Raw genomic sequence first — 127,632 nt, 5'->3', positions numbered from 1 at the left:
ACCCTGCAGACCTGACTTGCTGGTTCCAGCCAGGGGGAAACAAAAGATGGAGGAGAGGAGGCCCAGGTGATCTGTTTACCTGGGACCAAGACAAAGGACAGCAGAGGAGCAGTTGCAGGAGATAATATAGGATGGTTGGCTGGAAGGAGGGAGCGGCTGGACTGGGGAGAGAGAGCAGCCAGAGGCCCCCGGGATGCAGGAGAGACCTAGATGTACTGTGCTGAGGGTAGCTAGGCCCGAGGGCCCGCAGAGTTTCCTGTGCTGGGTTCAGATGCTCAATAAACCCTCCTGTTTTACACTGGCTGAGAGCCACTGCAGGCTAGAGATCATGGTTGCGTTATTCCCTCTGGGCATAGAGGCCCCAGGGTCCAGAGCGAGTGGACTCTCTGAGTGGCCCACAACCAGAAACAGGTGTGCTAAAGGACCCCCGAGAAGGGCTGTCACTCTGAAGGGGGCTCCTCCCAGGGACCCTATGGAACCGAGAAAGAGCACAAGTCCTGTGAGTCCGTGACAGTGACACTCTGAGTACCGTTCCCAGACCTGAAGAAGAGCTCTGTGTACAGTTGAAAACTTGTCTCTCACCAGCAGAAATTGATCCAAAAAAAAGATATTACCTCACCCATCTTGTCTCTCTAATAAAATTAACACAGCACACATTACATGGATTAAAAACTGGTTAACATATAGGTCTCATCATAGGGGAATCATCGAGTGGGTGTGCTTCTAATGGGGTCCTGCAAGGATTGGTTCTTGGCCCTATGTGATTTATGTTTTTATCAATGACCTGGAAGAAAACATAAAAACATCACTGGTGAAGCTTGTAGATGACACAAAGACCGGGAGAGTGGTAACTAGTGAAGAGAACAGGTCACTGATACAAGTCTTTAAATCAGCTATGCACTGAGAAATGAAGTGTGATATGGAATATCATCCCTTGCAGCTGTACCTCCAGCCACGCAGACACTAAACCAGTGGTTCTCAACCTGTTTACCATTGTGGGACGCAGGTTGAGGACCGCTGTGCCAGACACACATTGGTCTGCCCAGCCCTGCACTGCCAGCCTGCCCCTTCTCCTCGGGGGCAGGTCCATGCCAAGCGCCACACCGACCCCCCACCCAGCGCTCCCTGACTCCCTATGTCCAGTACACCCTATGTCCAGTACACAGCGCTCCCTGACTCCCTATGTCCAGTACATCCAGTACTCCCTATGTCCAGACACCCCCCTGACTGCAGTCCCCTATGGCCAGTGCCCCCGCTAAGACTCCCCACAGACCCATATGCCCAGCGCCCCCCTCCTGCCCAGAGCCCCCACACAGCCCCACCACCACAACTGCCCAGCACCTCCCACAAACCCCTCCTGCCCAGAGCCCCCCCCACAAACCCTCTCAGAGACCCACTCTCCTGCACCCTTCCCCCCAGACACACTCAGCGGCCCCACTGGGAGGTGACTGTGTCCGCTGGGCTGAGCTGGCAGCATGGCCAGGGATTGCTCTGGCCCCTCAGGAGCGGCACGATCAGCTAAGCTGGAGCAGGTGCAGGGCATGCCCAGGCTGGACTCCCTCTGGACCCACTTGCCCAGCAGGGCCACCTGCGTTGGACTGCTGAGCTCGTCTCCTGCCCCAGGGGGCTGCTTCACCTTCCCTGCTGGCAAAAGCGTTCCAGCTGGGCTGCATGGCACCATCTCCCCCTCAGCCAGCCCTGCCTCCTTCTGGACCCCGGAGCGGGAAACTTTGAATTTTTTTAACACACAGCTGGGCTGCAGCTGAGTGGTCACTGGGAGGCATGATGCTGCCCAGGGGTTGAGAACCACTGTACTAAACAGTCCCCAAAAAGACAGTCACAATGGAGACAGAGGACTACATTTCACCCAGCATACACCAACAAACCTTCCAGCAAACACAGATTAGCCTCACGACTCACCGGTTATCCCACAGCGGGAAACCAGCACAGAAACAGCACTTCATACAAAGAAACGGCATGCATGGGCAGGAAAACTGCAGAAAACCGGCACTTCCAGAGGACTGCCGGCGTAGCACAGACTTGATTAAACTGAGACAGGGAAGGAGACACAGAAGCCGGGTAACACAGCATCCCACAGAGTGATAAACCTCATTGTGATTCCAAAAAGCATTGTGCAACTGTATCATGGAAACGGGTTGAGAGCGGGGCCCTTGACAGTAGAAGCTGGCAGACAGCACCGATCTCAGTGCTGGGAGGGGGGGGGGGGGAAGAGCAGGAGAAGCAGCTAAGATGTTAGGAGGAAGGGGAAGTGCGGGGGAAACAAACACTGAACTCACAGCGGGGAGGCAGTGGTGGGGTGGGGAGTGGAAAAGCAACACCACAGCACAGGGTGGGGTGCCTAGGACATGAAGTGTGAAAACTAGTCAGTGACAGCACTAAACAGGGGATCGGAGAGACCAGCGGAGCCCTACCCCAGCCCAGGGTGTAACCTGTGAGGGCAGAAGAGAGCGGATGTGAATGCAATGCAGATGGGAATTCTTTAAAAAAGGGAAAGAGGCCCCTGCAGTCATCCCCATCACCTCTAGGTGCAGCATGGGAAGGGGGCAGCTGCCAGGAATGACCCTGGGTGGGGCAGAAGTCAGCACAGAGAATAGCGGAAAGAGCCAGGGGCCTGGGTGGCGGGTGAACCATGGGCTTGGGGAGGCTAGCCCCTGACTGGCCCGCCCCTTCTGACCAGGACCTCGCCCCTCCCGACCCCACCAAAGCCCAGAGCCCCCCACTCCACTCTGGAGCACCAGGCAGGCGGGCAGTGCAGCCCCCTCCCAGGCCCAGAGCACCGGGCAGGTAGGCAGCTGAGCACAGACCCCAGGCCCAGCACGGACCCCAGGCCCGGAGCTCCAGGTGGGTGGGTGCCACGGACCCCAGCCCCCGAGCACCAAGCGGGAAGGCGGAGCGAGCACCCGCTCCAGCCGCCCGGAGTCCCTGGCTGCAGGCCGACCCCCACTAGCCCCAGCCTGGGACCAGGGCACCAGAGCCCTCCCAAAAGTGGGGGGCTGGGGGCCCCTGCCTGAGGTGGAGGCGAAAGCAGCCCCCTGAGCGTGTCCCAGATCCCCTGCTCAGGGCAGGTGGAGGGACCAAGGCTCCCCACAGCTGCCCGCGCAGCTCTCCCCGACCCAGCTCCGGCTGTGGGAGGGGGCCACGGAGCACAGTCTGGCCATGAGAAGAGCTGGCTGGCCAGCTGTAGGGAGCTGCGGCGTACCCTCCACCTGCCTGCGGTGCAAGGGGCCTGAGCAGCCCCCGGCCTCCAGGCTCCCTGCATGCTCCATGGCTCTGAGGCCCTCCCACCCCGGCTGGAGCCAGGTTGGGGAGAGCCGTGCGGGTGCCAGGCAGCAGTGGGGAGCCGATGTGGAATCACAGACCCTCTGGGCAGGCGGGGACACGGGGGGGGGGGCTGCTCTCAAACCCTGTTCCCACCCCAGGCAACCGGAGGGTCCACTGCGGTTCCCCAGAGCTGCTCGGGCTTCCCAGCTGGGCTCCATGCTGGCCTGTCCGGGGGTGGGGCCTTGGGGGGAAGAGGAAGGGAAGGGGGTGGGGTCCACCTCAGCAAAAGGTGGATGGGTCAGGCCCCAGAGTAGCAGGTGTGTTAGTCTGTATTCGCAAAAAGAAAAGGAGGACTTGTGGCACCTTAGAGACTAACCAATTTATTTGAGCATAAGCTTTCGTGAGCTACAGCTCACATCATCGGATGCATTCAGTGGCCCATCCACTTTCAAAAAGCGGGAGGGCTATGGCCCCCTGCCCCCTGGTTCTGGTGCCGCTGGCCAGGGGCTTGGCCACATGGCAAAGAAGAAGCGCTGTGGTGGGAAGCAGGAGGGGGCCTAGGGGTGGAGTGTGGGCAGAGCCATGCAGGCAGTTTGAGGAGACCCAGCCTTCCCCTGCCTTTGATACCCACTGCCCATGGCCCCGGGAGCCACGACAAGCAAAGTGGGTGGGGGAACTATATGCGGTAGGGGATGGGAGGGAACCTTGAGAAGAGACACACACCAGGCTTCTCCCCCAACCTCCAACTTCTTGTAATTTCCATGGGATGAAGCCCGTGGCAGGGTTCACTCTCCTGACCCTGACAGCACCAACACACTGAGAAGTCGGATAACATTGGAAGTATTTTTTTAAAAGGAGGGGGAGGAACACCCAGCCTACCCCACAGCAAGAGTATTAGCACTGTTGCACTATGCAAAGTCTGCCTGTCTCCAGTTACCTCTACAAGCATGGTCACTCCCCAATTTATCAACGTCCTTTGTGAACTGTGCTCACTAGAACTGGACACAGGATTCCAGGAGCGGTTGCACCAGTGCGAAATACAGAGACAAAATTACCTCTCTCCTCCTACTCAAGATTCCCTGGTTTATGCATCCAAGAATTGCATTAGCCCTTTTGGGCAGAGCGCCCCATTGGTGGCTCACGTTCAGCTGATTATATCTGCCACCACCCACAAATCTTTTTCAGAGTCACTGCTTCCCAGGATAGAGTCCCCGATCATGTAAGTATGGCCGACATTCTTTGTTCCTAGATGTATATGTGATGCTCTGTACCTCGGGGTCACACCCTACACCCCCCATGTTCATCTTTATAAAATGATTGTGTGGGATCCAATGCAAAGTTTGTCACGCTGGGTGTCTTTGGAAGGCTCATGATACACTGCGCATGGTTGTTATGGTGGTGTTATAGTAATGTAATGTTATAGTGAGGTTATAGGTTATAATTTCATGTATATAGTTATGAGGCTGAAAATGTATCCCCATGGCTTAAAGCAAGCCCATGCAAAAACTCTCCAAGAACAGGAAGGCAGTTCACACCTCGTCAGGGACAAATCCAGCCCAGCCTCACAGGAACAATGGACACTGGCTCAGGCAGCAAGAAAAGAATCTGTTAGACCAGGGATCTCAAACTTGAATCACCACGAGGGCCACATGAGAACTAGTACGTTGGCCTGAGGGCCGCATCACTGCCCCCGCCCCCCACTCCACCCCTTCCATGTGACCCCACCCCTGACCCACCTCTTCCCACCCCTTCCCCGCCCCCATTCCAACCCCTTCCCCAAATCCCCATCCCACCTCTTCCCTGCCTCCTCCCCCGAGCACGCGGCTCCCTGCTCCTCCCCACTCCCTCCTGGAAAGTGCTAAGCACCGCCAAACAGCTGTTTGGCGACGGGAATCACCTGCAGGTAGGCAGAGGAGCGGGGACACAGCGTGCTGAGGGGAGGGGGAACAGGGGGAAGGGAGCCTGGCAGGCCGCAGGAAATAACTCCGGGGGGCGGGCGCAGGGAGCTTGGTGGGCCGCAGGAAATAACCCCGCAGGCCCCATGTTTGAGACCCCTGTGTTAGACCCTCGAGGGAGTCACCCCCTTCCTTTGGGCAGTTTGGGACTGCGATGAGGTAATGCCCACCTGACTCTGAAGGGGGTGGGGGGCAAAGCCAAGAGGAAAGAAAGGACATGATAAAAGGGAGAGACATTTTATCATGCTCTCTTTCTTCCACCTACATCTACAGATACCACCACCACCAACTGCCTGAAATGTGGATAAAAGGGGAGAGCCTGACTGAAAAGTGACCAGCCAACGTGTGGTGAGAAGCATCTAAGTTTTTAAGGACACTGAAAGTGTTAAGATCATCTTAGAAAGCATTCTGCTTTTATTTCATTTGACCAAATCTGACTTGTTATGCTTTGACTTATATTCACTTAAAATCTATCTTTAGCGCTAATAAATCGGTTTTGTTTATTCTACCTGAAGCAGTGCATTTGGTCTGAAGTGTGTCAGAGACTCCCCTTGGGATAACAAGCCCGGTACATATCAATTTCTTTGTTAAATTGACAAACTTAAATAAACGTGCAGCGTCCAGCGGGCATAACTGGACCCTGCAAGACAGAGGTTCCCAGGGTTGTGTCTGGGACCGGAGATATTGGCTAGTGTCATTTGGTTGCAAGTAGCTGGGAGCAGCTTACATGCCAGAGGCTGTGTGTGAAAAGCCCTGGAGTGGGGGTTCTCACAGCAGAGCAGGGTCAGGCTGGCTCCCAGAGTCAAGGATTGGAGTAGCCTAGGAGATCACCGGTCCAGATAACACCAGAGGGGAACGTCACAGTATACATTTACATTGAGCCATATTAAAACACACATCGTTTGCTTGCGCCCAGCTTACCAAGCAATCCAGATCGCTCTGTCTCAGTGAGCTGTCCTCTTCATTATTTACCACTCCCTCAATTTTGTGTTGCCTGCAAACTTTATGAATGATGATTTTATGTTTTCTTCCCAGTCATTAATAAAAATGTTAAACAGTGTAGGGCCTAGAACATAACCTTGAGGTAACCCACGGGAATGGGTGTGTTTCCACATTTACAATTAGGGAATACTGTACCTACACTACAAGCATTACAACAGCACAGCTGTGGACATTTATCACAGAGATAGAAGGGTTTTTTCCACCACGGACGAATTCTATAACTACCGAAATAGCTACCGCCTTTCAAGAATTCTTCCACTGACCTAAGTAGGAGTTCACACAGGGTGTGACATTTTTCAAAGCCCTGAGCGATGTAGTTAGGTCAACTGACGTTGCCTCTGGGGAGCTAATATCTGGCTGATTCCCCAACTTCCAGCATGTCTCAGTGACCACCGTACAACACAATTCTCATAACTTCATATGCATGAATGATACACATATATGGATAGAGAAATGATTTTCAGCAGATCATAACCTCTCCTCTGATACCTTACATGGCATGCTTGATATGCAATATCATGATTATATGTAAATGAGGAATATGGGGTTACAGGAAGCTCCTCCAAGGTATAGAATGTCACAGTGGTACCCCATCAAATGCCTTACAGAAGTCTAAGTGTACCACAGCAACACTGTTATCTTTATCCATCAGTCTTGTAATCTCACCAAAAAAAGATCCAAATTAGGGTTGGATCTTTACTTTGTATTTCCTGGTTTTCAGAAGTTTGAGTGCAGCTGGACTCAGTGTTCTGGAAGGGCATGAATGAGCCACAGGCAACCGTAGCTCTGTGTTAACGAAGTTTTCAGCTCGTGAACAGGAGATGTGGAATGTTATGGGGTATAATCGCTCACACATGGGCTCAGGCCCCTTTTTGACACTTTGGAGCCACGATAAGTAACTGCTGACTTCTTCGTTTCCTGCCATTATTTGGAGGTCAAACCTGCTTTGGGAAGCTCTGACAGATGCTACTGGGCCACGCTAAAGATGCAAAAAATTTCCGAGTGGCCGAGTCCTGTGAGGGACTTAAATTGCTTTTAGGGATTCATTAGACCAATACTGCAATACATCCAGGATTTACAGAAAGCTCAAACCCTCTCAGATCACCATTTCTGGGTGCAAATGACTCTTAGGAAAGTGTGCCGAGCTGGGGCTTTCATCAGACCTCACGGCCTGGATTCTGATGGGTAGGGAAAGCAAGAGAAGGAGCCTGGAGGAGTGAGCATGGAGCTCAGAGACAGCAAAGGGGGCGCAGAGCAATGCCGTGCTCTGAGCAGCCCTACACAGCACAACCGTTCTATTAACAAGCCCTTTGTGTGGCTGCCCTGCATGGGCTCCTGATAGTCTCTCTCTTCTGCTCCGCTGCCTCTTGCGTCTCTGTGGATTCGTTACTGTTCACACTACGTACCTGTCACGGAGTGGGGGGGGGGAGTCAGGGCCCTGCACCATCCTCCCCCCCCCCCCCCGGCGTGATTCACCATAACTCTCAGCCAGCCAGTAAAACAGAAGGTTTATTAGACGACAGGAACACAGTCCAAAACAGAGCTTGTAGGTACAGACAACAGGACCCCTCAGTCAGGTCCATCTTGGGTGGCAGGGAGCCTAGACCCCTGTCCTGGGTCTCCCTCCGTTTCCCCAGCCAGCTCCAAATTGAAACCCCCTCCAGCAGTCTCCTCCAGCCACACACCCTGGCCCCTCCTCCAGCCTTTGTCCAGTTTCCAGGGCAGAAGGTGTCACCTGGCCCCATCCCCCTCCTGGGCTCAGGTCCCATGCTCATGTATCATCCCACAAGTGAAGTCACACCCTGATATCCCCCAACAGTCCCAGGTCAATACTCCCTACTCCGTCACAGTACCTCACTGGAAGTGTGGCATCTCTGAGGCTAGGTTGTGTCAGTGGAGGAATCAGGCAAGAGGCAGCGACGAGGACAGGGAATTATCTGGGGCTGTAGCCCAGAGCGGCCTGTGTCTGCCGGTGACCACTGTGCACCCACACTGACCTCCACCATTCAGGGCCTGCAGATGCTGACAAGCTGTCCCAGCAGAGAGCTCCAGAGAGAACACGCATAAGGTATTTCCCCTACAAGGAGCAGTGGGAGAGCCCAGGGCCGCCACTGACGTCTGACAAGGGTACTTAGGGCTGCCTTTCACTCTCGCTACGGTGGTGCTGCAGTCCCTGCATGCCAGACTCCACGGGCATTGGAGCACTGGTTGCTGGGCCTGGGGCATAGGCACTGACTTATTTTCCCCCGGGGCTACTTTACCCCCCAGTCCCATCCCCACTCCGGCCCTTCCCCTGAGGCCCCCTCCTTGCTCTGCCTCTTCCCACCCCCGCTCTGCCCCCTTCCCTGAGGCCCCGCCCCCACTCCAGCCCTTCCTGTCTCCACTCCAATCCCTTCCCCGAGGCCCCCGCCTGCCTACTGCTCTCCGTCCTCCCCCAAGCGCCCCCCAAACAACTGATCCGTGGCACCGCCAAACAGCTCTGGTGGGTGCTGAGCAGCCTCTATTTTTCTGAGCCCCTCTCCCTTCCACAGGCTGCAAGCAGCAAGAATAAAAGGCCAGCAAGAACTCACAGGCTGGAAGAGCCAAACCCCCAATCATGGGGCCACTCCCACTATCACAAAGGAACAAATGGTTCCACCTCCCATCGGAGCCCACCCATTTGTCCTCCTGGAGAGAAGAGGATCCCTGCTCATCCAGAGACCTGAGAATCACTCCCAAAACCTCAGGTCACTGCCACCACTTTTCTGCGACTGCACCTCCGACAGGGAGGGATATTCTTCACGCCCCACCAGCTCGAGCTCATTCACTTCTGTGTGGTAGCACTGGAACACCAGCATTAGGCTGTCAGGCCATCCCCACACCTGATGGAAGCTGGCTGGTTACACGGGAGTTCAGCATAGATGAATGGAAATCAAAAACACTTTATTGCAAACCTACGACGTCCTGGTACCCAGAAAGCAGAAAACCAGCTCCACTGAAACAGGGCTGCAGGCTGCTCCACTGTCTCTCGTCCACCCATTCCCAGCTGCCAGCACCAGGTCAGGATTTCTGAATCACCACTTGAAATTTACCTGGCAGAAAGAGAAAGCACTGAGCGTGCCACACACACAGAAAAAGGGAACTGCTGCCATGGCATGGGGCTGGGTTAGAGAGATCTCATGGCTGAGATCTCATGGGAAATCACTGTCCTGGCTTCATCCATGCAACCCCACCAAATACTGAACCAAGAGCCCAAATCCAACTCCCTGGGCCTCTCTTTCCCTGGACACATGGCCCTCACTGAGCGCCAGCTAGGAGGGGTCCCTTTCTGAAGTGAATACTGGGCAGGGAGAAGGTTGGCCTCCCCCTCCCCACCCCGGCACACCATTCTGTACTACACAGGTTGCAGCAGGGCACCTTCCTCCACATGGTGACGACAGCTTTGTGACAAGGGCTACCCCGTTGCCAAGAACTGGACTCAGACCTTCTGTCTCCCTTGTTCCATTCAGGGCCACAGAACAGACATCAGCTGGCTGGAACATCTGAGCAAGCCCCAGCACGTCACACTGTGACCCAAGGCTCCCCAGGCCCCCTTCTTCCCTAGAGCAGGGATGGGGGAGGGGTATATCCAGTATAGATTAAGGTTCCCTGCTTGCTGGCAGCCTGCTCCCAGCCTACTGGATCTCAGCTCCCTCTCCCCACGCAGAGGCTAACTACTTACTGGAGGGCATCCCCGGCACCTCGGCCGTCACAGTGCTGTCAAAGCCCAGGTTGGAGAGAGCTCCTTTCACAAGGCCACATGTAAAGGCGAGAAACTACAGGAAAGGCAGAGAGCCGGTCAGTTCTCCCCTTGGGGAGCAGCAATATTTGCCCTAGGTAGAGGGGGATCGAGCTAGGACTCACTAGCTACACTGGGAGTGACTCTCTCTACGTGCAGACTGCTCCAGTGGCTACCAATAGGGAATTATCATCACAGTCATGGAGTCCTCTGGTGAAATCCTGGCTTGCCCAACTCAGTGGGGGACTTCAGCGGGCCCAGGATTTCATGCATACGTTTTAAGACAAGAAATAACAGTTAAGATCATCTGCTCGGATCTCTTACATAACACAGGCCAAATAATCTCCCCCACTGATTCCTGCATCAAACTCGTAACATATGGCTGAGAACAGAGTCTCTTTGTAAGATGTCCCATTTTAATTTAAAGACTCCAAGTGGTGGAGAATCCGCACCACCCTTAGGAGAATTCTCCCAGTGGTTACTCTGACTGTTAAAAATTTGTGCCTTATTCCTACTCTGAGTTTATCTAATTTCAGCTTCCAGTCACCGGAACTTGTTCTAACTCACTTGGCTAGATTAAAAAGCCAGAAATCTCTTCCACGCATAGGCACTTGTAAATCATAACTGTAACTGTCTTTTGGATAAACTAAAGAGACTGAACTCTTTAGTTTCTCACCAGTCATTCTGGTAGCTCTTCTCTGCACCCGCTCCAATTTTTCCAACATCCTTTTTAAAATGTGGACCCCAGAAGTGGATGTAGTATCTCAGTACCAGTCTCATCAACGTTCTACGGAGGGAAAATCACCCTCCTGCTCCTACTCACTACTCCCATTAACCATGGGCGGCGGGTATCACAGGCCAGAGGAGGTTGAGCCTCCCCAAACAGCCCAACGTGGCCCTGCCCATGCTTTGCCCCCCTCCTGCCTGCTTCTAGCTGTCCCGCTCTTCCTCCGTGGCTCGGCGGGGCCAGCCTATGGCTGGGACTCGGGGCGACTGGGGCCGGTGCTTGCACCGCCTGGCACACTGGAGCTGGGGGCCGCCCGCTTGGCACTTCAGGGCTGGGGGCCACTGGGGCCGTCCGCCTGGTGCTCTGGGGCTGGGCGCTGCCTGACTAGCATTCCTGGATTGGGGGCGCTCAGGGGACCTGGGGCTAGGGGGCCAGCGGCCGTGGTGGGGGTGCTCTAGGCTCTGGCGGGGGAGGGGCAGGGCCTCAGGCAGAAGGAGAGTGGCTGGGGGCTAGCCTGCCCCATGGGCGGTTCACACACCACCCATGCCATTAACGCATCCAAGTATCCCATTAGCTCTTATATGGGCTTTCAAGAGTTACACCAGCTCCAAGTTCAAAGCACAACAGTGACGGACTTCACCAGAGGGCCTGGAACCCAGAGTGCAGGAAAGCAGGCCAGGTCACAGTCCATGCAGCTGTGTTTATTATTTTAGAACATCAAAGGTATGCTGAGGCCCCCCAGATGAGGTAGAAAGGCCTGGTTCCTGCCCCAAAGATCTTACAACCTAATATGGGCTATCTGAGCTTGAGGGGGGCAGTCAGTCACAGGAGAAAAGGAGCCACAAGGACTACCTGGTTCAGATTCAGCTTCCAGCTTGGCTTGCTAGACAGCTTTCAAAGCCTGGCAAGAGCCAACATACAGCATGTCCATGACTGCTTTGGAGGAATGTAATCTGTTGGGTTTTATATTGGGGATCTGAACACTGAAGAGGGTTTTAGCCGTGATGACCGAGGTCACAGTGCAACCTTTCCTGTGGTCCCGACAAACAAGGAGGAGATTAAAGCACCCGGAGGAGATGGTTCTACTGGAGGATGTCCCCTTGTTGTGCTTACCTTGGGTGCCTCCTCCAGGTACTGCTTCCCATTGGACAGCTGGCTTAGGAGGAGGAAGTTATTGTCTTGCAGCATGTAGGTTCCCTGTCAGAATGAGATTTCTGTGGGTTTGGGATTCAAAATAAGTCAAGATGGCTGGGTCTCAGAGCCGCAAATACTATGCTCATTAGAAATGAAACCAAGAGTCAGACTGTGTGAACAGCAGGTACCAGGATACCCCCTGCACAGCACATGAGACCATCAGCAATTGCCTAGAAATCCATCACTACTGCCACAGGCTCACCCAATGCCAAGCCCCCGATCCTAGCACAGCAGGAAGAGCACTTCCTTCCACTAAATGATCCCAGTGCTGCTCTGTGGGGGGAGTACTCCAGCTGCCCCTTCGTCAGTGCACTCGCTGTCTCAGAGGCAGCCTTCAGAGGGACCCCTGATCTGCAAATGGCACCTCGGCATCTAAGTCAGGTCAGTTCCAGAGTAGGGACAGGCACAGGACTTCCAGAACACTCTGATCCAGTTCTGGATCCACTTCATGGTCCTTGTATTAATCTCTGAGCTATAATGGGCTAGGACCTGCCAACTTCAGTGACCACCTCTCTCCCCAGGACAATGGGGACAATAGGGTGGAACTCCAGGGCTGGGCATTCTTAGTGCAGGGTCCCCAGCTCAGGAGCTCTGTTCTCCTGGAAATAAGGCTGTGCGTGTGCCACGCACCCCTCAGCCACAATGCCAGACTCAAATGTTTGCTCAGGCCTCTTGATACTAACTGAGGCAGCAGCCTTGTTCTTTCCACCCTCCTCTTGGACTAAGCTAAGGTGCAAGAACAACTTTGGGGAGAATTAATGCTTCTCCTCACCCCTCTGCATCCTGCAGCAGGGACACTGAGACACCTAGGGAGCAGCCTGCAAAGCCCAAGACAAAACTGTGGGAGAGCATCCAGTCTTCCTGGGAGCAGGGGAAAGCATCGCAGCTCTTACCTGATGGTTGGTGCGCAGATTATCCACCTGCTTCTTGAAGACAGTTATCCACAGATCCTTGCAGAGGAATTTCAGGACGTCCAGCTCATCCTTGAATGACGGAGTCTCCTTTGTCAACCTTCAGCAGAAGGGGGAAATCGCTGAGTCTGCTAATTTGTCTCTTTGAATGGGTCCTACAGTATCAGGCAGCAGGACTAGAGAAAACCCGGAGCTGAGTCACCTCTCAAAGCAATGCTGACAGGATAATTGGCAGACTGCCCAGGGGCTCTAGCTCAGTGGTTCTCAAAGCCGGTCTGCTGCTTGTGCAGGGAAAGCCCCTGGCAGGCCGGGCCGGTTTGTTTATCTGCCGCGTCCGCAGGTTTGACCGACCACGGTTTGCCACTCCAGGCCAACGGGGGCTGTGGGAAGCGGCGCAGGCAGAGGGATGTGCTGGCCGCCCTTCCTGCAGCCCCCATTGGCCTGGAGCGGTGAACTGTGGCCAGTGGGAGCCACGATCGGGTGAACCTGAGGACGCGGCAGGTAAACAAACCGGTCCGGCCTACCAGGGGCTTTCCCTGAACAAGCGGTGGACCGGCTTTGAGAACCATCATTTGAGAACCATGGATGCTCTAGCTGCATCATTTCCTGTTTTCCTTGTATCTTGTCAAAAGAGATTGAGCACTAAATGGGAAGGGAAGTTGGATTTACTCAGGCCTGGGGCTTGGAGCCCTGCCTAGGAAGGGAGCTGGGAGCCCCTTCAGCACGTGCAAGGGGGATTGAAGCCACTCCTGCATTTGGAAGTGCTTTCCACTTAACAGATCAACAGCATGGAAACAGAAGGGCTAAATGTTTTCAGAAACAACTAAGTCACTTAGGAGCCTAAATATCATTCACTTTCTGCGTCTATTTGAGTCAATGAGCTTTAGGCTCTTAAATCACATATGTGCTTCCTTTGTGCTCTCTCTCTCATGGTTTTAGGACACATCCCCCAGGGAATCAGCCACCCCAGCCTAGCCCAACATCCAAAACATCCATCAGTTAAGCCAACAGACTCACTACCTTACTCTGCTGCCCAGTGGGCAGGAGGAACTGCAGGAGGGCAGACAGCACAAGCAAGGGGAACTCAGAGCAAACAGTGCCAAAATTAGAAATGAATCCAGCTTCAGGACCCCTATCATGTCCCCAGCCCCTCCTGAGGCCTTCCCTCCTTGGTGCTCATCGGGCTCTATTTCAGACTCTGATTCACTCCCAGTTCACAGGCATCACTTTGTACTGGGAGTTGCTCCTGCCGAACTGTTAAGCTTCCTCCTCCACTGTCACTCCAGGAATCTCCCACCCCACCCCGCCTGTGCTCTGGTACTCTGCACTCACCTCTCCGAGAGTCCTTGGCCCACTCGGAAACCCACTCCCTCCAGCGCACCGAGACCTTTCTCCTGTTCCTGTCAAACACCACAGATGAAAAGGCTCAGAATGAGGCCAGTGCATGTGAGCCATTCATCTGGCACTGGGATTAGCCTGGCCTAGCAGCACCTCCATGGCTTCAGAAGTGTGGGAGAAGGTCTCTGAGCTGGGAGCAGCAGGGCAAGATGGAGCACTGTGAAGTTGACGCTGAAGAGTGGGGTATGGTGGGGTGGGGTAGGGGGAACCTGCTGCTCACTCTGAAGTTTCATCGATTCCAAGGCCAGAAGGGACCACTGTGAATGTGATCATGTAGTGTGACCTCCCATACAGCACAGGCCGGACTACTGCACGCAGCCTTTGGCACGGAGCCCCACCCCCTTCACTGCACCCACCCCTGGCACAGAGCCCCACCCCATTGCACAGAGCCTCGCCCCTCACTGCATCCATCCTCTGGCACAGAGTCCCACCGCCACGGCACAGAGCCTCTGGCACAGAGCCCCGCCCCGCACTGCACCGGATCTCTGGCACAGAGCCCCACCGCCACTGCACAGAGCCCCGCCCCGCACTGCACCGGACCTCTGGCACAGAGCCCCACCGCCACGGCACAGAGCCCTGCCCTGCACCCATCCTCTGGCACAGAGCCCCGCCCTCACTGCACCCAACCTCCAGCACAGAGCCCCACCGCCACTGCACGCAGACTCTGGCACGGAGCCCCGCCCAGACTGCACCAAGCCCCACCCTGCACTGCACCCAGCCTCCGGCACAGAGCCCCGCCCGCACTGCACCCAGCCTCCGGCACTGAGCCCCGCCCGCACTGCACCCAGCCTCCGGCACTGAGCCCCGCCTCCACTGCACCCAACCTCTGGCACTGAGCCCCACCGCCACTGCACCCAGCCTCCAGCACCGAGCCCCGCCCTCACTACACCCAGCCTCTGGCACGGAGCCCCACCCACACTGCACCAAGCCCCACCCTGCACTGCACCCAGCCTCTGGCACAGAGCCCCGCCCGCACTGCACCCAGCCTCTGGCACCGAGCCCCGCCTCCACTGCACCCAGCCCCACCCTGCACTGCACCCAGCCTCTGGCACCGAGCCCCGCCTCCACTGCACCCAGCCCCACCCTGCACTGCAACCAGCCTCTGGCACCGAGCCCCACCCTGCACTGCAACCAGCCTCTGGCACCGAGCCCCGCCTCCACTGCACCCAGCCCCACCCTGCACTGCACCCAGCCTCCGGCACTGAGCCCCGCCCTCACTGCACCGAGCCCCGCCCTGCACTGTACCCAGCCTCCGGCACAGAGCCCCGCCTCCACTGCACCCAGCCCCGCCCGCACTGCACCCAGCCTCCGGCACCGAGCCCCGCCCGCACTGCACCCAGCCTCTGGCACCGAGCCCCGCCTCCACTGCACCCAGCCCCGCCCGCACTGCACCCAGCCTCCGGCACCGAGCCCCGCCCGCACTGCACCCAGCCTCTGGCACCGAGCCCCGCCTCCACTGCACCCAGCCCCGCCCGCACTGCACCCAGCCTCCGGCACCGAGCCCCGCCCGCACTGCACCGAGCCCCGCCCCTCGGGAGCGCACCCGCCCGCAGCGCAGCGGCTCGCGCCCGACACGGAGCCACGTCCCCAGCTCCGTTCCCTCTCACCCCCCTCCCCCTCACCCCACACAGCGCATGCGCCATCTCCATGTGCAGCATCTGGAACAGCAGCGAGTCAGCCATAGCCGCAGTCGCGACTTCCGGGATTGGACACCACGTGACTGATCATGTGACCTGGACTCCGTCCGCGCCGTTCCTGTTCCGCCTCCGCGACGGCGCGTAGGGAAGAGAAGCGGGTGGGGGCTGGGCAAGTGGCTCGGAGTGTGGGGGCTGTTTGAGGGACTTTGGGGGGAGTGTGGGGTGAGCACGGGCGCTCTAGCGGGATGGGTGGGATGAGCCCTGGGGGGAGAGTTGGGGTGAGTGGGGGGCGCTCTGGGGAGGGGAGTGGGGGGCGCTCTGGGGGGTGAGTGGGGGGCGCTCTGGGGAGGGGAGTGGGGGGCGCTCTGGGGGGAGGGTTGGGGTGAGTGGGGGTGCTCTGGGGAGGGGAGTGGGGGGTGCTCTGGGGGGAGGGTTGGGGGGAGTGGGGGTGCTCTGGGGAGGGGAGTGGGGGGTGCTCTGGGGGGAGGGTTGGGGGGAGTGGGGGTGCTCTGGGGAGGGGAGTGGGGGGTGCTCTGGGGGGTGAGTGGGGGTGCTCTGGGGAGGGGTGGGGGAGTGGGGGGCGCTCTGGGGGGAGGGTTGGGGTGAGTGGGGGCGCTCTGGGGAGGGGAGTGGGGGCGCTCTGGGGGGTGAGTGGGGGGAGAGTTGGGGTGAGTGGGGGGCGCTCTGGGGAGGGGAGTGGGGGGCGCTCTGGGGGGAGGGTTGGGGGTAGTGGGGGTGCTCGGGGGAGGGGAGTGAGGGGCGCTCTGGGGGGAGGGTTGGGGTGAGTGGGGGGCGCTCTGGGGGGAGGGTTGGGGTGAGTGGGGGTGCTCTGGGGAGGGGAGTGGGGGGTGCTCTGGGGGGAGAGTCGGGGTGAGTGGGGGCGCTCTGGGGAGGGGTGGGGGAGTGGGGATGCTCTTGTGGGAGGGGTGCTCTGGATGTGGAGAGAAGTGTGGGGGTGCTCTAAGAGTAGGGGTGGAGGAGTAGGGGGGTGGGTTGGAGGGTTGGGGTAGGGCACTGTAGGGGGAGCAGGGTGCTTTCTGGGAGAGGGGCTGGGGAAGAGGCTTTGGGGGAGAGGTGGAAGGGATGTCTATGGGAAGTGAGGGGGGGTGTCTCCCTGAGAAATGAATGACGGGCTTCCGGGACTTTGCCCATGGCCATATTCTGTCCTGTAGTGATGTCCGTCATGCCATGGACTGGTGGTCTCTATTTTGTTACTGTGTTGCCCCCCACTTGGGGGGGCATTCACCTCCTCATTCACCTCCTCTCTCCTGGCTGGGTACCTGCCATCCAGCGGTTGTTGGGCTGGTTGTTGCTGGCATGTAGCACTTCAGCTAACGGCCCACATAGCTGCTCCCTCCTGGAACTTCACAACCACTTGCCAGCTTCTTCCGGGCTCCTGGGACCCATCCACCTTCTGAGCTGTCCCAGGCTCTTCTCCATTGTTACAGTTTCCCCTCTGTTGCTGTGACTGAGCTGCTTTTGTTTCTTTAGGTGGCTGAAGCCCAAGGATGGCAGCGCCCCAGTACAAAGCAGTGGTTCAAGGGGAAGCATCTGAGACTGATTCAGATGAAGAAGTTTATCTGTCGTCCGTTCCTCAGGCCTCCTTCCCCAGCCTCTCTGGTGTGAAAGTCCTCGGGGAAGCATCTGAGACAGATGACGAAGAAGAAGGGAGCCCAAGTGAGCACAAAGTCAAGTCTAAGCTAGTTGACCTGGACCTGCCTCCCCTGATTGTCATCAGGAAGGAGGAGCCAAGGTCTTCTATGGGAATAGAAGAGAAACCTGCCCTTCGTCTCCAGCATGAGGGGCGCTATAGCACCTTGCTGCAGCAGAAGCTGATTGAGAGCAATGCCCGCTTGTACTACGACGTCAGCAGCACCATCAAGCACGTGTATCAAATGGCCACCAAGGAACTCAGCACCATCACTGCACAGCTTAGCAACTCACAGAGCGCCATCATCAATGCCTCGCACAATATCCGCCTCGTTCTGGATGACTTGCAAGCTGTGGCTGACAAGATGGACATTGTCACCAGCTGCAACCTGCTGCCTGATATCCAGATGGAGCTGCCTCCTGCATAACCTATCCCTTCTCTTGGAACTAGGGGACCTGAGCTACTCTGTTCTGTTGGCAGCTTGGAGTGATGGGCTGGTTGGTTACTGATGGGCACTGGCTTGTCAGAATGAGGGGATGTGGAATATCAAATGGAGCTGCTTTAGCCCTGAAGGGTCTTTGTAGTTTTGATGATGACAATACTACCCAGCTAGTCCCAAGCGAATTAATGACCAAGATCTCAGGAAACACTGCTCCCAACATTCACAAAGGTCTCATGCAACTGCTGCTTAATAGAACTGCTGTTAACATTATCATGTGGCTGGAGCTAATCCCAAGAAATAAGTGCAGTGGATGCTCTGTAAGGTTTGTGCTTTAGGGTAACACTTTCAGAGTTGTATGTCCAGCACGTGTCTGAAGGCCAAGGACAGTGCCTGTCCTGTAGCTGATGTAAGTAAAAAGCTCTAAAAATGGAATCTGTGGGTTCTTTTTTCTGGTCAGCAAAACTACTAAGGGGACTAACTGTCATGTGGATATGTCCCCTAACATAGAGCAGTTGTCAGATGGTCATTTCTAGTCATCCTTCCCCAGTACGGAATTTAAAGCCGTGATTTCTCAATGAAAGGTTTCTCAGCCTGTTCCCTGGTGTTTTATCATTTGGGAAACTAATACAGACCCAGATGTGCTGACAAATACCCTGTCAGCTCGAGTTCTGCCATTTTCTTCTCTCTCGCCTACTTCTAGGAGGGGTCACACAGGGCGGTGTCCTTGGCCTTCTCGTCTTTTCCCTCTACACTGTTTCTTTGTCATCTCCTCCACTCACCTGGCTTCAATGACCATCTTTACGCTGATGACTCAGCCCTACTTGTCCAGTCCTACATCACCATCTGTCTCTGTATCCTCCTTGGTCATGCCTTCCTTTAGCATAGTGGTGAGTCTCCCTGCCTGTTATCCGGGAGACAGGGTTCAATTTCCTGACAGAGAGGCTTCACTTGATTATGTGACGTGGTAGCCTGCAATACCAGAGGACTGGATGTGATGACCCAGGAGGTGCCTTACAGTCCTGTGTATCTTCCTCCTGGATGTCTTGCTGCTCTCCTAGGCCTAGATCCCCAGTGGTATTCAGACTCCTTAACTTCCATTGATTGCAATGGAAATTAGGACCCTAATTTCCCTTTGAGGGTTTGGGCCCTAGCAACCAAAGTCTCCTCTTTCCCTTTGTCTGTCACTGTTCAGAACACCACCATCAGGCCTGCTAGCTGGGTGTCCTCTGTAACTTTTCCCACACCTCACACACCCAGGTAGTGACTAAATCATGCTGCAGCTTCCTCTGTAACAGCTTGACTTTAATCTCTGTCCATCCTGTTCACTCTTTCCTCTGGGCCCTCACCATCTCCTAACTTGGCTCCTATGGCATCCCTGAAACCCACATTGTTCTCCTGGCTGTTCATTCATCGATTATAAGGCAAGATGTGACCATTATGATCATCTAGTCTGGCCTGTGTCATGCAGATCAGAGAACTGCATCCACTGATTTCTGCATCCAGACCACAAACCTTAATCTTAGCAGCGGAGTTTTGAATTATTAGTTCCTTGTATTAGTGTAGTGTGATGCCTGTGTGCCTTAGTCATCCTGGCCTATTACTTTAACCATCTCGAACCCGCTTGAATCCCTCTGCTGGCTCTCACCACTTTTCTGCATGAAATTCAAGCTTCTTGTGCTCACCTTTAGCCTCCCTCTTCCCCCCACTTAGTCCTTGCCTGTTCCTCTGCTTTTGTAACTTACTGATTTTGGTCCCCGTCTCCTCAGGAGTCTCAGCCTCAAATCTCCTTCCCCTTCTGTTCACCTCTCCTCCTTTGCCCTATCTTCCACACCACTCCTTATGCAGGGAACACTTTCCCTTAACTAGTCTGTTTAAAAACAACCCCCGTCCCAGCTTTTCCTTTAGATCCCTTCTTAAGATTCCCTTTTCTTCTGCCTACATAAGAGCTAATTGGCTTAGTAAAGGGAGCCCTTGCACTCAGCTTGGCTGCAGCATGATAACTTTTGAAGACGGCCTCCAGTTCCCTCTGGAATTTCAGAGAATGTTCTAAGTATCCATGGCAGAATCCAGTTGATTTTGATGAAAATCAGAAAACTGGAAAAGCCTGATTTCTGCCAATCTAAACTGTTTGATTCTGTAGGCTCTGGACACATGGGTGAGGCAGTTACTTCCCCCAGGCTTGTGGCAGGGGAGCATCACTCAATACAGGGATGAGGCAGTGACATCAAGGTGAGGTTAGATTTAGGGAACCATAGGGATTCCTCTGCTTGCAGCACCAAATGAGCACACTGTGGGCCTGGTTTTAGTGGAAATCAAGCTGCCAGAAGCCTCTTGCCCCTGCAGTCTGGCCAGCACCCTACCCAGCAGACCCTTGCCCCCAACTCCAGCCAGCTGCGCCCCTGACTTCAGTTGACACCTTTGCACTGGGGAGACGTGTTTCTGGGGCCAAGGGGCCCAGCTGGGTGTACACGTCTGCCTATGTAAGTAACAAGGTGTGACCCTCCAGTTGTTGTTGCAGTTAATGTGTCACCAGGGTTAAGTAGGTGGCAAGTACTGAGGTAAAATGTATCTTTTGTGTCTATGATTACATACAAAAACTACATTAAAAGAATGTTCAGCTGACAAAGTCAAGCACTCAAAAGTTAGGATATACCAGAATTAAGGTTGTTTCTGTCTCCTTGTACATATGTATTTTGATTCCCATCTTTAACTATGTACTCACATAGTATTTTTCCACAGTACTTCTCCCTCCATCAGGGGACTGGCTGGGTGGTACTAGTTGAATGGGTAATCGTTCAGTATTTTATGCAGGCATATGGTTCAGTGAGTGGTCTTTTCCGTATTTACTGCTCATTAGCCAAACACTAAACATCGACTTACTCATTTCCTCATGGGCTCTTCTCTGGTACCCATCATTGAGCATTTGAGTGCTGCTTTAAATTATTTCTCTTCACAAGACCCTGGGAGATATTTACTGTGCCTGACTCACAAGTGAGGAACTGACACACAGAGAATTGCGAAGGGTTTGCTCATTTTGTTTGGGCGCTGAACTTGGGACACTTTCAGTCAGATTTTTTTCAAAATGCTGCTGTTGTCTTGTCCGGGATAATAATCTCAGGCCATGACGTTTGAGAAACAAATTAGCGCCTCTCCGAGGGTCCTCTCTAAGGACTTGGTCCAAGGTGTCAAATCCGAAGAGCATCACTTGCCTTACAATATGGCATTCAGAAGTGTGGGCAGTGTTAAAGCCTGCTCTTGACTGTGACAGAGGAGGCAATTACCTGCAATATGCTGGACAAACCTTGTTGAATTAAGTTTAAGTATTTTAGGAATTCCTTGTATTAAAAATGCAAATATTTGTGTTCATAGAATATCAGGGTTAGAAGGGACCTCAGGAGGTCATCTAGTCCAATCCCCCTGTTCAAAGCAGGACCAATCTCCAATTTTTGCCCAAGATCCCTAAATGACCCCCTCAAGGTTTGAACTCACAAGGCTGGGTTTAGCAAGCCAATGCTCAAACCACTGAGCGTTGTGTGTAACTTCTGTGAGGGGGAGGCAGGTCTAAAGAAAACTGTGGGAAGCGTTATGAGCCTCAGGGGACACATTTAAAACAATGGGCCAGACAAGATTAAACTTCTAGTGAGTGGCTTTCCTCAGAAATATGTGGGAGAATGGGAATGCAAATTACCCACCTCTGGTTCCATCCTTCTGAAACTGCACCCCGAGGAGAAACGCATTGTCTGCTGATCACACGTTACATGAGGACAAGTTCAGCAGCCCAAACTGGATAAAAGAGTGACTCAAGTTCCTGGGGTTGCTTGTTCTGAGCTAACAGCTGTTATGAACTTGTTACCACAGAAAAACCCCAGGCTGGTGGAGGGTGGGGGTTGGGTTTGAAACACTGTTTACTGGCTGGAGCCCTTAGTGGAGTTCAGATTTTAATATTTTCTCTGTAACACTTTTACCTTAAGAAGAGGTATACTTGCTTAGAAAGGACTGTGTTGTAGCATAACTCTGGCAATTGCATCATTTATAGCTCCGAGGGGAAAAGCAGACCAGAGGTGCTTAGGCGGTCTGACTTTGCTGGGGAATTCACAGTGTAGGCAGGGAACAGTGCAGCCTGGAAATAGCCAAGTCAGGAGGGAGAGAGCATTAGGAGTCTTAGTGACAATGTAGAATTCAGGCCTGTAACTTTGCCTGAGATATAATTTTGGGTCTTGTTTGCCCGGTTGATTTTTGATATTCTTATATCTTATACTAATGCGTGCAAACAAAGGACAAAGACTCTGTGTATGTTGCTTCTGCCTAGCCAGTTGGGTTTGTTAGTATAATGGGAACAGGTTAGAACAGTTAAAGTGTTACTGGGCCCTGAACACCTTCCTGATCCCCTGCATCTCATTCGTCCTAAGGGGATCCGCCATGGCAAAGGTACCCCTCAACAAGGCAGACAAGATCATCCAGCAGCTGGTGAAGAAGTGGTTATTCCTTCCCCAGAGAGCCAGCAATGAGCTGATCTATATCACCCACAGGCATGGCGGTGCCAATGTCCCCTGCATGGATGTCCTGTGTGACATCGCGGTGATCACCCACGCCTTCCGCCTGCTGATGTGTCCTGACGCCATGGTAAGGAGCATCACAGCAAAAGCCTTCCATGACGCAACACAAAAGCGGATCGGTAGAGCCCTCTCCAACCAAGACACCGCCAGCTTCCTGAGTGGTTCCCTGGATAGCGAATTTGGCCGAGATGGGGGCGACATCGCTTCACTGTGGTCCCGCGCCCGCAATGCCACGCGCCGCCTGGGGAAGCGCATCGGCCCCTGCTGGGAGTGGTGTGAGGAGCGCCAGGAGCTGGGAGTCCTGGTGCCGCAGATCAGGTCTGAGGACAACACCATCGTCACCCCGAGCGCCAGGGGCCTGCTGGAGAGGACCCTGAAGGCAGCCATCCACTCGCTGTACATAGAAGCCCTGAAGCGTAAGCTGGAGCAGGGAAAGCCTTCGAACTGACCAGCAAGTGGGATGCCAGCAACCACTTCCTCGCCGGAGGTGGCTTCACCCGTTTCGCCGACTGGCGGTTCATCCACCGCGCCCGGCTCAACTGCGTCCCGCTCAACGGAGCCGTCCGCCACGGGAACCGAGACAAGTGTCGCAGGAAGTGCGGCTACTCCAACGAGACCCTGCCCCACGTCCTGTGCAGCTGCAAGCCCCACTCCAGAGCCTGGCAGCTGCTCCACAACGCCATCCAGAATCGCCTGGTGAAAGCCATCGCACCGCGCCTGGGGGAGGTCGCTGTGGACTGTGACATCCCCGGTACTGACAGCCCGCTGCGACCCGACGTGGTTGTCACTGACGAGGCCCAGAAAAAGATCATCCTCGTCGACATCACGGTCCCCTTCGAGAACAGGACCCTGGCCTTCCGAGAAGCCCGAGCTCGGAAACTGGAAAAATACACCCCTCTGGCCAACACCCTCAGAGCGAAGGGCTACGAGGTGCAGCTGGACGCCCTGATTGTCGGAGCCCTGGGCGCTTGGGACCCCTGCAACGAGCGTGTGCTGCGGACCTGCGGGATCGGTAGACGCTACGCACGGCTCATGCGGTGCCTCATGGTGTCGGACACCATCCGATGGTCCAGGGACATCTACATCGAGCACATCACCGGCCACCGATGGTACCAGGAGGAGTGAGGCGGTACGACATTGTGCACCTTTTGTGGGAAAGAGACTGAGAGGCTTTCCCCATTGGACCGTATGAACTGGAACCATAAACCCACTGAACATTAAATCCCACCAAATGAGGGGAGACCCATCCCCACCATCGAATGCACTCACTATACTCCGCACCTGAACATAGCCGTTATGTAGATAACTTACCCCCATATCTCAGTGTCTGTACTCTGACCAGTTAAACTTTTACCCCCAGTTGGGGAGATTGCAGATTATTATGTAATCCTTACTCCACCAGCTCCTAAATCGAATTTCGCACCCCTTGATAATCTGTACCTTATCCCCTGACAACCAGAAACTTCGATGCTTGAACTCTGTACCGTTTCTTATTTCAACATTATCTTAATAAAAGCGCACACTTTAAGATTGCCTCAACTCTTATCTCAAGGCAAGGTCAAGCACCTAGTCGGGAGGGGCAAGGGAGGATTGGGGGGAAGGTATAAAACACGAAAAGGCCAAAGAAATGCCTGTCCCTGACCATAGCACAACCTCACCCCTCCCATGGGATATAAAAGAGGTGGGACAAAGACCCCCAGACTCACAACCCCCAAAATGGAACATGACCATAAATTGTAAGTGGTGGGACTGGGGGTGTGCATTTCAGGTATAACTATGCCCTCTAAGGAGCGGGAAGAAGGGGACACTGGGAAACAAGGCTCTGCGGCATCTGAGTTATAGTCATGCTTGCTGGAAACTATCCCCAGTACACATTGCTTTGCCTGCACTTCAGACTTCTGCCCTTTTGCTTTCTGTCTATGTGACAAGAACCAGGGGAGCGGGGGTGAAGGGAAAGCCCCAAACAATATTCCAAGGCACCTCTCTCCCTCTGTGGAGCCTAGGTGCCTAACTCAAGCTTTGTGGATCACAGTATGTTCCTTTGATGCTCAGCATTGCAAAACCTAAATGCTCTTGCAGATCTAGGCCAAGATCCCTGCCAGATTAAATGCACAGGCTGCACAAAGCTCAGGGAAAGAATCAGAATAGCACAGTGAATGAGAATGACAAGCTTCATTTGTTGTAGAATTTGTGTACAGAATGAGGCTGGGGATTGCAGGAGAGAAGGGATGGTCCGCTGGCTAAAGCAATCAAATGCAACGCTGGAGAACTGGCTTCTACCTTTGTGTCAGCCACAGAGTGAAGTCACTCAAAGCCAACTTTTTCACGTATGGCCACTAATTAGTATGTTCATTTTGAGGGTGCTCCTCTTGAGACACTTGGGGATTGAGTTCCAGAAGTGCTGAGAACTCAGCTGCAACTCAAGTCAGTTACAAGTCAACTTTCAAAAAATCAATGCAATTTATAGGAGGCTCAAAGGATCAGAGAGCGAGGCAATGAATTGACTTTTTGATGGATGTAATCACATGTTGGTGATGGGTTTCAGGTAACTGATGATCACACCAAAGCTGGAAGATTGGAGTCACAGGTAGGGACAACAATGTATGAGGAAAATATTCTCTATCAAGGAAAATATCTGAAATAGGTGGTAGAAAGATAAAAGATCCTCTGATCAATATCAAAGGATGTCAGTGCATGCCCCTAGTCCCACCCCTTACAATTTATGGTCATGTTGCCGTTTCGGAGGGTCCTGAATCTGGGGACTTTGGTACCATCCCTTTTGTATCCCATGGGAAGGGTAGAGACTGAGGTTGTGCTTCAGTCAGGGACAGGCATTTCTTTGGCTTTTAGTGTTTCTTTTGCCTCCCCCCTTGCCCCTCCTAACTGGTTGCTTGACCTTGGCTTGAGAGAGGAGCCAGGCAGCCTTTCAGGGTATGCTCATATGTTAAAAAAATTATATAATACATAGGTTGGGAAAAGAATGTCTGTACATCTGGGTATAGTGCTTAGTCAATACAAAGTTAAGTTTTTTTTTTTTAAAGTAATGTGATACATAGAGTACATAATCAGCAATAACCCAAATTTAGGTGAATAGATTTAACAATGCAGTTTAGATATTAGAATCTGAATACATGGGTACATCACTCATGAAAAGTTGTACAGAGATTTGGTTGTGGAAAGCAAAATATATTAATGAGGGGAGATTGTCCCTCAGTAATTGAGAATTAGGTTGGTTGTCCATTTAGAAAATACAATCAATGAGGAAAGTATTTGTTACTTTCCTGACTATGCTTCTCATTGGCACTCCAGCTCATCCCACCTGGTATTGCCGATGTCCAGTGATGTGTTCTATGCAGATGTCTCCTGATCACCTGATGGCATCCAACCCCAGGAGTTGCTGCATCAGCCGAGTGTAGCATTGAGCGATTCTGCATTCTCTCAGCACTCACTCATTACTGGGGACCCATGCACCCAAGGCTCCGATGATCAAGTGTGTCTGGACTTGGTAACCCTTAGCTCTCAAGGTTTTGGCCCGAGGGGCATATTTCTCTACCTTTCGAGCTCAGGCATCGTGGAAGGCCGGGGTCCTATTCTCGAATGGCACTGTGACATGAACCATGATGATCTTATTCTGGTCCTCGTTGGTGATGACAATGTCTGGTCGCAGTTGGCTGTCAGTTCCGGGGATGGCAGAGTTTATGGCAACCTTCCCCATGGGTGGCAGGATGGCTCTGGCCAGGCGATCTTGGATGGCGTTGTGTTGCAGCTGCCAAGCTCTCGAATGGGGCTTGCAGCTACACAGGAGGTGGGGTAGTGTCTCGTTGGCATAGCCGCACTTCCTGTGTCGCTTGTCCCGATTCCCGTGGCGGATGGCTCCGTTCAGTGGGATGCAGTTGATCCGGGCCCTGTGGATGAACCTCAAGTTGGCAAATCGGGTGAAGCTGCCCCCAGGGAGGAAGCGGTTGCTGACATCCCACTTGCACGTCACCTCGAACGCCTTGTCCTGGTCTGGTTTCTGTTTTTGGTTTTCCACATATTGGCAGTGGATGGCATCCTTCAGGGTCTTCTTTAGCATGGTTCTAGCTCTCAGAGTGATGATAGTGTGATTTGTATTCTTCACCTGCGGCACCAGGACTCCCAGCTCCTGGCGTTCCTTGCACCATGTCCAGTGGCAGCTGATATGCTTCTCCAGTCGTCACGTAGCATTGCGGGCACAAGTCCAGAGTGAAGCAAAGTCTCCCCTCTCTCTTCCAAATTCGCCTTCCAGTGAGCTGCTTAGGTAGGTGGTGACATCTTGGTTGGAGGGGGTCCTGGCGATTTGCTTCTTCACAGAGAGTGCTCTGCAGGATGCCGTCATGTTCCTCACCGTGGTATCTGGTGGAAAGCGTGAGTGATCACGGCAACGTCGCACAGATCACCCCTTTGAGGGATGTTGGCACCGCCCTGCCTGTGCGAGATGTACACCGGTTCATTGCTGGCCCTCTGGGGAAGAAACGTCCACTGGTGTTACTCCCATTCTGTCCAGGAACACTTTAGCTCCATTCCTTATCTTTTCTTATTATACTAACAAACCCATCTGGCTGGGCAGAAGCAACACACCGGTGTCTTTGTTCACACACAGATTAGTAAGGATATGAGAGAATCAAAAGTCAAACCCAAAATTCTATCCCAGGTTAACAAACAGGTCTATATACGAACAACAAAAGCCACCCAAGCTAGCCAATGGGAGATGCTGATGACAAGTGTATGCTCAGCCCCTCCTCTCTGAGAGGTAGGGGCCTCCGTCTGGTCTGCAGGGAGACTCCTATCTCTGCTTAGCCATCCATGAATGGGAACCTGCCACCTTGGCCAGGCAGCTTAGGTACCCAGGGCATTTCTTGTGGCAATGAGTTAGGGACTGGCTTGCTCCACACAAAAACAGCCAGGGGAAGAGCTACCTCTATTAGCCCAGGGGTTAGTGCCTGCCCCTGGGATGTGGGAGACTCAGGTTTGAGCCCCCTTTCTGCCCTGTTCAAATCTTCCCTCTCAGGAGACAGCTCTAACCACTGATCTGTGGGACAGTTTGATGGGGGGTTGCCTCAGTCTCTCCTGTTCCACTGTGGCTCAGTAAATGAAAGAGTGACTGGAGTAAAGGGACAGAATCCTGGCTCCCCCCAGGTGAATGCCCTAACCCCTGGGCTACAGAGAACAGTCTCTTGGGCCCAATGTTTAAGTTTTGATTACTGTGGGAACAGTTATTGAGCCAAAAAAAGAGAGACTGAGGCAGCTTCCCATCAGAATACCCTAGTGGTTAGAAAATTCACCTGAGAGGTGGCAGACCACTGTTCAAATCCTCTCTCCCCCTGATACCAGTCAGCTCTGTGTTCTTGGGGAACCAGCGTGCAGTATCCAGCCTGTCTGACTCATGAAAGACACACCTCCACCAGCCTCTGCTTAAACCATAACCTATCAGAGAAAAAAAAACTTGCGAAGAGCAGTGAAGGGCAGATGGGAGACATACTTAGACCCCTCCTGACAAGGGTGACAAGATTAAGACATCCCCATTAGCATACAGAATGAAGAACAGAGACAACTCCCTTAGCCTCATCTGCATGAAAGATGGGACAGGGATTAGCATAAAGAATGAAGAACAGAGAACCACACTGAACTCTGGGACCAGAAAAGCAGGGATGCACTGCATCATGGGAATCTACTCCAGATGTCAATGAACCTATGCTTGCACACACCCAGCTCAGCAATTATCAGACCAATTTAGTAATAAATCCTTGATTGATATCCAAAATACTGAAGCAGCCTAGTTGCATTGTGAGCTCCCTGAAAGAAATCACCACCCATAGCTAAGAGTGATCAGCTCCTATTGTCTAGCCTAAAGAAAACCCTTGAATCATCAGTTTACCCATAAACAAATCCCTTGAACCATTGTATTTTCTCTACAAAACCCCCTACCTATGCCCAAATAAGGGTTCTGATGCTTAGATCCAAACTATGCATCAGTTCCACTGGGACTCCATCATCTCCTGACTGATCGTGCTGGGGGCTCTGCCCGTCTCCTGCCCTCAGGACCCTGAGCTACCACCATCACCTGGGAGCCCTGACCAGTTTAAGCTTCAGGGAGTGGTGACATCCCCTTCTTTCTCTCTCTGTTTTCTTTTCTACCTCAGGTATTCACCTTTGATAACGTATGTTATGTTGGTTTAGGCTGTCCTTGGGTAGATATCACTATTGGTCAATAAATAACTTTTATGGTTAAGCTGGTTGCTTCTCTCTCCCTCTGAACTTTACTCTTTTGTGTTTTTGGCTTCCCACATTTACTCTGCAGCTTCTTTTACCTCCGCTAAAGATCCCTGTAGTGCCCAAAAATACCGTGGGGTTTGCTCATCAAGTGGGTTACGACCCGTACAAGTGTGAGGTGAAAGTGGGACAGGGACGTGTTAAACCTCTGGCACATAAGGGGGGGCAGCTGAAAGTGCTGCTCAGCCCAATCTATTGAGACCAGGGCCACATAAGGGTGACAGCTTGAAGGTGCTGCTTAACCCAGCCCATTGAGGACAGGGACAGATAAGGGGATCAGCTTGAGAGTGCTGATTGACCTGGTCCGCTCAGACGTGGGTGTGCATGTGTGCTCCTCTAGTTCTAGGGCTGGAGGAACCCGGTCCTGGGGAACCGAGGTCCGGCAGGCGAGCTCCATGGGGAGGGGACTTGCAGAAGGAAGGAGTAGAGCTCCATATGAACACACAAGTGACATAAGCAGCACATTAATAGAATTACAGAACCCCCACCCCCAGAACAGTAACCCTAATAAATGAGCATACCCCAAAGTAGTGGGCATATCTGGTAACACCCCTCTGGCGGAGAGGGGAATTGAACCCTACCCACAGCCCAGGTGAGGGCTCTAACCACTGGGATAAAAATTATAAGGTGGGCACTGGCATCATCACCACCACCACCTTATCCTCCGGACAGGCTCAGGCCCTGTGTGTGACTTAGGCAACCAAACACTGGTCTTCCCCTGGTTTGTGACTCACTCTGGGGCTTAGGGCAGAGGTAGGCGTCGGGATGCCTAGAGTGAGGCAGCAGTATGCATGCCATGGGGCAGAAATAGAGGGCTCTTTGACCCTGAAAACTTAGACCCTGAGTGAGTTCAGGTACCTACAGGATTCAGCAGGAGTTGTGGATTGCAGGGGAGCCAAAACTGGGACATGGTAGATTCCAAGGCCAAGGAGTGACCATTGTGATCATCTAGTCCAACCTCCTGTATCCCATAGGATGTCCCCCAAACAATTCCTAGAGCAGATCTTTTAGAAAAACTGCCAATCTTCACTTAAAAGTGTTCAGTGATGGATAATCCACCACAGCCCTTGGTAAATTGTTCCAATGGTGAATTACTCTCACCATTTAAAAATGTAGCCTTGTGTCCTGTTTGGGGCTCAGGTACCTAAGTACCTTTGTGGCTTTGGGCCTTGTGGGAAATATAGTATGTGATCCTCCAATTAAAGATTGTATCTCACACACACGGCATTTACTAAAATTTGAGTGCTTGACTTTGTAAGTCTAGTGTTCATTTTAAATGTAACATCCTGAAATTTAAAAAAAGCCAATTGAAAAAAAAATTCCATCATGTGGAACCACATTGACCTTCTGCATGGAGCATCAGCAGGGTTGTGTCCTTTTGGACCCACTGCAGACCTCTACTACCTTAGCTAACAGAGTAACTAGTGGCAGCAGGAGGCCATTATCCTTTAGGTAAGGGATAAAACATGCTTTCAGAGTAACAGCCATGTTAGTCTGTATTCGCAAAAAGAAAAGGAGTACTTGTGGCACCTTAGAGACTAACCAATTTATTTGAGCATGAGCTTTCGTGAGCTACAGCTCACTTCATCGGATGAAGTGAGCTGTAGCTCACGAAAGCTCATGCTCAAATAAAAGTGAGCTGTAGCTCACGAAAGCTCATGCTCAAATAAATTGGTTAGTCTCTAAGGTGCCACAAGTACTCCTTTGCTTTTTGCGAAAACATGCTTTAGCGGCAAGTTTCCCAGCTATTTGCTGAATGCAGAAGAATATCGCGACTCAGGAATGATGGGCACATAAGTGAGTCACAAACCAGGGGAAGACCAGTGTTTGGTTGCCTAAGTCACACACAGGTTCTGGAGGAGGGCGATATGATTGCATGGGGAAGCGGGGAAGAAGGACACTCCACTATGGATCCAGCCTTTGGAAAGACACAGGAAAGGGTGAGCTAAAGGAGTTGTGAACCATGCAGCGGCTCCCAGGTGATACAAGGTATGATTGTTCCCAGGACTGTGAGTCACCTTGTTACTCCCTGCCTCCAGTGGTCGCTTGGTGTCAGCTCCCTGACACTACAGCCCTTTGGCTACTCAAGCACTCTCACTGGGCTATGCCAGCCCCTCCTTCGCCCTGTATGTTAATAATCAGTGTGCCTCAAACCCTTTGAATTGTTCTCTCTGATATCCAGCCCCAACACTGGCTACTCACAGAAATTCCAGATCCTCTGACCTCAGAGGAGCATTGTGCCCCCATGTACCAGTTTTATCTTAAACCACCACTCCCGTAAACCACACAGCACTTATGATAAACTTTGTTTTATTAAGTAAGAATAAAGATTTAACTAGAAACAAGAGCGAGTGATGGAAACAAATTGTTACAGTACAAAAAGTCATAAGTGTAAACCCACGTTTGTGTTTTATCAGTGGTTAACTTTCCTACATAATACAGTAGATTTCCCCCCAAATTCAGTCTTTTGCAGAGCTGGCTGGTTTCAGACAAATCAGGATCTGAGCATTTATGAAAGCCTCTGGCTCCTCAAGGGGTTTCCTCAGTGAATGGATACAGAATGTCTTTCCCTGCACTCTATTATACTGAAAAAGAGTCTTTTGTTTCTATTCAAAGCCAGGGCAAAGCTCTGTTTTAATGTTCTTTTACCTCTAAGAGGTTTCAATTGTTTGTCTTTGCCTCTGATGGTTTCCCATTCAAGGTCATAGTCATGGGCCCTAAGTACCATAGGCCAGGGGAGGCTAAGCCTCTCCAAACAGCCCAGCGTGGCCCCGCCTGGGGCTAGGGTGGCCTGTGGCTGGGATTTAGGCTGGCTGAGACCACTGCTTGCACCACCCACCTGGTGCTCTGGGGTCGTGCTGCCTGCCCAGTGCTCCAGAGTTGGGACAGGGGAGCTGGTGGCCGCAGTGGGAGGGCTCTGAGGGGGAGGGGGAAGGCCTCAGGCAGAAGAGACAGGGCCAGGGGCTAGCCTCCCTGTAGCCAGACAGCCAGCCCCCCCTCTCAGACCAGCATTGCTGGGAACACAAGGGAGCCAAAACAACAGGGCACTTAACATCAATTCCAGCACAGCCTTTGAAGCTGTGAGAAGCACAGGTGTGCTGCTACAATGTGCCTCTGGGAACATATACAAAGATTAGGCTCCCAGCAGACAGAGAGGCTGTGACAGACATGGCTCTTAGCCCCTACTAAATAGCGTGATGCACACACCCCAACATCCTAGGTGGGAAAATATTTACCCTAATAAAAGGAATGTCCAGTAGTCGAAACTTATTGTTTCTCTCCCTTGCAAGTGTAAACTACTCTTGCGAGAGCTGGCGTCACCCAGACAGACCAGCCTCAATTTGGCATAAGAAAGAAGAAAGAGAATAAAGGAGTACAGAGGTATAAGTAAGGGACCTACAGCACCATGATTTTTGAGTGCTTTTCACTATCTATCTGCTGGTCAGATAAGTGACAGCCTCCCAAGGCTTCTGCAGCTAAGAGGGTCCCTACGCCTTGTCCCTTATTCGTCTTTCCGCGGAATTGAGTGACCGATCCTGGCTGGGCACCGCTGGAATCGAGAGATGCAAGGAGGGTAAGAAGCACCCACACCTGATCTCCTATCTTTAGTGTACACATATTTTGAAATAGAGCTCTATACTTTGTTTTCTTTCTTTGGGATTGTGGCTTCAGTTTTGTAACTTCTTTGTGTGTGTAAACATCTCTACATTTAAATAAGTAGGCACTAGCAATTTTGTAACCACATGATTAGAATCTAGTTTAATAAATTTTGGTAACCATTTGTGCATAAGCCTGACTTGTTTCTCTGGTTTACTGTAAAGCAGCCAACACAATTAAAGAACCTCAGCCGTTTTGGCTCTAAAGCCTGGCCATTAGGTGAGAGTACTAAGAGCCTAGCGTTGAGTTGTGCCGCCTCCACGGGGCAAACTCTTGGGGCACCTGTCAGTCAATCCTGGCTGCCCACTGCGAAGGAGCTCTGAGCTCTAGCAGTTAAAGTCACGGGTGTTTAGGACCTTGGGGCATCTGGGCTGCCCGCCACAAAGGGACAGTGCGTCCTAGCGGTTAAAGTCACGGATGGTATAAAACGGGCATAGTTGGCACCTCACCAAACATCCTTGGCCATCAGCTAACACTCCCCCAATGGGTTCACACGCTGCCCATGGTCATAGTATTGTGCAAGGCTAAATGGTTGAACTTTGCATTGCATCATCCGCCAGACAGGCCAAGGGACAACTGCCCATTGCCTGACTGGCCCATTACTTAGACATCCTGGTGACTAATCTTTACTTTTTACTCTAAGCCCACAAAGCACACATCCAGTATAAATACATTATCCCTTAAATATTACTGTGATGTTGCACTCTATATGATTTTATGATGAGTGTAAATATAATGTAATTAAAATATGTTTCATGCAAAAAGTCCCTTGTAAGGTATCATTACAAAGCTTATAATCTACTGAGTGTGGTCATCCTATTTGTATAAATGTATCACTCTTGTATCTGAAACTAGAAATATGAAATATAACTCTGAGGGCCTATTGTAATTGTGCAAAGTGTGGGCCATTAATGGTGGTTTGGAATCTTGATGGCTCCCATCAGCCAGGACAATTGACTGTGGATGGCTCTGTTTGCACGCAGACCTTCCTGTGAGTCAGGCTGGAAGGAATGAAGGCTTGGTCTTACAGCGACATATGACCATGTCACCTGGTACTGAAATCCATCTTAAACCTGGTGCTTTTCCATTGGAGGGGGTGGGGGGGACCCAGAGAGACAAAAGAATTCCCACCTTGTGCCAAAGCTATATAAGGGGGTGGAACAGAACAAAGGGAGGAGCCATCATGAGAAATCCCCTACCTACCACCTGAGCTGGAACAAGGGCTTTACCGGGGAAAGGACTGTGCCCAGACTAGGAAGGCATCCAGTCTGTGAAGGAAACTTATTGAAACATCTCTAAGGCTGAGATTTTATCTGTATTCAGTTTTTATTACTATACTAGACTTAGGACTTGCCTGTTTTATTTTATTTTTTCTTGCTAATTCACTTTGTTCTGTCTGTTACTACTTGGAACCACTTAAATCCTACTTTCTGCATTTAATAAAATCACTTTTTACTTATTAATTAACCTAGAGTATGTATTAATACTTGGGAGGGCAAACAGCTGTGCATCTCTCTCTATCAGTGTTATAGAGGGTGAAGAATTTATGAGTTTACCCCGTATAAGCTTTATACAGGATAAAACTGATTTATTTAGGGTTTGGACCCCATTGGGAGTTGGGCATCTTAGTGTTAAAGACAGGAATACTTCTGTAAGTTGCTTTCAATTAAGCCTACAGCTGTTAGGGGACGTGGTTCAGACCTGGGTCTGGGTTTGCAGCAGGCTAGCAGGTCTGGTTCAAACCAGGCACGGCACTGAAGACCTACGCTGCCAGGGCAGGAAAGCAGGAGGAGAAGGAGTCTTGGCACATCAGGTGGCAGCTCCCAGGGAGTTTCTGTTATCCAAACCGTCACAATTACTTATACATACAACTCCCAATTATTATGAATCTTGACAAGTAAAGAGTACTTTGTAGGTCACCTTACACGTTACACTTTATGGATAAATATCCTGCAAGATATAGGGAGGAGGGATAGCTCAGTGGTTTGAGCATTGGCCTGCTAAACCCAGGGTTGTGAGTTCAATCCTTGAGGGGGCCATTTAGGGATCTGGGGCAAAAATTGGGGATTGGTCCTGCTTTGAGCAGGGGGTTGGATTAGATGACCTCCTGAGGTCCCTTCCAACCCTGATCTTCTATGATTCTATATGATTCCATGAAGATGTGTTTGGTGTGTAAGTTCCCCCCACACACACCCACCAGGGATGTGAGTCACATCAGCTCAGGTGTAAAATCCCTGAAACCTGGTGCTGTGACCAAGGGTGCAAGCTCATGGCCTGCCCTCAGTGGGAAAGCAGAGGCAGAGCTGACCCTGCAGCCAAATGTGGGGAAACACAGGAAGGAAAGCAGGACTCCCAAACATCTTTGTCCAGCCCAGGGGTGAGAGAAGCCCCAGTGAAGGATAAAGCAGCCAGAAAGCTGGTGCTGGTAACAGACACCTTGTCAGAAGGGTCCTGCCAATGTGCGGGAGCATCCTGCCTCACCAGAGCCCCAGAAATATGACCAACCTTGGAGGGGGACAAACCTCCACTGATTACCCTTTGGTTGGGGTAGGGAGTGACACCCCAGGCTGCAACCAAGATGGCTGACACATGGAAGAATGTGGATTCACTGCCTGGCAGATGAGCAGGAGAAGGTAGTGGCCAGACCCCAACCCAGTTTCAAACCTGAAGGTGCTGAGGTGACAGGAAAGCCCGGAGGTACATGAAAACTCCAAAGCTGCTCCCTGCTAGTGTCATCTAACAGCCAAGACCTTAGGGAGGAGCATCAGCAGAGAAGCCAGCAAACAGAGCTGAAAACAGGGGAGTTTGAGTGGAAGTTTGTAAGGAGACTTTGGGGGAGGGTGTGGGGGGTGTTCTGGTTTTGTGTGATTTCTTTTCCCCTGGACAGGAGCTGAGGTGGGAAGTCTATGTCAGATATAGAGGCTCCAGAGGTAGTGACCCAAGGAACGGAAGAGACCATGAAGATGACTGGATGTAGAAGCTGTGGGATGTACGTTATCCGGGTGTGGGTACCTGAAAAGAGTTTCGTTTGTCTGAAGTGCTGGAGCTGACGGAAGAGAAGATGAAAAGTTTGGAGTTGCAGGGTGCAACTCCAGACTTTACTTGCAGGTAGAAACTATGGTTGAGTTTCAAAGGGGATTTGAGCAAACGATGGAGGGAAAGCAAGAGGAGGCCGAAGGGAAAACTCAAAACTCGCAGGTGCAAGTGAGACTGGAAAACTGTGAGGGTAGACTGCTGGATGAGGAAAGTCGCCAGCGGAAGCATGTGACTACGAGAACCAGGCAGAGGAAAAAAGACTGGCTAGTGAAGGAGAAATTGAGCTCAGAAATAGGGCTGCTGAGTTAGAAAATGAAGAAGGGGCACAGCAGGCAGTAATAGAAGGTGGGAGGGCAAGGAAGAAGAGTAGACGGGCTAGTCCTACAAGAAGAGGGGAAGAGTCAGTGAAGATTGCCAGAGTTCAGAGCCCCAAGAGGATAGAGAATGACTCACAGAAGATAGGAAGGGGGAACAAAAGAGAAGGACAAACAAGAAGAGGAATAATCAGAGTATCAAACCAACACCAGAAAGAGGCAGGACTACATGACTGGGGAGAGGACTCTCTACCAAGAAGAGCACACAGACCAGTCAGAGCTGATCTGGAGAACACCAAGGTATGCTGTCCGCTGGGAGCTAATATATGGGATGCAAACATAAGGCTGAAGAAGATCCTAATGGCAGCAGCAAATAATCCACTGATTGTCCTTCATCTAGGAACAAATGATACGGCTCGATTTTTGTTGGAATGCACCAAGGGAGACTGTGCCAGGCTGGGGAAGATGATTAAATAAATGGAGGCTCTGGTGACTTTCAGAGGGATTCTATCTGTCCCTAGAGGAGGAGAGTGAAGGCCAGACAAGATTATGACAATCAACAGATGGCTCAGGCAGTGGTGCTATAAGGAGGGCTTTGGGATGTTCGACCACTGGCAGCCATTCACGGACAGAGAACTGTTCTCATAGGAGAGACTCCATCTGAGTAGGGAGGGAAATAGACTTCTTCTGGGATGGAAGTTGGCACAACTGATTAAAAGAGTTTTAAACTAGGAATTCGGGAGAGATACTCATAATCTCCAAGGTTGAGTCTAATATCATGTGTCTCCCTTAACATGGAGTCACAGACAGTCCCCTTGGGCATGCCACTCTATCTTGAAACCCAGGAAGCTTGACACTGTGATAGATGTTTCAGATGGTCACTTTACATAAAAAAAACCCTCAACAATATGCAGGTTACTCCAAGTCCCAAAGGACCAGTCTCTTAGCCCAGGTCAATAGCACTTCAGATCTCATACCAAAGACAAGGCCTGTAGCCAATCCTGTTATAAACGAATTAAAGATTTATTACTATGAAAAGAAATGAGAGTTATTTATAAGGTTAAAACTGGAAACACACACACAAATGAGTTACCGTCTTAGATTTTAAAAGGTAATATAAGCTTCTACAATAAGCAGTTCTATGTCTTTTAGGGCTGACCCATGTGAAGCAGCAGGGGGATTTGTGACATACCAGGGCACAATCCAGACTAGTAGGGGACTGTGACACCCCTACCCTGCAACCTTGGGTGCCTTAGTTACAATGCCTCACTGAAGTAGCTCCCACCTGGGCCCCGCACAAACAGGTGCAAGCCACACCCTCATTGTGTGTGTGTGTGTGTGTGTAACTGCAGCCTGCCAGCTACACCCTGGCTCTCATCAGCCTTGATTATACTGCAGGGTGAATCCAACACACCCCCAATCCCAGATCTTCCCCAGAAATGTAGGTCCCATACTGCCCAGCGCTCTCCTAGACAATACAAATATATTAAGTCCTTTAAGATAATAGTATGCCATCTTAAACCCTCAAATAGTTACACAGACACTTCAATTTAAATATACCAAATTAGATAAAACAGTAAAACAAAATTATTAATTACAAACAGATTTTTAGTAAGAATAAATAATGAGGCATAAAAGTCAGAAATGATTACAAGAAAAATAAAGACAAAATGTTTACTAGTGCCTTACTTAAACTATATTATATTCCAGCAAATTTCTCACCACATGCTTCCAGCAAGATTACTGACCAAACTCTTCAGGTCAGGACCCCACCCATATGATGGACAGGGAGAGAGAGGGGTGTCTGCCCATTCTTTTATAGTCCTGTCCCCCCTTTGAGAAGCATTTCCAGCTGGGAGCAAGGCAACAGGCAGTTTGATGACAAAAGGAAACTCCATTTGTATCTTCCTAAAAAGTGGATTTTGTCCCTGCCAAAGAAAGGCTACTTAGCAGGTAAAGGCTGAGGCATCAGCTTGCCCTTTGTCTCAGAGGAACTGTTTAGGAAACATAGGTCAGTCATGATTTCAGCTTATGTTTATAATTTTACATATAATGTTGCTATGGGCATTTTACCATAATATTATTGGTCTGCAAGTTTTCATGTATCTCTATCCTGATATAATGTAGTAGCAAACATTTACATTGTGTATACGCTTGTAACTAAATAACCCATCAAAGGAGAAAGAAGGCTTGTAGAATGTAAATGAAAAACTCTAAGAGAAAAGACCTAATTTCAAAGTGAGTGGTCATTGTATGTGATGATTTGATGTCTAAGACTCTAATGCATTCCTCACTCTGTCATCAAAGGAAAAGCTCATGTGGGTAATGACCTTGTCAGCTTGTTTTCTGTGAGAAGAAGCTACATGTATGGATTCAGGGGAAAATCCTTCACCTCTACACTGTTTGAACTCTTACAGGGAAGTGTACCAAATGCAAAGCAGAGATCCCCAGAACAATCTGGGAAGCCTGAAAAGACTTTTGGGAAACTGACAGTTTATTACATCACTGCCACCACTTGTAATTACAAACTGTGAGTCACCTGGACATATATTTTACCTGCTTTAATCTGTCAGTAACTCACTTCCTTGTCTTAGCTAATAAACCTTTAGTTAGTTAACTTTAGAATTGGCTACCAGCACTGTCTTTGGTACAAGATCTAGAGTACTAATTGACCTGGGATAAGTGACTGGTCTCTTGGGACTTGGAGCAACCTAATGTGGTGTGATTTTTGGTTTAAGTGACCTTTTATCACAAAGTCCAGTTTGTCTGGGTAGCAAGATAGACTGGAGATTCTAAGGGGACTGTCTGTGACTCCATGGTAAGGCTGGCTAGCAAGGTGTCTGCTCTGTTTTCTGACAGTCTGCCCTGACATAGGCACTCACAGTTGTGAGTCACTCCAGACAGCTCCCACTGTGGATCAGATGAGTCTGAGCCCATGACATTACAATGGGACATGTACATCAGTGCCTGGGGTTACAGGGGGTTCTCGGGGAAAAATTTCCTAATGGCGGACAGAACTGTCCCTAGGGACCCTGGGCAGCCCGGGGCCAGCAGCCCGGAGCCCCTGGACTTCCAAGAGCTAAGCAGATCAAAGCAAGCATCTCTATCACACTGAGATTTAAACTTCAAGACTCCTTATACGAAATAGAAAAGGAGGTGGATATTTTTTTGCTGTTTTTAAAATGAAATAGGCAGCTAGTATTGGTTTTAAATTATTATGAAGAACAAGTTTGAGCTTTGTTGTAATGTGCGTTGTTTGCCTGGACTGCTCAAGACCTGAATGCTTGTGTTGGAGGAACCCTTTGAGTTGGCTTCTTAAATCCCTTCCTGCTGTTTCACATCTGATACTCCCTGATGACACGTAGGAGCCAGAGGCGCCAGTACGGGGGGGCGACGAGGGTCGCGTGTCGCCCCTGCGTCGGCATGCCCCCCCGGGGTCCCTCCCCCTTTTTTTCTGGCAGTCCCCATGCCCCCCCCCCAGTTTTCCAGCGGTGCCCCCCCCCCCCCCAGACCCCAGGGTGTGCAGGGGCTTCGCCCTGCACCCTTTTTTTCTACTGGCGCCTCTGATAGGAGCCTTGTCTTATAACAGGCTTAATCAAAAGTGATACAAGCCACAAAAGTGAGGTCTTGGAAGATCTTAGCTGTTTTCATAATGTAATAAAAATACTGTCATGATAAATAATAATTAATAAATAGTGTGCAATAAGCATCTCATAAAAACACATTTTATATTTCCAAGATCACTGCTTTTATAATTTATGCTGAAGTATGAGGGAGAAAATCCCTGGGAATATTCATTTTTAGGAAGGGGTTCATGAGACTTCACATTTTAGTGAAAGGGGTTCGTGGGTTGTTAAAGTTTGGGAACCACTGTGCTCGGGCACGCTGTGCCCCAGAGGAGCTGACCGTGTGATCATTTTCCTCTGAAAATTCAATCACGCAGTTCACTCTTTGAGTGAGCTACAGGCTGCTTTCCAGGCTGGGCAGGTGATGGCTGAGCCCCTCAGTCCCAGACAAACTCCAAGTCCTCCACCCTTGGGTAGTATACTCATTTATGCCTGGTCTGCCTACAAATGTTGCATCTCAGGTCTTTGGGCTCCCTTGGTGGGGGTCTACCAGGACTGGCTGCCTTCCACCCCACTCACTTTGGGTTTACCCAAATCTCACTGCTCCAGAGCCTCCACTAATTTTCCTTCCCAGGACCTAAGCCTGGACCAGTCGCCTTGAGTCTCTGTTCATAGCCGGACCCACTGTCCACAAGCTGAAGGCCGGTGTACGTGAATCCTTACATGCTCGCTCCGCTGACCATGGTTTACGCTCAGGAAACCTATTCCACAGAATTGCTCTGAGTCTAAACCCATCAGGTCATACAAAGATTCCAGGATAGTGACACTGGCCCATTTCACCACTTGTGCGACAACTTCTCCACCATGGTGCCAACCTCCCATCTACCTCGCCCCTCCCTTAGTTTGCACACCAGGACACCCTTTCTTCTGGGCCTCAGGTAACACGAGGAACCAGTCTCTTTTGACCTGTTCCCAGCACCAACCCGTCCCATCCAGTGGGCTACGAACCGCAGGTGCGTGGGCCCCCAGTTAAGGGAGCCAGACTACACCGCCCGCGTGCAGGGGAGATTTTAGTTCCCCTCACAGACCTTCCCAAAGGGGCTGAGGGAGGCACCTGTGTCTCCAGGATCAGGGAGGCCGATTTTTGGGTGCACTTGCCCCGCGCCCCCACGGGAGGCAGGGCCCAGGAACAAACTGTAACGCCTGGATAGGAGAGAAACTCCTTGTAGCCAGCGGCTGCAGCGGCGGGGCTGGAAGGTGCAGGGAGCGGCCGCGGCCCGCCCCGGGGACGGCTTAGCCAATGGCCCGGGAGCCGAGGCGGCTGGGCGGGGAGCCCGGAGCGCGCTGGCTCCCGTAGCAGCCGCGGGACGATGGACGGCGGCGCTGCGGGGCTGCCGGCCGGGGGGCTGCCCGCGCTGGGCGCCCTGGTCGCGCTCGGGCTGCTGCTGCGGGCCGCCTGGGCGCTGGGCCAAGCGGTGTGGACCCCCCTGCTGGCGGCGCGCGGGAGGGGCGCGGAGCTCGCCAGCTTCGGAGCCTGGGCGGGTGAGCTGGGCCCGCGGGGCCTGGGGAGGGTCTGGCCGGCCCGCCCCCCCAGTGATGGCCGGCGGGGGGCGGCGGGGCGGGGCTGGCGGCTCGGAGGGGGGAGGCTGCGCGGGCCGTTCCCCCCCCCCGCCCGGGGGCTTGGCAGGGCGGCTGGGCTGATGGCTCCCCCCCCCCCCCGGGGGCTGCCTGGGGTAGGGGTGGGACTGAGGGGGCTTGTACACACTGGCATTTATGGCGACATAATTTGAAGACGCCGCCCCCTGGGCGAGCTACGTTACCCCGACCCCAGCGCCTGTGTAGCCAGAGCTGTGCCGCGGGAGGTGGTTTTAATATGCCGGGGGGGGGGGGGGGGGGGGAGAGCTCTCTCCATCTTCACCAGCTGCGCCATTAGCTTCTCATGTACTCTGGCCTTGAGTTTCCCGGCTCTGGAGCTGGGGGAGGTGCTGATTGCTGCTGGCCGGGCAGGTTCCTGCTCGCAGGGCTTCAGGCATGAGGCAAACAGGTGCCCCGTCAGTTCTTGTTGAACCCCAGGACCGATGCCACCAGGCACACGAACCAGCTGGAAGCCCCAGCGGGCTGGGGGGATGGCCAAGGTCAGGGGCTCCATGACCCAGCCAAACGGCCTGGGGGATGCTGGCCCAGTGGAGAGGCCAGTGTCCGGGGCATGGGGTAGAAAATATCCGGAGGAAACATTTCCTATCTTGCTGAGGTCAGAAACTAGACTCCTGCAGCCTCCAGTTAACGGAGCTCTTTGTCCTTCTGGGGGCTATAAAACGAGGTCCAGGCCCTTTACTAGACCTGAAGGCAACAGACTGGGAGCCAGGGTCTCAGGTTTCCCCCACAGCTGTATTGCCAAACCATCCTACTGCAGCTGCAGCTGATAACTGGAAAAAAAAGAGCATTTTTGCTTCCTCAGCAAAATAAGCTGTAGCCGAAAAGCACATTTATGTTGATATAACTGCATCTAATGTAAGGCTTTTGCTGGTATATCAAGGTCACTCTAAATTCTCAGCCCTAGCCGACATTTCTTTGCTGCAAAAGTTTCTAGTGTAGCCCTAGCCTCAGTGTTGCCAAAACTTCTCATGTGGGGTGTTTTTCTCAGAGTCTCAGCTCCTGGAATCCTGTAATCACAGGAGAATCTCCACTCTCCTCAAATTCAAAAGTAGTTTCTAGCCCTTGTGGTTACAGAGAAAAGCTTGGAAAAATAGCCTAAAGCCTGGAGACCAGAAGTCAAAGTGAGAGAGAACCCAAAATTCATCATGGCTGATAAATCACCAGCTTTTTTTATAAAATGCTTTATTTGGGGGGGGGGGGGCTTACTCATGATCTTTGAAGGCCTCGGGCTGGTGGTATTGCAGACTTGCTGTAGAACTTGGCCCTGCCTGTAGCCTCCGAGGTATGTTGCTGCTGTTGTCCGCATTGTGGGTACCGCCAGTTCAAGGACTGGAGCCCCATTGCGCTCGGCACTATACACAGAGCTGATCCCCAAGAGCTTCCAATCAATAGTTCTTCTGTTGCCCAGAGAAACTATGTAGACTAGACCTGGATTTCCTGTGTCATAACAAGCAGGAGAGTGTCTGCCTGTGTGGAGTCCCTTTCTGATTGTCTCTACACATCGGGAAGGGGCACAGAGCCTCTGCACCCTGGTCAGGCTCCCTGGGAGGCTCTTTATCTCATTGGCCCAATGAGGCATGTTCGGGTTGTTCATTCACTTCATTCCTGGAAGCCCCTGGGAAGGGAGTGAGACTGGCAGCCAACTTGCCAAGCAACATTCCTTAGGGGCAGGGGGCTAGAACCAGCACCTCAGGCTGCCAGACATGCTGCTCAGCAGGGCACAGGGGCTCCCCGCTGTCTGCTGTACTCTGAATGCTGGGCTCTAGACACAGAACCTGAGGTGTGGAGCCTCATTCTCCATGGCCCCTTGGGTCACCAGTAACACTGTGCAAAGTGGGTGAGTGGGGTGGAGAACGGAGACCAGTAGAACCAGGGAGAGTCCCCACCAGACCACACTAGGCTCCCTGCCAAGGGGGAGAGGGACACCGCCACTGATATCCTCTCTGGGGGGGTTGGGGGAAGGAAGGCTCGTACTGGGGGGACCCACACATGGAGTGCTCTGCTGGGGTGGACAGGGGCTGAGTGTTCCTGCCTCATGGAAGCAACCTAGCCTGCCAGAAGGCAGGAAGTAGTGGGCCAGGAAGGGGGAGGTTCCAGTCTGCCCCCTACCAACATTAGGTGGGTAGGCCTGACACTGTCTGCCCAGGTAGGTATGGGACTGTAGTTCAGGGATTATAGGGCTGTAGGGGGCTCACATGGGGGTGAGCTAGAGCTCCAGATTGCCTAGTTGGGCCCTGTCTGAATGCTCCACTGGGCTGTCGCTCAGTAGAGCTTGGGCCTATTCTCCCCAAACTGGGCTCTGCTCCTCCCTTCTGGCCGGTGGGCTCCACAGGTCAGATGGGTGGAGGAGCTGGGGCAGGGGCAAATCAGTGGCGGTGACTCTGTGAAGTACCACCGGTTTGTGGCAGCAGAGTGAAAAGTCACTGCAGCTCTATGTCGTTAGGGTTGAAAGACACTTACCGTTTAAAACCAGTGGGGTGTTGCCAATGACCTCAGCAAGGGTTGTCCTAGGGATTGGAACTCCCCCAGGTTCTCAGTATTTTGGGGTGATCATGAAGTACCCCAGACGCTGTCTCACCAGAACCTATAGAGAGGGACTCTCCCTCCCTGCTCTGGGATTGAGGGGCCTAGCATTGATCCAGACCCTAGATAGGGTGTCCCCCTCCCTGCCCCATGGAGCTTGCACCAAACCATGCTGGGGAGTGTGTGCAAGGCATGCAAATTCCCCAGGGGAGCGGTTCTCAGCTACTGGCCTAAGGAGGCATTTACAGCCTGTACCTCTCTCCTCTTGCAGTGGTGACTGGAGCTACATCTGGGATTGGAAGAGCCTATGCCCACGAGGTAATAACCAGTGCTACTTTGGATCAGCTTGGCACAAGGGTGAAGCTGACCCAGGAATAGCTGTGAGGCAAACTGAGTAGATTTAGGGCTTCCCAGATTTTCCTGAGTTCCCACCTTAATTGTTTTCCAGCTTGCCAAGAGAGGCCTCAATGTGGTGCTGATCAGCCGCTCTCTGCAGAAACTGAAGCAGGTGGCAGCTGAGATAGGTGAGTAAGACAGGCTGGGCAGGCTTCTGCTTGTGAGTGGGGTCTCTGCGAACACCTGTGTGGATGCCAGGGGAGTTGGGCACCTAGGCAGTTAGAGTGGGACTCTTATTTGGTGTCACCTTGTAGCTGCATTGTTACCAATGCACAGTATTAGAGCTTGGGGTGAGTGAAGGGGTGGAAGGTGGGGTCTGGCTTGTGCCGTTAACCCAGACCCTGCTGCCTTCCCTCCTACCACTCCCAGGGGTTCTATTGCCACTAGACCAGGCCTTATGCTCCCGCCCGCAGCTCAATTGGTGCAAGCCCAGGCTCCCTCCCTTTCCCTCTCTCAGGGACCTGTTGCAGCTAGCCTAGATCCACACACACACCCCCCATTTCCTCTCTGCCCAGAGGCTCTGTCACCCTGAACTCAGAGCCCACCCGCTCCCCAGCCCTGCCTTCTCCTCTGTTTTCTCCCCAGCCCCTCCCCAGGGTTCTAATCTTGCTCTGACTTTGCTTTCCAGAAGAGCAGCATGGCCAAAGCACCAGAGTTATTGAAGCTGATTTCACCCAGGGGCCAGAGATCTATGACTCAATCCAAACCGCCCTGCAGGGCCTGGAGATTGGCATTCTAGGTAAATTGGCTCTTGGGTTTTGTTCTGTTTGTCTTTGCAGCTGCCCTGGCCTGAAACATACCTTGGCCAGAAGCAGTGGGCCTGTGGCTGGAGCTTTCCCAGGGAGATGGCAGATGTCATGCTCTCCATTCCAGTGTCTGTGCAGTTCCCAGTGGACTGCGCCCAAGTTGGGCTCAGAAATAACCTGGCCAAACACTTGATTTCCATTGAGCTAATGGGTCTGATGTAAACCTAACAGATGAACAAATTTTCCTGTAGTGTCTTCTGGGACTGGAGGCTGCCTTGGACACACGTGCACCTAACAGTGTCTTCTAGCTACACTCCAGGCAGGCACCCCTAACTAGTCTAGAGCCACGTGCTTGCTGCAGTAAGCTGTCTTCTTCATCCACTCCCACTTGCATTTCCTTCAGTCTCCAGCGTCTTCTGTCTCCCCCATCACATGCACTAAAATCCAAATGGACGCCACTGGTGGCTGCTTCTCCTCACGCCCTTTACTCTCTGAGGGGATGTCTGTGCTTCGAACTGGAGGTGTAAGTCTCAGCTCGAGGAGCTATGCCCATGCTGGCTCTGAGCTAGTGCGCTGAAGATAGTGTGTAGCTGTGGTAGTGTGAGCGGCGGGAGGGGCAAGCTACCCTAACACCTATGGTTTTGTGTGGTGTATGGTTTTGTAGGGCGGCTAGCTTCTACCACCGTGGCTACACCCTATTTTTAGCATGGTAGCTCAATCAGAGCTAGTGCTGGTATGTCTCCCTCAGCTGGGAATTATACCCCCAGCTCCAAGTGCAGATGTACACTATAGCAAAGATCCCAAACATGCCCCCCCATTTTTGGGAATAGTTGGATCCAAACCTCCCTGCTTGGGCCTGTCTGAACCTGGTTCTTTGGGTCCTAGCGACAGACTTGTATTGTTTCTAAAGTGCCAAGTGTTTCTACTATATGATGCTCATAATTCAGAACAGCTGGGCCTGATGCGTTATTCTTTTAACAGTGAACAACGTTGGCATGACCTATGCAGCAGAACCAGTGAATTTCCTGGATATCCCCAACATTGAGAAGGTTTGTCTTGTTCAAAAATTCTTGCTAGGCTGGTTTCCTGTCTTGCCGATGATCTGGTCTCCCTGGGAACCAGGGAGTAAAGCTGGGTCTGTGCTAAGTGGTACCAATGTTTTTTTAGTGCAATCATAGAATCATAGAATATCAAGGTTGGAAGGGACCTCAGGAGGTCATCTAGTCCAACCCCCTGCTGAAAGCAGGACCAATCCCCAACTAAATCATCCCATCCTTTGTCAAGCTTGACCTTAAAAATATCGAAGGAAGGAGATTCCACCACCTCCCTAGGTAATGCATTCCAGTGTTTCACCACCCTCCTAGTGAAAAAGTTTTTCCTAATATCCAACCTAAATCTCTCCTACTGCAACTTGAGACCATTACTCCTTGTTCTGTTATCTGCTACCACTGAGAACAGTCTGGAGCCATCCTCTTTGGAACCCCCTTTCAGGTACTTGAAAGCAGCTATCAAATCCCCTCTCGTTCTTCTCTTCCACAGACTAAACAATCCCAGTTCCCTCAGTCTCTCCTCATAAGTCATATGTTCCAGTCCCCTAATCATTTTTGTTGCCCTCCGCTGGACTCTTTCCAATTTTTCCACATCCTTCTTGTAGTGTGGGGCCCAAAACTGGACACAGTACTCCAGATGAGGCCTCACCAATGTCGAATAGAGGGGAACGATCACGTCCCTCGATCTGCTGGCAATGCCCCTACATATACATCCCAAAATGCCATTGGCCTTCTTGGTAACAACGGCACACTGTTGACTCATATCCAGCTTGTCATCCACCGTAACCCCTAGGTCCTTTTCTGCAGAACTGCTGCCAAGCCATTCTGTCCCTAGTCTGTAGCGGTGCATGGGATTCTTCCATCCTAAGTGCAGGACTCTGCACTTGTCCTTGTTGAACCTCATCAGATTTCTTTTGGCCCAATCCTCCAATTTGTCTAGGTCCCTCTGTATCCTATCCCTACCCTCCAGCATATTTACTACTCCTACCAGTTTAGTGCCATCTGCAAACTTGCTGAGGGTGCAATCCACACCATCCTCCAGATCATTTATGAAGATATTGAACAAAACCGGCCCCAGGACTGACCCTTGGGGCACTCCACTTGATACCAGCTGCTAACTAGACATGGAGCCATTGATCACTACCCGTTGAGCCCGACAATCTAGCCAACTTTCTATCTACCTTATAGTCCATTCATCCAGCCCATACTTCTTTAACTTGCTGGCAAGAATACTGTGGGAGACCGTGTCAAAAGCTTTGCTAAAGTCAAGGAACAACACGTCCACCGCTTTCCCCTCATCCACAGAGCCAGCTATCTTGTCATAGAAGGCAATTAGATTAGTCAGGCATGACTTGCCCTTGGTGAATCCATGCTGACTGTTCCTGATCACTTTCCTCTCCTCTAAGTGCCTCAGAATTGATTCCTTGAGGACCTGCTCCATGATTTTTCCAGGGACTGAGGTGAGACTGATTGGCCTGTAGTTCCCAGGATCCTCCTCCTTCCCTTTTTTAAAGATGGGCAATACATTAGCCTTTTTCCAGTCGTCCGGGACTTTCCCGGATCGCCATGACTTTTCAAAGAGAATGGCCAATGGCTCTGCAATCACATCCGCCAACTCCTTTAGCACTCTCGGATGCAGTGCATCCAGCCCCATGGACTTGTGCTCGTCTAGCTTTTCTAAATAGTCCCAAACCACTTCTTTCTCCACAGAGGGCTGGTCACCTCCTCCCCGTGCTGTGTTGCCCAGTGCAGTAGTCTGGGAGCTGACCTTATTCGTGAAGACAGAGGCAAAAAAAGCATTGAGTACATTAGCTTTTTCCACATCCTCTGTCACTCGGTTGCCTCCCTCATTCAGTAAGGGGCCCACACTTTCCTTGACTTTCTTCTTGTTGCTAACATACCTGAAGAAACCCTTCTTGTTACTTATAACATCTCTTGCTAGCTGCACCTCCAGGTGTGATTTGGCCTTCCTGATTTCACTCCTGCATGCCCTAGCAATATTTTTATACTCTTCCCTGGTCATTTGTCCAATCTTCCACTTCTTGTAAGCTTTTTTTTTGTGTTTAAGATCAGCAAGGATTTCACTGTTAAGCCAAGCTGGTCGCCTGCCATATTTACTATTCTTTCTGCACATCGGGATGGTTTGTCTCTGTAACCTCAATAAGGATTCTTTAAAATACAGCCAGCTCTCCTGGACTCCTTTCCCCCTCATGTTATTCTCCCAGGGGATCCTGCCCATCAGTTCTCTGAGGGAGTCAAAGTCTGCTTTTCTGAAGTCCAGGGTCTGTATTCTGCTGCTCTCCTTTCTTCCTTGTGTCAGGATCCTGAACTTGACCATCTCATGGTCACTGCCTCCCAGGTACCCATCCACTTTAGCTTCCCCTACTAATTCTTCCCGGTTTGTGAGCAGCAGGTCAAGAAGAGCTCTGCCCCTACTTGGTTCCTCCAGCACTTGCACCATGAAGTTGTCCCCTACACTTTCCAAAAACTTCCTGGATTGTCAGTGCACCGCTGTATTGCTCTCCCAGCAGATATCAGGGTGATTGAAGTCTCCCACGAGAATCAGGGCCTGCAATCTAGTAACTTCTGTGAGTTGCTGGAAGAAAGCCTCGTCCACCTCATCCCCCTGGTCCAGTGGTCTATAGCAGACTCCCACCACGACATCACCCTTGTTGTTCTCACTTCTGAACTTAATCCAGAGACACTCAGGTTTTTCTGCAGTTTCATATCTATCGAGGATGTAGAAGTGTGGTGTTCACAAATGTGCTAAAAGTCTAGTACAGCCAAGGGAATGTCGACTTTGAAAACATGTTAAGCGAGTTGAGTTAAAAGACTGGCCTACGGAATTGGGGGAGCTGTCACCCACTCCCTGACACCTCCCTCTTCCCACTTGCCTGGCTCAGGTGGATCTCAGTGCAGGGGAAAGAGAGTGCCCAGGGAATGGGCAGAGTTATTGTGACTGGGCTTTTCTTATGTGAAGAATTAGGTGACAGGTAAACATAGGGCATGTCTCCCTGGGGCATGCTGCTCAGCCTCTATTTCACATCATCTTTGGAGCCCAGTGTAACAAAGTCTCAAAGGCAATACTGAATTTCACCACAGAGTCCCCTTGTGGCTTTCATGTTATTTGACAATAAAATCTCTTTATCCCTTCACCTCTGTATCAAGGTGAGTCCCTTTGGACCCTTACCGTGGCTCACACTGTCCGTGCTGGTCCCACTCCACACCCTTAGCGACTGTCCTTTTGCCACTCTGTACAGAGAGACCCACCTCAGATCTACTCCGGTTCTTGGCCTCACACAGGAAGTACATAGAGCACTGCTTATATAGTCCCCACGGGCAATCACCTATCTGTCTCTCCAGAGCTTAAACTCTCAGAGATTATTTCCCAGAGTTCCCCACGCATCTCTCCCCCCCCCCCCCACTTTGGGGCTCTGGGCTTCAGTGACAGGATGGGGGTCTCAGGACTTGGGGGGCTGCAGGGGCTCTGGGCTTCGGGGGAGGGGGGACACCAGGGCTTCTGCAGGTTTAAAAAATATTTACCAGAGCTTCCCTCCAGACGGCTCCAGCTGAATTTAAGCCCTATGTCTCTCTTAGGGTTTTGTACTGCTGTCCATCACCATAGTATCTGAGTGTCTTCCACTTAAAAGCAATAGCAAAGTCCCTAGTGGATTTCATGGAGTCTCTGGCGCTTCTGCAGAACTGCCAATCTGAAGAGACCAATGGTCATGAGGATAGGGCATGCAAATCATGAGAATTTAAAGACCTCATCAAACCATAGTTTTTTAGTCTGCACTTTGACTTCATAACTTCCTCTGCTATTCTGCCCGTGTGTGTGTGAGAATTTCAGTTGACTTGACTGCACACAGAAGTGCATCCCTCTCCTTGGCTCCTCAGATGGATCTGCACTCATGCTCTCCCCACCTCTGAGACAGGCGAACTGCCAGCCGTTTCTTATTAGATCTCGACTCCCCCCCACCCTTGGCTCACTGACCTGGGGGTTGTCTCCTTCCCTGGACCCGGCAACACCACTTCCCCAACTACCCTCTCCACTGCCTCGTTGCCCCCTGAGGGCTTCTCCTCTCCCAAGTAGAAGTGTCCTGGAGTTGGCTCCCAAGTAGAGAAGTCTCAAGGCAGTGGGAGGCAGGGCCCTGTACTACCCGCCCCGGATCCTCTCTGTGCTCTCGGACCATACGTGAAGGCAGGGCTAAGTAGCAGGGCAGGTCTGTGTGCTCCCCACTAAGGCTGTCACCCACAGCTCTGCCCAGCCCTGAAAACTCTATGGGACTGGAGACAGGTTTCATTGTTAGTCTCTAAGGTGCCACAAGTACTCCTCATGTGTTTTTTATGGGACTGGAGGAGCTTCTTGCATCTTCACAACAGCTTCTCCTGCAGACACAAAATCCTGTGACTTTCAATTGGTTTGTGAGAATAGGCAACACTGGCCTTCCCCTGGATGCTTGGCGGGGAATCCTCTCCCTACTGCACCACTGCCATTTGATTCCCTCCATCTCCCATCTCTGTCCTCTGTACCCCCTTCAGCCTTTCGCCTGCCTCCACATCCTCTTGCGCCCCAACCAACTAAACCTGCCTCCTGCTCCCGTCAGTGCCCTGCTCTCCCTCATTCTCCCCAACCCTCGACAGTGCCCTGTCTAGCTCCCTGGGCCATAGAGTGGCAGCAATTTTGTCTGTGGGCCTGGCTTCAATCTCCTTGAGAACAGTGGGAGACGGCTTTTGAAAATGCCCCTAGGTGCTTATCTGCGTCTTCAGGTGCCAAAATACCTAACTGCCTAAGTAACTGTCGGATCTGATCACCCTTCCCCGTTTCCCGCCTAAGCTGTGTTAAACCTGCTGCTGTCTCTTTCTCTCTTTAGAGGGTGAGCTCTGTGGGACAGGGGCTGTCTCGATGTGTCGGTATAGTGGCTGGGGCTCTGAGTGCAACCCACCACAATAACCACGAGCATGTATATTGACAGAGATGTGTGCGCTAACCCATCCATGAGGGGTGGCATTCTCAGTGCTGTCCGTGACAATGGGGAAGGAGAGGTCATTATGTCTTTTCCTTTCACTCCCTCTCTCTTTAGACTCTGTCGGATATTGTGAATTGCAACATGCTCTCAGTGGCAAAGGTAAGTGAAATAGAGCTGGCAACCCTAGGCAGCTTCGGTGGCTTTCTCCTGTTTCTTTTACATGGGGCATGACATGAGGAACCGATAAACTCCTGGGAAACCGCAGGGGGTTACCCATACAAAATTCTCTGTTACTCACACACTCTAGGGGCACCCACTTTTACCCAGTTCCTAGGGCTCAGGCATAACCCTGTGGGTTTGCAGGAACTTTTACCAGTGAAAGAGCCTTACACAGTAATATCCTTATCCTCTATTTATTAACAATCACCAAAAACAGACTGCACAGGCTACACATACAGTGCTCACCGCTCCCAGTAAGACACATGAACTTTTCTTGATGGTCAGTCAGGATCAGGTCTGTCATAAATATAAAGGGAAGGGTAAACACCTTTAAAATCCCTCCTGGCCAGAAGAAAAATCCTTTCACCTGTAAAGGGTTAAGAAGCTAGGATAACCTCGCTGGCACCTGACCAAAATGACCAATGAGGAGACAAGATACTTTCAAAAGCTGGCAGGAGGGAGAAAAACAAAGGGTCTGTGTCTGTCTGGGTGATGCTTTTGCTGGGGACAAAACAGGAATGGAGTCTTAGAACTTAGTAAGTAATCTAGCTAGGTATGTGTTAGATTATGATTTCTTTACATGGCTGAGAAAATAAGCTGTGCTGAATAGAATGGATATTCCTGTCTGTGTGTCTTTTTGTAACTTAAGGTTTTGCCTAGAGGGATTCTCTATGTTTTGAATCTAATTACCCTGTAAGGTATTTACCATCCTGATCTTACAGAGGTGCTTCTTTTTATTGTTACTTCTATTTAAATTCTTCTTTTCAATAACTGAATGCTTTTTTTCATTGCTCTTAAGATCCAAGAGTTTGGGTCTGTGGTCACCTATGCAAATTGGTGAGGATTTTTATCAAACCTTCCCCAGGAAGTGGGATGCAAGGGTTGGGAGGATTTTGGGGGGAAAGACGTTTCCAAACAACGCTTTCCTAATAAAATAACCCAGATAAATGTTTGGTGGTGGCCGTGGAAGTCCAAGGGCAAAGGGTAAAATAATATTGTACCTTGGGGAAGTTTTAACCTAAGCTGGTAAAAGTAAGCTTAGGAGGTTTTCATGCAGGTCCCCCCATCTGTACCCTAGAGTTCAGAGTGGGGAACGAACCTTGACAAGGTCCGTCTGGGGGACTCTAGTTTCTGCATAGTGTCATTGGTATAGTGTTGAGGTCTGGGAGCTCTGATCTTTGGGGCTGTGTCCTGGAGTTGGTTCCCCAAGAACTTCCTTTTGGACCCCAGTTCATATAGTGAAATTTGAGTCCTTTTTAGCTATACCTTAACCAATCATTATACTAAAATTTTACTAACCAATCCTAACATAGTGTAACAAAATTCTCTAACCAGTCCTACCCCACCACCTTAATTCATTTACACTTAGCAAAATTAATTATGCAATAGACAGAAACAATCAAAGAACCAGACAGAGACCATACAGACAAACAATAGGGAAGTGGGGACCATAGTGACAAAACAATAAAGAAATGAGGATTTCCCAACCACAACTATTGATAAGTGATTGCTTGCCAGACAGGATGCTGTCAAACTAAGTTTTCTTTAACCATTTTAAACTGTTTCTTTATCTGGTGATAGTGGGGGCCATTAGGATGGGGTCTCCTTATTAACAGCCTGATATTACATTAAAACAATGTAATAATTTAGATGGAACGTGAGGATGCAACTTCCTGCTTCTCAGCTAATGGCTGCTGTTCGGCTGCCCTTTTAATCTGGCTGCAGACAAAGGCCTTAGGCCTTACAATGTGGCTGCAGACAAAGGCCTTATCCTTACAAGGGGAGAGAGAGCAGTTCCAGTGTTGGGTAGAGAAGGGCTGGAGGGTGAAAGGAAAGAGGAGTGTGAGAATGGGCAGTGGGAGTGCTAATGGGAGAGGGACGGGGACATAGGGACAGCACCTATTGCTGAGGGAAAGAGGGTGCCGAGGGGATGATTTGGGAGCATGAGGCTGGACATGTCAGGGGCATGTGGCTGGTGAGGGGAGGGCAGGGGTGAGGACTGTCTCTGCCTCTGTGGTCTCTGGCTGATGAGGGGAGGACAGGCCCTGCCACTGCGGGGCGTAGCTGGCAGCGGCAGGGCAGGCGGGATGAGGGTTGTCACATGTGGCTGGTGAAGGGAGGAAAATCTGGGGGATGGGAGGCAGATTCTGCCATTGCAGGGCATGGCTGCTAAGGGAGGGCAGGAGCTGATGATGGCCCCTGTCATGGACAGGGCATTGCTGGCAGGCTGTGCGGCACGTCCTGTCTCATGTCTCACCGACGTCTCTTGTTGCAGATGACCAGGATTGTCCTGCCCCAGATGCTCAGCAGGTACAAGCAGCAGGAAAGCACATGGCTCCCCCGCTGTCGAGCCACAGTGAACTGGGCCTACTTGACAGTGGCTGCAGCGTGGTGCCCCCTTTGTGCCTCGGGGTGGCATCTGCCTTTAGCTGCACCTGTCCCGCACTGATCAGGAGCCTTCCTGGGCCATGAGCTCTTCCTCTCCCTCTCCCCTGCTCCAAGTGATGGGTTCTCCCTTCTCCTCCCTGTCCCCTCAGCCTGGATGGTGGGCAGGGCCTGGGCAACCTCTCCCCTGCTCCTGAGCTCTAGACGATCATTCCAGCCCTAGTCAGCCCATCCACATTCTCCTCTCCCTCAGTTCAAAAGGAACTCTCTTCTCCCCGCCAAACAGGTAGGCGGAGTCTGGCCGCAAACTCCAGCATAGAATCCTGTGCCCCCACTTTGTAATGTGGTGATGGGTTCTCCCCTCCCGCCCCCCCCCAGGGGCATGGGCTGGGCCTGGGCAATGAGCACACCTCTCTCCTTTTTCCTGGGTGCTCTCTGGGGCCATCCTCACACGGAGCTATCTCTCTTCATGGCAGGAAGAAGGGGGTCGTCATTAACTTGTCCTCTGAAGCGGGTCGTCACCCCCATCCAGTGGCCACGGTGTACAGTGCTACGAAGGTAAGGAAAGTTACATCCTGTGCCCCCTGTTCCTAGCACTCTTTCCTCTCCCATAGAATCATAGAAGATTAGGTTGGAAAAGACCTCAGGAGGTCATCTAGTCCAACCCCCTGCTCGAAGCAGCACGAGCACGGACTAAATCATCCTTAAAAACCTCTCAGGATGCACATTCCACCGCCTCCCTAGGTCACCCATTCCAGTGCTTCACCCCCCTCCCAGTGAAATAGTTTATCCTAATATCCATCCTAGACCTCCCCCACTGCAACTTGAGAACATTGCTCCTTGTTCTGTCATCTGCCACCACAGAGAACATAGAATCATAGAATCATAGAATGTCAGGGTTGGAAGGGACCCCAGAAGGTCATCTAGTCCAACCCCCTGCTCGAAGCAGGACCAATTCCCAGTTAAATCATCCCAGCCAGGGCTTTGTCAAGCCTGACCTTAAAAACCTCTAAGGAAGGAGATTCAACCACCTCCCTAGGTAACGCATTCCAGTGTTTCACCACCCTCTTAGTGAAAAAGTTTTTCCTAATATCCAATCTAAACCTCCCCCACTGCAACTTGAGACCATTACTCCTCGTTCTGTCATCTGCTACCATTGAGAACAGTCTAGAGCCATCCTCTTTGGAACCCCCTTTCAGGTAGTTGAAAGCAGCTATCAAATCCCCCCTCATTCTTCTCTTCTGCAGGCTAAACAATCCCAGCTCCCTCAGCCTCTCCTCATAACTCATGTGTTCCAGTCCCCTAATCATTTTTGTTGCCCTTCGCTGGACTCTTTCCAATTTATCCACATCCTTCTTGAAGTGTGGGGCCCAAAACTGGACACAGTACTCCAGATGAGGCCTCACCAATGTCGAATAGAGGGGAACGATCACGTCCCTCGATCTGCTCGCTATGCCCCTACTTATACATCCCAAAATGCCATTGGCCTTCTTGGCAACAAGGGCACACTGCTGACTCATATCCAGCTTCTCGTCCACTGTCACCCCTAGGTCCTTTTCCGCAGAACTGCTGCCTAGCCATTCGGTCCCTAGTCTGTAGCTGTGCATTGGGTTCTTCCGTCCTAAGTGCAGGACCCTGCACTTATCCTTATTGAACCTCATCAGATTTCTTTTGGTCCAATCCTCCAATTTGTCTAGGTCCTTCTGTATCTTATCCCTCCCCTCCAGCGTATCTACCACTCCTCCCAGTTTAGTATCATCCGCAAATTTGCTGAGAGTGCAATCCACACCATCCTCCAGATCATTTATGAAGATATTGAACAAAACCGGCCCCAGGATCGGGGGCCGAGCTCCATCAGCTCAACGGGTAGCGATCAATGGCTCAATGTCTAGTTGGCAGCCGGTATCAAGTGGAGTGTCCCAGGGGTCTGTCCTGGGGCCGGTTTTGTTCAACATCTTCATCAATGATCTGGATGATGGGATTAATAGCACCCTCAACAAGTTCGCAGATGACACTAGGCTGGGGGGAGAGGTAGATATGCTGGAGGGTAGGGATAGGGTCCAGAGTGACCTAGACAAATTGGAGGATTGGGCCAAAAGAAATCTGATGAGGTTCAACAAGGACAAGTGCAGAGCCCTGCACTTAGGACGGAAGAATCCCATGCACTGCTACAGGCTGGGGTCCGACTGGCTAAGCAGCAGTTCTGCAGAAAAGGACCTGGGATTACAGTGGATGAGAAGCTGGATATGAGTCAGCAGTGTGCCCTCGTTGCCAAGAAGGTCAACGGCATATTGGGATGTATTAGTAGGAGAATTGCCAGCCCTAGTACTGACTGACACTGCCAGGGACCAAGAGTTATGTAGTCCTCCTGTGTACGTCCTCCTGGCACCATCGCTTTTCTTACACCAGAACTCTGATGTCAGAGAATCTCCTCCGCCATCCTCGCCAGTACTGTGCTCCCCATCTTGGCACCAGCAACTATCAGTGTCAACCTGATTGTTTGGCTGCTAGAGCTGTCAAGTGATTCAAAAAATTAATCGTGATTAATCGCACTGTCAAACAGTAATAGAATACCATTTATTTAAATAGGTATGGATGTTTTCTACATTTTCAAATATACTGATTTCAATTACAACACAGAAGACAAAGGGTACAGTGCTCACTTTATAGTTATTTTTGATTACCAGTGTTTGCACTGTAAAAAAACAAAAGAAATGGTATTTTTTCAGTTCACCTAATACAAGTACTGTAGTGCAATCACTTTATCATGAAAGTTGAACTTACAAATGTAGAATTATGCACCAAAAAACCAGCACTCAAAAATGAAAATGTAAAATTTTATGGCCTGCAAGTCCACTGAGTCCTACTTCTTGTTCAGCCAATCGCTTAGACAAACAAATGTGGTGTTCTTCCTTGCACCTGAAAATCCTGTCTAGGTATAGGGGGTGGGGTTGGAAAACACCCTCCCTTGGTCTCCATAAGCTACAAAGCAGCTCTCCTGTTACAGCCGTGTGCTTGCCCTACTAAGGGCACCCAGCGCTGTCTCACACCAGCTCCCCATGAGAGCCAGAGCAACGGCCCTTGTCCTAGCCACCCGTCCTTTCAGGATCTGCTCTTGAAGTTTCTTAGCTCCCTTGTGAGCGTTCATTGTGACGTGTCCCCCTCCCCCCGCCACGCTACCCTTTCCCCTCTCCTGCTCCATTGCAGTCCTGTGGCTTGATTTCCATTTTCTCTCCATTGCAGAGATTTGTAGATTTCTTCTCGAGAGGCTTGGAGGCCGAGTACCACTCCCAGGGTATCCTAGTGCAGGTACAGAGCAATGAGACCTTCTTCCCTGCGGACGCAAGGGCAAGGAGCACTCTGGAGTTTGGGGCCAGCAGTTGCGGGAGGTGTCTGGGGTTGCAGCTCTCTGTGCTTGCCATGATCCACTGCTCCATCTGAAGGCAGCACTTTCCACTGCCAGCTGCTGGCATTCAACAGCTCCCTGTAAGGGGAGGGGAAGGCATTCTCCATTACTCTCTGTGGGGGGAAGGAAGGAGGAGGGGAAAGAGGATTCTCTGTATGGGAATTACTGGGTGCAGGGCACTTATGAAAATCTGGCCATGCTGTGAGGGAGACAGACAAAAGCTTATAGCCTGTTCTCTGCCCCTCTTCAGGTCAGAGGGGATTTGCTGTGTTGTGTCAGAAGCCCACTCTCTATTCCTGATCCCTTTCTCCCTCCTTGGACCATGATTTAGCATGCTCACCCATTGGGGAAAATAGCCATCTTGCATGGCTCTAAAGTTACCCCTCCAACCGGGAGCGACCAAGCTGAGCTGTGACTAGCATCGTCCCTTCCTCTGTGGCTGCAACAGTCAGACTGAGGTGGGAAACTCTCATGACTTCATAGTGAAGGTGATTGGGCCTTCACTGCCAGCCTTGTGAGGGATCAACTCTGGTGTCCGACTAGTAGGCAGACTGAGCCTAGAGATTGTGCCAGAATGCAAGAGAACAGGCAATAACTCTCTCCACTCTGTCTCCCCCCTCTAGAGTGTCCTGCCTCTCTTTGTTTCCACAAACATGACCAACAACATCATACCCAACTGCTATATAAAGACAGCAGAAGACTTCACTTGTGAGGCCTTGAACACTGTGGGCATCAGTAGCAGGACATCTGGCTGCCTCTCCCACTCTGTGCAGGTCAGTCTGGCAGATGGGGGCATTGGAGAATGAGGGGGAGTGTCTGGTCTGGCTGCCTCTCCCACTCTGTGCAGGTCAGTCTGGCAGGTGGGACATGAAGGCGGGGAGGCAGCAGCTCAGGGAGTGAAGCTTCTGACAGCAGCCACTAAATGTTAAAAATGGATGAATAAGCCAAATAAAATTCAGCTATAAAAGCTACAAGGGAATAGTGAGAACGAGGATTCCTCTTCCAGGCTCTGTGCTGAGGAACTAAGGCCCACCTCTCCCAGGAACCAGACCAATGTTCCCTCTAATATTTTACATCCATGTGCGGAATGAATTTTGTTATGTGCAGTACCAATATTGAGGTAATGTGTGGATGTGCGCCACCAGGACAAACAAAAAAGCAAGATATAATATATATTTTTAAACAGTTCATAGGTATGGAAGAAAGAATATTAAAACAAGGGATAATTAACAAGCTGCTTAAGATGTTTATTTAATATGAAATCAAGTAAAAAGAATATTAACACTGCCCTTGGAGTACATGTATGTAACCACTCAAGCTAGTAAACACACCAAAATGTGGCCTACTGAAAACAGCTATATAACTAAAACAAAGTCTTGGCCATTAAGTGAAAGCATAAAAAATATGGACCAGAGGCCCAGTTTAATAACCTCCTCCTACCATAGACCACTAAATCTTCAGGGAAAGCTGCTCTCGACAAAACAAAGCATCTCCCAAAACAGTAGCATGCTATGGACTTTTGCAGTTCACAAAACTATCCCTCTTGCATGCATATTATCTGCACACTGAGCTCAGCTTGAAGATGCTAAACAAATCTATGAATCAAGTAGAAATAGTCATGTTCTCATTGCAAATATTAATACAATATTTTCTGATACTGGAAAGGAGAGTAAAAGGCATTCCCTCAGGCTTCTACAATTTCTATGAAAAAAGAAAAGGAGTACTCTTTGCGAATACAGACTAACACGGCTGCTACTCTGAAACCTACAATTTCTATGGGATGTCAACTCTTAATTTAATACTTCACACACAGAACAGTAAAAATAAGTAATAAAGCAACACAGAGAGCAAACAAAACCACAAACAAACAAGTGACAGCACTGAAAATATGAAGGGAAGTAAAACATCAAGTGGTTGGTTATGGGGATTTTAAATGTGTTGTCAAAGTCAGATTCAGGACTCGCATAGTTTGTCAGACCACTCTATTAGCAAAGCGCTTTGCTAATGCACCCAGATGTGAGCCCCTCTCTGAGGTTCAAGGTAACTTATTTATACAGCTAAGCCAAAGCCAATTTAACATAAGAGGCAAAAGAAAGAGAAACTGACAAATATCTTATTTGCATACTAATGTTTACCAATCTCCTAGCTCAGTAGGAGCTCTAAGTTAATTAGTTTGAGGACCCCTTGTCTCACACTCCTTAATGTTTCTCTTCCTGACAACTATATTTCAACCAACCCTTCAAGTAGCATTTCTTTAATGAATTATAATTTCAATATAATTCATTCTACTTTCACAATCCCTCCTTTTGGTCAAGCTACGCAATGACCAACAATGACTCGGTTCCACATATCAATCGTTCTTTATCTCTTTGTTCATCAGTGATATTTAAAATCATCAAATTAGCACTCTGGTTTGGGGCAGCTATCTGTGTAGCATGCCTGACACAATTTTGGATACAACAGGAAAGTAACTGAAAACATATAAAAATTATTAGGATTCCAAACAGGAGAGTTAGGGCTCCCTAAAACAACCAGTTTCCTATGCAAGAGAAATTGAAAAGGTTACTTAGCCACTTCCATAAAGAACTTGGTTCTTCGTGGGGAAGATATGTGATTTGTTCTAAGTGGCTAGCACGATCTATTACCTCATTGGTGTTGTCTGGTATATACACACAGCAGTCTTTTCCAATGAAAGCACAAGTCCCTCCTTTTGCCGCCAGCACTATGTCCAATGCCTGATGGTTTTGGAGGGCCATCTGTAGGATTGCCCCTGTTTCTTTGGCCAGGGTTCTTAAACTTTCTCCGGTTTCATTTGCCATTATTTCAACTACTGCTTGTAACCTTAGGAGCCTTTTTGTATGGTGTATTACTTCCCCTAATGGTATGAAGGAACTGCCAATGGCCTCTTCCCAGGTTAAGGGTCTTATGTTATTTACGTGCCGTTGGGCATCTGTTAAGCCCCTTCTTTTTCGCCTGAAATTGCGGAGGCGTTCTCGAGGGAAGGTTCCTAGCGCTCGGAATTGTGGGAAGAGTCGGGCGGGATAACAGATTCCTGACCAATTAGCTGGCAGTGCGGTATAAGCTCTGGTCCCACACACCCAGTGATGGCCTATTAAGGCCGGGAAGGGTCGGTTGCACCCATTTGTCATATAGGTGTTTGCAAAGGAGGAGGAGTATCCCCCAAAGGGTACAGGGTAATTCTCCTTACGAGGAGTGGTGTTATTTGCATGACATTGAAAGATTGTATTGTTTTCACTAAGGTTACTGTAGGGGGAACATGAGATTGATTTCTCTGTTTGATCCCAGGTTGAGAAAAAATTCATATCTCCATACCCGGCCCGCCACTTTTTAGTTTTGTTTGAATAATCCCATACACCATTGGCCACAATATGCTGAAGGCAACGGCTTTTCCCCTGATTTAGCCCTGTCCCATTACACACCCAACACCAATGACCTTTTCCCTCCACCACACTTATCCATTTAGTTGCATTTATTCCCACCGCTTCCCAAGTGTCATTGCTGATCCATATTTTGTTAAACGGACGAGGCCCTCCAGTGAGGTCTGGGGACTTGAGTGGGATAGCCAGGACAGGAACACCAGTTTGAGAGTGGGCTGGGATGTGGCTGCAGACCCAGCAATTATAAATATTAAGGGTCTGAGCTATCCACACCTGCTGCTGGATAAAAGAATTGTCATCGTGGTCTCCCCAGACTGTAAGATACCAGCAGCCGAGGAACAGGCAGAGACGCATGTTAGAGGCAAGGCTCTTCTGGTTCTGACAACCTCAACTGAGGGAACCGCAGTCACGATTTTATGCTCACTAGGCAGTAGGTGCTAGGCTCGCTACTGCTTTTTTTTGTGTTTGTTTTGTTTTGTTCGTCGTCTGCTTCTGGCAATGCTTACGAGAGCGTAGATTGTAAGGTGTTGCAGACTGTTCCTCTACGTCGTCTTTTGGAGTCAAAATTGACTCTGCATTGTCCTGAGGTGACGATTGGTTCTCTGGGGATGGTGCCTTCTTACACTGTGAAGCATGTATCCACGCTGCGATGCCAGATAGTTTAACAGCAGTCTGTGTAGTAAGCAGTACCTGATGAGGACCCTTCCACCGGGGCTCCAAGGCGTGCTTTCGATGATGGCGCTATACGTAGACCCAATCACCTGGCTCGAGGTTGTGGCAAGCATTGGAGGTGGGTTCCGTGGGCCAGGCGGCTCGAACCTGTGAATGGAAGTGACTTACAGCTTGCATTAGTCCCTTGCAATACTGAAGGAGCGCACTGTGAGTCAAGTTCAAATCTGGAACGGGAGTAATGGTAGTCATAGCTCGCATAGGGCATCCCATAACAATTTCAAAGGGACTTAATTTATGCCTTTGGGATGGAGTGGATCTCATGTCCATAAGGGCTACTGGCCAGCTTAATCCTGTAGAGTCAAAAATTTTAGCAAGCTTATTGTTAAGTGCACCATTTCGTCTTTCAACTGCACCTGCTCTCTGTGGGTGGTAGGGACAGTGCAACAGGTGTTTGATGTGCAATATACAGTCCAGGTGTTGAACAAGTTGTCCAGTAAAATGTGTACCCCGATCACTGGACAGAGGAGCAGGAATTCCCTTGGCAGGCATAATATGATGTAACAAACATTTGGCAACAGACAGTGAGTCAGCCTTGTGACAAGGAGAGGCTTCAATCCAACCGGAGAATAAACATACCGTAACCCATATCAATTCATAGTGTTGACACTTAGGCATTTGTGCAGGAACGGTGCTTGAGGCAGGCCCCGGAACCCCTGGGCCACTTTTACAGGTTTACCTGTAAATATTATGGCTTTGGCAAATGGTACAGGCTGCACAGTGGCGGGCTGTAAAAGAGCTAAAATGGGGGGGCCCACCATCCTGTCTTTGTTACAGCAGAGACCATCCCCTCCTTTCCGACATGCGAAACACCGTGTAGCTGGGCGGCCAGAGATGGGTAAAGTGAAAAGGGGGCTACAAAGGCGCCAGTAGGCGAGTGCCAAAAGGAATCAGGATGTAGAGAGCAACCTTGGGCAACCCAGGATTCTTTCTCGGTTTCTGGGGCAGAGTCTTGGAGCAGGGTGAGGTCAGTGAGGGACCAGGAGGGTAAGAGGAGAGCGGAGAACAAGGGAATCAGACATTTCGACTAGGCGCCCTGCAGCAGTCACAGCACGCAGGCAGGGGGCTAAGCCTTGGGCAACAGGGTCTAAAGTGGCAGAGAAATAAGCCACTGGGCAGTTCTTTTCTCCGTGTATCTGAGTGAGAACTCCAAGTGCACACCCAGATTGTTTGTTGCAGAAAAGAGTAAAAGGCTTAGAATAGTCAGGCAGCCCTAAGGCAGGGGCAGAAGCCAAACCCTGTTTGAGGGAAACAAAGGCAGAATTGGCCTCGGGGCCACGGCATGGGGTCAGGCACAGAGAATCGAGTGAGTTCCTGGAGAGGTTTTGCAAGGGAGGCATATTGGGGAATCCATTGTCTGCAAAATCCAGCCATGCCTAAAAACTTCTGGACCTGGCTTGGGGAGCGGGGTCGGGGAAAGCTAAGGATAGCTTGGACGCGGGTGAGAGAAAGTGCATGGGAACCCCGGGAGAGGAGAAAGCTGAGGTATGTGACAGAAGCTTGACAGAGTTGTAGTTCAGAGCGAGAAGTTTTGTGACCCTTATTTGCTAGGGCAGTAAGGAGCACTAAAGAGTCAGTTTCAGAGGCAGACAATGAAGGGGAACAGAGGAGTAGATCGTCTACATATTGGACTAGTGTGGACTTGGACAGGAAAACAAGGTCAGCAAGGTCTTGGGCTAATGCTTGGGAAAAATATGATGGGCTTTCAATATACCCCTGGGGCAGTGTGGTCCATGTGTACTGTTGCCCCTTGTAAGAAAAGGCAAACAGGAACTGGGAGTCAGGGTGAACCAGGACAAAAAAGAAAGCAGAGCACAAATCAACAACAGTAAAATGAGTTGCATCTGGTGGGATAGAAGCCAGAATCTTTGAGAGAGGCAAGTTTTGATTCTGTCCACCTATGATTTGCCTCTTCCCACCACTGCATGAAACAATCAACCTCTCCTTTTGCCAATTTAGTTTTAGGTTGGCTGAGTTTGTCTTTTAAGATGTCTACTCGGTCTTTGTCCCAAGATCCTAAGAGTGGCCACTGAATTTTGGGATTCTCCTGAGTTAGCCTTTTGCATTCCCATACACATCTTCCCCCCCCCTCTCCCCCCAAGGTCAGCCTTTTGAAGCCATCCCCCACCCACGTCATGAGGTTTTCTGTTCATTAAAATACAACAATGCTAGCAACAAGACAAACACCACAGACAAACAACACAAAACAGGTTTTCTGTTCATTAAAATACAACAATGCTAGCAACAAGACAAACACCACAGACAAACAACACAAAACATAGATCCATGGTATTCTGAAAAAAGAAAAGGAGTACTTGTGGCACCTTGGAGACTAACCAATTTATTTGAGCATGAGCTTTCGTGAGCTACAGATGAAGTGAGCTGTAGCTCATGAAAGCTTATACTCAAATAAATTGGTTAGTCTCTAAGGTGCCACAAGTACTCCTTTTCTTTTTGCAAATACAGACTAATGCGGCTGTTACTCTGAAACATGGTATTCTGAGTTATTCTTCCACTGGTGCCAGCTTGCTTGTAGAGTCTAAAAACAAAAGAAAAAATTTCCACCCCCCTGGTGGGGACAGATTATTGCTTAATAATAATACCACTTTCTTTTACAAATTTCCTTGCTAATTGCAGGCAAAACAGAGGAATTGCCCCCACATTTTCCTGCGGGCCGGGTTTCAATGGCTTTTATCTTTTAAGGGTTATGGGGAAATTATCCCACTGTTTAGTTATTAAATCCCTGAGTTTTCCTTCTTATACAGCAGACCAAGTTTATAATGTTTTTCCTGCTGTGTTAAGCTTTAAGTTTTATTTACAGGTAATAACTGAGAAGCATCATTACCATACGACCTTAAAGGGTTTTTCCAAAAATCATACACACTATACGTTGTTACAGGGATACGTATTATCATTAAATTTATTAAAATTATCTTTTTATCCCATGCCTTTTATTTAGACAATTTGTTTGCTGACCAGGTGTGTCCTTTATCTGCAGCTCCTTTGTGCTGCTAGTTCTTTCCTTCCTTTATCATTTAGGTCATTTGCATTTTCACAGACGCTTCCTGCTTTTGGATTTAAAGCCATCAGCAGCTCAGAGACTCTGTCTTAAAAGGGACACAATCAACTTTCACCAGAGTTTTGATTACTTTTAACTTCTGCTTCCAAAACACACAACAATCTGAAAAAGAAAACCCAACCTATTGTGGCTCCCTTTGGAGCCCTAACAGCATTTTAATTAAGTAGCATGGTATGTTTGCATTTCTTTTGCCCCTTCTACAATATACCCTGCACATGTTCTGGGGCAAATCACATTCCTTCCATAGTTTAACTTCTATAACATTATCCAGATCCATTTTTTACATAAGGTGTCACTATTTCTTTTTTTTGCTTACAGAGTTTTCATGTACCTTTATCAAAGTGACAGTCTGATTACTCAGAGCCATTTTAAGACTCAGTGTTTCTAACATTGCTTCTTTTTGTTTTAGAGTAAGGTTTCAGAGTAACAGCCGTGTTAGTCTGTATTCACAAAAAGAAAAGGAGTACTTGTGGCACCTTAGAGACTAACCAATTTATTAGAGCATAAGCTTTCGTGAGCTACAGCTCACTTCATCAGATGCATATCGTGGAAACTGCAGCAGACTTTATATATACACAGAGAATATGAAACAATACCTCCTCCCACCCCACTGTCCTGCTGGTAATAGCTTATCTAAAGTGATCATCAGGTGGGCCATTTCCAGCACAAATCCAGGTTTTCTCACCCTCCACCCCCCCACACAAATTCACTCTCCTGCTGGTGATAGCCCATCCAAAGTGACAACTCTTTACACAATGTGCATGACAATCAAGTTGGGCTATTTCCTGCACAAATGCAGGTTTTCTCACATCCCCCCCACCCCCATACACACACAAACTCACTCTCCTGCTGGTAATAGCTCATCCAAACTGACCACTCTTCAAGTTTAAATCCAAGTTAAACCAGAACATCTGGGGGGGGGGTAGGAAAAAACAAGAGCAAACAGGCTACCTTGCATAATGACTTAGCCACTCCCAGTCTCTATTTAAGCCTAAATTAATAGTATCCAATTTGCAAATGAATTCCAATTCAGCAGTTTCTCGCTGGAGTCTGGATTTGAAGTTTTTTTGTTTTAAGATAGCGACCTTCATGTCTGTGATTGCGTGACCAGAGAGATTGAAATGTTCTCCGACTGGTTTATGAATGTTATAATTCTTGACATCTGATTTGTGTCCATTTATTCTTTTACGTAGAGACTGTCCAGTTTGACCAATGTACATGGCAGAGGGGCATTGCTGGCACATGATGGCATATATCACATTGGTGGATGTGCAGGTGAACGAGCCTCTGATAGTGTGGCTGATGTTATTAGGCCCTGTGATGGTGTCCCCTGAATAGATATGTGGGCACAATTGGCAACGGGCTTTGTTGCAAGGATAGGTTCCTGGGTTAGTGGTTCTGTTGTGTGGTATGTGGTTGTTGGTGAGTATTTGCTTCAGGTTGCGGGGCTGTCTGTAGGCAAGGACTGGCCTGTCTCCCAAGATTTGTGAGAGTGTTGGGTCATCCTTTAGGATAGGTTGTAGATCCTTAATAATGCGTTGGAGGGGTTTTAGTTGGGGGCTGAAGGTGACGGCTAGTGGCGTTCTGTTATTTTCTTTGTTAGGCCTGTCCTGTAGTAGGTAACTTCTGGGAACTCTTCTGGCTCTATCAATCTGTTTCTTTACTTCTGCAGGTGGGTATTGTAGTTGTAAGAAAGCTTGACAGAGATCTTGTAGGTGTTTGTCTCTGTCTGAGGGGTTGGAGCAAATGCGGTTGTATCGCAGAGCTTGGCTGTAGACGATGGATCGTGTGGTGTGGTCAGGGTGAAAGCTGGAGGCATGCAGGTAGGAATAGCGGTCAGTAGGTTTCCGGTATAGGGTGGTGTTTATGTGACCATTGTTTATTAGCACTGTAGTGTCCAGGAAGTGGATCTCTTGTGTGGACTGGACCAGGCTGAGGTTGGTGGTGGGATGGAAATTGTTGAAATCATGGTGGAATTCCTCAAGGGCTTCTTTTCCATGGGTCCAGATGATGAAGATGTCATCAATATAGCGCAAGTAGAGTAGGGGCTTTAGGGGACGAGAGCTGAGGAAGCGTTGTTCTAAATCAGCCATAAAAATGTTGGCATACTGTGGGGCCATGCGGGTACCCATAGCAGTGCCGCTGATCTGAAGGTATACATTGTCCCCAAATGTGAAGTAGTTATGGGTAAGGACAAAGTCACAAAGTTCAGCCACCAGGTTAGCCGTGACATTATCGGGGATAGTGTTCTTGACGGCTTGTAGTCCATCTTTGTGTGGAATGTTGGTGTAGAGGGCTTCTACATCCATAGTGGCCAGGATGGTGTTATCAGGAAGATCACCGATGGATTGAAGTTTCCTCAGGAAGTCAGTGGTGTCTCAAAGGTAGCTGGGAGTGCTGGTAGCGTAGGGCCTGAGGAGGGAGTCTACATAGCCAGACAATCCTGCTGTCAGGGTGCCAAGGCCTGAGATGATGGGGCGCCCAGGATTTCCAGGTTTATGGATCTTGGGTAGTAGATAGAATATCCCAGGTCGGGGTTCCAGGGGTGTGTCTGTGCGGATTTGATCTTGTGCTTTTTCAGGAAGTTTCTTGAGCAAATGCTGTAGTTGCTTTTGGTAACTCTCAGTGGGATCAGAGGGTAATGGCTTGTAGAAACTCGTGTTGGAGAGCTGCCGAGCAGCCTCTTGTTCATATTCCGACCTATTCATGATGACAACAGCACCTCCTTTGTCAGCCTTTTTGATTATGATGTCAGAGTTGTTTCTGAGGCTGTGGATGGCATTGCGTTCCACATGGCTGAGGTTATGGGGCAAGTGATGCTGCTTTTCCACAATTTCAGCCCGTGCACGTCGGCGGAAGCACTCTATGTAGAAGTCCAGTTTGCTGTTTCGACCTTCAGGAGGAGTCCACCTAGAATCCCTCTTTCTGTAATGTTGGTAGGGAGACCTCTGTGGATTAGTATGCTGTTCAGAGGTATTTTGGAAATATTCCTTGAGTCGGAGTCGTCGAAAATAGGATTCTAGGTCACCACAGAACTGTATCATGTTCGTGGGGGTGGAGGGGCAGAAAGAGAGGCCCCGAGATAGAACAGCTGCTTCTGTTGGGCTGAGAGTATAGTTGGATAGGTTAACAATATTGCTAGGTGGGTTGAGGGAACCATTGCTGTGGCCCCTTGTAGCATGTAGTAGTTTAGAAAGTTTAGTGTCTTTTTTCTTTTGTAGAGAAGCAAAGTGTGCGTTGTAAATGGCTTCACCCCTGCTGTTGCTTCAGAAGGGCACTGTCTTTTTTTATTTTTTTTCTACAACTCTCATCTGCTATTTTGCTACAAAAACAAACAAACAAAAAGAATCCAGAATTTTTTTTTCTATTCTCCTGATTTTGACTGCCCTGCTGCAGCCACAACTTAAAAACATTTTAAATTTTGTAAAGCATTGAGTTACCTTTTAAGGGTTAAATGCCAAATCCCAAAGCCAAACAACACTAATTACCTGTGTCTAGCAAAAAGGTCTGTCAGTTTTGCAACTTTGAATTAAAGAGTCAAATGGATTTTTAGTGGCATTATTTAAAACAAAAACAAAACCAACTGGTCCTTAGAACTTCACATATTTACACACACAGAGACAGATACATACACATTTTCTTTCCCTTAACATCCCTTCCACACTGCTCTGTTTTTTTTTTTACATCTTACATTCCCTTTATACATTTGAGGCAGTTAAGTTCCAATAGAACACCCTTACATCCTTTAGTGATTTTGATTACATTACCCAATAGTCAAACAATTTTGATCAGATTCTCTCGCTGCCTGCTGCCTGCAGCAGTCCCTTATAGATCATTTCTGTGGGAAAAGGGCCCATTTTCCCTCAGAATAGCTGTAAAGGCTTCTGGGGACAGAAGCGTAGTGCTGGTAGTAGTCACTCTACCTGACCCCCTTAGCCTAGACCATTTTTTCAGAAATTTACAGGAGTCCGGACTCTTCCTAAAATACATAAACTGAGCCGGCGTTCCTTTAGGGAACTGTCCCAACTTAGACGTCTGGTTACCCATACAGGAGGATTTTACACACCAGTCACGCAAGAAGGAAAGTCGGGTTCGTCAGAGCGATGCCCGGTGCAACACACAAAAGGACCCCACAGGCTACTGCCTCAATCGCCCTTGCTTTCACACCAAGGGTTTTACCCAAGGCGCGGTGCAGCTGCGATTGTGCAGATTTCACTCATTCAGACCGTGGGGACAGGAACCCTTTGGTCAGCCGATCCCCAGACGGAGACGGCACCCAGACTCAAACACACCACAGGGAGGACGGATAGACACAGAGACAAGACAGTCCTCAGTCCGGACAAAACACAGAAATAATTACCTGACCAGATTCCTGATGTCAGATTCCGGGATCCCTACCAGAACAGAGTGGGAACCAACAGATTCGATGGCGTAGACTTCACTGTGGTCATGCACCCTTCCGTTCTGGCGGAGGACCGCTTGGGCCAAATGCCCAGGTGCCGGCTTGCCACGGCCGTCCTAAGAACAGTCAGGAGTCACACGGCCCCAGTGAAGATGGTTGCCATCTCGGTGGAACCTCCAAATTGTCAAAGTCAGATTCAGAACTCACATAGTTTGTCAGACCACTATGTTTATTAGCAAAGCGCTTTGCTAATGCACCCAGATGTGAGCCCCTCTCTGAGGTTCAAGGTAACTTATTTATACAGCTAAGCCAAAGCCAATTTAACATAAGAGACAAAAGAAAGAGAAACTGACAAATATACATACATATCTTATTTGCATACTAACGTTTACCAATCTCCTAGCTCAGTAGGAGCTCTAAGTTAATTAGTTTGAGGACCCCTTGTCTCACACTCCTTAATGTTTCTCTTCCTGACAACTATATTTCAACCAACCCTTCAAGTAGCATTTCTTTAATGAATTATAATTTCAATATAATTCATTCTACTTTCACAGTGTTTAGGAGGAGCCACACTGTGCAAATGCAACAGAGCCCTGTAGAAACAGGCAAAGTTCTCCTGGTTTCACGCTGTGTGTGTCATCGACTCAAAACCTTAGAGTAAACTCATTACATTTTTACAAGCTCCTTAAGTAAACAAAGCACATTAACACAGGGCTTCGGAGGTTGCAGATAGATCCCTGCTTCAGAGCCAGCAAGTAAGATCTTCATCCTACAAAGCACCTAACATCAAACCCCTAGTGCTTGCTACTTATGAGTCAATGGGAGTACTCTGAAGAGCCAGAACTATATCGGATAGCAGAGATCTGGCCTTAATGGTTTCCAGTACCTTTCCCCAAATAAATTTTAAAACTTAATGGAAATCAGTTCTCTGGAATCCAAATGATTTCCATTGTTTTAGAATTTGTTTGGGGAGAGGCATCTCTCCGGGCCACTGCAGCCCCAGAGCTGGAGCTGGGACATGACAGGTTAGAAAATACAAGAGTGATACTGCAAATCAAACTTTAAAGCTATAATACATCTTCCCAGACAAAGCTAAATCCAAACATTTTAAGCAGCTGGTGGAGGTAGCATTCATTTTAGGAACTACATTAATTAACCTCCATACCAGTTAAGCAATTCTGAAAAGCTATCCAAACCAAAAGCTAGGCATAAATAATACATTGCGTCTCTCCCTGGCTGTCACACGCAGCCCAGCTGGAGCTGGGATGCCCTAAATTTAGTCCTGACCCCACCCACCCCCTATTTCCCCCCACGTACCCCGTATTTCCCCCCATCACATCACCTTCCATGTCCTCTCCAGGGTCCAGGTCCACCTAATTAGTGAAGCCATGTGGATAAGTCCCAGAGAGATGCAGCCTTAACCGTTTTGCCACCCAGGGCAGAAAACGTTGGTCCATACACTCCTGAGGAGGAAAAGAAAATGTAGAGTGACACAGCGGTCTGGCGCCGCTGGAAGCTGGTGCCCAGGGTAACCGTCCTGCTTGTCCACCCCTAGAACTGGTCCGGGGCCCAGCTCCCTGAACCTTGTAAAAAAACCAGGAGTACTTGTGGCACCTTAGAGACTAACACATTTATTAGAGCATAAGCTTTCGTGGGCTACAGCCCACTTCATCGAATGCATTGAATGGAACATATAGTAAGAATATATATATATATATATATACACACACATACATACAGAGAAGGTGGAATTTGCCATACAAACAGTTTGTATGGCAAATTCCACCTTCCCTGTATGTGTGTATATATATATCTTCTTATTATATGTTCCATTCAATGCATCCAATGAAGTGGGCTGTAGCCCACGAAAGCTTATGCTCTAATAAATGTGTTAATCTCTAAGGTGCCACAGGTACTCCTGGTTTTTTTTTGTGGATACAGACTAACACGGCTGCTACTTTGAACCCTGTAATGTTGCCAATCCCAGGAGTTCAGAAATCATGAGTCAGGACCGAAAAATCCACAACACCAACTTAAAATTCTGATACTTAGAAAAAAAAACTTTTGTTTATTTCTGACTTCTAGTTTCTGAGCCTTTAGGTCACACTTTGAACCATGTTTTCTGGCTTCTATCCACAGCCTGAAACTCGTTTGTTTTGTTTTGTTTGAGATGAAATATTGCAAGATTAATGATAAATCACAAGAGTTGTCAATGCTGGCCTGGGCCTGCACTGAGGAGCTGGGCCCTGCACCCCTGTGGAAGATGAGGGGGCCCTGTGGTGAGGACCCCGTCCCCCACCCTCTGGGGTTCATGTCTCTGAGCTGAAGAGCTAGGCCCCTTGCTGCTTGTGAGGATCATTTGCTGCAGTCATGTTACCGTCCCTGTTGTTTTCAGCACAGCTGCTGGGAAACCTGAGTCTCTCTGATGTCACGTTTGGGGAACAGGAAGAAAATGTCCGGGCCCCAGTTAGAGACACATGGTTTTTGCTGTGATCAGTACCGCTGCCTGAGCACCCTAGGGAGTTGGGCTGTGTTCTGATTCTCACACAGCTCATTTGTCCAAGGCTCCTTGCAGGATACTGAGTGACAATACACAGCCCGCTAGACAGCACACCAGCAACTGTGACGAGCGTCACCAGCAGCTTACATCTCCTCTTCAGCCTTTCCGTTTCTCCCCTCCAGTTGTCCACAACAGCGCTTGACGAGACACTTCAGTGCAAGAGGGGTAACTCTGTCCATGCCCCGTTTGACCAAGACCATGCTTGGGGTTTAGACTCTAGATTCACCTTTTGCTGATTAATCATATGTCTCTTTACAGGTGGTAGCAATTTAAATGGCTTGTCCCTTCTTTGCTCATTTCAGAGCTTCATTCATGAGCTGCTGTGTCCTGAGTGGTTTCGTCTCTCCCCCCTTGGGCTTCAATGCACTCTGGCCCTGTGGAGGAAGTTGAAGATCCGGATGCCCTCACTGAAACAAGAGTAGGCAAGAACTCACAGGCCCAAATGATGCAGCACTAACCACTGGAAGAAATTACCAAGGGAAGTGGTGGAGTCTCCATCTCTTGAAGTCTTTGAGTCTACTCTGGATGTTTTTCTGGGAGATGTTTTAGGCTCAATACAGGGGTAAAAGAGTGAAATTCTATGGCCTGTGATATGGCAGAGTCAGGCTACATGATCTAATGTTCCCTCCTGGCCTTAAAATCTGTGAATCTATCATTCTAAAGCATGACTTTGTTGGGAACACTGGGGCATGGCCACTAGGTAACTCGAGGGGATGGAAGACCACGAGTGTCGATGAAGCCCCCTCTCACTAGGCCCAAGTGTCCTTGCCCCCCCCCCCCGCCTGGAGGCACTCGCAGCAGCTCTGCGTACTAGGCCCAAGTGTCCTTGGCCCCCCAGCCTGGAGGCACTCCCAGCAGTTATGCTGAGGATCTGCAACAATATGTTGCAGAGTCAGACTGCCTGAAACTAAACAAGGCCAAACAGGGCAGATATGGAAAAACAATGCTGAATAAAGCAGCTTTATGTAGAGTTTAACAAATGATACAAAAAACAAGGGAACTAGCTGGTAACGGGATCGGCTGGCTATATGGATACTTAGGGCAGCTTGCTATTGGATAAGTGTGCTGAAGAAAGGATGTATAAAAGCCTGTGTAACTTCCTGCTCGGTGTGCAGGATTTGAGAGTCTATTCTCCCTGTACCTTGTTTGCAGCTGCAAATAAACTTTTCTGCTTCTCCACGCCGTTGTGATTCTTGGGTGACGCACACCGGGTAACGAACCCCTGTTGTTGTTTTGCCTCTCGGCACTGGGTGCCGGCAACAACTTGAAGGGGGAGCAGGAAGCCAAGAGGATGTAGGGTGTTCAGAACAGGCCTAAAATGTCAGCCTGAGAACCAGATTCTACAGACCTTATTCTGGCCCAGAACCAACTGGCTTCAGTGGGAAATTTTGTCCTATTAAGCTCTGCAGGATTTGGCCCTGAGTCTTGTTATATATCATGTTGCATGAAATAGACAAATGCCTTTTCCTGCTGTCATGTCCAGTTTGTACCATCCCCGCCCCCATCGCCTGCGTGCCTGCCAACCGTCCCTGCCAGACAGGCAGAGAACTGCAGCTCTCTGAGATAGGAGCTAGAGGAGACATAAATAAGAAATCCCTGTTGTTCCTCTATCAAGAACCACCCAAAGTGCTTTAAAGTGAGTACATGGGACTCGCTCCATCTACCACACCAGCTCCTTAGAAAGACTGTGAGGGGTAACTTATTGGGCAGAATCGGTTCCTCAGCCTGGAATGAAAGCAATGCTACTCTCAGGAAAACAGATGGGATCACTGGTGACCAGGTGAGCTCATGATTTCTGCTTCACTTCTCACCTGAGACATGACTGTGGAGCAGGACTGCACTCCCTTGTATGACATGGAGACTCTGCTGCAGTGCTGACTAAAGGCTTGTGTATCTGGGAAGGGTTTTCAACATTCTTGGGTTACTATTATTGGCCAGGCAGGGGATGGAGCAATGACCTCATCTGAGTGGGTCTACACTGCAGCTGGGACCATGCCTCCCAATTCAAATAGACAGACTCACCCTACCAAGACTCAAGCTAGCAAGCTCAAAATAGCAGTGTGTGGACATTGTGGTTCTGGCGGAGCCCACCCTTCCACTGGGCTCGAGCTCAGCTGGCTAGTCTGAGCTGCAGCATCCGCATGCAAGCCCTGCTGGCATGAGTCTGTCTACCTAGGCTGGGAGGCTTATTCCCAGTTGCAGTGTAGACATACCCTCAGAGACCTGTGTCAACAGGGTGGGACATATTAGTCTGCCCTAGGCAGCTACCTGTACTGGCCTCAGCCTTCTCCTGCATCCAAAAGAAAGGCTAGAAAAAGGACCACCAGTTTGCAAAGGTTTCTCCCTAGTCATTGCATTGAGATAGACACAGTCATCAGCACACCTCTCTGCTCAGTCTGTGCTCTGAGAGATAAACTGTTGGCAGCGTCTTGTGTCCAAGAGGAGATGTTATTGTTCCTGAGACACCTAAGATACCAGTAACAGATTTTTGACTCTAATAAAAAAAGAAAAAGAAATTCCTGCTGCAGCTGATGGAAGGGGGCATATTGTATGTAGGTCACACTACTCCTTTCTTCTGTCCAACAGTGCCGGCTATCCAATGGGATAATCTGGTCAGCTCCTCTCACTCCAGTGATGGATCTCTTCCACCCTTTCCCATAGTGTCAGAGACTCAATTAATTACAAGATGCCCTGATTTCTAAGGCTTGTAGAGTGACTTGTGCATGTTATCTTCACAGCCTCCCTGTTCCTCCCTAGCTATGGGGTTTATGTCCTCATCTATAAGATCTAGTTCCTTTGTGTCTGTTTCCCCATCTATTGTCACCTGCTTTCTTCTTCAAAGAAAAGCATTTCCACGTTCCCTGAGAGGAAAGGGTTCTTTCACTCTCAACAATTGCCATAGATTTGCCAGACTTCCTACAGACATGGCGTCTTTTCTTGAGTGGTGGGATTTTCTGTGTGAACATGCTTATCACAGCCTTCTCTAGTGAGGCCTGTTCTTGACGTCTGAGGTCAGGGTCTCATCCGCTACAACGTGGCCATGAACTTTGTAGACCTGACCCTCTCCGCACTCTCTAGAGGGAATCATGGGGGATGGGGGGTTGTCTGTAACGAACTCAGGAACAAAGATGTCTGGGTATTTTTCCGACATAGATTCTTAGGTTCCAAGTCCAGAAGCAGTGGCAGATTAATGCACAGGGCCAATGCACAGAGGCCCTGGCTAATATGGGGGCCCCCGCAGGAGTGTCGGAACCTGCATAGAAGTTGGGAGGGGACATCAATGCTGGAACAGTGGCCTTGTCACTGGCTTTTCCTTTTCCCCCTGAGACAACCTTCCCCCACTGCCCTGCAGCCAGGCCAGAAGCTGGAGCCAGGCAGAGATAAGAGCTGCCCAGGGACCCTGGGCCACTGTAGGGAGATCTGGACCCTTCATCTGCCCTGGGCAGCGTGTGGTGCCCAAGAGCAGCCCCCCAGGCCGTGTCTCCACCCCCTGGGGCATGCCACTGCTGGTGGGACACAGGGATGGGGGCTCCAGTCCTGCCTCCTGCCCTGGGTCCTACAGCCACACACGTGGGGAGAGGAGACCCTGCCCTGGCCTGGGAGGTGGCAGGTAGCCCTGGGAAGGTCGCAGTGAGGAACTGGACAGAGAGGGCTCCTCCGGCACAGCTCCCCCTGCTACTGGACCAGTCTCAGTGGCTGCTGCACTCTGCCCACACTCACTCAGTGCCTGTGCCCCGCTCCCCCTGCCAGGCTGCCCCCACCAGTCCCTCCTCCTCCTCCTTGGTAAACAGGTAGCAGAATGAGGTCTCTGCCCATGGGGACAGGATGCCTTCCGGGGAAAGGAGGCACTTCCGTCCCCTTGTGAGAGGTTTGAAGTAAAGGCAGCATTATGGAAGGCTGCTAGTCATCTTTCAAGCTTGGTGCTACTCCGGCAAAGGGAACTGGAGGATTGTCAATTAGGGTATGTCTACACTACGAAATTAGGTCGAATTTATAGAAGTCGGTTTTTTAGAAATCGGTTTTATATATTCGAGTGTGTGTGTCCCCACAGAAAATGCTCTAAGTGCATTAACTCGGTGGAGCGCTTCCACAGTACCGAGGCAAGCGTCGACTTCCGGAGCGTTGCACTGTGGGTAGCTATCCCACAGTTCCCGCAGTCTCCGCTGCCCATTGGAATTCTGGGTTGAGATCCCAATGCCTGATGGGGCTAAAACATTGTCGCGGGTGGTTCTGGGTACATATCGTCAGGCCCCCGTTCCCTCCCTCCCCCCGTGAAAGCAAGGGCAGACAATCATTTCGCACCTTTTTTCCTGAGTTACCTGTGCAGACGCCATACCACGGCAAGCATGGAGCCCGCTCAGGTAACCGTCACCCTATGTCTCCTGGGTGCTGGCAGACGCGGTACGGCATTGCTACACAGTAGCAGCAACCCCTTGCCTTGTGGCAGCAGACGGTACAGTACGACTGGTAGCCGTCATCGTCATGTCCGAGGTGCTCCTGGTCGCCTCTGTGAGGTCGATCAGGAGCGCCTGGGCAGACATGGGCGCAGGGACTAAATTTGGAGTGACTTGAGCAGGTCATTCTCTTTAGTCCTGCAGTCAGTCCTATTGAACCATCTTATGGTGAGCGGGCAGGCGATACGGACTGCTAGCAGTCGTACTGTACCATCTTCTGCCGAGCAGCCATGAGATGTGGATGGCATGCAGTCCTTCTGCACCATCTGCTGCCAGCCAAAGATGTAAAAGATAGATGGAGTGGATCAAAACAAGAAATAGACCACCGAGGTAAATCTAGCCATGTATCAATCAGAGGCCAGGCTAACCTTCTTGTTCCAATAAGGACAATAACTTAGGTGCACCATTTCTTATTGGAACCCTCCGTGAAGTCCTGCCTGAAATACTCCTTGATGTAAAGCCACCCCCTTTGTTGATTTTAGCTCCCTGAAGCCAACCCTGTAAGCCGTGTCGTCAGTCGCCCCTCCCTCCGTCAGAGCAACGGCAGACAATCGTTCCGCGCCTTTTTTCTGTGCGGACGCCATACCAAGGCAAGCATGGAGGCCGCTGAGCTCATTTTGGCAATTAGGAGCACATTAACCACCACACGCATTATCCAGCAGTATATGCAGCACCAGAACATGGCAACGCGATACCGGGCGAGGAGGCGATGTCAGCGCGGTCCCGTGAGTGATCAGGACATGGACACAGATTTCTCTGAAAGCATGGGCCCTGACAATGCATGCATCATGGTGCTAATGGGGCAGGTTCATGCTGTGGAATGCCGGTTCTGGGCTCGGGAAACAAGCACAGACTGGTGGGACCGCATAGTGTTGCAGGTCTGGGACGATTCACAGTGGCTGCGAAACTTTTGCATGCGTAGGGGCACTTTCATGGAACTTTGTGACTTGCTTTCCCCTGCCCTGAAGCGCATGAATACCAAGATGAGAGCAGCCCTCACAGTTGAGAAGCGAGTGGCGATAGCCCTGTGGAAGCAACGCCAGACAGCTACCGGTCAGTTGGGAATCAATTTGGAGTGGGCAAATCTACTGTGGGGGCTGCTGTGATGCAAGTAGCCCACGCAATCAAAGATCTGCTGATATCAAGGGTAGTGACCCTGGGAAATGTGCAGGTCATAGTGGATGGCTTTGCTGCAATGGGATTCCCTAACTGTGGTGGGGCTATAGACGGAACCCATATCCCTATCTTGGCACCGGAGCACCAAGCCGCCGAGTACATAAACCGCAAGGGGTACTTTTCGATAGTGCTGCAAGCTCTGGTGGATCACAAGGGACGTTTCACCAACATCAATGTGGGATGGCCGGGAAAGGTACATGACGCTCGCATCTTCAGGAACTCTGGTCTGTTTCAAAAGCTGCAGGAAGGGACTTTATTCCCAGACCAGAAAATAACTGTTGGGGATGTTGAAATGCCTATAATTATCCTTGGGGACCCAGCCTACCCCTTAATGCCATGGCTCATGAAGCCGTAGACAGGCAGCCTGGACAGTAGTCAGGAGCTGTTCAACTACAGGCTGAGCAAGTGCAGAATGGTGGTAGAATGTGCATTTGGATGTTTAAAGGCGCGCTGGCGCAGTTTACTGACTCGCTTAGACCTCAGCGAAACCAATATTCCCACTGTTATTACTGCTTGCTGTGTGCTCCACAATATCTGTGAGAGTAAGGGGGAGACGTTTATGGCGGGGTGGGAGGTTGAGGCAAATCGCCTAGCTGCTGGTTACGCGCAGCCAGACACCAGGGCGGTTAGAAGAGCACAGGAGGGTGCGGTACGCATCAGAGAAGCTTTGAAAACCAGTTTCATGACTGGCCAGGCTACGGTGTGAAAGTTCTGTTTGTTTCTCCTTGATGAAACCCCCCGCCCCTTGGTTCACTCTACTTCCCTGTAAGCTAACCACCCGCCCCTCCTCCCTTCAATCACCGCTTGCAGAGGCAATAAAGTCATTGTTGCTTCACATTCATGCATTCTTTATTCATTCATCACACAAATAGGGGGATGACTACCAAGGTAGCCCAGGAGGGGTGGTGGAGGAGGGAAGGAAAATGCCACACAGCACTTTAAGCACAGCACTTTAAAAGTTTACAACTTTAAAATTTATTGAATGACAGCCTTCTTTTTTTTGGGCAATCCTCTGTGGTGGAGTGGCTGGTTGGCCGGAGGCCCCCGCACCGCGTTCTTGGGCGTCTGGGTGTGGAGGCTATGGAACTTGGGGAGGAGGGCGGTTGGTTACAGAGGGGCAGCAGTGGCAGTCTGTGCTCCAGCTGCCTTTGCTGCAGCTCAACCATACACTGGAGCATACTGGTTTGGTCCTGCAGCAGCCTCAGCATTGAATCCTGCCTCCTCTCATCACGCTGCCGCCACATTTGAGCTTCAGCCCTGTCTTCAGCCCGCCACTTACTCTCTTCAGCCCTCCACCTCTCCTCCCGGTCATTTTGTGCTTTCCTGCACTCTGACATTATTTGCCTCCACGCGTTCGTCTGTGCTCTGTCAGTGTGGGAGGACAGCATGAGCTCGGAGAACATTTCATCGCGAGTGCGTTTTTTTTTCTTTCTAAGCTTCACTAGCCTCTGGGAAGGAGAAGATCCTGTGATCATTGAAACACATGCAGCTGGTGGAGAAAAAAAAAGGGACAGCGGTATTTAAAAAGACACATTTTATAAAACAGTGGCTACACTCTTTCAGGGTAAACCTTGCTGTTCACATTACATACATAGCACATGTGCTTTCGTTACAAGGTCGCATTTTGCCTCCTCCCACCGTGTGACTACCCCCTCAACCTTCCCCCCTCCCTGTGGCTAACAGCGGGGAACATTTCTGTTTAGCCACAGGCAAACAGCCCAGCAGGAATGGGCTCCTCTGAGTGTCCCCTGAAGAAAAGCACTCTATTTCAACCAGGTGACCATGAATTATATCTCACTCTCCTGAGGATAACACAGAGAGATAAAGAACGGATTTTGGTTGAATGCCAGCAAACATACACTGCAATGCTTTGTTCTACAGTGATTCCCGAGTATGTGTTACTGGCCTGGAGTGGTAAAGTGTCCTATCATGAAGGACGAAATAAGACTGCCCTCCCCAGAAACCTTTTGCAAAGGCTTTAGGACTACATCTAGGAGAACCGCAAATGCCAGGGCAAAGTAATTCTTTCACATGCTTGCTTTTAAACCATGTATAGCATTTTAAAAGGTACACTCACCAGAGGTCCCTTCTCTGCCTGCTGGGTCCAGGAGGCAGCCTTGGGTGGGTTCGGGGGGTACTGGCTCCAGGTCTAGGGTGAGAAACAGTTCCTGGCTGTCGGGATAACTGGTTTCTCCGCTTGCTTGCTGTGAGCTATCTACAACCTCCTCCTCATCATCATCTTCTTTGTCCCCAAAACCTACTTCCGTATTGCCTCCATCTCCATTGAAGGAGTCAAACAACACGGCTGGGGTAGTGGTGGCTGAACCCCCTAAAATGGCATGCAGCTCATCATAGAAGCGGCATGTTTGGGGCTCTGACCCAGAGCGGCTGTTCGCCTCTCTGGTTTTCTGGTAGGCTTGCCTCAGCTCCTTCAGTTTCACGCGGCACTGCTTCAGGTCCCTGTTATGGCCTCTGTCCTTCATGCCCTGGGAGATTTTCACAAAGGTTTTGGCATTTCGAAAACTGGAACGGAGTTCTGATAGCACGGATTCCTCTCCCCAAACAGCGATCAGATCCCGTACCTCCCGTTCGGTCCATGCTGGAGCTCTTTTGCGATTCTGGGACTCCATCATGGTCACCTGTGCTGATGAGCTCTGCATGGTCACCTGCAGCTTGCCACGCTGGCCAAACAGGAAATGAGATTCAAAAGTTCGCGGTTCTTTTCCTGTCTACCTGGCCAGTGCATCTGAGTTGAGAGTGCTGTCCAGAGCGGTCAGAATGGAGCACTCTGGGATAGCTCCCGGAGGCCAATACCATCGAATTGTGTCCACAGTACCCCAAATTCGAGCCGGCAACGTCGATTTAAGCGCTAATCCACTTGTCAGGGGTGGAGTAAGGAAATCGATTTTAAGAGCCCTTTAAGTCGAAATAAAGGGCTTCATTGTGTGGACGGGTGCAGGTTTAAATCGATTTAACGCTGCTAAATTCGACCTAAAGTCCTAGTGTAGACCAGGGCTTAGAGTTAGGGGTGGTTAAAGGTAATTTGGCACAACAGGGTTTGGAGTCAGAAGCAGAGGTAACAGACCACCTTAAAAGACAGGAGCTGCGGCTTGGTTGCAGGGGAGTACAGGAAAAAAAGTTTCAAAGTGAAAATGGGAGAGTGAGCAGGTTAATACGTGGAGTTGCTCCAAATGGTTAACGACACCAGGTAATGGCACTTTTGCAATTCACTTGACATGCAGACAAAAGCAGCAGACACGGGGGGGGGCAAATTCAGGGTTTGCAGGAGCCGATAACAACCCCCACTTTCCTCCCAGAGCCAGGATAAAAACCTAGGGGAAAGGGTTCCCAACTGTTTTACCCTAGGGAGCCCTATCCTTCGCTCCAAGCTAACCATAACCTTTTCTTCTCCTCCTCAGTTTGCTAAATTTGCTGCTTTTAGCCTGTACTTTCAAATAGCTTCACAGGGCTAATTGGTTGCTTTCCACCCTACCCACCCCCACCCCCCTTCGCACTTTTGTTTTTCTGAAGTTTTAATGGAGGGTACTTTGGATACTTATAGGAAATGTTTTTCTGGATAGAGCATGACAGAGCTCTGACATAGTCCACTGAAATTTTAAGAGTAAAAGATCCATAGGTGACCATGGAGACAAATGTTTTCCTGCCTTTGTGAACAATCCCACGGTAAAGACAGCACAGGGGAAGGCAGCTGTGTTGTGGGGATTGTACTTGGCAGCGAAGTTGTTACAGACAAAATGCACCACCTTAAAGAACTGAATGCATAAGTAAGTGATTTAAAGAGAGTGAAGGGTTAAATGTAGCTTTGGCAGAAATTAAAACTACAGCGTTTGGAGGGAAGCAAATAGCTGGGAGTTGTGGAAGTGTTAGACGGTAACAGTTGTGGTGTGTTCCAGAGTAGCAGCCGTGTTAGTCTGTATCCACAACAAGAACAGGAGGACTTGTGGCACCTTAGAGACTAACAAATTTATTTGCGTTGTGGTGTGGGGATTACAGTGGACAAGACGCTGGATATAAGTCATCAGTGTGCCCTCGTTGCCAAGAAGGCCAACAGCATATGGGGCTGTACTAGTAGGAACATTGCCAGCAGATCAAGGGAAGTGATTATTCCCCTCTATTCAGCACTGGTGAGGCCACAGCTAGAGTATTGCGTCCAGTTTTGGTCCCACCACTACAGAAGGGATGTGGACAAATTGGAGAGAGTCCAGCGGAGAGCAACAAAAATGATTAGGGGGCTGGGACACATGACTTATGAGGAGAGGCTGTCCCCTCTATTACCTAACTAGCCAGAAGCTGAGATGGAGATGGAGATGGAGCCCAGGGACAACTTTCTGGTCGGAATCCCAAAACCCTCCTCATTGACAGCCGCTGGCTGGGATAGGATGGGGTGTCTTCCCTGGGCCTCACTGGTGGATGCCCCTTCATATCCTACAGCAGCCTCAAGCTCCTGTACTGGAGTCTGGTATGTTTTTTCCCAGATTGGAGGGTGTTGTTTCCTGTTCAACAAATTAGGGAATTCTAACCAACAAACCCCAGGGGTCTGTTGCCTGGATCTAGGCCTCTAAGTAAACAAATCGCAGCAAGTTTGTCACACCTTGTCCCCCTCCCTTTCTGCACCCGGTGTATTACCTGCCTCCTCCCACCTCTAGACCAACCCCTCCCCCATCCAAGAAGTGCCCACACCCTGTGTACTTACTGCCCTTCTCCCTCCAACAGGAACCCACCAGCAACACCCTGATAATCCCTACTTCCACTGGCTTCACAGCAGCCATTTAACTTCCCCGGTCTCTGGAAGGATGGAATGATCTGGAGCGAACATGGATGTTATGCCGCAGCCTTTTAGGGTAAAAAGGGCAACTGGGGACATGTCAGAACAGGAAATAATTTCACATCACAATTCCCCCCAGGCTCTTTCCCTGCACACTGGTGTTCTAGACTGTCAGGCAAATAACAGAAAAATTCAAAAGACAGTTAGTAATGGGGGTGGGAGGGACGACAATATCTGTTAGAAAAGGAATTCAACCAAACACAAAGTGTCCAATAAGCTCTCGGAATGTACTGGGGACACTTGTTTCTTTCAGAAGATGGAAGAAGTAACTGGAGGATGGCCATTTTACACCTGATTCTGAGTAAGAAGAAGAAACGCAGACACAGGTAACTAACCGCTTTCATGTTCTCTCCACAGGTACCATTGCGGAGAGTGGAACAGATGATATGTCTGGGGGGAGAAAGCAGAAGGAGACTCCGCTGGTTGGAAGGCATGAGATGCACTGTCCTGAGATGAGGGGTTCCATGACTACCACTCCCAAGAGAAGGAGGCGGGTGGTGGTGGTCGGGGACTCTCTCCTCCAGGGGACTGAGTTATCTATCTGCCGCCCTGACCGGGAAAACCGAGAAGTCTGCTGCTTGCCAGGAGCTAAGATTCGCGATGTGACGGAGAGACTGCCGAGACTCATCAAGCCCTCGGATCGCTACCCCTTCCTGCTTCTCCACGTGGGCACCAATGCTACTGCCAAGAATGACCTTGAGCGGATCACTGCAGACTACGTGGCTCTGGGAAGAAGGATAAAGGAGTTTGAGGCACAAGTGGTGTTCTCGTCCATCCTCCCCGTGGAAGGAAAAGGCCGGGGCAGGGACTGTCGAATCGTGGAAGTCAATGAATGGCTACGCAGGTGGTGTCGGAGAGAAGGCTTTGCATTCTTTGACCATGGGATGGTGTTCCAAGAAGGAGGAGTGCTAGGCAGAGACGAGCTCCACCTAACGAAGAGAGGGAAGAGAATCTTTGCGAGCAGGCTGGCTAATCTAGCGAGGAGGGCTTTGAACTAGGTTCACCGGGGGAAGGAGACCAAAGCCTTGAGGTAAGTGGGAAAGCGGGATACCGGGAGGAAGCACAGGCAGGAACATCTGTGAGGGGAGGGCTCCTGACTCATACTGAGAATGAGGGGCGATCAGCAGGTTATCTCAAGTGCTTATATACGAATGCACAAAGCCTTGGAAACAAGCAGGGAGAACTGGAGGTCCTGGTGAAGGCAAGGAATTATGATGTAATTGGAATAACAGAGACTTGGTGGGATAACTCACATGACTGGAGTACTGTCATGGATGGTTATAAACTGTTCAGGAAGGGCAGGCAGGGCAGAAAAGGTGGGGGAGTAGCACTGTATGTAAAGGAGCAGTATGACTGCTCAGAGCTCCGGTACGATACTGCAGAAAAACCTGAGTGTCTCTGGATTAAGTTTAGAAGTGTGAGCAACAAGAGTGATGTCGTGGTGGGAGTCTGCTATAGACCACCGGACCAGGGGGATGAGGTGGATGAGGCTTTCTTCCAGCAACTCGCAGAAGCTACTAGATCGCACACCCTGGTTCTCATGGGTGACTTTAATTTTCCTGATATCTGCTGGGAGAGCAGTACAGCGGTGCATAGACAATCCAGGAAGTTTTTGGAAAGCGTAGGGGACAATTTCCTAGTGCAAGTGCTAGACGAGCCAACTAGGGGGGGAGCTTTTCTTGACCTGCTGCTCACAAACAGGGAAGAATTAGTGGAGGAAGCAAAAGTGGATGGGAATCTGGGAGGCAGTGACCATGAGTTGGTTGAGTTCAGGATCCTGACACAGGGAAGAAAGGTAAGCAGCAGGATATGGACCCTGGACTTCAGGAAAGCAGACTTCGACTCCCTCAGGGAATGGATAGGTAGGATCCCCTGGGGGACTAACATGAAGGGGAAAGGAGTCCAGGAGAGCTGGCTGTATTTCAAGGAATCCCTGTTGAGGTTACAGGGACAAACCATCCCAATGAGTCGAAAGAATAGTAAATATAGCAGGCGACCACCTTGGCTTAACGGTGAAATCCTAGCAGACCTTAAACATAAAAAAGAAGCTTACAAAAAGTGGAAGGTTGGACATATGACCAAGGAAGAGTATAAAAATATTGCTTGGGCATGTAGGAATGAAATCAGGAGGGCCAAATCGCACCTGGAGCTGCAGCTAGCAAGAGATGTCAAGAGTAACAAGAAGGGTTTCTTCAGGTATGTTGGCAACAAGAAGAAAGCCAAGGAAAGTGTGGGCCCCTTACTGAATGAGGGAGGCAACCTAGTGACAGGATATGGAAAAAGCTAATGTACTCAATGCTTTTTTTGCCTCTGTCTTCACTAAAAAGGACAGCTCCCAGACTGCTGCGATGGGCATCACAACATGGGGAGTAGATGGCCAGCCCTCTGTGGAGAAAGAGGTGGTTAGGGACTATTTAGAAAAGCTGGACGTGCACAAGTTCATGGGGCCGGATGAGTTGTATGCGAGAGTGCTAAAGGAATTGGCGGCTGTGATTGCAGAGCCATTGGCTATTATCTTTGCAAACTCGTGGCGAACGGGGGAAGTCCCAGATGACTGGAAAAAGGCTAATGTAGTGCCAATCTTTAAAAAAGGGAAGAAGAAGGATCCTGGGAACTACAGGCCAGTCAGCCTCACCTCAGTCCCTGGAAAAATCATGGAGCAGGTCCTCAAAGAATCAATCCTGAAGCACTTACATGAGAAGAAAGTGATCAGGAACAGTCAGCATGGATTCACCAAGGGAGGGTCATGCCTGACTAATCTAATCGCCTTCTATGATGAGATTACTGGTTCTGTGGATGAAGGGAAAGCAGTGGATGTATTGTTTCTTGACTTTAGCAAAGCTTTTGACACGGTCTCCCACAGTATTCTTGTCAGCAAGTTAAAGAAGTATGGGCTGGATGAATGCACTATAAGGTGGGTAGAAAGTTGGCTAGATTGTCGGGCTTAACGGGTAGTGATCAATGGCTCCATGTCTAGTTGGCAGCCGGTGTCAAGTGGAGTGCCCCAGGGGTCGGTCCTGGGGCCGGTTTTGTTCAATATCTTCATAAATGATCTGGAGGATGGTGTGGATTGCACTCTCAGCAAATTTGCGGATGATACTAAACTGGGAGGAGTGGTAGATACGCTGGAGGGGAGGGATAGGATACAGAGGGACCTAGACAAATTGGAGGATTGGGCCAAAAGAAATCTGATGAGGTTCAATAAGGATAAGTGCAGGGTCCTGCACTTAGGACGGAAGAACCCAATGCACAGCTACAGACTAGGGACCGAATGGCTCGGCAGCAGTTCTGCGGAAAAGGACCTAGGGGTGACAGTGGACGAGAAGCTGGATATGAGTCAGCAGTGTGCCCTTGTTGCCAAGAAGGCCAATGGCATTTTGGGATGTATAAGTAGGGGCATAGCGAGCAGATCGAGGGACGTGATCGTTCCCCTCTATTTGACATTGGTGAGGCCTCATCTGGAGTACTGTGTCCAGTTTTGGGCCCCACACTACAAGAAGGATGTGGATAAATTGGAGAGAGTCCAGCAAAGGGCAACAAAAATGATTAGGGGTCTGGAACACATGACTTATGACGAGAGGCTGAGGGAACTGGGATTGTTTAGTCTGCAGAAGAGAAGAATGAGGGGGGATTTGATAGCTGCTTTCAACTACCTGAAAGGGGGTTCCAAAGAGGATGGTTCTAGACTATTCTCAGTGGTAGAAGAGGAGAGGACAAGGAGTAATGGTCTCAAGTTGCAGTGGGGGAGGTTTAGGTTGGATATTAGGAAAAACTTTTTCACTAGGAGGGTGGTGAAACACTGGAATGCGTTACCTAGGGAGGTGGTAGAATCTCCTTCCTTAGATGTTTTTAAGGTCAGGCTTGACAAAGCCCTGGCTGGGATGATTTAATTGGGGATTGGTCCTGCTTTGAGCAGGGGGTTGGACCAGATGACCTTCTGAGGTCCCTTCCAACCCTGATATTCTATGATTCTATGAATTAGTTAGGAAACTGAAGGCAGAGAGCAATGTGAGCAAAAGTGATCTTGAAGTGATGATTTCATTATTCCATGAGAAGGATGAATGAGAGAAGCACAAGGAGATTAGGATAATGGACTTCAAAAAGGCAGACTTCAACAAACTCGAAAAACTGGTAGGTGAGGTCCCACGGGAATAAAATCTAAAGTGAAAATTAGAGTCCAGGAGAGCTGGCAGTTTCTTTGAGACAATATTAAAGGAGCTACACCAAACTATCACAATGTGAAGGAAAGCTAGAAAGAATAGTAAACGGGCAATACAGCTCTACCGGGAGCTCTTTAATGACCAGAAACTAAAAAGGAATCCTAAAGAAGTGGAATCATGGACAAATTGCTACGGATGAGAACAAAAGAGTAGCACAAGCATGTGGGGACAAAATCAGAAAGATTAAGTCACAAAATGAGTTACGCCAAGCAAGTGACATAAAAGCAATAAGATAAGGATTCTATAAATATATTACAAACAGGTGAAGGAAAGTGTAGGTCTTCTACTTACCAGGGAAGGCAAGATAATAACAGAGGACATCAAGAAGACTAAGGTGTTTAATGCCTTTTTTACATTCAGCAAAAAAGTTTAATTCTGAGCAGATACTTAAAACAATGATTCTTAACCAAGAGGGGGAAGGAACAGAAACCATAACGGGGAAATAACAGGTTAAAAATATTTAGATAAGTTAGATGTATTAAAGTCAGCAGGGCCTAATGGAGTACGTGAGGAATTAGCTGAAGCAATCTTGGAACAGTTAACAATTATCTTTGACAACTCCTGGAGAATGCTGAGGTCCCAAAAGACTGGCAAACATAATACCTATCTATAAAAGGGGAACAACAAGGACCTGGAGAATAAAGACCAGTCATGACTTACTTAGATACCTGTGTGACGGGTTGGTTCACAGAAACCCGTTTTGGGACTTCCACCTGATGTGCTCAGACTACCTCTGAGCCTGTTTTCCCTGTCAGTTTGGGACTTCAGTGCCCTGCCTGGTTTGAGCCAGACATGCTAGCGTGCTACAAACACAGACCCAGGTCTGAACTACGTCCCGCAAAAGCTGCAGGCTTAACTGAAAACAGTTTAAGAAGTGTTCCTGTCTTTAACACTCAGATGCCCAACTCCCAATGGGGTCCAAACCCTAAATAAATCAGCTTTACCCTGCATAAAGCTTATACGGGGTAAACTCATAAATTCTTCGTCCTCTATAACACTGATAGAGAGATATGCACAGCTGTTTGGCCCCCCAAGTATTAATACATACTCTAGGTTAATTAATAAGTAAAAAGTGATTTTATTAAATATAAAAAGTAGGATTTACATGGTTCCAAGTAATAACAGACAGAACAAAGTGAATTACCAAGCAAAATAAAACAAAACACGCAAGTCTAAGCCTAGTACAGTAAGAAAACTAAATACAGATAAAATCTCACCCTCAGAGATGTTTCAATAAGCTTCCATCACAGACTGGACACCTTCCTAGTCTGGGCACTATCCTTTCCCCTGGTACAGTCTTTGTTACAGCTCAGTTGTTAGTTAGGGGATTTCTCATGACTGCAGCCCCCTTTGTTCTGTTCCACCCCCTTATATAGCTTTTGCACAAGGTGGGAATCCTTTGTCCCTCTCTGGGTTCCCACCCCTCCTTCTAAATGGAAAAGCACCAGGTTAAAGATGGATTAGGGTTCAGGTGACATGAGCACATGTTACTGTAAGACTTCATTACCCACTTGCCAGCACACAGGTATACAGGAAGACTTACAAGTAAACAGAGCCATCTACAGTCAATTGTCCTAGTTGATGAGAGCCATCAAGATTCCAAACCACCATTAATGATCCACACTTTGCATAATTACAATAGGCCCTCAGAGTTATATTTCATATTTCTAGTTTCAGATTCAAGAATGATACATGTATACAAATAGGATGACCACACTCAGTAGATTATAAACTTACAAGAGACCTTTTGTAGGAAGCATATTCCAGTTACATTATATTCACACTCATTAGCATACTTTCATAAAATCATATAGAGTGCAGCATCATAAGCTGGAGAGAAAAAAATATTAAATAATCAATTTATAAGCACCTAGGATAGTAAAGTTATAGCCAGCATGGATTATTAACTAAAAATCCTGCCAAACCAATCTAATTTCCCGCTTTCACAGGCATCTGGATTTATGGATCTGGAGGACATTGTACACATGACATATCTTGCAAAAAGAAAAGGAGTACTTGTGGCACCTTAGAGACTAACAAATTTATTTGAGCATATCTTGATTTTAGTAAGGCTTTCGACAAGTCCCTCATAAGCAAACTAGGGAAATGTGTGTATATGTGTAACCCCCAAGGAGATTACTTCGATTCCTGGGGCTCTGTCTGCCGGCAGCTCAAGGAGAGGCATGCTGTCCCTGGTAGGGAGGGGGAGCCAAGGCAGACTCAGAGTCCGCCCGGCAACCAAGAGGGAGTGAGAGGCCCTCCCAGGGGGCTCAGAAAAGGGGAGAAGCCATTTTTGAGTCTGGTCTGGAGCCAGCCAGGACAAAGGCGGGACTGGGTGTGTGGGGAGCTGGCGAATCCCAGGTCTGCATGGAGGGTTCCCCTTGAGAACTGGCCTCTAGGGACCTGACAGCAAGATCCCTCAGCTGGGCTTTTCCTTCTGCACTGATGACTCCCAGTTTGTAGAGTTTTGCTGGGAAAGTTCCCCAGCCAGGCTGAGTTCGCCCTCCAGCTCCCTAGGTGAGACCAGCCACCACATGGTCAGCTCTGCTCTGGCTGCTAGTCCAGGGTTGCTGCCTGCTGCGAGTGTGTCTGGACGCTGGGCTAGGAGACTAGTTTGGATTTTAGTACAGTTGTGTAATCTGCACTTTGAGCCCTGCACCCCTGTGTGGTGAGGGGAAATCCTGAGACCAAAAGCAGCCTGACTCCTGACTGAAGAGGATCCCTGCCAACAGAGATCAGCCCCTCTGCAGTGACCGAGGAGTCAAGAGTCTGAACCTGAGGATCGTTCATGGAGTTTGTGAGTGCACCATCTTTTAGTTAGTCAGGGAAATTGTTTTGGGGACCCCCTACTCCCTGAACTGTGTCCTTAAGCCAGGGAGTAAGGGTTTGGGGATTTTATAACCTGCTGCATATTAAACCTGGGAGGGACTTATCACCTCCTCCCACTTGTGAGTCCTTTGGGCTGTACTGATCCCAGTCAGCCACACTGCTAAACCACTGCAGAGAAGATATCGTGGTCATAGGTCATCAAGGGCCCTAACAAAGTACGCGTACCAACGGAACACTGATCTTACATTTGTTACATCAGGTCACGTGACTGGGGAAAGTCACAGGTATTATCAGCATGGGCACTGGTGACCCTAAGAATAGTGTTTTATGTTTCTTGGGAGTCTCCAACTATCTGGCAAGTAAGTGGGGGTTACCCTGTGGTTAGAATTTTCCTCCCAAGCTGCCCTGGTGACCCTGCCAGGAAGGAGTGAGGAGAGTGGAGGCACTGCCAAATAAATTCATAGGGAAAAATAAAGAAGATACTGAGTGGGTGGCGGGATCCAGAAGAACCCAGACCTGTCCATCAAAACCGGTAAGCATATTGGCATTAAAGAAGGTAACCGGGTGGAGAGGGAGCACTACATATGTAAGGACTACAAGGGATGTACAATTTCTTGAAAGACTGTATTCAAAGAGAGGATGTATCTAGCGGGGTTCCAAAGGAGCCAGTCCTGCATCTGGTACTAGCCAATATTTTCATTCATGACTTAGATAATGGAGTGGAGAGTAAGCTTATTAAATTAGAAGATGACACCAAGCTGGGAGGAGTTGCAAGCACATAGGATAACAGAATTAGAATTCAGATTGTCCTTTATAAATTAGAGAATTGATCTGAAAGAACAAGATGAAATTCAATAGAGACAAGTGCAAAGTACTACAGTTCGGGAAGGAAAATCAAATGCACAACTACAAAATGGGGACTAACTGGCTAGGGGGCAGCCCTACTCAAAATGATCTGGGGGGTTATAGTGAGTCACAAATTGAATCTGAGTCAGTCATGTGACTTGGTTGTGAAAAAGGCTAGTTTGGTACAGGAATAGGTTACTAAGGGAGGTTGTGGAATGGCCATCACTGGAGGTTTTAAGGGCGGGATGGACAGACACCGCAGTGGTGGGGGCTGGATTAGATCATCTCTCAAGGTTCATTCCAGCCCTACAGTTCTATGACTCTGTTCTGAGGAAATGTTTGGCCACTTTATTACAGCATTGACCCAGCCCCTCCCACTAGCACTAAACCAGAGAGATATTTTAAAACCCTCCCAGTAACAAAGAAACCAAATTGAGATAGGTTTCAGAGTAACAGCCGTGTTAGTCTGTATTCGCAAAAAGAAAAGGAGGACTTGTGGCACCTTAGAGACTAACCAATTTATTTGCTCATGAAAGCTTATGCTCAAATAAATTGGTTTGTCTCTAAGGTGCCACAAGTCCTCCTTTTCTTTTTGCAAATTGAGATAAGAGTAGAACAAAAGAAGTGACTTTGGGGGATTCCCCCTGACATTGTCCCCAGGGCAGAACACTCCCACAGCAGGGGGTACAGGGAGAGTCAGAAACTGGCTTTTCCTCTCCCTGTACCTCATCTCGTTCACAGGAAAGTGAATCTGCCCAGGAGTGCCGCGGAGCCTGAGCAGCCAGAGCCAGCGAGTCCCGTGGCCGAGCAATGGCAGCCATCAGAAAGAAGCTGGTGATTGTGGGAGATGGTGCCTGTGGCAAGACCTGCCTGCTGATCATGTTCAGCAAGGACCAGTTCCCTGAGGTCTACATGCCAACAGTCTGAGAACTACACTGCTGATATCGAAGTAGATGGAAAGCAGGTGGAACTAGCCCTTTGTGACACAAAAAATAAAAATGCACAATAAGTATGTGTGGGCAGGTTAGAGATCTGGGAATCTCTCCCCACAATTATTTCTCCCACTGCCTCTTTCAGTCTCTCTCTACTTATGTCTCCCTTCCCCTGTCCCGCCCCCCCCGGCCAACAGACAGCCATTCCTAGGTGTTCGCTCTCCTAGGGCTGGACAGGCTCCTGCAGTTCCTAAGGGGAGGAGAGATGTGCGGGTGAGAGGGGCTGTTTGTGCAGAGTCACTTTCATGCCCATCCCCAGCACATTTCCTGAGGTCTTTATCAGTCACCTGGAGTCTCCTGATGATTGGGAGAATGGGTTGACAGCAATGGAGTGTGCCTTGCACCTGGAGAAGAATGTGAACCAGTCACTCCTTGATCTGCACAAGCTGGCAACTGACAAGAATGACCCTCATTTGTGTGACTTCATTGAAACTCAGATGGAGCCTATGGAGCTAATTACAGCTGGAGACTGGGCACAGAGGAAGCTTCACTCAAATTCAATCTCAATCCCAGAAACCACCGGGGAATCACAGAAGATCATAGAATATCAGGGTTGGAAGAGACCTCAGGAGCTAATCTAGTCCAACCCCCTACTCAAAGCAGGACCAATCCCCAACTAAATCATCCCAGCCAGGGCTTTTTCAAGCCGGGCCTTAAAAACCTCGAAGGATGGAGATTCCACCACCTCCCTAAGTAACCCCTTCCAGTGCTTCACCACCCTCCTAGTGAAATAGTGTTTCCTAATATCCAACCTGGACCTCCCCCACTGCAACTTGAGACCATTGCTCCTTGTTCTGTCACCTGCCACCACTGAGAACAGCCGAGCTCCATCCTCTTTGGAACCCACCTTCAGGTAGTTGAAGGGAGCAGCAGCTGCTCACAGATCACAATGGAGGTGGCAGCTCCCAGGAACCTCAACCCCAACATGTTAGGATTCATAAGGAATGGGATGGAGAATAACACAAAACCTTTGTGTATAAATCAAAGGGGCAGCCTCTAATATCCTGGGACCACCATGGCTACTACTGCACTGCACACAGGATATTTTATATCAATTTCTGAGAACTGGGGAGGAAATGGGCAAAAAAGAAATATTTGATAATGTGATAGAAAACAAAGATCTGAAGGGATTTTATATCCACATTAAATATGTGAGAACATTGGGACAATTTGACAGGACTGTCCACAGAAGTTCAATAAACAGACAGTCATAGTGCACCACCAGTCAGAGGGGCAGGAAGGAGCCCTTTGGGGAGCTGCTTTAAGAGGGTACGTGAGGGTGGTATGGAGCAGGAAGGCTCCCCGGCAATGGAGAGGGGGTCACAGCAGGGGTGGGCAGGTGATGATTTAGTTGGGGATTGGTCCTGCTTTGAGCAGGGGGTTGGACGAGACACCTCCCGAGGTCCCTTCCAACCCTGATCTTCTGTGACTGGCAGCTGGGGCTAGCTGCACTGGGCACCGGGCGGGGGCCGTGGCCCAGACTGTGTGGCCAGGAGCTGGGCAGTCTCCACTGGGGCCACTTTCTCCTCCCGTGCCCTTCCAGGCCTGGTGGCCGGCAGAGAGCGGATCGCCCACCCCAGATGCAGACGCAGCCCGATCGCAGGGCTCTGCAAGCTGCGCCCATTGACCCCCTTCTCAGGGGGGTACCTGCTTCCCCCCGAAACAAGGAGAATCTGCGGCAGGGGAAACAGGCGGGAAAACATCCAAATCGGAGGAGATTTTAAAGGGATATTGGAGAATTAGGGAGAAAACGGGGCAAAGAGGGAGGAGGCCAGTGACAGGGTCAATAAGTGCCCGGGTGGGCCCGTCCCCCTCCCTGCCAGGCACCTGGCTGCGCCCCGCCCCCGGGACACCGGAGTTTGCTGTTTAAATGGGGGCTCAGGGCGGGGTGAGCGGCTCCGAGAGGCGCCTGCCAGAGCGGGGGAGGGGGTCTCTACGAGGGGACTGGGGGGGGGGGGGAGGTTGGCGGGGCCAGGGTGGCCCCGGGGTACGCTGGGAAGTGTAGTTCCTGACGGTCGTCGGAGCGGCGGTGACGGGGCCGAGCGCGGCCCTCGCGCGCGCATGGAGCGGCTGCGCAGCGTCCGCCCGCCTCCCGGGGCACGCTGGGAAGCGTAGTTCTCGCCCTCTCTCACGCCGGCCTCCTGTGGGCGGGGTGGCCGCTGGCCGGGTGCGCGCGCGCGCTGCTGCCGGGCCCCGCGGACCGTTCGTCCCCGTGGCTGGCGCGCGCCCGGGGCTGACGGAGCCAAGAGGGGGCCCCCACCGCCCCTCCCCCTCCCCCCGGGCCCGGGGGAGTCTCTCCGGCTGGACCCGCCCCGGGCTCCGCCGCCCCCGCCCGGAGCCGCAGGCACCAGGTGCCGGAGAGACCCGGGGGGGGGCCGGGCGGGACAGCGGCGCTGCACGAAGGGCCCGGGGGGGGCCGCAGGTCTCGCAGCCCCTGGGGACGCGCCGGGGCCGGAGGGGCCTGGACCGCGGTGGGGCCGCGGCCGCCGGCTCGGGGGGCGCGGGTGGGGGCAGAGGTGGCGGGGCCCAGGGGGTTCCCCTGTGTGTGCGTCGGGGGGGGCAGGCTGGAGGGGGGGGGTTGGAACCCCCCCGTGGCGGATGGGGGGGCGCTGTTGAGCCCCCCTTTGGTTTGGCCACGTGTCTCTCCAGCAGGGATACAATTCTCCCCGCTTGTCAGTGCGGGGTGTAAAATCCAGGCAGGTGTCTCCCCTTTCGCTCCAGGGACTGACCCTTCCTCTAGGCTCCGGCTCAGATCCCCCCCCCCTTTCTCTTCAATTCTCCAGGGTCCATTTAAAATCTCCTCGGAGGTGGGATATTTCCCCACCCGTTGGCCCTGCTGCAAATTGTCCTTTGTTAGGTGGGAAACTGAGTCATTCCCCAAACGGGAAGGGGGCTAGCGGGGGCAGCTCGCAGAGTCCCGAGACGCGGCCGCCTCTGGGGTGGCCGTTCTGTACCAACAACAGGGCCTGGCAGGTTTCAGAGTAGCAGCTGTGTTAGTCTGTGTTCGCAAAAAGAAAAGGAGGACCTGTGGCACCTTAGAGAAAGCTTATGCTCAAATAAATTGGTTAGTCTCTGAAGTGCCACAAGGCCTGGAAGGGCATAGGAGGAGACAGTGTCCCCAGTGGAGACTGTCCAGCTCCAGGTCACACAGCCCCAGATACTGCCCTCCTCACACCCCCCACGCACACACCCGCACTACGTGCAAAGCAGCTCCCCCCAGCTACCAGTCACCTGCACACCCCTGCTGTGGCCCCCCTCCATTGCCAGGGAGCCTTCCTGCTCCGTACCACCCTCACGTACCCTCTTAACGCAACTCCCCAAAGGGCTCCCTGCTGCCCATGTGACTGGTGGTGCACTATGACTGTCTGTCTGTTGAACTTCTGTGGACAGTCCTGTCAAATTGTCCCAATGTTCTCACATATTTAATATGGATATAAAATCCCTTCAGATCTTCATTGTTTTTTATCATATTATCAAATATTTCTTTTTTGCCCATTTCCTCCCCAGTTCTCAGAGATTAATATAAAATATCCTGTGTGCAGTGCTGTAGTAGCCATGGTGGTCCCAGTATATTGGAGGTTGTCCCCTTGATTTGTATACAAATGTTTGGTGTTCTTCTCCATCTCGTTCGTTAGGAATCCTAACGTGGTGTTAGCTTTTTTTGGCAGCAGCTGTGTGTTGAGCAGAATTTTGTTATTGGATTAATTTTTTAAATCTCTTGACAGCCCTAATATTTATAGAACCCTTATCTTATTGTCTTTTGTCACTTACTTGGCGTAACTCATTTTGTGACTTAAACTTTCTGATTTTGTCCCCACGTGCTTGTGCTATACTCTTTTGTACTCATCCATAGCAATTTATCTGTGATTTCACTTGTTTAGGATTCCTTTTTATTTTCTGGTCATTAAAGAGCTCCTGGTAGAGCCATATTGCCCGCTTACTATTCTTTCTAGCTTTCCTTCACTTTGTGATAATTTGCCATTGCTCTTTTAATATTGTCTCACAGAAACTGCCAGCTCTCCTGGACTCTAATTTTCACCTCAGATTTTATTGCCATGGGACCTCACCTACCAGTTTTCCAAGTGTGTTGAAGTCTGCCTTTTTGAAGTCTGTTGTTCTTATTTTGCTACTCATAGAATTTTTGCTACTCCTACAATCATGAAATCTATCATTTCATGATCGCTTTTGCCCATATTGCTTTCCACCTTCCATTTCCTAACTAATTCCTTCTTGTTAGTCAGAATCAGGTGTAAAATGGCCATCCTCTGGTTACTACTTCCATCTTCTGAAAGAAACAGGTGTCCCCAATACATTCCAAGAACTTATTGGACACTTTGTGTTTGGTTGAATTCTTTTTCTAACACATGCCCTCCCCTGCTCTTCCCCTGCCCCGTTACTAAGTATCCTTTGAATTTTTCTGTTATTTACCTGGGTCTAGGACATCAGTATGCAGGGAAAGAGCCTGGGGGGAATTGTGATGTGAATTTATTTCCTGTTCTGACATGTCTTCTATCGCCCTTTTTGCCATAACAGGCTGCAGCGTAACATTCATGTTTTACTCCCAGATCATTCCATCCTTCCAGGGAAGGGAAATGGCTGCAATGGAGCCAGTTGAGGTACGGATTATCAGAGAGTTGTTGGTGGGTTCCTGTTGGAGGGAGAAGGGCAATAAATATATAGGAAGTGGACACTTCTCGGGGGTTGATCTGGAGGTGGGAGGTTTTAGGGAAATACACAGGGTGGAGAAAGTGGGGGGACAGGGTGTGACAAACTTGCTGTGATTTGTTTACTGTGAGGCCTAGATCCGAGCAGCAGAGCCCTGGGGTTTGTGGGTGGAAATTCCGTAATTTGTCAAACAGGAAACAACCCCTGGGAACTGGGCTGGGAAAATGTACCAGCCTCCACGTGCTATAGCCTGAACCTTCGCTGCTGTGAGATAAGAAGGGGCACCCCACAGTGAGGTCCAAGGAAGACACCTCAGCCCCTCCCCTCCAGATGCTGGTAATGGAGAGGGTGTTGGGATTCCCTCTAGGAAATTGTCCCTGGGCCCTGCTGCAGGCTCCATCTCCTATACCAGCTTCTAACTAGTTAGGTGAGCGATGAGAATGGGAAGACCACTGCCTCTTCTCTCTGCTAGAAGGGCTCTCTCTTTCTCCCATCACCCTGATGCTTCCTGGCTGCTCTGAGGGTGTGGGGATGGGACTCTGCTCACTGCCTGCCCCCCAGAGCTTCCATGTGATTGGACCTCCTCTCCTGTCAAGAGTGATGTTGTCACTAGGTAGCAGGTACTGAGTAGCAGGTTCTTGCTCTTTTAGGGACCAGTGACCTTCGAGGAGGTGGCTGTGTATTTCACCAAGGAAGAGTGGGCTCTGCTTTACCCCGCTCAGAGAGCCCTCTACAGAGACGTTATGCAGGAGAACTATGAGAATGTGACCTCGCTGGGTAAGGATTCCCATCCCCTTGGTTATTAGAAGGGGAAAATGAGGAATTAAGGTTCACAACACCCCACAATGCAACCTCAACTGTGCCCTGTTTCAGCAACACCTCAAGAGACCAATGATAAATACTGGCACTCTATCCTCCCCACTACAGAGCACAGGAGCAGTATAGCATAAAGTCTAATACCTTCTCTTTGCTAAGGCAAAACTTGGAGTTTGGTCCAGTGTAGAAAGCAAAAGCTACATACCACTGGCCTGCACTCAAACACTGAGCCTACTGCACACAATCCATCTCAGACTTCCATAATGTTACCACCCCTTTGTTCTTGCACTGAGGATTCCTTCTGAGTCACTTACCCCTCATGGAGACCACTTGCATGTATGCCACCAGACTGCTGACAATTGTCGTGACAAGAACACACCCTTGTGCACCTTTATTGGCCTACCTACAATACTCCTCACTGAAGTGAGGAATACCTCTTCCTTCAAGTTTCACATGCACCTCTCTTCATATCAGAATCACAGCTCTGCCAAGTTGTTCCAACTATTCCCTAAAATGGGTGAACTTGAGTGCTTGTTTAGCACATCTGTCACCCAGTGGCCCCACTGATTGTCAGGGTTCCTGCTTCTGATGTACTTAAAAAAACAAACAAACAAAAAAAAAAACAACCTGGTGTTAGTTTGTGACTTCTAAATGAGGATATTGATATGATAGGCATCACAGAAACTTGGTGAAATTATTATAATAAATGAGACAAGATATGAACGATATAGGAATTGGAATGACATAGGATATGACAAAGTAGGTTGTGCTGGTGGCAGAGTGGCACTATATTACTCCTGGGGGAATTCTGCGAATTTTATTTGTCAAAATAACGCAATATAATCATGCTGTTTCAATTATATAGGTAATTTAAACTACAATAAAATGGATAGAGAATGGGAGTGGGGAGTATGGGAGGAACTCCCCAAGCCTCCTTGCCTAACAGTAATGTAGCTAGGTTTGACTCTATTTCTGGTTATGGCTGCATATATTTGTTGGCTAATATGCTCAGTGTTACATCGCAGGCAACTGAAGAGCAAGTGGGGCTGGGGAATCAGACTCACAATTTGTCTTGGCTACTGACCATCTCCAGAAACATCAGTGGCAAGGAGTTCATGCAGCACATTTTTTTTAGTCCAAAAATTTAGGCTCGTTCTAATCACGGAAGCCCCCTAAGCATTTATAAGGCCACACTGTCCTTTCCAGCACTCTGGCACTGTAAAGGCACCTTCAAACTTTTACCTGTTTTATACTCCTAGGGGAATTCACAAAGACAATAGGAACAATGTACTAAGCAGGCAGGCTGCTACATTCTTCTCTGCCTGAGGGGACAGAGTCTGCCCCATACCTAACTCCTCAGAAATACCCTGAAGCCCTGCCCCTCCATGCCGAACACACCCCAATAGCAAGCAGGAGGGACAGAGTGTCTCTCTCACATGCACGACTGCCCAGCTCCTCCCCCTCCTGCCCCCTGGTGGTGGTTTATGTCTCTACCAGCTGCTCCGGGTGCCTGAACCAACCTGCCTGCGCTGCCGTGAGGGGTGCCTGGCCACTCTTGCGGCTTCCTTTTGCTTCCCTGTCAGAAGTAGTTTTTCTGCGGGGAAGCAAAGAAATCTGCAGGGGACATGAATTCTGCATATGCACAATGACACAAAATTCCCCCAGGAGTAACTGTGAAAGAAACCGTGTCAAATATAGAAAAAATTTTAAGTGAATCTAACTGTGCTATAGAATCTCTACTGATAGAAATTCCATGCTTGAATAATGAGAGTATAGCAGTAGGAATATGATATTGACCACCTGACCAGGATGGTGATGGTGATTATGAAATGCTCAGAAAGATTAGAGAGGCTGTTAAAATAGAAAACTCAATCATAATAATTAGGGGTTTCAACTATCCCCATATTTACTGTGTAGATGTCACCTCAGGATGGGATGCAGAGGTTAAGTTTTTAGAAACCATTAATGGCTACTTATTGGAGCAGCTAGTCCTGGAACCCACAAGGGGAGAGGGAATTCTTGATTTAGTCCTAAGTGATAGACAGGATCTGGTCCAAGAAGTGAACCACTTGGTAATAGAGACCATAATGTAATTACATTTAACATCATTGTGAGGGGGGAGAGTACCAACAACTCTATCACTATAGCATTTAACTTCAGAAAGAGAAACTACACAAAAGTGAGAAAGCTAGTTACATGGAAACATTTTTAAAATCCCATAATAGAGGCTCAAAATAAATGTGTACCCCCAAATGGGGACAAAAAGAACAGTAAGAGGACTAAGAAAATACCACCATGGCTAAAGAGTAAATAAGGCAGTTAGAGGTGAAAAAAGGCATCCTTTAAACATTGGAAGTCAAACTGAGGAAAATAAAAGGAGCAAAAATTCTGGCAAGTCAAGTGTGAAAGTATAATTAGCAGGCCAAAAACATAATTTGAGAAGCAACTACAAAAAGTCACTAAAACTAACACCAATTTTTTTTTATTTTTTTTTAAAGTACATCAGAAGCCTGACAAACAATCAGTGGGGCTATTTGGTCATTGACATACTAAACAAGCGCACAAGGAAGCCAAGGCCATTGCAGAGAAGCTAAATGAATCCTTTGCATCAGTCTTCGTTGCAGAGGATGTGAGGGACTTTCCTAAACCTGAGCCATTCTTTTTAGCTGGTGAATCTGAGGAACTGTCCCAGACTGAGGTGTCGATAGAGGAGGTTTTGGAACAAATGGATAATTTCAACATGAATAAGTCACGAGGACTAGATGGTACTCGCCCAGTTGTACTGAAATACTTTTCATACATGGAAAGTGCAGAACTACTGACTGTGATATGTAACCTACCACTTAAACCGGCCTCTATACCAGACTGGGGATAGCTAATATAATACTAATTTTTAAAAAAGGCTCCCAAGGGGATCCTGGCAGTTTGAGGCTGGGAAGGCTAACTTCGGTACCGAGCAAATTGGCTGAAAACTATGGTAAAGAACAGAATTCTCAGACACATAAATAAACACGATTTGTTGGGGAAGAGTCTACTTGGCTTTTGTAAAGAGAAATCATGCCTTATCTATTAGAATTCACTGAGGGAGTCAACATACATATGGACAAGAGTGATCCAGTGGATACAGTAGAACCTCAAACATATGAACATCAGAGTTACAGACTTACCAGTCAACCAGACACCCTGTGGAGCCAGAAGTCCTCAATCAGGCAGCAGTGCAGACAAACCCCACAGGGGTTGGGGCTGCAGTGGGAGGAGAGGGGTGTCAGGGTCCTGGATAGGGCGAGGGCTCAGGGCTTCTGACCCTCAGAGGCTCAGGGCTTTAGACTGGGAGGGAGTGTTGGGGTGCAGGAGGGGTGCGGCAGTGCGCTCAGGGCAGGGGGGTGGGGTGCGGCTGTAGGAGGGGTGTGGCATGGGACTCAGGGCAGGGGGGTTGTGTGACGCAGCAGGGAGGGGGGAGTGTTGACCTGGGAATGTGGCAGGGGAGTTTCACTGGGGATGGGAGACCTGAGAGCCTGTCACCTGAGCCAGGAGGGGGAGGGAGAGGTAACACCTCTGCCTGGGAAACTGGACAAAGGCTGTAGGAGAGAGCCTGCTGGGGGGTGTGGGGGGTTGTTTTCAGTTTGGTGCTGGGTGGTGGAACATAGGGAACCCCAGGGCTGGGGACTAAGCTCCCTGCCCCCCAGAAGGACTTGACTGAGGGGTCCTGGTTGTACCCACAAGCTCTGTTTTAGACTGTGTTCCTATTGTCCAGTAAACCTTCTGTTTTACTGGCTGGCTGAGAGTCACAGTGAATCCCAGGAAGAGGGGTGCAGGCCCCAGACTCCCCCACACTCCGTGACAGTTCGGCTGCAGGAGGGGTGTGGGGTGCAGCAGGGGGCTCAGGGCAGGGGGTTTGGCTGCAGGAGGAGTTTGGGGGGCGGGTCCAGCCCAGCGCGCACCAGGGGCAGGGCAGGCTGCCTGCCCTGCCCCCGTGCCGCTCTGGGAAGCAGCCGGGACCTACAGGGGAACGGGGAACCGCAGCCAATGGGAGCTTCGTGGGAGGTACCTGGAGGAGCGGCCAGGGCAACAAACACCCCTGTGCCCCCCTCCCCCAGGTCCTGGCTGCTTCCCAGAGCGGCACAGGGGCAGGTCAGGCAGGGAGGGAGCCTGCCCTGCCCCTGGTGCACGCCGGGCTGGAGCCATTCTAGGTAAATGCTGGAGGGGCGGGGCTGCCGCGGGGAGCTGGCGTGCCACAGAAAATAACCCATGTGTTTGAGACCCCTGTACTAATGTCTAACCTAAATCTCCCTTTATGCAATTCAAGCCCTTTACTTCTTGTCCTGTCCTCAGTGGATAAGGAGAACAATTTAGCACCCTCCTCTTTATAACAGCCTTTTATGTTGCAGCCTTGCAGACTGTTATGTCCCCCCACCCAATCTTCTCTTCTCCAAACTAAAAAAAAACCCTTGGTTTTCTCAGTCTTTTCTCATAGGTCATGTTTTCTGTACTTTTAATCATTTTTGGTTTTTGCTCTCCTCTGGACTTCGACCAATATGTCTACATCTTTCCTGAAGTGTGGTGCCCAGAACTGTATACATTATTCCAGTTGAGGCCTTATCAGTGCTGAATAGAGTGGAAGAATGACTTCTCGGATCTTGCTTACAACACTCCTGCTTATACATGCCAGAATGATATTCACAATTTTTGCAACAATATTAAATTGTTTAGTCCTATTTAGTTTGTGATCCATTACAACCCTGTGACATTCCCCTCTGGTGTTATCTGGACCGGTGATCTGCTAGGTCACTCCAATCCTCGACTCTGGGAGAGAGCCTTACCCTGCTCTGCTGTGAGAACCCCAACTCCTGGGCTGTTCACACAAAGCCTCTAGCATGTAAGCTGCTCCTTAGATTGTGCAACCGAATGACACTAGCCAACATCTCCGGTCCCAGACACAACCCTAGGAACCTCCGTCTTGCAGTGTCTAGTTATGCCCACTGCATGCTGCAAGCTATCTGAGTTTGTCAATTTAACAAAGAAATGAATATGTACCAGGCTTGTTATCCCAAGGAGAGTCTCTGACAGGCTTCAAACCAAATGCCCTGCTTCAGGTAGAATAAACAAACAGATATATTAACTATAAATATAGATTTTAAGTGATTATAAGTCAAAACATAAGTCAGATTTGGTCAAATGAAAAAAAAAAAAAAGCAAAACACGTTCTACTGGCTGGCTGATCTTAACACTTTCAATGCCCTTACAAACTTAGATGCTTCTCACCACAGCCTGGCTGGTTGCTCTTCAGCCAGGTTCTCCCCTTTGATCAGTGCTTCAGTCACTTGGGGGTGATAGATGGAGGTGGAAGAGAGAGGAAGAGCATGGCAAACATCTCTCCCTTTTATCGTGTCCTTTCTTCCCTCTTGGCTTTGCCCCCACCCTTCAGAGTCAGGTGACCATTACCTCATTGCAGTCCGAAACTGACCAAAGGAGGGGGGGGTGACTCACTCCAGAGTCCAGCAGATCCTTTGTTGTTGCCTAGGCCAGTGTCCTTTATTCCTATGAGGCTGGGCTGAGTTTGTCCCATACATCCCTTGATGAGGTGTGAACTGCCTCTCTGCTCTTGGAGAGTTTTTGTCTGGGCTTGCTTTAAGCCACGAGGATACATTTTCAGCCTCATAACTATATACATATGAAATTATAACCTATAACATTACTATAACATCACTATAACAAGAATGCTCAGTACCTCATGAGCCTTCCAAAGACACCTGATGTGACAAACTTTGCATTGGATACCACGCTATCATTTTACAAGGATGAACATGTGGGTGCTGGGAGTTTCCTCTGAGGTGCAGAGCATCACAACCCCCCAGATTCTTTTCTGCAGTACTCCTCCTTAAACAGTCCTTTCCCATTTTATATTTGTATAATTGATTATTCCTTCCTAAGTGTACTACTTTGAATTTGTCCTTCTAGCATTTCATGCTATTTATTTCAGGCCATTTTTCCAGTTTGTCAGGATCATTTTGAACTCTAATACTGTCTGCCAAAGCGTTTGCAGCCTCTCCCAGCTTGGGTTTGTCTGCAAACTTTATGTGTACCCTCCATGCCATTATTGGAGCCATTTATAAACATAATGAGTAGAACTGGATCCCAGACAGATTCCCTGAGGGACCCCACTTGATATGCCCTTCGACAGCTACTCTGACTATGGTTTTCCAACCAGTTGTGCACCCACCTTATTGAAGGTCTTCTAGGCTATATTTCCCTAATTTGTTTATGGAAAAAGTATTAAAAGTCAAGATATATCACATCTAGTGCTCCCTGCATCCACAAGGCTTGTTACCCTGTCAAAGACAGATGTAAGGTTGGTTTGATATGATTTATTCTTGACAAATCTATGGTGACAGGTACTTCACCTTATTTCTTCAAGATGCTTACAAATTGATTGATTGATTATTTGGTCCAGTATCTTTCCAATTACTAAAATTAAGCTGACTGGTGTATAATTCTGTGGGCTGTCCTTATTTCCTTTTTATAGATAAGTACTATATTTGCCCTTTTCCAATTCTCTGGGATATCTCCCATTCTACATGAGTTCTCAAAGATAATTGCCAATGACTCAGGGTTCTCTTCAGCCAGTTCCCTAAGTATTCTTGGATGTATTTAATCAGGTCCTGCTGACCTGAAGACATCTTCCAAGATTGTTAATAATGACTCAGAGGTCTCTTCAGCCAGGTCCTTAATGAGCTTATTATGGAGCAAGGGATATTTAGGTTAGATATTAGGAAAAAGTTTCTAACTCTAAGGATAGTTTACTGTGGAATAAGCTTCTAAGGAAAGAAGTGGATTCCCTGTCATTGGAAATTTTAAAAACCAAGTTGGACAAACACCTGTGAGGGATCTAGATTCACTGGGTCCTGTCACAGCACGGGGTTGGACTTGATGACTTCTTGAGCTCCCTTCCAGCCCTACATTTCTGTTGTTTTTTGCTTTCTCCCATGCTGCTCATTGGAGGAGCGCCCCATAAACATCCCCAGAGCGACCTCATTATCCTCCTTCCCATCCCTCTGTACAGCTCCTCTGTTCTAGGACACCTACAAACTCATGATGATGGTTAGGGTACTGGTGTCCAGAGACCACTGTCTATCAAGGTGACAAATGTCTTATTGTATCCTTTGCTCCCCATGTCACTATTCAGGGTCATTGTACCTGTATTCCCCCTCTGTGGTCCAGCAAGGGCACCCACTCTCAGGCTGTCTAGCAGTCACCTCTCTGGGGTAGAAACCCACATGTCTCTCCCTCCTGACTGGGGTATTTCCAGGCGGCACATCTCCCTGCCCACACTGTGAATTCCCCAGCAAGGCAGATCCCCTCAGCAAGCCCGCTTTCCCTTCCTTCCTCAGGGGCTTTGAGCAGCGTACCTAAGTTACCGCACAGACCGTTCCCAGAAAACAATGATAAAATCAGGGTAAAAGCATTACAGAGAGATCATATTAAAAACAATATAAGAACCTAAATGCATGATAATAAGCTTACCAGAGATCACCCCAAACCCACCAAGGGCTAAAGCAGGTGAACAGACCTTCAAACTCCACCAAGAGTTTTTTACCCTGTGGTCACAAGCTAACAGTTGTTAGCTCAGAAGAAGCTTGCCCATGCATCTGTGAGTCACTCTTCTATCCATTTTGGGCCTCTGAACTTGTCTTCATGTAACAGGTGATCAGCAGGCAATGGTTTCTCCTCATGGTGCAGCTTCCATAGGGTTTGCTGTGGAGGTGAGAAGTTGACTTCTCCTCCCCCAAGTGTTTTCTAGGAATCCCACTTAAATTTTGTCTAGCACATTTTTTTCAGAGTCCTTTGAAGTTCATAACACCTCCTAGGATTTATGTTAGCCAGATATTACATACCATCTGTAACGGGGTCAGCGCCCACTTCTCGTGAGCACCTCCTTTTCTCTGGTCGATATGCCTGCAATCACAGTCTCTTTTCAGGGTGGCACCCAGCTCTTGCAAGTGCAAGCCCACCCCAGAATGGTTCTCTCGGCAGGTCTTCAGCAACTCAGCTTTCCGGCCGAGCCACATGCACTGCCCCCCCTTCCAGGGTATACAGTCCCTGGTATGGGGCCGTAGCTCTAAAAGGCTTCTCCCAGAGGCACTGCCTTCTTCATCCACCCAGCTGGGGCCCATTTTGGTACCCGCAGCTGGTGGTGTTTCAGCAGGCCTCCCTAGACTCAGTCTTCAGCCAGACCAGCAGGGCTCATCTCGGGACCCTCGCTGGCCTGCACAGGTTCTGTGCCCAGTTTCCCTGGGCTTCAGCCTGCCCACACTGACTGGAGTCTTCCCTTTCTGGGATATGGAGGTACCTGCTCTGGGTTTTAGGAGCCCCTTTGATCATGAGTGTCTGGCAATGTGTGTTCCCAGTAGACATGGGCACAATTAAATTCCTCATAAGAAGAGTGTCCTGCACCTTTGAGCACCTGGGGAACTGGCCCCAGGATTTTACTCATTTAATATGGTCTGGAGTTAAAATAACAGAACTTTCTGAGTGGGTGACAAATGTCCTATGAATTCACCTGATCTCACTTGTCTTCTTTCCCCTGGGCAGGGTTTCCAGTTTCCAAACCTGATGTAATCTCCCAACTGGATCGAGGGGAAGAGCCATGGGCCTCAGATCTCCAGGGATCAGAGGAAAGAGAGATCCTGAGCAGCACCTGCACAGGTGAGCAATCATTAAACCAACTCAGAAACTGTCAGTACCTGAAGGAAAAGCTGGGATTCGCAACAAAGACCTTGTGAGGTCTCTGAATTCAGGATTGTCCCCACCAGGTGTCGTATTCTCAGGGCAGATATTGCTCATGGTTTCCTACCCATCCTACCTCCTGGCAGTAGCCCTGTAACGATGCTGGTTCTGGTGGGACCCAACTGAGAGTGCCGATTCAGGACAAACTGCTTAAAGCAGGGCAGTTACAACCCAAAGCAGGGCAGTTACAACCCAAGGCTTTTTCCACCTCTGAGGCAAACCAAACCAGCCAGACAAAGAGGACTTTGGTTTTAACCCACTGGCTAACCACAAGTCACACAAGCAATTCCCTTAGACACTCCAGTTTCCCAGTATCACCACCAGTGCCACTCGTTATGGGGACAAATGGTTATGAAAACCAATACCCCAGTAAAAGAAAAAAGGTTCTCTCGATCCCACAGCACCAAGCCCCAGACCCAGGTCAATATGCAAATCAGATCTTACCCACAAATCACGCTATTGCCAATCCTTTAGAATCTAAAGGTTTATTCATAAAAGGAAAAAGATATAGATGAGAGCTAGAATTGGTTAAATGGAATCAATGACATACAGTCATGGCAAAGTTCTTGGTTCAGGCTTGTAACAGTGATCGAATAAACTGCAGGTTCAAATCAAGTCTCTGGAGTGCATCCACAGCTGGGATGGGTCTTTCAGTCTTTGGTTCAAAGCTTCAGTGTAGCAAAGTTCCTCCAGAGGTATGAAGCAGGATTGAAGACAAGATGGAGATGAGGCATCAGCCTTTTATAGTCTTTTCCAGGTGTAAGAACATCTCTTTGTTCTTACTGTGGAAAATTACAGCAAAATGGAGTTTGGAGTCACATGGGCAAGTCCCTGCATACCTTGCTGACACAAGGTGTATCTGCCTTCTCTCAGTGGGTCAGTTGTATAGCTGATGGTCCTTAATGGGCCATCAAGCAGGCTAGGCAGAGCTGACACCAACTTGTCTGGGGTGTCACTCAGAAGCATAGCATAAGTTTGAAATACAGACAGTATAGAGCCAATATTCATAACTTTAACTACAAAAATGATACACACATATAGACAGCATAATCATAACCAGCAAACCATAACCTTGTCTTAGACACCTTATTTGACCCCCTTTATACAAGATTTGGTGCCACTACAGGACCTTGGTTGCAACAATGATCTACACGATCCCAGATTATGTCAATAACGTCACAAGCCCCTTCCCTGAACTCGCTTCTCCCTGAGTGTTTGGATGCAAACTGGATGCAGAATTGATCCCCTCTTCTCTCCTCTTTAGGGATTTTTTTTCCATCTGCAGCTGCTTTTTTAATTTGTTCTCCCCTTATCAATTCCTGTTTCTGAGGTTTTTCTTTCTCTGTCCCAGCAGGTGATGGGATGGTGAGTGAGACCAAGAAGCAGAATCCTCAGCAGGAAGATGATGAGCAAGTGGAGCCAACTGGGGCGTTACTGCAAAGATGCAAAGGGAGTGTATCCAGGAGTTGTGAGCAGGGAAAAGCCTGTGAAAGTCAGCACATTCCAGAGAAGTGGCAGGGAAACCAGCCAATGCAGAAATTTGGTAAATCTGTTAATTATCACGGAACTCACAAAGGCCTCAAGGAAACCACAGCCCAGCAGAGAATATGCATGGGAGAAAAAAATAACACATGCACTGAGTGTGGGGAAAAGTTCAGTAGGCACTCACACCTTATTAGCCATCAGAAAATCCATACTCGAGAGCAACCCTATGCATACTGTGAGTGCGGGAAAACCTTCGCTCAGAGCTCAGCCCTTATTAAACATCACAAAGTCCACACAGGGGAGAAACCCTATGAATGCTTTGAGTGTGGGAAAATCTTCACTCGGAGCTCAACCCTCATTGCACATCAGAGAATCCACACAGGGGAGAAACCCTATAAATGCTGTGAATGTGGGAAAACCTTCACTCTTAGCTCAACCTTGATTGCACATGAGAGAATCCACACAAGGGAGAAACCCTATGAATGCTGTGAGTGTGGGAAAACCTTCACTCAGCGCTCAAACCTTATTACACATAAGAGGATCCATACAGGGGAGAAACCCTATGAATGTTGTGAATGCAAGAAAACCTTCACTCAAAGGGCATCCCTTATTAGCCATCAGAGAATCCATACAGGGGAAAAACCCTATGAATGCTGGGAGTGCGGGAAAACCTTCATTGTGATCTCAAATCTTATTAAACATCAGAAAAACCACACAGGGGAGAAACCCTACGAATGCAGTGAGTGTGGGAAAACCTTCGCTTGGAGCTCAAACCTTAGTTCACATCAGAGAATCCATACAGAAGAGAAACCATATAAATGTAGTGAATGCGGGAAAACCTTCACTCAGATCTCACACCTTATTACACATCAGAGAATCCATACGGGGGAGAAACCCTATGAATGCCATGAGTGCGGGAAAACCTTCACTCGGAGTTCAATCCTTATTATACATCACAGAATCCATACAGGGGAGAAACCCTACGAGTGCTGTGAGTGCGGGAAAACCTTCACTCAGAGCTCAACCCTTATTACACATCAGAAAATCCACATGAGAAAGAAACCCTATGAATGATGACAGACAGGGTTCAGAGTAGCAGCCATGTTAGTCTGTATCCGCAAAAAGAACAGGAGGACTTGTGGCACCTTAGAGACTAACACATTTATTTCAGCATAAGCTTTCGTGGGCTAAACCCCACTTCATCGGATGCATGCAGTGGAAAATATAGTAGGAAGATAGATAGATATATACACACACAGAGAACATGAAACAATGGGTGTTATCATACACACTATAACGAGAGTGATCAGTTAAGCTATTACCAGCAGGAGAGAAAAAAAACCTTTTGTAGTGATAATCAAGATGGGCCATTTCCAGCAGCTGACAAGAATGTGTGAGGAATTGGGGGGGGGGCGGAGGGGGGAATAAACATGAGGAAATAGTTTTAGTTTGTGTAATGACACATCCAGTCCCAGTCTTTATTCAAGCCTAATTTAATGGTGTCCAGTTTGCAAATTAATTCCAGTTCAGCAGTCCAACAAGAGACTGATCACTCTCGTTATAGTGTGTATAACTGTATTTTCCACTGCATGCATCCGATGAAGTGGGTTTTAGCCCATGAAAGCTTATGCTCAAATAAATGTGTTAGTCTCTAAGGTGCCACAAGTCCTCCTGTTCTTCCTATGAATGATGTGAGGCAGGAAAACCTTCACTCAAGAGCTTAAATCTTAATACACATCAGAAAATTCACAAAGGGGAGTACCCCTAGGAATGCTGTGAGTGCAGGAAAACCTTTGCTCATGGCTCACACCTTAGTGGGCATCAAAGGATCCACAAAGGAGAGATCCTATGAATTCTCTGAATGTGGGAAATTCTGTCAGAGTTCAGCCCTTATTTATTATCAGACAAGCTGCAAGGGAGATAAATACCATAAAAACCTTGATTAGGGCTGAGAAAAGATTTTATTTTCCTTTTGCTAATTCCTTCATAATGAACTTCAAGGCAGCATTTGTGTCATCGTGGTCTCTCAGCTCCACCAGCTGAGTTGTCTGCTTTTCCCTTTTGCACTCACCCTTCCTTGGGGTCAATCTCAGAATTTTTTCTTTTTCACCAACTCCTTTGTCCTATGTCATGGAAGTGTGTGTCCCTCCAACAGGACTGTCCATCAGCCCCAGGTGGGGAAGTGGGAGGCACTTCAACTAGGTGCATAGAAGTTAAATCTACCTGGGCCCTGACTGCACTGGTTAGCTATCTTGATGTAAAAACACAACTATTTTTTCAAGAAAGAAAATAGCCCATGTATAGTGGCCAGGGAAATTTAGCAAATTTCCTCAAGACCTGACATAACTTCCCCTAGTCTAAACATATTTGGAGCATCATATTCATACTTTTCCTCCCACTGTAAACTGATTGTTAGTCACCAGGTTCCCCCACTAGGGACAAATTGTCTCATTCCCAGTTGTTCTCACAATGCACTGGCTTGTGCTGAATAGCAGTTGGGTTTTGTATCATTTTTCTTATTTTAAATATAACAAGGAGCAGGATTAGGGATAGGAAAATACGTTTTTTCAACTTCTGTGACACCTGAAGTGGTGAGTTGGAGGGATTCCCACGTTCAGAATTAGCTCAACAGTATTTCCTCTGTTTGAACCATGTAGAATTTATCTTCTACACATGCTACAACTCTACCTCTCAATGTATCATTTGTGTCAGTGTTCTCAGTCCTCTGCTTGGGACTCACACTTTGTTTTCTTTGATCTTAAAACCTAGTAAATTAGGTCTTGAAATGAAGTTGTCAGAGACCTGGAAAGGGAATTTGAATGGATCTCAAACACAGTGCCATCATTTGGAGTTTAAATCCCAGTTTCCAACTGTTAGCAAAGGAGTTTTCCTACTAAGATGGGGTGGTTTACAGATGGGAAGGTTGGCTGGGTTTTTGTTTTGTTCTGTTTTTGTTTTTTCATTACAATGATTCTAGAACTTTTGTAAATAATACAACTCAACACTAATGAGTGAAGCAGGTTTGAATGGATCAGAGGAGAATCTCTTGTCTTGGTTTTGAGTCAACACATTCAACACATGCTCTGGAATTTCTAGTTCTATGAAACTGGATGTACCATATCTCTTTGTGATGTGGGTTTTTCTTCTTTTTTGAGTGCCATTTGGTCACATAACAGGATATTAATTTGATTCGTCAGACTGTGGCTCTGATTTATTGGGGACTTTGAGAAAATGACTGTTTTAGCAAGTAGCCATTTCTCAGTTTATTTTTGCTTTTTCCCTGCCCCCCCACCCCCCATGATGACATGGAGAAACTTCAAGTGCAGTTCAGTCAACAGGAGAGAATACTCCGAGTTATTGGACATATCACCAACTGTTTTTAAATCTCCAGTCTGAAATGGTGAACAACAGCGTGCCCCAAATTATACAACTAATGGAAGTAACTGAATACAGTCACAGTGCTGTTCAATTGTTTAGGTCAATATTGTCTCAGATGATCTGGGTACAGGATTCTTCAGTAAGTGATTAGGAACTAGGCAAAAGGCTCGTATATGTGTTTCCCAAGGCAATTGTGATGAAGGGTCTTGTGACAGACTTGTTCACACCCTGCACACTATTACAGGATTTTTTGTATAAGGCATGTCTTGTGAGGTACCATTTAAAAATCCATAATTTGCTGATCAATAGTATGGAAAAGTACACATAGCAGCATTGTATGTAACATAATAAACAAGCTGAAATCATGGCTAAAAGTATGTTTGGCAGATAAATCTGAGGAATGGCCAAAAGCAGTTCCTCAGAGACCAAGGGCAAATGACACCTCAGCCAAGTGTAAACAAGGCTGATGGACCATTACCTGCTAAGTGGCCATTCTTTGGCAGGAAAGGGGGCCAGAGCAAAAATACCTGCATTTTAGGCCTTGTCTGCACTACAGAGTTTTGTCAACAAAATTAGGCCGCTTTAATTAAAGCACTTTAATTAAACTGCTGTTGCGTGTTCACACTGTGCTTCTTGTGTTGGCAGAGCGCATCCACACTAGTAGGTCTTGCACTGACACAGAAAGCAGTGCAGCAGGAGACAGGCTGCTTTGGGAAGGGCTTGCAATGCCTTATGGAGCAAGTATAGCGTCACATGATGCAGGTTTCTCAATCCCATTGTTCCATGGGCATCCTACTAGATTACCAGCCGCTTTTCAATGGAAGTGTGTGTTGGGGGGGGGAGAGACAAAGACAGAGTGTGTTTTGAGGGAGAGTGAGTATGTTGGCATCCTGTTTCTTTAAGTTCAGACAACAACTAGTCCTGAGGTAGGACACCCTACCCCTGCCTCTGCACAGCAGAGCAGTCCCACCCACAGCAGCAGCCTACCTGCCGCTGTGTTCCTAGTGTGGGGGAGAGCAGGAGGATTCCACGTTAATGATTTGCTCTTTGCTGCCGGAACAGAGCAGCATGCTCAGCTGTCAGAACTTCCTAGAGCTTTGAAAGGGGAGCGGCACATGCCTGCAGGGCAGCCGAATTCAAAACAGTGAGCAGAGTGGTCACAGCGGGCATTCTGGGATACTGAGGGATGCCAGTTATGTCGACATAATGAATTGCAGTATATATACTGATGCTTTGTCACTTCAACTTTTCAGGAAGAGGCTCTGTCTCTCTCATCTAAGTGGTTTTGTTTTGCCACAAAAAGTAGCATTGTAGCGTGTGCAGCCCCGCTGTTCTGTTGGCAAAAGCAGCCTTTTGCTGACAAAACTGTGTAGTGTAGACAAGGCCTTAGCAAAGAAACAGCATGTTCTTGTCCACACAGACTGCCTGTAGGCTTGCTCCCAGCTGGAAATGCTTCTCAAAGGGGGAACAGGACTATAAAAAGAAGGGGCAGACACCCCTCAAAACACTTCCCTCTCTCTCCCTGTCCATTGCATTCTCTGCCACTGAGAAGACAAAATGACACAGCTGTCGAGCTTTGGGGGAGGGGTCCTGGCCTAAAGAGTTTGGTCAGTGAGACCGCTGAAGCATGTAGGTGAGAAAATTTTGCTTTGAAACTAAAAATTTCTTAAGTATGTGTTAGTGAGCATTTATCTTTATTTTTCTTGTAACCATTTTTGACTTTTATGCCTCATTACCTGTACTTAATAAATCTGTTTCTTTGTACTTAATAAACTTGTTTTCTGTTTAATACAAGCCAGTGCATTTAAACTGAAGTTTCTGAATAACTAAGGCTATGTTTGTGTCACGGAGGTCATGGAAGTCACAGAATCCATAACTTCCAAAGACCTCCATGACATTCTCTGCTTCAGCCCCAGGGGCTGCAGCACTCTGGAGCTGGCAACCAGCGGGGCCCTGACAGGGTTCCAGCCACAGCAGTGACGGGGGGACCCTGCAAGGTTCCAGCGACAGGTGACAGACTCCTGAGGGAGCCCTCCTCAGGGTTCCAGCAAGGGGTGACAGCCTCATGCGGGGTGAGGGGGACACCTCGGGCGAGTGGCTGGGGGTGTCCCATTTTCTCTTTGGGAAATATGGTTACCCTGCAGCTCTCAGCCGCCCTGGGCAGAGGCCATGGACGGAGGGGGATCCCCACAGCTCCCAGCAGCAAAAGTCACAGACAGGTCACGGCGTCTTTGAATTTTGTTTATTGTCCGTGACCTGTCTGTGACTCTTACTAAAAATAATCATGACAAAATCTTAGCCTTACAAATAAACCATTGAAATAAATTGGCATATTATTCTCTTAAAGGTTTATTGGACGTCAAATATGTTGTACTGTCCAGGAGAGGGCTGGGCAGTACAGGACATACATTTATGGGGGAAGATCTGGGACTGGTCATGTGTTGGGGGTCACCCTGCAGTATAACCAAGGCTGAGGCAAGGCAGAGTGTAACCCAAGTGCGGCTGGCAGGCTGCAGTTACACACACACATTCAGGGTGTGTCTTGCATGCTGGAAGGCTGTTTGTGAGTGGCCCAGGTGGGAGCTACTTCAGCAAGGCATTGTAAGGCACCCAAGGTTGCAGAGCAGGGGTGAGAGAGCTATTCATTAGGCTGGATTGTACTCTGGTATGTCACAGCTCTGCAGGACGTTACTCCTGAAGTCATCTCCTAGCTAAGCCTGTGGTTTGGGAAATGCTGTCCCTAACTATGGCGACGTGGAGGAAATAGAAGTGTGTTTTTGTTGAAGTAGGAACTGCAAATGTGTGTGAAATATAATCAGTGTTGAAGTTGAGAGACCTGCCGGACATAATCAAAAAGGCTGACAAAGGAGGTGCTGATGTCATCATGAATAGGTCGGAATATGAACAAGAGGCTGCTCGGCAGCTCTCCAACACGAGTTTCTACAAGCCATTACCCTCTGATCCCACTGAGAGTTACCAAAAGCAACTACAGCATTTGCTCAAGAAACTTCCTGAAAAAGCACAAGATCAAATCCGCACAGACACACCCCTGGAACCCCGACCTGGGATATTCTATCTACTACCCAAGATCCATAAACCTGGAAATCCTGGGCGCCCCATCATCTCAGGCCTTGGCACCCTTACAGCAGGATTGTCTGGCTATGTAGACTCCCTCCTCAGGCCCTACGCTACCAGCACTCCCAGCTACCTTCGAGACACCACTGACTTCCTAAGGAAACTTCAATCCATCGGTGATCTTCCTGATAACACCATCCTGGCCACTATGGATGTAGAAGCCCTCTACACCAACATTCCACACAAAGATGGACTACAAGCCGTCAGGAACACTATCCCCGATAATGTCACGGCTAACCTGGTGGCTGAACTTTGTGACTTTGTGCTTACCCATAACTATTTCACATTTGGGGACAATGTATACCTTCAGATCAGCGGCACTGCTATGGGTACCCGCATGGCCCCACAGTATGCCAACATTTTTATGGCTGATTTAGAACAACGCTTCCTCAGCTCTCGTCCCCTAAAGCCCCTACTCTACTTGCACTATATTGATGACATCTTCATCATCTGGACCCATGGAAAAGAAGCCCTTGAGGAATTCCACCATGATTTCAACAATTTCCATCCCACCACCAACCTCAGCCTGGTCCAGTCCACACAAGAGATCCACTTCCTGGACACTACAGTGCTAATAAACAATGGTCACATAAACACCACCCTATACCGGAAACCTACTGACCACTATTCCTACCTGCATGCCTCCAGCTTTCACCCTGACCACACCACACGATCCATCGTCTACAGCCAAGCTCTGCGATACAACCGCATTTGCTCCAACCCCTCAGACAGAGACAAACACCTACAAGATCTCTGTCAAGCTTTCTTACAACTACAATACCCACCTGCTGAAGTAAAGAAACAGATTGATAGAGCCAGAAGAGTTCCCAGAAGTTACCTACTACAGGACAGGCCTAACAAAGAAAATAACAGAACGCCACTAGCCGTCACCTTCAGCCCCCAACTAAAACCCCTCCAACGCATTATTAAGGATCTACAACCTATCCTGAAGGATGACCCAACACTCTCACAAATCTTGGGAGACTGGCCAGTCCTTGCCTACAGACAGCCCTGCAACCTGAAGCAAATACTCACCAACAACCACATACCACACAACAGAACCACTAACCCAGGAACTTATCCTTGCAACAAAGCCCGTTGCCAACTGTGCCCACATATCTATTCAGGGGACACCATCACAGGGCCTAATAACATCAGCCACACTATCAGAGGCTCGTTCACCTGCACATCCACCAATGTGATATATGCCATCATGTGCCAGCAATGCCCCTCTGCCATGTACATTGGTCAAACTGGACAGTCTCTACGTAAAAGAATAAATGGACACAAATCAGATGTCAAGAATTATAACATTCATAAACCAGTCGGAGAACATTTCAATCTCTCTGGTCACGCAATCACAGACATGAAGGTCACTATCTTACAACAAAAAAACTTCAAATCCAGACTCCAGCGAGAAACTGCTGAATTGGAATTCATTTGCGAATTGGATACTATTAATTTAGGCTTAAATAGAGACTGGGAGTGGCTAAGTCATTATGCAAGGTAGCCTATTTCCTCTTGTTTTTTCCTACCCACCCCCCAGATGTTCTGGTTTAACTTGGATTTAAACTTGGAGAGTGGTCAGTTTGGATGAGCTATTACCAGCAGGAGAGTGAGTTTGTGTGTGTATGGGGGTGGGGGGGATGTGAGAAAACCTGGATTTGTGCTGGGAATGGCCCACCTTAATTATGCACATTGTAGGGAGAATGGTCACTTTGGATGAGCTATTACCAGCAGGATAGTGAGTTTGTGTGTGTGGTTTTTGGGAGGGGGGTGAGGGGGTGAGAGAACCTGGATTTGTGCAGGAAATGGCCCAACTTTATTATCATGCACATTATGTAAAGAGTTGTCACTTTGGATGGGCTATCACCAGCAGGAGAGTGAATTTGTGTGGGGGGGTGGAGGGTGAGAAAACCTGGATTTGTGCTGGAAATGGCCCACCTGATGATCACTTTAGATAAGCTATTACCAGCAGGACAGTGGGGTGGGAGGTGGTATTGTTTCATATTCTCTGTGTTTATATAAAGTCTGCTGCAGTTTCCACGGCATGCATCCGATGAAGTGAGCTGTAGCTCACAAAAGCTCATGCTCAAATAAATTGGTTAGTCTCTAAGGTGCCACAAGTACTCCTTTTATTTTTGTTTAGAAACCCCATCTGAGGTAGCCAACAGAGATTGTGACATAGGCTTATGTCTAGTTCTTAACTGACACCTGTGTTACCAGTTTAAAGAAATAAACTGGCCATGTTTGCAGAAGCTATTGCTGACTAGCACTGCTGAGATTTTGGGTGGTTTGTTAAAAGAATATACTCCAGGGAAGTGTACATTTAGCACGGTGAAGGGTTTGGCAAGAACTCAGATAGAAATAGCAGGCACTCACCTGTTGGTTTTCACCTCAGAGAAGGAAGCTATGGAGAGCTATGGTCCATAGAATCATAGAATATCAGGTTTGGAAGGGACCTCAGGAGGTCATCTAGTCCAACCCCCTGCTCAAAGCAGGACCAATCCCCAACTAAATCATCCCAGCCAGGGCTTTGTCAAGCCTGACCTTAAAAACCTCTAAGGAAGGAGATTCCCCCAACTCCCTAGGTAACCCATTCCAGTGCTTCACCACCCTCCTAGTGAAAAAGTTTTTCCTAATATTCAACCTAAACCTTCCCCACTGCAACTTGAGACCATAGATTCTTGTTCTGTCATCTGGTATCACTGAGAATAGTCTAGATCCATCCTCTTTGGAACCCCCTTTCAGGAAGTTGAAAGCAGCTATCAAATCCCCCCCTCATTCTTCTCTTCTGCAGACTAAACAATCCCAGTTCCCTCAACCTCTCCTCGTAAGTCATGTGTTGCAGTCCCGTAATCATTTTTGTTGCCCTTCGCTGGACTCTTTCCAATTTTTTCACATCCTTCTTGTAGTGTGGGGCCCAAAACTGGACACAGTACTCCAGATGAGGCCTCACCAGTGTCGAATAGAGGGGAACGATCACGTCCCTCCATCTGCTGGCAATGCCCCTACTTATACATCCCAAAATGCCATTGGCCTTCTTGGCAACAAGGGCACGCTGTTGACTCATATCCAGCTTCTCGTTCGCTGTAACCCCAGGTCCTTTTCTGCAGAACTGCTGCCGAGCCATTCAGTCTCTAGTCTGTAAGGATTCTTCCGTCCTAAGTGCAGGACTCTGCCCTTGTCCTTGTTGAACCTCATCAGATTTCTGTTGGCCCAATCCTCCAATTTGTCTAGGTCCCTCTGTATCCTATCCCTACCTTCCACCATATCTACCACTCCTATCAGTTTAGTGTCATCTGCTAACTTGCTGAGGGTGCAATCCACGCCAACCTCCAGATCGTTTATGAAGATATTGAAGAAAATCGGCCCCAGGATCGACCCTTGGGGCACTCTGCTTGATCCGGCTGCCAACTAGAAATGGAGCCATTGATCACTACCCATTGAGCCCGACGATCTAGCCAGCTTTCTACCCACCTTATAGTCTGTTCATCCAGCCCATACTTCTTTAACTTGCTGGCAAGAATACTGTGGGAGACTGTATTAAAAGCTTTGCTAAAGTCCAGATAAAACACGTCCACTGTTTCCCCCTGTTTTTACAGTGTTTTAAAACGGGTTTTAGAATACCACTCCCTGCTTCAGTGGCATTGATTACAGCCCCAAAGGATACCAGGGTTAGATGGGAAACAATTGTTCTTTACCATTTGGCACCAAAGTGTCATGAGGAAAAGAGAGAAACAGCTGGTGCCTGTTAGGATATAGATATTCAGGCCTGTCTGTAAAGGCCTATACTCTAAGAATTTAGGTGTATTCTTATCACTTAGCTAGTGATAGAGGTATAAAAGAAAGAATCAAAATCACTGTCTGCTGGTGTAAGGGCCTTTTCTTACTGTGACAGTCTGAGGCCCTGTTCTTAGGCTAAGGCCTTTGGCTACACAGCAGAGGCAGCCATAAGCTGGGAAGCGACCGGTCACCTCCTCACATTCCAAACTAGTCACATTGAAATAAGGTGCTATTGGGCTGTTAGGAATACACTCCTGTCCTGATAATGCCTATTGCCGCCAGAGAAAGGGAAGTGCCTAGAAGATGAAAAAGGAAACTTCGTTTGATAGCATCCTGTCTGGCAAGAACTCACTTATCAATAGCTGGGATGTGAAATCCTCACTTCTGTGTTTGTTCTATCACTGTAGTCCCCATTTCCCTATTGTTTGTCTGTATAATCTCTGTCTGGTTCTGTGATTGTTTCTGTCTGCTGTATAATTAATTTTACTGGGTGTAAACTAATTAAGGTGGTGGGATATAATTGGTTAAATAATCATGTTACAATATGTTAGAATTGGTTAGTTAAATTTCAGTAAAATGATTGGTTAAGGTATAGCTAAGCAGAAGTCGAGTTTTACTATATAGTCTGCAGTCAACCAGGAAGTGAGTGGGTGGGTGGGGGAATGGGAACAGGGAATGGGGGTGGGGAAATTGGAATCATGTTTTACTAAGGGGGGGGAATGGGAACGGACACAGGTGTAAGGCTCTGTGGTGTCAGAGCTGGGAAGGGGGACACTAAGGAAGGAAACTGGAATCATGCTTGCTGGAAGTTCACCCCGATAAACATCGAATTGTTTGCACCTTTGGACTTCGGGTATTGTTGCTCTCTGTTCATGCGAGAAGGACCAGGGAAGTAAGTGGGTGAAGGAATAAGCCCCCTAACAGTGCCTTCACAGGACATTCCTTGCCTATGGATGCCAGTCTGGCTGCCTGGCTGGACAAAAAGGACATTTGTGGTGTGTGTGTTATGTTGGATCATATTAAAGAAGTTCTGTATTAAAATCACAAATGAGTTTGATTCCCCATAGTTTAAATTCCAGGGTATTACTAATTAAGAGGTCTTTTGGTTTTTGGTCTCTTGTTTTTACTGTTTCTCTCCCCCTCTGTGTGAAACTTGCAAGCTGCTAATTGTGTTAGTACATCCTAAGACAGAGTCTGTTCTCAAAGCAATTCTTTGTAACAACAACTACTCACACAGAGAGAGACTCAAAGCGATACTTTGTAACAACAGAAACAGCACCCAGAGACTCCCCGCCCTTTTGTTATATTTATCTTGCTTTGTTAACAATTGTGATTAAAATAGAGATAGAGGATGTATGTGATGGATGCTTGGTGTGGATAATAAATGAATGATCAGGGAGGTGCCAGCCTAAGAATCCAGTGTCGATCGGCCTAAGAAGGTGTCAAGTGGAAACAACCAGTGGACCCCCGGAGGGCAGACTGGAATCCACCCAACAGCCTCAAGGATGGGAGAACCGAAGAACTAGATAACATCTGGCAGCACAGAGCCGTCAGGAATGTGCTATCTGCTGATTGATTCAGCAACAGCATGATGAAGCAATTCCCATAGCCTGGCATAGGAATAAATTCCTATAAAAATGGACTCTAGAAAGTGAGAACTTCGGGGTCTGATTCTGCAAACCAACTTCCAGCAGCATCGGATGAGCATCTGACAAGCCCCTGCTCCCTCCTCATGTCCAGGCCACCTGGCCAGTGCCTTGGCACGAGCAACTCTAAGGCTGGTAACTATAATAACAACCTTGCAGAACCTGTGTGTGTATGAATGAATAAATATGCGATTGAATGGAATGTTATAGCTATAACTAACTGCTTACTATGAGTCTTTCTGTATTCACAATAAATGTGCCATTTTGCCATATCCCATTTAATAAGATCCTGCTGGTTTGTATTTTATTGGTATAACATGTAAATGATGGTAACCACACTTTCACCCTTTGTCAATGGGACACTCCACATCCCAGGGGAGTGCCCTGTAGCTCCATATTCATGCGTATAAAGCAGGCCATGTGAGGTATCGTGGGGAAAGTTATGATCTGCTGAAACCCACTGTTCCATTTAAATATATTATTAATGCGCATGAAGTTATGAGAATTGTGTTGTATGAGTCACTAAAATAAACTGTGTGTTTGGGAAGCGCCTACATACTAGCTCCCCAAAAGACAGTAACCAGGGAGCTAACCAACGCCTGGGCGGGTGTCAAACAAACCATCATCCAGCAAGGGAGCTACAATGCAATGACTCACTTACACAAGGCCACACCAAGGGAATTGCTCAACCTTGCCTGGTGACTCAGCAATGCCCACCAGACATGCCTGGACTCATGTTGTTCAAGCACATGGGACTAAGGGTATAAAAGAGAACACAAGGGCCCCATGCCTGGCCTTTCTCCTGCCCCCACCTATGCTGCAAGCAACAAGGATGCTCAGAAGACTGAAGACTCCAACAGAGGAGACAGGCCCAGGCTTCAAGGGTGAAACCTGTGGACTATGAACTGCAATATGCAGTGGGGTGAGAAAAACTGCTTAATGTAGATGTTGTCCAGTCTAGTAGGGCTGAGAGTTTAGACTGCGTGCTTATATTTTATTTTATTTTGGTAACTAACTCTGACTTTTTGCCTGTTATTTATAATCACTTAAAATCTCTCTTTTGTAGTCAATACACTTATTTTACTGTTTAACTTTACCAGTGAGGTTGCCTGACGTGTGTGGTAAACCTGCTCAGGTTCACAAAGGCTGGGGTAGATCCACTTTCCACTGATGAAGTGGGGAACCAAGTAATAAACGTGCACTGCTTGTCTTGAGTGCCTGCCACACACTGAGTGCAGCAGCTTGGAAGGGAGGGAACATCGCACCCACTGCACAGAGCAGGAATGGGTGAGTTCTATGTGACTCTAAGGTGGATGAGCTAATGTCTTGCATTGGACAACTGTTGGTGAGCAAGACAAGCTTTCCATAAGCCCTCCCTCTTTTAAAAATGATGGGACCCTGGCCCCCAGCCCCCCCTGTTCTGGCAGCCCTTCGCTGAGTTGCTCCAACATCAGCACAGCAGCAGGAGCCATCCCACAGCTGGGGCAGGTCTAGGACCCAGACATCAAGCAAAAGTGCAGAGGCAGACAAATGCCGTAGACAATGAAGTGGCACAAAGTCCAAAGAAGGAGAAAATGAACTCAGGGACGCTAGAATAAGCAAAGTTTCTCATTAAAACTCATTAAAATTGATTTCCTACTGACAGCCAGGTATGTGATGCTACATTCTAGCAATCACTGCAACAGCAAGTGACAAGTCCCTATTTGGAAATAAATCTCTTACTTCTTCTTCTATGTGTTTATTCTCCTAGCCCTTCCACACACATTCTCCCTTTCTCTGAGGCTCCATTTTCCCAGATGCCATTGAAAATGTGCCTTCAAATAATTGAAAGCAGTGGAAAAGACAAATCCCCCAGCACTGGAGAACAGACAAGCAAAAACCTGAGATATCTAATGCAGCCCCCACCCCCACCCCCCTCTCCTCCCTGGAGTTTTATCCTGCTACAGTCACTGCAGCTCTGATCATCCTCTGTCGCACAGAAGCACCAGCCAATAGAAAAGGTGTGAATGTAAGCAAAACGTGTTGTTTGACCAACAGGATTCCACAAAATGCCATCACACACTGGCTCTAAAATAAGAGGAAGAACAACAATTTGCTTAGCAATAACTGATCAGTGAAGAGTGAGAAGGTGGTGGTGGCATGAGAGAGGAGGAAATCACCAGATCATAGGTCAGGGAGAACAACGGCAGAAGCACTGTGGCGTGTAGCAAGGACGGGAGGAAGATACACACAACCACACACTCGCTACTACTGTTTCTTGTGAGGCTATAAATCAGAATTATGGGCAAAATAAATGCTGAGAGCCTGTGTCGTTTTAAGAATTGTATAATAATGTACAGTACAAAAGGTCCCCAAATCACTCAACTATACTACGTTAACCTCTGTCAGGCAACATGGTTTAGCAGCACTATTAACATGTAAGTCTACTTTTAAACACCCCGGTAGGGTTAAAATATCTGTTAACTTTCCTACAGTACAGCACATTTCTCCACAAGCTTACACCAACCAGTTTACAGTCATTGCCTGTATTGCTTCATATGGAAACATTCAGACGCAGATACACGGTGACATTATATTTGTCCAATCAGCAGCATCCATTGTATTTTATAAAGCAGCCCAGTGCAAATAACGTATTGCTACTCACAATAATAAAAATAAAACCAGCTACCATCTTACCTTAAACATCAGCGAAGTAAACTCCGGCACCTGGACTTGGCACCATAAGCGTCAATGATCTGCTCAGGGTTAACGTCGCTGGTAAGGTCACTCTCTGTATGCAGTAAACACAAAGCTGACAGTCTCTCTTGACCCATTGTGGATCATCCCCAGCGCATGGCAGGAAACAACATCTCACATCCAGCTGTGCCAGCAGGTCAGGGCCAATTTCAACCGTTTTGTAAAATGTGGATAAAATGTTGTTGAAGCAGTTGCCTGCAGGCTCTCCAGCGTGATCTCTGGCAAACCCATCCTGAACCAACTGCAGTTCTGCGCGAGCGAGTGTGGAGTGTGGATTGAAAGGGCCCTTGCATATTGACAGAGCAGCCCAGCAATGCCACATCTGGATCACATGTTAGCCCTGCATCTGTGCTTTCAGCTATTTCCATGGATTGGGACAAAAACCTGCGATTACGTTCACCTAACAGTGTGTCCAACACAGGAAAATACAGCTGTCGGCCCCATTTTTCTTTAGCGCTCTTGTCATAAATATAAAGGGAAGGGTAATTACCTTTAAAATCCATCCTGACCAGAGGAAAAATCCTTTCACCTGTAAAGGGTTAAGAAGCTAAAGGTAACCTCGCTGGCACCTGACCAAAATGACCAATGAGGAGACAAGATTCAAAAGCTGGGAGGAGGGAGAAAAACAAAGGGTCTGTGCCTGTCTGTATGCTGCTTTTGCCGGGGACAGAACAGGAATGGAGTCTTAGAACTTAGTAAGTAATCTAGCTAGGTATGTGTTAGATTATGATTTCTTTAAATGGCTGAGAAAATAGCTGTGCTGAATAGAATAAATATTCCTGTCTGTATGTCTTTTTTGTAACTTAAGGTTTTGCCTAGAGGGATTCTCTATGTTTTGACTCTAATTACCCTGTAAGGTATTTACCATCCTGATTTTACAGAGGTGCTTCTTTTTTACTTCTATTAAAAGTCTTCTTGTAAGGAAACTGAATGCTTTTTCATTGTTCTAAGATCCAAGGGCTTGGGTCTGTGGTCACCTATGCAAATTGGTGAGGATTTTTACCAAACTTCCGCAGGAAGTGTGGTGCAAGGGTTGGGATGATTTTGGGGGGAAAGATGTTTCCAAACGACGTTTTCTCAGGAACCCAGATAAAGTTTGGTGGTGGCAGTGGAAGTCCAGTGGCAAAGGGTAAAATAGTTTGTACCTTGGGGAAGTTTTAACCTAAGCTGGTAAAAGTAAGCTTAGGAGGTTTTCATGCACGTCCCCACATCTGTACCCTAGAGTTCAGAGTGGGGAAGGAACCTTGACAGCTCTCCTTTTCGTTTGGCTGGTAGTCTCATTGTCTGAGTGTGCTTGTAACAACTGAACAGTCAAGGAAGGCTGTTTTTTTCATGGGTCGTTTATAACCATACTTTTCATCTACATCGGGGTGACAGGGACACCATGCAGCTCACAGAACTTCTGGGCTTCCTCCCAAACATCATCCCACTTAGTGCTGGTTCGCATACTAATGCGTTGACAGTTCTCTGACGTACACTGCAGGCCTGGGAAAGTGTCATGTCTTGTGGTTGCAGGGCTTTGTGTACTGCGTGACTCATACTAAGAGCGTGCTAAAAAAGGACTAAGCTCACAAAAATCTATTTTCTGCGCATTCTTCTACAAACCTGATGCTTCAATAAATCTTCGGCAGGGAGGCGCTGACAGTCCCAACAAACGGCTAAGCAGTGCTCTCATGTAGTTTTTTACAGCAGATACATTTTTCCATCTGCATGCCCATCTTGTGTTACTTAAAGTACACAATCCCAGTTTCACTCCAAGGGTCTTCTGGGCCTCCAAGTAAGCATGGTGCGTGCCACGCTGTGAAAAGAAGGTAAACAAGCCCGCTAGAGTGTAAGAATATCCTGCTGCTGTTTACTTTGCAAGCCTCAACTAAAGCCACAGTTGATTTATGAGCCATGTGGTGTGTATATATAGCAGTGGGTTGATCTTGCAGGATTTTTTGTCGTACACCACTTACATGACCTGCCATAACAGCAGGACCATCGTAACACTGTGCTACGACTGGCAAGTCTGCAATCCCCGAATCTTGTAAGAACTGCTTAACGTTGCAATAGATGGCATTAGCATCCTCTTGCTTAGAGCAATCAACAGATCCTAGAAATTGTTCCTTTATTTCCAGTTTTTCTGTGTATCTCACACAGCCTGTCATTTCTCCCTGTTTAAAACTACATGCTTTTGGCAACAAGAACAGTAACTAACCCATTCTCCTGTGTTTTTGGAACGATTGTGCTTTTCACAATCTCAGTAGCAATTTGTAAAAGCTCGTTGTGAGTCCCATGGCTGATGAGACTGAAAGAACCCCTCTTTATTTTTTTTGGCAAATGTTTCATCAGACTTTGAAAACAAATTGCATAATTCCAGAAAGTTTTCATGGTTTGCTGATTCTCTCTCATCACAATGCAATTTCTTGTTTAGCCAGGTAAAGCAGTATGTCAGTGATTTTTGCAGCCTACTCTCTGTTTTCATGTAACACCATCTTTTGAAAATTTGACAATTGTGTAACTTGAGAGACCGCTTCTTCTGACTCTTTGAAAAAAATGCCACCGTTCAGAACACAGCTTGTGTATGGCAGATCGTACTTTTCTGAAGCTTTTTTCTTATATTTTCCCATCCCTTACTCCAGTGTATGCAGGGTCTTTCAAACCACTGGAAAACTGTCTGCAAGGAAAGTAGAAAACTGCATCTGCCTGCTTACTGTATTCTAAAAATGAAAATGTCTTGCAATACTCTGATGTAAATGAATGACTGTGCTGACCAAAACCAGTTTTTGGATACTCAGGTAGAGGTTCTGATGGCCCTATTGCAGTTGTACCAAGGTCCAAAACAGGAGATTTAGCAAGGTTGTTGCTGTCAGAAACCACAGTACTCTTAGTATAGATGTAGTTTGGGGTGCAGGGAGGGGCATAGCCCCCCCAAACAGAGGCAAGGCATGGGGGAGGAGGGTCGCATGCCAATCCCCCCTGCCATTTCTGTGAGCATGAGCTGTCCTGCAAGGCTTTCTCTGCTCGTCCTGAGGGGGAGGAGAAGGAGGCTTTGTCATTCCCATACTGCACCCCCCACATCCTCCCTGGCACGTTTCGGCTTGCAGGATGGAGCAAGATGGAGCAGCTTTTCCCCTGCTCTCAGCTGGGGAACAGCTGATTGTGGCAGGTGGGAGGCGCTGGAAGGGAGCTGGAGGAGTTGATCGGCAGAGCCACTGGTGGGGTGGGGGGGTGGGGTGGGGGGAGCTGGCTGCCAGTGAGTGATAAGCACCCACTAATTTCTTTTCTGCACCTATGCCTGCAGCATGAACCCCCTGAGCCCAAGTCAGCTGGCATGGGTCACCTGTGGGTTTTCCTTTGCTATGCAGACTGAAGGAGAGTGAGCGCTCTCTGATGTGCGTTGTTCACCCACAGGTGATAGGGGTTTTTTGTCTTTTATCACTTTTTTGCATGAGTTCATTCAAGGGTGTAGTGATTGTCTGGGTTCACCCACATAGTTGTTATAGGGCCAAAAAGCTGTGGAAAAAGTTGAAGTACTCAAATGCTTTTTTTGCCTCAGTCTTCACAGACAAAGTCAGCCCCCAAACTGCTGCACTGGGCAGCACAGTAAGAACATAAGAAAGGCCAAACTGGGTCAGATCAAAGGTCCATCCAGCCCAATATCCTGTCTACTGACAGTGGCCAATGCCAGGTGTCCCAGAGGGAGTGAACCTAACAGGTAATGATCTAGTGATCTCTCTCCTGCCATCCATCTCCACCCTCTGACAAACAGAGGCTAGGGGCACCATTCCTTACCCATCCTGGCTAATAGCCATTAATGGACTTAGCCTCCATGAATTTATCCAGTTCTCTTTTAAACCCTGTTATAGTCCTAGCCTTCATAACCTCCTCAGGCAAGGAGTTCCACAGGTTGACTGTGCATTGAGTGAAGAAGAACTTCCTTTTATTTGTTTTAAACCAGCTCCCATTAATTTCATTTGGTGGCCCCTAGTTCTTATATTATGGGAACAAGTAAATAACTTTTTTTTATTCACTTTCTTCCCACCACTCATGGTTTTATATACCTCTATCATATCCCCCCTTAGTTTCCTCTTTTCCAAGCTGACAAGTCCTAGACTCTTTAATCTCTTCTCATATGGGACCCGTTCCAAACCCCTAATCATTTTAGTTGCCCTTTTCTGAACCTTTTCTAATGCCAATATATCTTTTTTGAGATGAGGGGACCATATCTGTATGCAGTATTCAAGATGTGGGAGCACCATAGATTTTTATAAGGGCCATAAGATATTCTCCATCTTATTCTCTATCCCTTTTTTAATGATTCCTAACATCCCCTTTGCTTTTTTGACTATCCACCATGACTCCAAGATCTTTCTCCTGATTAGTTGTAGCTAAATTAGCCCCCATCATATTGTATGTACAGTTGGGGTTATTTTTTCCAATGTGCATTACTTTACATTTATCCACATTAAATTTCATTTGCCATTTTGTTGCCCAATCACTGAGTTTTGTGAGATCTTTTTGAAGTTCTTCACAGTCTGCTTTGGTCTGAACTATCTTGAGCAGTTTAGTATCATCTGCAAACTTTGCCACCTCCCTGTTTACCCCTTTCTCCAGATCATTTATGCATAAGTTGAATAGGATTGCTCCTAGGACTGAGCCTTGGGGAACACCACTAAGTACCCCTCTCCATTCTGAAAATTTACCATTTATTCTTACCCTTTGTTCCCTGTCTTTTAATCAATTCTCAATCCATGAAAGGATCTTCCCTCTTATCCCATGACAACTTAATTTACGTAAGAGCCTTTGGTTACCTAAGAGCCTTGTCAAAGGCTTTCGGGAAATCTAAGTACACTATGTCCACTGGATCCCCCTTGTCCACATGTTTGTTGACCCCCTCAAAGAACTTTAATAAATTAGTAAGACATGATCTCCCTTTACAGAAGCCATGTTGACTTTTGCGCAACAATTTATGTTCTTCTATGTGTCTGACAATTTTATTCTTTACTATTGTTTCAACTAATTTGCCCGGTACTGACGTTAGACTGACCGGTCTGTAATTGCCGGGATCACCTCTCTAGCCCTTCTTAAATATTGGCATTACATTAGCTATCTTCCAGTCACTGGGTACAGTAGCTGATTTAAAGGACAGGTTACAAACCATAGTTCACAGTTCTGCAATTTCACATTTGAGTTCTTTCAGGACTCTTGGGTGAATGCCATCTGGTCCCAGTGACTGGTTACTGTTAAGTTTCTCAATTAATTCCAAAACCTCCTCTACTGACACGTCAATCTGTGACAATTCCTCAGATTTGTCACCTACAAAATACAGCTTAGGTTTGGGAATCTCCCTAACATCCTCAGTCATGAAGACTGAAGGAAAGAATTAATTTAGTTTCTCTGCGATGACTTTATCGTCTTTAAGTGCTCCTTTTGTATCTCCATCGTCCAGGGGCCCCACTGGTTGTTTAGCAGGCTTCCTGCTACTGATGTACTTAAAAAACATTTTGTTATTACTTTTTGAGTTTTTGGCTAGCTGTTCTTCAAACTCCTTTTTGGCTTTTCTTATTATATTTTTACATTTAATTTGGCAGTGTTTATGCTCCTTTCTATTTACCTCACTAGGATTTGACTTCCACTTCTTAAAAGATGCCTTTTTATCTCTCACTGCTTCTTTTACGTGGCTGTTACATTTTTAGTTCTTTTACTGTGTTTTTTAATTTGGGGTATACATTTAAGTTGAGCCTCTATAAGGGTGTCTTTGAAAAGTGTCCATGCAGCTTGCAGGGATTTCACTCTAGTCACTGTACCTTTTAATTTCTGTTTAACTAACCTCCTCATTTCTGCATAGTTCCCCTTTCTGAAATTAAATGCCACAGTGTTGGGCTGTTGAGGTGTCCTTCCCACCGCAGGAATATTAAATGTTATTATATTATGGTCACTATTTCCAAGTGGTCCTGTTATAGTTACTTCTTGGACCAGATCCTGCGCTCCACTCAGGACTAGATCGAGAGTTGCCTCTCCCCTTGTGGGTTTCTGTACCAGCTGCTCCAAGAAGCAGTCATTTAAAGTATGGAGAAATTTTGTCTCTGCATTTCGTCCTGAGGTGACATGTACCCAGTCAATATGGAGATAATTGAAATCCCCCACTATTATTGAGTCTTTTATGTTGATAGCCTCTCTAATCTCCCTTAGCATTTCATCATCACTATCACTGTCCTGGTCAGGTGGTCAGTAATATATCCCTACTGTTATATTCTTATTAGAGCATGGAATTACTATCCATAGAGATTCTATGGAACATGTGGATTCATTTAAGATTTTTATTTCATTTGATTCTATATTTTCTTTCACATATAATGCCACTCCCCTCCTCCCCCTCCCCGCATGACCTGTTCTGTCCTTCCGATAGATTTTGTACTCCGGAATGATTGTGTCCCATTGATTGTCCTCACTCCACCAGGTTTCTGCGATGCCTATTGTATCAATATCCTCCTTTAACACGAGGCACTCTAGTTCACCCATCTTATTATTTAGACTTCTAGCATTTGTGTACAAGCACTTTAAAAACTTGTCATGGTTTATCTGTCTGCCCTTTTCTGATGTGTCAGATTCTTTATGTGAATGTTTCTCATCTGATCTGGCCCATACTTTGTCCTCTTTCATCCTCTCCTCCTGACTAAAACCTAGAGAATCTCTATCAATTGACTCTCCTCTGAGAGAAGTCTCTGTCCGATCCACATGCGCCTCTGCAGCTTCCCCCCCATCTCCAGCAGCATCGATTATCAGTATGAAAGGTTTTCTCCCCCCCCCCCCCCCCGCTCTCCTGCTGGTAATAGCTCATCTTAAGTGATCACTCTCCTTACAGTGTGTATGATAACACCCATTTTTTTCATGTTCTGCTTGTATATAAATCTCCTCACTGTATTTTCCACTGATTGCATGCGATGAAGTAAGCTGTA

At 48.8% G+C, this 127,632-nt stretch overlaps 4 protein-coding genes and 3 long non-coding RNA genes across 17 annotated transcripts; 5 read left to right on the top strand and 2 right to left on the bottom strand.

Moving 5' to 3' along the window:
* Positions 1 to 9,140: 9,140 nt before the first annotated feature.
* Positions 9,141 to 15,942, bottom strand: TRAPPC6A (trafficking protein particle complex subunit 6A). The gene is made up of 6 exons (XM_073322270.1): positions 15,849 to 15,942; positions 14,161 to 14,228; positions 12,811 to 12,928; positions 11,837 to 11,920; positions 9,940 to 10,033; positions 9,141 to 9,310 (listed from the first exon to the last, which is right to left on the bottom strand). Exons 1-6 carry the CDS (start codon positions 15,906 to 15,908, stop codon positions 9,279 to 9,281), a joined length of 456 nt encoding a protein of 151 aa, XP_073178371.1. The 5' UTR covers positions 15,909 to 15,942; the 3' UTR covers positions 9,141 to 9,278.
* Positions 15,791 to 18,388, top strand: BLOC1S3 (biogenesis of lysosomal organelles complex 1 subunit 3). 5 transcript variants are annotated; one of them, XM_073322268.2, is made up of 2 exons: positions 15,791 to 16,000; positions 17,355 to 18,388. In XM_073322268.2, the coding sequence occupies exon 2, from the start codon at positions 17,372 to 17,374 to the stop codon at positions 17,939 to 17,941; it is 570 nt and encodes a 189-aa protein (XP_073178369.1). In that variant the 5' UTR covers positions 15,791 to 16,000; positions 17,355 to 17,371; the 3' UTR covers positions 17,942 to 18,388. The 5 variants fall into 5 exon arrangements, with proteins under 5 accessions (XP_073178369.1, XP_073178368.1, XP_073178366.1 ...); XM_073322267.2 differs by having other exon boundaries at positions 15,791 to 16,004; XM_073322265.1 differs by having other exon boundaries at positions 15,791 to 16,021.
* Positions 18,389 to 40,598: 22,210 nt separating this feature from the next.
* On the top strand, positions 40,599 to 72,073 carry LOC140902307 (very-long-chain 3-oxoacyl-CoA reductase). Its single transcript, XM_073322259.2, has 11 exons — positions 40,599 to 40,918; positions 43,827 to 43,873; positions 44,004 to 44,079; positions 44,580 to 44,690; positions 45,679 to 45,746; positions 50,831 to 50,875; positions 53,211 to 53,245; positions 53,797 to 53,878; positions 56,564 to 56,629; positions 57,350 to 57,499; positions 71,197 to 72,073. Exons 1-11 carry the CDS (start codon positions 40,747 to 40,749, stop codon positions 71,314 to 71,316), a joined length of 972 nt encoding a protein of 323 aa, XP_073178360.1. The 5' UTR covers positions 40,599 to 40,746; the 3' UTR covers positions 71,317 to 72,073.
* LOC140902316 (uncharacterized) lies at positions 56,493 to 120,716 on the bottom strand. The gene is made up of 3 exons (XR_012156052.1): positions 120,629 to 120,716; positions 69,677 to 69,797; positions 56,493 to 56,804 (listed from the first exon to the last, which is right to left on the bottom strand). It is a non-coding gene; the product is annotated as an uncharacterized LOC140902316 (long non-coding RNA).
* On the top strand, positions 79,644 to 84,012 carry LOC140902315 (uncharacterized). Its single transcript, XR_012156051.2, has 4 exons — positions 79,644 to 79,732; positions 81,259 to 81,386; positions 81,728 to 82,400; positions 83,698 to 84,012. It is a non-coding gene; the product is annotated as an uncharacterized LOC140902315 (long non-coding RNA).
* On the top strand, positions 84,863 to 90,326 carry LOC140902313 (uncharacterized). Its single transcript, XR_012156048.2, has 2 exons — positions 84,863 to 88,387; positions 90,007 to 90,326. It is a non-coding gene; the product is annotated as an uncharacterized LOC140902313 (long non-coding RNA).
* On the top strand, positions 92,399 to 107,116 carry LOC140902304 (uncharacterized). 7 transcript variants are annotated; one of them, XM_073322255.1, is made up of 5 exons: positions 92,399 to 92,608; positions 94,823 to 94,873; positions 95,573 to 95,699; positions 104,328 to 104,441; positions 105,874 to 107,116. In XM_073322255.1, the coding sequence occupies exons 2-5, from the start codon at positions 94,850 to 94,852 to the stop codon at positions 107,079 to 107,081; spliced, it is 1,473 nt and encodes a 490-aa protein (XP_073178356.1). In that variant the 5' UTR covers positions 92,399 to 92,608; positions 94,823 to 94,849; the 3' UTR covers positions 107,082 to 107,116. The 7 variants fall into 7 exon arrangements, with proteins under 7 accessions (XP_073178356.1, XP_073178353.1, XP_073178354.1 ...); XM_073322252.1 differs by having other exon boundaries at positions 94,791 to 94,873; XM_073322253.2 differs by having other exon boundaries at positions 92,597 to 92,679; positions 94,791 to 94,873.
* Positions 120,717 to 127,632: the final 6,916 nt, after the last annotated feature.

Source organism: Lepidochelys kempii, chromosome 23 (assembly GCF_965140285.1).
Source record: "Lepidochelys kempii isolate rLepKem1 chromosome 23, rLepKem1.hap1, whole genome shotgun sequence".
NCBI lineage: Eukaryota > Metazoa > Chordata > Testudines > Cheloniidae > Lepidochelys > Lepidochelys kempii.
This window is presented reverse-complemented; position numbering and strand designations above follow the sequence as displayed.

Bases quoted from the DNA above. Each gene is read 5' to 3' on its own strand.
- TRAPPC6A (XM_073322270.1), bottom strand. From the start codon at position 15,908: ATGGCTGACTCGCTGCTGTTCCAGATGCTGCACATGGAGATGGCGCAT. The intron at 10,034-11,836 runs GTAAGCACAACA...CCTTTCCTGTAG, and splicing joins ACCTGGAGGAGGCACCCAAG to TTTCTCGCCTTTACATGTGG. The intron at 9,311-9,939 runs GTAAGTAGTTAG...TCTTTCTGCCAG, and splicing joins GGTGCCGGGGATGCCCTCCA to GTAAATTTCAAGTGGTGATT.
- BLOC1S3 (XM_073322268.2), top strand. From the start codon at position 17,372: ATGGCAGCGCCCCAGTACAAAGCAGTGGTTCAAGGGGAAGCATCTGAG.
- LOC140902307 (XM_073322259.2), top strand. From the start codon at position 40,747: ATGGACGGCGGCGCTGCGGGGCTGCCGGCCGGGGGGCTGCCCGCGCTG. The intron at 43,874-44,003 runs GTAATAACCAGT...ATTGTTTTCCAG, and splicing joins GAAGAGCCTATGCCCACGAG to CTTGCCAAGAGAGGCCTCAA. The intron at 44,691-45,678 runs GTAAATTGGCTC...TTCTTTTAACAG, and splicing joins CCTGGAGATTGGCATTCTAG to TGAACAACGTTGGCATGACC.
- LOC140902304 (XM_073322250.1), top strand. From the start codon at position 94,760: ATGTCTTCTATCGCCCTTTTTGCCATAACAGGCTGCAGCGTAACATTC. The intron at 95,700-104,327 runs GTAAGGATTCCC...TCCCCTGGGCAG, and splicing joins TGAGAATGTGACCTCGCTGG to GGTTTCCAGTTTCCAAACCT. The intron at 104,442-105,873 runs GTGAGCAATCAT...TCTCTGTCCCAG, and splicing joins CCTGAGCAGCACCTGCACAG to CAGGTGATGGGATGGTGAGT.